Source organism: Schistocerca gregaria, chromosome 11, assembly GCF_023897955.1.
Source record: "Schistocerca gregaria isolate iqSchGreg1 chromosome 11, iqSchGreg1.2, whole genome shotgun sequence".
Lineage (NCBI taxonomy): Eukaryota > Metazoa > Arthropoda > Insecta > Orthoptera > Acrididae > Schistocerca > Schistocerca gregaria.
The window spans coordinates 92260612-92404790 of NC_064930.1; the positions used below are offsets into that span (position 1 = coordinate 92260612).

At 45.2% G+C, this 144179-nt stretch overlaps 1 protein-coding gene and 1 non-coding gene across 2 annotated transcripts; both read left to right on the forward strand.

Moving 5' to 3' along the window:
• The first annotated feature begins 20280 nt into the window (after positions 1 to 20280).
• On the forward strand, positions 20281 to 86108 carry LOC126294955 (putative ankyrin-containing lipoprotein Lxx09580). The gene is made up of 3 exons (XM_049987175.1): positions 20281 to 20385; positions 73252 to 73807; positions 85470 to 86108. Exons 2-3 carry the CDS (start codon positions 73263 to 73265, stop codon positions 85948 to 85950), a joined length of 1026 nt encoding a protein of 341 aa, XP_049843132.1. The 5' UTR covers positions 20281 to 20385; positions 73252 to 73262; the 3' UTR covers positions 85951 to 86108.
• Positions 85219 to 85290, forward strand: Trnay-gua (transfer RNA tyrosine (anticodon GUA)). Its single transcript has one exon. It is a non-coding gene; the product is annotated as a tRNA-Tyr (tRNA).
• Positions 86109 to 144179: the final 58071 nt, after the last annotated feature.

Sequence of the window (144179 nt, forward strand, 5' to 3'; positions counted from 1 at the left end):
TACTCAAGATTGACACTTAGACCCACAAGTCATACTTCACCATTCGTTGTATCTTTCAGCTCAATACTTGGCTAGGTACCGTACCAGGGTAATTTCTTCTTATATCTTTTTATTTCCTCTTATTCGTCCGAAGCCATCATCAAAGGATTCTGATATCGACGTTTCTCCTCCCAAAAAAATGTATTCTTTTAAGTACATATGACGACAGTAACTGTTCTCGGAAAAACGGATACCATTGATGACCGTGCAGCTTCTGTAGAATCAATGGCAATCGTCACCTTAATGGGCGCGAGTAATGAGTGGATGGGCAGATATCTGTTACGTACATTACGTATGTGGATTGTGGACAGTTGGGGATGTGGGTCTCTCGGGAAGCCCACAAAGGATAAGTCCCTGCAGTGCGCTATTCACCTGTGTCCAATGTGAAGGCGACGTGACAGGTATATGTTGAAGAAAGTAGTTTGCTGAAAGAAACAGATTTCGCAAAACATCAATCAAGTTTTAACAACTTATGTCCGAGCGACAGGAGCGAATGTTAACTATAGAAATAACCCAGCTTATGGAACTAGTCAAAATATGAACTGGTTTACCGTAACCGAAGGCGTGCTGGGGTGTAAGGTGTCAGGCAAATCCAACACCTTACAAGAAAACCCTGACATGATAATCAAATCCAGTAGTATGCGACATAGCTCCGAATAAATCGTGACATTAAATTAACCAAAGTAATACGAGTAACGAGTGAGCAAATGGAACACCACAGACTAACACAAGAATGCCTAAATGCAAGTTGTACCTTCCCACCGTGAGACCGACGCAGTTCCGAGGGGAGAAACGAGAACAGAAGCCGAGAGCAGAACCGTGTTAAGCTAGAAGGCCCTACAATAAGGGACGGACTGGACACCTACGTTGCCAGCCTACCGCTAAGACCACACCACCCGCACGTTTTAGCGTGAGACTTTCTCGCGTCTCTGTTACGTTAGGACCACCCCCCAGCCCATGTTAAAAGCTAGAGCCCTCCAGAAGAATAGTATAGATCTTAAGATAACGCTAAAAGGAACACACCAGCTGCAGGTTTTAGCGTGAGACTTTTTCACGTCTCTGTTACGTTGCAAACTTTAAAAACATTGCCCCAACACGAAAAGTATAACGTTTCTCATTGGATAGACAGAATTTTTGTAGGCGGAGCTTAAGGTTAACATTGAGACCCTGATTAATCAGATGAAAACACAGCCAGATAGTTTTTTTTAAACCAACTTCGGTAAATTGTAGTAAGGAGAAGTTAGGAGTTAGTTGTTTCCGAGAGGGCGAGATGGATGGAGCTGCGCCCGCCGCCGCCCCCCTGGCGAACACCGACAAGGTAATGAACGCACGCGATGCCGCATAACAGCGCATAAAGCTTCACTCAGAACTGCAGAAGTCTCAGCTGTTACACACCCTTTTTGCGTGTTACTAGTGTCGATCGTAAATTAAAGCTCATGGTGTTCACATTTGCCACTTGAAGTAAAAATCTGAGACGAGATGAGTTTTCTGTTATATAGTCATTGAGAAGTCACATCAGCCACTGTAATTTACGACAAGTTAGATAAGTAATTAAAGATAATTGAGGGTCACTGTAGACCATTTTGATAGTTTTCTCTCTTGTGAAACTTAATTAAAACCTAGATTTTAGATGTGATATGGCATAGGTCATCCTTCGATCCACTGTAGAACTTGGAAACCCGTTCAGGGAATATCCGTTCACATTTTTGTTGAACACAGTTGGTTTTTACCATCCTGTATTAAAACACTTCCTTTTATCAATAGTACAATTTATAAACAATGTTTTATGAGTAGAATAAAATTTCCATTGGTAAACTTAACTGCTTTTTGACGTTATTTTACCAGCTAACTAAAAATAGGAAAGCCTTGAACCCCTTCCACTAAATTTAGTTAGTATTAAGATTCTTTTACAGGGAGTGCAGTGGAGTTGACGCTGAGATCATTTAGTACTGGGTTATATCATCGCTAGTCTCACTGAACTCTTCTGAATTCTACATGTCATCTGTGGTCTGGTGTCTCCTTACCAGCAACAGGTCCCAGGTTCAAACTAGTCAGTTCCCTAAAAAACACGCTCATAGCGTCGTTGCGCGAAAGTGGTAGGGAGACACGATATAGAACAGACAGACACCACCGTGAATGTTTAGAACACATTTTAAGCTGTCCCCATCGAGGTATATCAACAACATCTGTCGTCAGCTGAGGGTTCCAATCAATTATCATTTATTCTTTCAGTCTGATCCTTCGATGGACATGTCAAACTTTGACACGAGTGTGAACACACGTGGTTAATGACAGTTTTGACACAGATACATGCTGAATATTTTATACCGGACGACGCTATTTCAGCCTCCTGACTATTCCACTCTTATCTCGGCTTCCAACGTAGCCGGCATGGAGTGGGGTTTCCCGAACAGCATTTGTCATCCCCGTACTGGAACTCACCAGCAGAACCAGCAGCTGTGCCCACGCACAGCAGCGCCAGGCCTGCACCACAGCCTTGTTCGCTCAACCTGTGACGCATCACCCACGTCCAGCAAAGTCCTCCCCTGTGATCCCCGTAAAAAATTCATTCCACCCTCTGAAAGCGGAAAAGTTCCCCCACACGTGCAACTGAGGAGGACCTCAGGTTCCGGTAGAAACTCAGGTCCAACAAGAAACCGCAGGCAGCTCACCTCCAACTCAACCTGACAGTACACAGTTACCAAATATGAATACAACGTGGTTCACCTCCACATTAAAGGTCATCACACCACCACCTAAATCTATTGTGCCATGGTCTGTACTCGTAAAGTCTGTAACCAACATCGTTTCGATATTCATCAGGGGAACAATTAAAAAATTATTTCCAAACTCAATTCCCTGACACATAAGAGTCTGCCATTTGACCCCTACACTCTTTCAATGAACTGCTCCCTCCACCTACGTTCCCCGCAGTCGCAAGGTTTGCCAAGCTCCCGTCCTCACTAATGGTGGGCTTTGTCGATAATGCGGGACAGAGATGCCTTCCTAACAGAGGTAGTAACAGCGGGGCTAACAGCTGACATGTCGCCACTGTTTGGTTCGTGCAGCAGTGCCTCAGCCAGTGGTCCTCATCCAACAGCGCCTTCCTCGGCAGGTGCCTGTCATAGCTGAGACTGCCCTGTGGCCGCCGGAGGATTATTTCGTGGGTTGGCCGGCCTGATCCCAGCACCTTCGTTCCTCGCAGTCACAACGTTTGCCAAGCTCGCGTCCTCGCTAATGGTGGGCTGTGTCAATAATGTGGGACAGAGATGTCTTCCTAACAGAGGTAGTAACAGCGGGGCTAACAGCTGACATGTCGCCACTGTTTGGTTCGTGCAGCAGTGCCTCTGCCGGTGGTCCTCATCTAACAGTGCCTTCCTCGGCAGGTGCCTGTCATAGCTGAGGCTGCCCTGTGGCCGCCGGAGGATTATTTCGGGGGTCGGCCGGCCTAATCCCAGCACCTTCATTCCTCGCAGTCACAAGGTTTGCCAAGCTCGCGTCCTCGCTAATGGTGGGCTGTGTCAATAATGCGGGACAGAGACGCCTTCCTAACAGAGGTAGTAACAGCGGGGCTAACAGCTGACATGTCGCCACTGTTTGGTTCGTGCAGCAGTGCCTCTGCCAGTGGTCCTCGTCTAACAGCGCCTTCCTCGGCAGGTGGCTGTCATAGCTGAGACTGCCCTGTAGCCGCCGGAGGATTATTTTGGGGGTCGGTCGGCCTAATCCCAGCACCCGCTGCAATAACAAGACCACCATTGCTTTAGCCCCGCTCCTCACGGCTCCGCTCTCCAGCTGCGTCTCCAGCCTGGCCTGCCTCCGCCATTTCTCCCACGGTTCCTCCCGCCCACGTGTCCCTCGCTGCCGGGTCCCACTGCGGCCGTAACTGCTGCCCCACAGCGACCTCGCACTGGCTGGGCCGCCCAGCTGCAGGGCTACACACTCAAACGTTTCCTCGTCATCCTTGCACCGTCCAGCTACGTATGGCTCAAGTGTTTGGCAGATTCATTATACGAATCAAATGGCTCTGAGCGCTATGGGACTTAACATCGATGGTCATCAGACCCCTAGAACTTAGATCTACTGAAACCTAACTAACCTAGGACATCACACAACACCCAGTCATCACGAGGCAGATAAAATCCCTGACCCCACAGGGAATCGAACCCGGGAACCCGGGCGCGGAAAGCGAGAATGCTACTGCACGTCCACGGGCTGCGGACGTTATATGAATCCGAATCAACTCGCCCGGGCTGTTGGGATTACATGAAAACTTGGTTACTCTGAATCGCCGTGTTAAGAGAGAGGGGCTGGGCTACTAAATCCGGACTGACTTAGGTTTGGCAGCATCAATGTCCCGTGCCTCAGTCTGTCTCGAGCGGCCTCGAACTAAAATGGAGGCAATAACGTGAGGTGGAAATCTTGCACAGTGGTGCACATTTGTCCCACCGATCTCAGTCGTACTCTGTTCGGCATCCAGGTATCCGCTCATAACTTCAGTTTAACATTCGCTCGCGCAAGTAGGAGGGAGAGAATATTGCCACTGTTCAAGCCAAGTGTTTGAAGAATTTGGAAACATTTAAAATTTTCGTAAAGAGGGGAAATGCTTATAACAAGAACCTTGCACTTCCTCATTCTGCTATCTATTTTATCCGTCTCTCTCGCCTACTTCCTCGCCATTTTTTAATTCGTATTTAAATTCATAGTCGTCTTCACGACCCGAACCTCACTCGTCACGATTCTCGCTCCTGTCCTCCCGTGCGTGCGCCCCGCTCTCAGCATCACGCCACAGTAGATTCTGTAAGTAGGCTGTTTAGGTTTTCTTATTGGTAACTCCACGTAGCGCTCTGTATGAAAATCACTGGCTGTGCTGTGTGCAGTCTGTGGTTCGTTTGCATTGTTGGAGTAATATTCGCCATTGTAGTGTTGGGCAGTTGGAGGCGAGCCGCCAGCAGTGGTGGATGTGGGGAGAGAGATGGCGGAGTTTTGAGAGTGGATGATCTGGACGTGTGTCCCTCAGAGACAGTAAATTTGTAAGAATGGATGCCATGAACTGGTATATATATTATGACTATTAAGCTAAATACATTGTTTGTTCTCTATTAAAATCTTTCATTCGCTAACTATGCCTATCAGTAGTTAGTGCCTCCAGTAGTTTCAATCTTTTATTTAGCTGACGGTATTGGCGTTCACTGTATTGAAGTAGTTCGAGTAACCAAGATTTTTGTGAGGCAAGTGATTTGTGACATATATAGGTTAATGTTAGTCAGGGCCATTCTTTTGTAGGTATTTTTGAAAGTCAGATTGCGTTGCACTAAAAAATATTGTGTGTCAGTCTAAGCACAGTCATGTATAATTTTTCTAAGGGGACGTTTCAATTCTTCACGTCAGACGCGCGCTCGTCCAACTCGTTAACAGCGCCCAGTTGCCTCCTGTTAATTTCACATTGCCCTTGCTGGCATTTAAGCAAGCACGTGACTTCTTCGCTTTTCACAACATTTACCGGTGCCGTCCTATCGCTGCTCTCCGGTGCAGTCAAAAGTTGCACCCTATCTGTGACCCCCTTCAGCTCCGCTATGAACTTCAAATTTTCCTCATGTCATTTTAACACCTTGAATGTTTCTTCCGCTTCTACCCTATCCTTAACTGATTCACAACATTCTATTCGATTCAAGAATTCCCTATGATCACAATCAGTCACATGTAAGGTCTGCAGTTCATGTTCTAGCCCTCCACCTGGCAACCTGACTTCGCCAATCACCCTTTTCTGTTCTACCTCTATCGCACTTAATCGGTTTCCTACCTCTTCAAATTTCGCATCAACTTCAGCAACGATATCTTTCTTGATTTCAATTTTTTGTTTTTGAACATTTGTGCCATTCTATCAATTTTTGCCTCCATTGATTCTACCGTTTCCTTTAAGGCACCACATTCGGCAGCTAAATTTCTTTTCAGCACCTCCTGTAACGTTCGGCAGTGTAACATTTCTCTTTGCTCTGTGCTTACTCTTTGTATCAGCTTGGCCAAACAGGCCAACCATGTACTGCTCGGCACTACATGTACCAGTGCCCCTGTGTTCACTTATCGTTGTTTCAGCCTCGTCCCCACTCACGCGTAGCAAATTTTGCACTTTTAGTGGATGAGACTGTGCATATCCTAAATATATGCATCTCCGCTGCGCAACTGAAGTCCAGCTCACTTTTGGGCTCGCATCGGAAGGCCCTACTGTTTCATTTTGCACATCTTCGTGGCTGAACCGTGATTTAATTTCAAAGAATATTCTTAAGAATTTAATTTATTTAGTAGCGATTCATGAAGAACATTAACACATATAATCACACTGTGTAAGCATGTGAGTAGTTGCCAGGGAGTAACTGATGAAATCATAATCAAATTCCTTTTAATAAATGGGAATTTTATTCACTTTAATAGTGCCTAAAAGCATTTTTTTAAAGAAACAGACTGAAAATTATATTCAGAAAGCACCCTCTAGATATCATACAATTTATTGAAAGGCACAAAGAAACGACTTTTGACTCTATGAGCTTTCGGACAGAGAACCTTGCCGCTTCCTTTTGACACGGCCGTAGTTACGACCGCTCACAACAGCCTCTGAAAGACTACACTACTGCAAATCTACAACACACTTTAATCTGCAACATAACTCTAAACTAAGAGTTTAAGCCATTTACACAAGCACACAAACTATGCACCCCCCGTAGGAGGGATGGAAATGGTACAAAACACTAACAAATAAAATGTTAACCTTGCCACCAAAGGTGCAACTTGATTTCAACTTCGAAGAAAAGTCTTGAAGTGAAATGGTGGCAACTTTATATACTAAAGTGATCATTTAAATATGAGCCCATGAAATGCAATCTTATATAAAATTCTACAATGTTGGCCAAACTATAGGTAAGATGCTCTACAGCACACAGATACTGCCTCTCAAGATCATAGGCAATAATATCAAAGTTTCCAAAGACCAAAACATATTTCAGGTATTAGGCCGTTACACTCCAAGCAATAACTTCGTTAACACACCAAATCCGACAAACATGACAGAGGCAGCTACTAACGTACGGTAGATTGATAGGGTGATTACCGAACAACCCAAACCGTAGGTTGCTCTAACCCACCCCCACTCCACAAGGGAAAAACGATCACCCAATTTATAAACAATCACCTTCCCGCGGGTGGGAAATCGGTGAAGAATGGTGAGACGACCCCAAAGCAAAACGGCTGGTGACCTCACCAAGAAAACAAGTAGAAATTAACTAGAGTAAATAAACCAACGTATCACCAATCACTTAACTTCTAATAAACTGCGATTTCTGGAGAAGACCTGGCGCAGCACCCCCAACGCTCTCCCGAACCGTCCGCTGCCAGCCGCTTCAACGGACCCAGGAAGGCGCGCCGATCTCCCGTCTCACGGCGTCGCAGCTCGCACCAGCCAGACCGATGTCGTGGGTTGACTCCTGTTGCTCTCGTTCACTACCACTCGCTATTCGCCGCGCCCCACTGGTCTCACGTGGCGACCTCACGTGCGCCGACGCTCAAGACGGACAAGTGTCTCAGTGTCTCAGTGCGCGACCGACCAACCGACCGATCCAACTGTCAGTGACCATTGCCTCAGCAAACTCGAGCAGACTGGCGGCCTAACGCGCAGACTCAGAAGCAGGAACTCAGCACCGACCGGGCGACCACTCATTGAGTTCTCTTACTGGCGGAGTCGAAAGACTCTCGTTGTGCCGGCTTTAAAGGTTGATCCGAACGACAGACATACTATCATTCCAGACGACAGACAGACACCAACTGCCTAACAAATGCGGACGAGAGACAGACTAGCAAGCTGCGGACGAGACACTGACCCAGGCTGACCGACTGGCGAGCTCATAGCGCCCCTTAAACGCACGTGAGCAGCCAACCTTTCCCCTTTCCCTCGAGTGGGAACACCAAAGCTGCGATTGCCACAACGGCGCCACCGCCAGAAACGGAGAGCGACTGCTTCACACTGCGCGCTGCGGCCCGCTCTTCCAAGCAGCAATTTTTACCACGGCTCAGTGGCTAAAAGTGGCGAGATTCTCATCTCCTACACTTTTCTGTACCTCCGAAGTCTCTTTTCTGGGCATTTCGGCTACGGACTCCTCATCACCTGTTTCTTTTCTCCTCGTACCACTTCTGCAGCGACTACGCGTAACTACAGGATGTTTCAAAAATGACCGGTATATTTGAAACGGGAATACAAACTAAACGAGCAGCGTTAGAAATACACCGTTTGTTGCAATATGCTTGGGACAACAGTACATTTTCAGGCAGACAAACTTTCGAAATTACAGTAGTTACAATTGTCAACAACAGATGGCGCTGCGGTCTGGGAAACTCTATAGTACGATATTTTCCACATATCCACCATGCGTAGCAATAATATGGCGTAGTCTCTGAATGAAATTACCCGAAACCTTTGACAACGTGTCTGGCGGAATGGCTTCACATGCAGATGAGATGTACTGCTTCAGCTGTTCAATTGTTTCTGGATTCTGGCGGTACACCTGGTCTTTCAAGTGTCCCCACAGAAAGAAGTCACAGGGGTTCATGTCTGGCGAATAGGGAGGCCAACCCACGCCGCCTCCTGTATGTTTTGGATAGCCCAAAGCAATCACACGATCATCGAAATATTCATTCAGGAAATTAAAGACGTCGGCAGTGCGATGTGGCCGGGCACCATCTTGCATAAACCACGAGGTGTTCCCAGTGTCGTCTAAGGCAGTTTGTACCGCCACAAATTGACGAAGAATTCCCAGATAGCGTGATGCAGTAATCGTTTCGGATCTGAAAAATGGGCCAATGATTCCTTTGGAAGAAATGGCGGCCCAGACCAGTACTTTTTGAGGATGCATGGACGATGGGACTGCAACATGGGGCTTTTCGGTTCCCCATATGTGCCAGTTCTGTTTACTGACGAAGCCGTCCAGGTAAAAATAAGTAAGCTTCATCAGTAAACCAAATGCTGCCCACATGCATATCGCCGTCATCAATCCTGTGCACTATATCATTAGCGAATGTCTCTCGTGCAGCAATGGTAGCGGCGCTGAGGGGTTGCCGCATTTGAATTTTGTATGGATAGAGGTGTAAAGTCTGGCGCATGAGACGATACGTGGACGTTGGCGTCATTTGGACCGCAGCTGCAACACGGCGAACGGAGACCCGAGGCCGCTGTTGGATCACCTGCTGCACTAGCTGCGCGTTGCCCTCTGTGGTTGCCGTATGCGGTCGCCCTAACTTTCCAGCACGTTCATCCGTCATGTTCCCAGTCCGTTGAAATTTTTCAAACAGATCCTTTATTGTATCGCTTTTCGGTCCTTTGGTTACATTAAACCTCCGTTGAAAACTTCGTCTTGTTGCAACAACACTGTGTTCTAGGCGGTGAAATTCCAACGCCAGAAAAATCTCTGTTCTAAGGAATAAACCATGTTGTCCACAGCACACTTGCACGTTGTGAACAGCACACGCTTTCAGCAGAAAGACGACGTACAGAATGGCGCACCCACAGACTGCGTTGTCTTCTATATCTTTCACATCACTTGCAGCGCCATCTGTTGTTGAAAATTGTAATTACTGTAATTTCGAAAGTTTGTCCGCCTGAAAATGTACTGTTGTCCCAAGCATATTGCAACAAACGGTGTATTTCTATCGCTGCTCGTTTAGTTTTTATTGCCGTTTCAAATATACCGGTCATTTTTGAAATACCCTGTACATTGCCTGTTGACATTTCCTTTCACACATTTGTAGCCACACGCAAAAGTTTATATTTTGTGTTCTGCCAAACATTTCGGTGGTTATGTCCCTTTGTACGTATATTCACACACATCTGGCAGTGCTTACTCGTTAAATGTTCTTCTTTTATGTCTTAATATGGCCGCCACACCTACAGCAGAGGTGATACACTACTCCCTACTGACAACGGAGGGCTATACCGCACCACGGTCGTTGTATTCCATGTCAAAACAATTTGGTCGACACGGAAGAGGGGCAGTAAAGTCGATTTTCTCTCTATGCAAGTCTGTCTGGAGACTACAGATCGTGTTCCTCGACGCTCGAAATGCACTTACTTTCCTCCTTTGTGGTTTCTGCCCCTGGGGGGTCAGCAGAGCACAGGCGATTGCATCAGCCTACGTCTTTCATTCGTCAGTGAACGCTATACTTTTGTGTGAATTTTATTAATTCTCTAGCATATATCTATAATATCTGGTCTCATTCCTGAATAACAACAGACGTCTCTGCTGTATATATGTTACCTCTGTTTGTTACCAGATTTTTCTGACACAAAGTTAAAGATTTCTGACACAGAATTTAAAGATTAATAGGATTAACTTTACTTGTATAGGCATTTAAGTATTTTGGAACCATGTCTAGATTTTTATATATTTTACTTAGGAGCTGCACCGTCGTAATTATACCTCAAAGTGGACTACCCCTGTCGCTACAAACTTTCGTTTCGCCTCTATGCATCCACACTTCAGGACCTGACATACAGACCACAGGAAGGTTTAAATGGTTTAAATGGCTCTGAGCACTATGGGACTCAACTGCTGTGGTCATCAGTCCCCTAGAACTTAGAACTACTTAAACCTAACTAACCTAAGGACATCACACACATCCATGCCCGAGGCAGGATTCGAACCTGCGACCGTAGCAGTCGCACGGTTCCGGACTGCGCGCCTAGAACCGCGAGACCACCGCGGCCGGCACCACAGGAAGGTACATTTTTAATAACTTGCTTGTGCCATGCGTACTTGCAAATGCAAACAGCTATAATTATTAGTCTACAAATGGTGTAAGTACTGATATAGTATTGTTTAGTAGACTGTTCTCAGTCACAGATAGAAATATCTGTACTTATACACGTTGCACCATGTATGTCTGTCTATATGTAGGAAGTTAAATGGCTCTGAGTACTATGCGATTTAACTTCTGAGATCATGTCTCCTAGAACTTAGAATTAATTAAACCTAACTAACCTAAGAACATCACACACATCCATGCCCGAAGCAGGATTCGAACCTGCGACCGTAGCGATCCCTCGGTTCCAGATTGTAGCGCCTAGAACCGACCGGCTGTAGGAAGCTATCTGATTTGGACGTATAACTAACTACACAAACTAAGCATTTGCATGTTACATACACTGAAGAACTAAAGGAATCTCGTATACCCCTCCCCCCCCCCCCCCCCTCCTGATCACGCAGGAGTGCCGCAGGACAAGACGACGTGGCGCGGACTCGACTTAGGTCTGAAGTAGTGCTGGAGGGAACTGACACCATGAATCCTGCAGGGCTGTCCATAAGTCCGTAAGAGTACGAGGGGATGGAGGTCTCTTCTGAAAAGCACATTGCAAGGCGTTCCAGATATGCTCAGTAATGTTCATCTCTGGTGAGTCCAGTGGAAGTGTTTAAACTCAGAAGAGTGCTCATGGAGCCACTCTGAAGCAATTCTGGACGTGTGGCGTGGTGGATTGTCGTGCTGGAACCGCCGAAGTCCGTCGGAATGCACAATGAACGCGAATGGATGCAGGTGACCAGACAGGATGCTTATGTACGTGTCACCTGCCGGAGTCGTATCTGGACGTATCAGGGGACCCATATCACTCCAACTGCACACGCCCCACACCATTACAGAGCCTTCACCAGGCTGACCAGTCTCCTGCTGACATGCAGGGTCCACAGATTGACGAGGTTGTTTCCATACTCGCACTCCCCCATCCACTCGATACAATTTGAAACGTGACTCACCCGACTAGGCAATATGTTTCCAGTCATCAACAGTCCAACGTCAGTGTTAAGAGGCCCAGGCGGGGCGTAAAGATTTGTGTCATATAGCCATCAAGGGTACACGAGTGGGCTTTCGGCTCCGAAAGCCGATATCGATGATGTTTCCTTGACTGGTTTGGAGCCTGATTCTTGATGATCGCCCAGAATTAAGATATATAGCAATTTGCGGAAGCCTTGCACTTCTGTCACTTTCAACGAAATGGTTTACGGGAAAATCCCCGCTTCATCGCTACTTCGGAGATGCTGTGTGCCGGCCGCGGTGGTCTCGCGGTTCTAGGCGCTCAGTCCGGAACCGCGCGACTGCTACGGTCGCAGGTTCGAATCCTGCCTCGGGCATGGATCTGTGTGATGTCCTTAGGTTAGTTAGGTTTAAGTAGCTCTAAGTTCTAGGGGACTGATGACCTCAGATGTTAAGTCCCAAGTGCTCAGGGCCATTTGAACCATTTAGATGCTGTGTCCTGTCGCTCCTCCGCTGACAATAACACCACGTTCAAACTGATTTAGATCTTGATAACATGCTATTGTAGCAGCAGTAACCGATCTAATAACTGTGCCAGACACTTGTTGCCTTTTCAGACGTCGCCGACCGCATCGCCGTGTTCTACCTGTTTATATGTAATTGATTACGCAGAACTATACCAGTTTCTTTGGTACTCCAGTACGTTCTTTGCGTATTGCCCGTTGGCTTTTCCTTTCACACACTTGTAACAACGCGGAAAACGTTCCGGAGGTTATGTAGCTTCGTATTTATATCCAGACATAACTTACCAGGCTTCTTCTCATATGTTTCCTGCGAACACACACGTACTCCTTTAAAAGTACTGTTCACAGACAATCGTCTTCTTTTCATATTTATCGTTTGATATACACAGACCAAATCAGTACTTTTATTTCAGCCACGTTAATTACTTAAGGCTCTATTTTCGAGTTATACCGAGTACTGGGCATGTTATTCAAGCCGCTCAAAACAAAGGAAGTATTTCTGTTTAAATTCTGTGTAGTCAAATATTTTGGTTATTGAATTTATTTTCCTTCTCTGTCTGGTGCACACACGAAGTAATCAGAACACTTTCCAACGTCTCATCAGGCCACATGCAGCATTTGTGAAGCATGGATTCGCCGAAGTTTAATACTCAGACTTTGCTGGTTCAAATGGCTCTCAGCACTATGGGACTTAACATCTTAGGTCATCAGTCCCCTAGAACGTAGGACTACTTGGACCTAACTAACCTAAGGACATCACACACATCCATGCACGAAGCAGGATTCGAGCCTGCGACCGTAGCTGTCACGCAGTTCCAGACTGAAGAGCTTAGAACCGCTCGGCCTCTTCGGCCGGCGCTTTGCTGGTGGTCTCTGAAAATGCGAGACGCATCTGGAACAGCAAACCTTTCAACTTGAACGGCATATCTGCTGGGACCATTGGGATGCGTCGTAGTAGTATATCTTCTCCTGCCATGCTCCCATTTAACATTGTGGCTTCAATGATATTATCATGGTTTTTTGCAGAAAACGTGGTACCTCTGTAAAATCGTAGTTTCTTTATGTTTCGAAGAGGAATGACAGCCAAGCAAATTTTCAGATTGAAACCTTGCAGGAAAAGGCCTGGCAAATCAATGAATTCAGGAACTTGATTGAATTTTCAAGAACTTCATTCTGATTCATTGCAGTATCAATACATAGAAATACCGTCGCTTTGCCTGATACTTTGTGTTAAACGGAGAAGTTGATGGTACTGACATCGATGAATAGGTATGTTTAGGGATGCGTAGTTCATGAACGAACTAGTTGAAATGAACTATTCTGTTAGAAGTGTCCTTTCTCTTACTAACATGTAGTTCGTTTACTTCTGCCTTCCCCTACATATTGGAAATTAGAATCCGCGAGAACGAATTTCCCCTCCCTCGATATTGAGTACAGTCGACTCCCACGAACAAAGTGTCCATAGTCCTGACATCCTAATGGTGGACTATGCTGACGGCATCTGACTGGAAAACTGAAACCATTCCGTCAGTTTGTAATCTCACCCCATCTCTCTCTTTCCATTTATTATCCACATTAAGCAAAGTTTTTTTTTATCAGGATTTGAGATGCGCGTAGTTTACAATAATCTTTCTAGTATACTTAGCGTGCCATGTTGAGTTGGCTCCAGTTCTTCTTGTCTAGGGGTCTGATTCTTGAAGATATAAATGTCAGATCAGGTCCTCGCGGTTGGTTTAAACCAAATCAATTTGTATATTGTTGTTGGAAAAATTTTTGTTCGTAGATGAATTTTCTCACATTTTAGTATATCATACAGTATTTTGAGTTTTTACCTTAACAAAGCCGAAATTAAATCGTTCGCACAAAAATACCTCCCGTCACATCATAAGCATGCTTACGACTCTTACTCTGCGGAAATAACAATATTCCAAAAGTTTTACCACTTTTCTTAACAAAGGAATCCCTTGTAGTTTTATTTACATTATTAATTTGGATTATTATTTCATAAATGAATCCAGAAACAAATACAGTAAACAGTACAGGGTTACGTAATTAACTATAGAAATTTTAAGTGGTGATGGTGGTTGTTGGGATGTTTAAGGGGACTAAACAGCTAAGGTCATCAGTCCCCCAGTCAAAGTGTGTCAATAATTAGCAATTTGCAGTGTTCGCAAAAAAATTATTTTAACTATATATCCAGAGTTTGTACTTGTCGGTTATAACATCGATACTAAAATATCTTATTAAAACAGCTTCTTTTCGTAAATTTTACCTCGAAATATAACATACCGTGTATGAAATTATGTGAATGTTTTCAGAAAATCAACTGAGATAATACTGAGCTGTCCTAAATTCGGAAAATAACACTGGCATCGACAAATACTATTCAGGAAAAGGAATGCTAGAGGAGGACACGGTTAGAAGTTCTGTTACTTAAGTTCAGGCCACATTTCCGAACTGTGCCATGTGCGTAGGATAGAAGAGAGAAACTATTCCCTTGGTTCACTTAGTTCACCTCAGTCTACAGTACCTGTATCTAAACATTTCTTTCCTGTGTTAAGACTTAATTTTAACGAAATATTTAATAAGAGCCATGCTCAACGTCAATAACACCCACATCGAGCATAAACTGACGAGGGTTACTGGAAACACTGAACACAGCAGATATAGACATAGCCATCCTTCTGGAGGTCTAGAGCCTTTCGAATACGGCACACGCATCACCCACACATCTGGCACTGGTAGTTCATGGCGCTCTTCGCTGTGATGGCTCAGTTGCCAAGGACATCACTTTCAGCCTCGACAGCAGCAGCATTGCGTACACTCCTCATGGCACAAAAACCATAAACATCTACACACCCTCTGGATTGGGCCATCATGAAGAATGGTGTGCTTCTTTCAGGATGCCTTCATGCCCCTCTTGATGGGCGTCGCATGACTTCATTTTCGGTGGTGATTTTAACTCCATCCAGGTGCCTCAGGGCCAACTGCCACACTATGCTCAATGTGTGGCCCCTCAACCATTGTAATCAGCCTTCGATTCATTGGCGAGTGTCAATATGTACATGTCGATAGGGAGAGTTTCACACACCATATTAGCCACTCCTCCAGTCACATAGACCGTTATCTATCTCTCATGCCCCAATGTTTGGGGCAAACAAGTCACTTAACCATGACTCATTGGCTTTTCCTATCATGCGGCCTGTATAGGTAATGTCACCTTTTAATGCAAGATGGTAAGGCATGGGGAGGCCCCTGGAAATTGAATGTGTCTTTCCTACATTGTCTTGAATGCCAACAGCTCATGGGGGCCTTGTGGACATCAAATGGTTCAACCGGACCCCACTTCCCCCTCCAATGGCTCAGGTAGTGTATACCTTGCTGCAATCGCAACTTCACTGAATATAACTGAGAAAACCCACCGCCTCTTCTGATGGAGGGAAGTGCGGACCCCTACATTCATTTCAGATGTTCAGTCCACCTGATATATGACTGTTAGTTGGAAGTTAAGTATGATATTCGTGTCTCCACCACAAACATCTGGTGGCATCGCCATTATATACCACATGTGGAGGACAATGATAGCCATCGAAGCGAGGCGAGTGATGTTAAGCCTTAGGTCCACCAGATGTTGTTGTTCATCTCATGTATCACTCCTGACGTCATCACAGCACAAACGTTTCTCTTCCCAGGCATGGACTATTTTCTGTGGACTAAGGTCCACTCAGTAACTTGAATTCGTGGACACACTGTCCACTACCTGTCTGGTGGTGGTGACAAATCAATTCTCAATTTCCGACAATACCTTAACGACTAACATTGCGCACTTGTAAACAAGTCTAAGTACCAACGATATTAATCGAAATTTCTGCAGAGCACTTTCTGCAACAATCCTCGTAGATGGATCACCCATGCTACAAGCATCTGACATACTTTTCTTTCCTACATTGTACAGAATCTATTCCCTCATCAGTTATTTATACACACTTTTGAAGAGATAAGAATTCGTGATCTGCAGACACATCTCCACCACCCAGATTTTCTCCCAGTGATGTTCAAGATGAAGCCCAGTCTTTGTGAGGATGTGTTGGTGCGACTGAGATGGCTTTAAAAAAAGGGTTGGTAGGTGTTAATGGTGTCTTACTGACTGGGGCCTACTCATGAAGTGGTGGAGACTTTTTTGTTTCTTTTTTTGGGGGGGGGGGATGCTTATTAAGTTTAGTGTAAGAGTGGCGATCGCATTAGCTTCTTGTCCTGTGCAAGCCTAGGTATAGTAAATAAATGTGGTCAGTGCAAGATTTTACAAGACACGGTCTCACAGAAGTTTGATGGCCCAGCCTAAAATTTTCGTACTGTAATCGACGAAGAATTGAATGATATGAAAACACAGATTGAAGTACTTTCTGAAGTTAACGGTAACATTATGGAGTTAAAACAGAAGGTAGATTCTTTCAATGACTATCATGGTCGAGTAGAGCAACAGGTAAGGAAAATCACAGACGCAAACACAAACATTGAAACCACACCCCTTTGTTGCCTGGCGGTGCTTAAAAGTACCATTATTATCTCGTGGTGCAGTTTCGTGATCTGAGAGCCTGACACTACGTAACAGTAACTCTGCTCTACTGTTTCATAGATGTTATTGTGCAATACATAGACCTCGTTGGCGGTCAGAGCTTGAAATTGTTTTTTGCGCGCTGCTGTGAAAACACAAGATTGTATGTGCTTCTTTCCATGGTGTTGCCTGATTTGGTGGGCAATTTATCGAAACTTCCGTTGATTTTTCCATTGTAAGTACTTACCTACTTCGTTTTTTTTTTTTAAATAATAGTTTGAAGCATTATGTTACAAGTAAATGAGATAAAGTGGGAAATATAAAGCGGACTTATTAGTATCGTCAGATTGTGCGAACATTTTATTGTAGAAACAATGCGTTACCTAGCTCTGTTCTGTCCACTTTTTCTCACACAGATGGATGAAAATCGTAAAACTGGTGGCTATTTTCGACCTTTGAGTGATGCAGAGATTGAAGTAATTTCGTACGAGGACTGATGTTGCAGAGGATACTGACATCGAACATGACGAAGAAAATGTTAATAATTTTGACGTATAATCCATTAAAACCAATCAGAAGAGGCTATAAACTATGGGCAACTTGTGATAAAAAAGGATACACACTCAATTTTGAAGTGTATCAAGGGAGAAGTGAGACACTGGAGAAGGACTTTCGAAGAGTACGGTTTAGGGGGGAGAGTAGCACTGAAGTTGTCTAAACCGTATTGTGGTCAGTGCAGAAAATTGTACTTTGATAATTTTTTTACTTCTGTTCCACTTTGGAGAAATTAAAATCCGTAAATACATTTGCCTGTGGAACAATCAAAACAAACAGGAAAGGTTTGCCAGAGACTTTACTTAAAGAAAAATGTCTAAAGCGGGGGGAATCAAATCACAGAGTGTCATATTTAGACCTAACAGTATTTCAATGGAGGGACAATAAAGTAGTGCATTTTGCGTCAAACTTCCATGGCACTGAACAGAGCGTAGTGTCAACAAAACAGAAAAATGCAACTGGTATGACTATACCATGTCCAGTTATTGTATGTGATTACAATAAAAATATGGGTGGTGTGGATCACGCAGACAGAAGGAAACATAGCTTTTCTGTTCCTAAGTATGTACGTCTTGGCAACCGAGAAAACCATTTTACAGTGTTGAGTTGTGAAAGAGGACGATGCGAAATGTGTGCGAAAAATAAAATTCAGCCGAGACAACTTTCACAGTGTAGTACATGTAAAGCGTATTTGTGCTGCAATGAGAAAAAGAACTGTTTCCTACAATTTCATGAGGTATCACTAAATACACTCCTGGAAATGGAAAAAAGAACACATTGACACCGGTGTGTCAGACCCACCATACTTGCTCCGGACACTGCGAGAGGGCTGTACAAGCAATGATCACACGCACGGCACAGCGGACACACCAGGAACCGCGGTGTTGGCCGTCGAATGGCGCTAGCTGCGCAGCATTTGTGCACCGCCGCCGTCAGTGTCAGCCAGTTTGCCGTGGCATACGGAGCTCCATCGCAGTCTTTAACACTGGTAGCATGCCGCGACAGCGTGGACGTGAACCGTATGTGCAGTTGACGGACTTTGAGCGAGGACGTATAGTGGGCATGCAGGAGGCGGCGTGAACGTACCGCCGAATTGCTCAACACGTGGGGCGTGAGGTCTCCACAGTACATCGATGTTGTCGCCAGTGGTCGGCGGAAGGTGCACGTGCCCGTCTATCTGGGACCGGACCGCAGCGACGCACGGATGCACGCTAAGACCGTAGGATCCTACGCAGTGCCGTACGGGACCGCACCGCCACTTCCCAGCAAATTAAGGACACTGTTGCTCCTGGGGTATCGGCGAGGACCATTCGCAACCGTCTCCATGAAGCTCGGCTACGGTCTCACACACCGTTAGGCCGTCTTTCGCTCACGCCCCAACATCGTGCAGCCCGCTTTCAGTGGTGTCGCGACAGGCGTGAATGGAGGGACGAATGGAGACGTGTTGTCTTCAGCGATGAGAGTCGCTTCTACCTTGGTGCCAATGATGGTCGTATGCGTGTTTGGCGCCGTGCAGGTGAGCGCCACAATCAGGACTGCATACGACCAAGGCACACAGGGCCAACACCCGGCATCATGGTGTGGGGAGCGATCTCCTACACTGGCCGTACACCTCTGGTGATCGTCGAGGCGACACTGAATAGCGCACGGTACATCCAAACCGTCATCGAACCCATCGTTCTACCATTCCTAGACCGGCAAGGGAACTTGCTGTTCCAACAGGACACTGCACGTTCGCATGTATCCCGTGCCACCCAACGTGCTCTAGAAGGTGTAAGTCAACTATCTGGCCAGCAAGATCTCCGGATCTGTCCCCCATTGAGCATGTTTGGGACTGGATGAAGCGTCGTCTCACGCGGTCTGCACGTCCAGCACGAACGCTGGTCCAACTGAGGCGCCAGGTGGAAATGGCATGGCAAGCCGTTCCACAGGACTACATCCAGCATCTCTACTATCGTCTCCATGGGGAATAGCAGCCTGCATTGCTGCGAAATGTGGATATACACTGTACTAGTGCCGACATTGTGCATGCTGTGTTGCCTGTGTCTATGTGCCTGTGGTTCTGTCAGTGTGATCATGTGATGTATCTGACCCCAGGAATTTGTCAATAAAGTCTCCTTCCTGGGACAATGAATTCACGGTGTTCTTATTTCAATTTCCAGGAGTGTATGTGATATGTATATATTGTGAAAAATGTATAGCTAGGTTACTATGTATTTTGAAGTTGCTCTAGAAGGTAAATTTTTGCGAAATTAAAAAAAAATCAGAAATATCATATTTTTGTTAATTAATTTTCTAATGTAAATATATATAATATTTACGTCGAATGAAGTACAAGTTATAAAAATTGGAGCATTTTTCTGCGCGTGTTGTGATTCTGTCCATGGAGTCTTCTGAGTACCAGGTTTGAAAAAAAAAACTAAATAAAATTTTACAAAATATCCTACTGTCATTTGTGGCCACAATAGCATAAATTCTGCAAATTAAATGTTAAAAAGTAAATTTTTTTCTTATGTCAGGAAGCAAAGGGTTAAACTGTAATGTAGGGCCTCAGGTCTCAAAATAGGCGATTACGATTTCAGTCGTGTCGTTACCGAACAAGCCTGAGCGGGCATATAGGCAAGTGGAGGACGGAATTGTTTATTCGGAATGCAGAGTTCTGTCGCAGGAAGCGTTGCGTGTTCTCGCTTCTTGGAAAAAATAGAACACTGCACGGAGCGCGAAGGTCACGGCTTGCATTGATCGAGGCGTGGGGTGGGGGGGGAGAGGGGTGACTCGTGACGTCAGAGCCGCTGCCCCGCCAGTCGCTGGCGAGGCGGCAGTCAGTTGTTCTCCTGCAGCAGGGCAGCGGCGCAGTTGTGACGGAGCAGCCAGGCTGCTAGAAGCGTGCGACGCAGTTCTGCCTCTCGGCGAGAAGAGCAGAGAAAGGTAAGGCGGCCAGCCGGACTTCACTGTATTATATGGAAGCTGCGGATGTCGTTCTGCACGCTTTTGTGTGGTTCGCCGTATAACTCGCGACGGAGCAACATCAAGGAACTGCTCCTGTCTAATAGGTTGTCTCACTTCAAAAAATTAGGATCGGTACAGCAACATCTACATGATTACTCTGCAATTCATATTTAAGTGCCTGACAGAGGATTCATCGAACCACAATCGTACTATCTGTGTACCATTCCACTCCCGAACAGCACGCGGGAAAAACGAACACCTAAACCTTTCTGTACGAGCTCTGATTTCTTTTATTTTATTTTGATGATCATTCCTACCTATGTAGGTTGGGCTCAACAAAATATTTTCGCATTCGGAAGAGAAAGTTGGTGACTGAAATTTCGTAAATAGATCTCGCGGCGACGAAAAACGTCTTTGCTTTAATGACTTCCATCCCAACTTGCGTATCATATCTGCCACACACCCTCCCGTATAACGTGATAATACACAACGAGCTGCCCTTTTTTTGCACTCTTTCGATGTCCTCCGTCAATCCCACCTGGTAAGGATCCCACATCGCCCAGCAATATTCTAACAGAGGACGAACGAGTGTAGTGTAACTTGTCTCTTTAGTGGACTTGTTGTATCTTCTAAGTGTCCTGCCAATGAAAAGCAACTTTTGGCTCACGTTCCCCACAATATTATCTATGTGTTCTTTCCAACTGAAGTTGTTCGTAATTTTAACACCAGGTACTTAGTTGAATTGACAGCCTTGAGAACTGTACTATTTATCGAGTAATCGAATTCCAACGGATTTTTTTTTTTGGAACTCGTGTGGATCACCTAACATTTTTCGTTATTTAGCGTCAACTGCCACCTTCCACACCGTACAGCAATCTTTTCTAAATCGCTTTGCAACCGATACTGGTCTTCGGATGACCTTACTAGACGGTAAATTACAGCATAATCCGCGAACAAACTAAGAGAACTGCTCAGATTGTCACCCAGGTCATTTATATAAATCAGGAACAGTAGAGGTCCCAGGACGCTTCCCTGGGGAACACCTGATATCACTTCAGTTTTACTCGATGATTTGCCGTCTGTTACTACGAACTGCGACCTTCCTGACGGGAAATCACGAATCCAGTCGCACAACTGAGAACAAAGGGATGGCGAATAGTGTGTTAATTTAGTGTGCCGAGTGTTTAATTACTTATCACCCGTTATTAATCGCCTTGTTACATTCACTTAACAGTTGATAACCTGAGCGGAAATGACGTGGAACGAACGGACAATAGCGCCACATTCAGTCAGGCAGTGTTTCTATCAGCCAGTGTCGATTCCAACAAAATTTTCATACCACAGTCGTTGATTACATCCTGATTAGGTGCAACGAAATAACCAATGTTCGTAGAACGCAAGTATGCGAAAACCATCAAAGTCAGCACTTGGGACTGAGTGAGTTTCAGTGCGACACGGCGTCTTCCACCACGGATTCCAGCAGCCGTGGTTGTCTGTGATAATGGACCGCCTGCCTGCAACCTAAAAGCGCTTGCAGGTTGCCTCTCTAGTGGTTTGCAGGGCTGACAGAAATTTAATTTTCAATATTTCGCTTACTTTGGCCGACTTTCAACATTTGAAATGCTGTCATAATGTACTCGTTCAGAGATATAATCTGACATTACGGGTTTCACACAGTTAGGAATGTACCACAGTCGGAAACTTTGCGTGTCGCGAGGTAACGTAACGCATGGCGCCCAAACACGCCGACGTCATTCAGCCAGTATTTCAGAACGAAGGCAGTCAGCGACTCAAAACAAACTCCAGACTACATTTCAAACACTTTCGATAATTTTCGCTAAAGTCCCCCCGCCAAACACACACACACACACACACACACACACACACACACACACACACACACCACGAGATATGACGTCAGAAACATTCAGTCTTGCGAAAAACTTGCTTTTCCTTAAAAAGGAGCGCAAACTGGCGAGACTGTATTCACCCTGTGTTTAAGAATGAACACACGTTAAGAATAATTTAAAACCGTTCATCTTCCGCTTACATGATTAACGTCAGATATTAATTCGCTTGTAAAGTAATCAGACGTCGAAAGCTGTTTTGTGCATGGCCGTTCCAAATCATGTAATCCACTCGGGAAGCAGAACACGTGACGCCATGCCGACATGTTTGTGCCGACGAAACGCTGTGCTCGTGTTCATTTCAGTATTTTACAGTTATATGGAATTAAGGCTGTGGTGAACAAGGGTTCTGTTAAAGATTTCGTCAGTAGACGGTGAATTCTCGAGAATTACCTTAATGTTCATGTTTCATAGAACAAAGCCTTTCGTATCCTTTTTTTTAATGTTTTGTGACGCCACGTACCCTCTTTTGAGATTTGGTGATGAAGTGAAACTGTCAGACACAATACTTTCCTTGTACTATGCAAAGGTTTTTTTGGCTGTTCTCGTGTTAAAAGCTGGCCGCTGTGCCCGAGCAGTTCTAGGCACTTCAGTCCAGAACCGCGCTGCTGCTGCGGTCGCATGTTCGAATCCTGCCTCGGGCATGGATGTGTGTGATGTCCTTAGGTTAGTTAGGTTTAAGTAGTTCTAAGTCTAGGGGACTGATGACCTAAGATGTTATGTCTTATAGTGCTTAGAGCAATTTTTTTCGTGTTTAAATTTGTGTGGTAGGAGAGCATGGTGTGTTGACAAACCAACGCATCATAAATCTATCAGAAGCGTAGAGTTCTGTGCGGCTTTTTGTGCAGAAAAGTTGCTGCAGTCATTGTGGCGCATTAAGACTCCTTTGTTACGAAAGAGTGGATGACATTCATGCTGTCACTTGCAAACTTCTTTACTTGAGGTTCAAATGACACGATTAAAGAGTAGTGTAAATTTTTATTTGTAGCCTATAACGACCGTGGAATTTAAATTGTCATTTCCAGTGCAGCAACGGCAAGAACAGGGGTAGATTTCTCTGTTATTACTTTTAGTGTGGGGACTGAATCACGTCAGAATTAAAACATTTGTGCAAATATTTGCTAATTATGTTTGACAGAAATCTATAGCAAATTTTCTTTTGGACCATACTCTTATATAAGGCTTATCCGTTGTTGATAGCAAGACAGTTTCGGAAACACGGGCAGCTTCTGACATTACTTTTCCTTACACTTCAGCAAGACAAAAAGTGTTGAAAATGACCTGTTTTCAAGAGTTCAGAAATAAGTATAAGTTAAACTGCACATAGTCGTAGTAAGTGTATCAGAAGTATGAAATACGAAATTTTAGCTTCGCAAACAGGTAGATCAACACATCCATAGTCCAGTTTGCTCCTCGCATTCAATCGTGGCAATATTCAGAACGTGCCACCTCTGCTTCAGCAAAAGGACCTTCCCGCACGTTGTCTGCTTAAAACGTGCCTGGCGCTGCGTAGAGCTGGCTCCATCCCCATCGTTAAGCGGTTACAGAGTACACAGGAGGCAAGCACCGCACTCCCGATATTTTCTGTATTCAGGTTATTCGTACTATGGAAGATCTGGAATGTGGAAGACAGAATCGCAAACACGTTCTCCGCACTTCTTCGGCAACGGGACAGGCGATAATTGCAAATAATCCTCTCACGATTTAGTACTTTCAGACTACAGAGCTTAATAAAGTCGCGCCTTACGACGAAGGCTTCATCTTCTGCGAATACATACGGCAGCTTGTTACCTGTAACACAAGATTCACACGGTACTTTTAACTTGCTTTACTTCAGCTTGTCGTAAAATATTGTGTTCTCAATAACGCCACCATCAGATATCCGGTCATTGGTTCCAAAGTCTACCCGTTATAAACTGGTAATTTGCTTTTACCGTTGCAAGCAACACCATGCTACGGTAGGCCCTGTAGTTCGGGAGGAGGATTAATGTGCACGTGTTTGCCTTCGATACGACCAAGACGTTTCGGAGATTGTCACTTTTCTTCAAACTCTCTCTTGAGACCTTGGAAACTGTAACATAGGAAGGCTACAGCTACAGAGAACCGCAAAACTTAAATAATTAGTTTGTCAGTTTTATTTTTTAAATTTACAACTTTTCTTCATGGATTCATTTCTCACTGAAGAAACGCGCCACAAGTTTCTGACAGAGTTTTCGGGAGACTTGGTTGTGGAGTAGTTATGCTTTACTGCAGATGACGGTATGTGACGCCAGTAACTAAGGATCCTAATGTTGCTGCTGATTTCTCATGCTGTGCCACAGTTTTTTTCTTTTTTTTTCGTTATTGGGGTTTGATTCCCCCTGAAGGAGCTGGCTGGCAGCAGCTTACTACGCCGCTCTTCAGCCTACAGAATTTGTTTTAAAAAGATTAAGATAATTAATAATAAAAGCAGGGCATAAAATCGGTGACTTAAATGGTAAAATGGCGGAAAATCGTGGAACTTAAAACATAAAACAGTGTTGATGATGCTAATAAAATACATATGAAGCAGAAAGGTAAAATAATAGACAATTAAAAAACACAGTGACAGTCTGGTTTCTGTTCACAAGAGATATAAAATTCACACCCAGCGACAGCATGGTTTGTGTTCGCAACACTTTGGAAAGACGAACAACACTGAACGTTCACTTGAACACTGCACTAAAAACTTGGCACAAATATGACATACCACAGCCGAGGGCAGAAGGGGGAACCTGGACAGTTGATGGGAAAGGAAAGGGGGTGGGGGAAGGAGAGGAAAAAATGAAGTAGGGGGGAGGGAGAAAGGAGCCAATGGAGGACGAGATCCCATAAGGGGGGGGGGGCAGGTGCTGGGCAGATGCGACATGGAGTGGGGAAAGGCAGAGGAGGGGTATACAAAAGGACTCTGGTGGGGGGGGGAGAGGGGAGGCATAGAGAGGTTAGGTGGGGAGAAAACAGGATGGAAAAGGGGGAAGAGGGAGCCTGGGAAAAGGACAGAGGAAAGGAGTGAGGGTGAGGATAAGAGTCGATAGGAGGGATAAATGGAGGGAGGGCATCATGTGGGAGGGGGAGTTGATGAAAGCCACCTTGGGAAAGGAGATGTAGGGTGTAGAGATGGAGGATAGGGGGGATACAACAGTGAAGATGTGGCAGGGGGCGGGGATGGGAGAGGAGAGGAGCAACCAGGGGGTGAGGGGGATCGAGGCGGCGGGAGGTGTAGAGTATCCGGATATGTTCGAGGAATAAGAGCAGAGGGGAAAGGAATGAGATCGTAGAGGATCCGCATGGGGAACGGGAGGCGTATACAGAAGGCAAAGCGGAGTGCATGGTGGTCGAGGTTCAGGAAGGACTTATACAATTTAAGGGAGGGTCGGATATCCAGGCGGGACTGGCATAACAGAGATGTGCCACAGATCTTCTCATCCGTGTCATCCTGTCTTTGTAGTAAATGGCTGACGAAGGCAAGTGTTGGTGTGCTTCTTCATCTATCCTTAGGTAACTGTCGAAATGACCATATTCTGAAAGTGGGAACAGTTTTAAGTGAGAGACTCTCCTCTGTTCTTTGCAACCATTTCTTAATCGAAAACGTCTCCTTCTCCTCTTTTTCCTCAAGCAGCCGTGTAGTTCCACAACAGAAAGTGGACATAGCAACAGGTAAATGTCCTCATCGTCCACTGTGTCCTGCTCCACACAGCAGACTGACGTCTGTGCGGACACAGCTGCGGTCCAACTGTTACGCCGCCAAGAATCGGCGCATTTTCTCCCGGGGAGAAAATGTCACTTGGAACATCGACTGACACAAACAATTTACACGTTTGGGGAAATGCGCATTTTCCCCCCGCATCAAAATGCGCGCCCTCCCCTCTACTCCCTGATTCCTTCCCCAGCCGACAAACCGCTAATTGTCTTGCGCGGTAAAAAGTCATGTCGCACAGCAGCGACGGGCAAACTGCGGAGCGTGCTACGTGCTGTGGCAGGAAGGAACACCCGCTTGAGCCGGCCGGAGTGGCCGTGCGGTTCTAGGCGCTACAGTCTGGAAAGAACGCGAAATCCCGAAGATGGGCTAAAATTTACAGACGCGCGAAATTTGGCACGTACTTCGATGCGAGATGCCTTTAATAGGTTCCACAACGAAACATTTTCTCGAAGTTTGGTAGAAAATCCGAAGAAATTCTGGTCGTATGTAAAGTACACAAGCGGCAAGACGCAGTCAATACCTTCGCTGCGCAGTGCCGATGGTACTGTTATCGACGACTGTGCCGCTAAAGCGGAGTTATTGAACGCAGTTTTCCGAAATTCCTTCACCAGGGAAGACGAATGGAATATTCCAGAATTTGACACACGAACATCTGCTAGCATGAGTTTCTTAGAAGTAGATACCTTAGGGGTTGCGAAGCAACTCAAATCGCTTGATACGGGCAAGTCTTCAGGTCCAGATTGTATACCGATTAGGTTCCTTTCAGATTACGCTGATACTATAGCTCCCTACTTAGCACTCATATACAACCGCTCGCTCACCGATAGATCTGTACCTACAGATTGGAAAATTGCGCAGGTCGCACCAGTGTTCAAGAAGGGTAGTAGGAGTAATCCATTTAACTACAGACCTATATCATTGACGTCGGTTTGCAGTAGGGTTTTGGAGCATATACTGTATTCAAACATTATGAATCACCTCGAAAGGAACGATCTACTGACACGTAATCAGCATGGCTTCAGAAAACATCGCTCTTGTGCAACGCAGCTAGCTCTTTATTCGCACGAAGTAATGGCCGCTATCGACAGGGGATCTCAAGTTGATTCCGTATTTCTAGATTTCCGGAAAGCTTTTGACACCGTTCCTCACAAGCGACTTCTAATCAAGCTGCGGAGCTATGGGGTATCGTCTCAGTTGTGCGACTGGATTCGTGATTTCCTGACAGGAAGGTCGCAGTTCGTAGTAATAGACGGCAAATCATCGAGTAAAACTGAAGTGATATCAGGTGTTCCCCAGGGAAGCGTCCTGGGACCTCTACTGTTCCTGATCTATATAAATGACCTGGGTGACAATCTGAGCAGTTCTCTTAGACTGTTCGCAGATGATGCTGTAATTTACCGTCTAGTAAGGTCATCCGAAGACCAGTATCAGCTGCAAAGCGATTTAGAAAAGATTGCTGTATGGTGTGTCAGGTGGCAGTTGACGCTAAATAACGAAAAGTGTGAGATGATCCACATGAGTTCCAAAAGAACTCCGTTGGAATTCGATTACTCGATAAATAGTACAATTCTCAAGGCTGTCAATTCAACTAAGTACCTGGGTGTTAAAATTACGAACAACTTCAGTTGGAAGGACCACATAGATAATATTGTCGGGAAGGCGAGCCAAAGGTTGCGTTTCATTGGCAGGACACTTAGAAGATGCAACAAGTCCACTAAAGAGACAGCTTACACTACACTCGTTCGTCCTCTGTTAGAATATTGCTGCGCGGTGAGGGATCCTTACCAGGTGGGATTGACGGAGGACATCGAAAGGGTGCAAAAAAGGGCAGCTCGTTTTGTATTATCGCGTAATAGGGGAGAGAGTGTGGCAGATATGATAACGAGTTGGGATGGAAGTCATTACAGCATAGACGTTTTTCGTCGCGGCGAGACCTTTTTACGAAATTTCAGTCACCAACTTTCTCTTCCGAATGCGAAAATATTTTGTTGAGCCCAACCTACATAGGTAGGAATGATCATCAAAATAAAATAAGAGAAATCAGAGCTCGAACAGAAAGGTTTAGGTTTTCGTTTTTCCCGCTCGCTGTTCGGGAGTGGAATAGTAGAGAGATAGTATGATTGTGGTTCGATGAACCCTCTGCCAAGCACTTAAATGTGAATTGCAGAGTAGTCATGTAGATGTAGACCGCTACAGTTGCCGGTTCGAATCCTGCCTCCGGCATGGATGTGTGTGATGTCCTTAGTTAGGTTTAAGTAGGTCTAAGTTTTAGGGGACTGAACCTCAGAAGTGTACGGAGTGAGGTGGCGCAGTGGTTAGGCACTAGACTCGCATCTGGGAGGTCGACGGTTCAATCCCGCGTCCAGCCATCCTGATTTAGGTTTTCCGTGATTTCCCTAAATCACTGCAGGCAAATGCCGGGATGGTTCCTCCGAAAGGGCATGGCCGACTTCCTTCCCCATCCTTCCCTAATCTCTATGAGACCGATAACCTCGCTCTTTGGTCTCTTCCCCCAAAACAACCAACCGACCAACCTCAGAAGTTAAGTCCCATAGTGCTCAGAGCCGTTTGAACCATTTGAACACCCGCTGGACGCCGCAGCTGCCGCTCTCTGAGGAGTGAGAGGACGGCTGTCTCTGGCTGGCACGGGCAGCTCCACAGTGTGAGGCTTTGGCTGCGGACACGGAACCCGCCGCCCTGTCGGCAGTGGGGGGTGGGCGATGTACTCGCTTGAACAGGTGCCAGTTTCTTAAGCGAACGCACACTTTCTAGGCGAATTGTGAGGGTGACCTCCATTCGGGAAACTGACCCAAAGTAATAATCCCGTGAAACGACAGGATGGCGAGCAGGAATATTACGGGTTAGTTTGTTGGGGGAAGGAGACCAGACATCGAGGTCATCGGTCTCATAGGATTAGGGAAGGACGGAGTAGGAAGTCGGACGTGCCCTTTGAAAGGAACCATCCCTGCATTTGCCTGGAGCGATTTAGGGAAATCACGGAAAACTTAAATCAGGATGGCCGGACGCGGGACTGAACCGTCGTCCTCTCGAATGCGCAATATTATGGGATCGGTGCTAAGTGGAGTTGTCTCCGACGCTCGCCACTGACTAAACACGCTAATACTTTCTCAAAATTGTTGATAAATATATTCCGTTAGGAAAACATTATCTCATCTCTTCTTAATCAGCGCTCAAATACACTACTGGCCATTAAGATTGCTACACCATGAAGAAATGAAAGTGATAATCGGGTATTCATTGGACAAGTATATTATAGTAGAACAGACATGTGATTACATTTTCAAGCAATTTAGGTGCATACGTCCTGAGAAATGAGTAACCAGAACAACCAACTCTGGCCGTAACAACGACCTTGATACACCTGGGCATTAAGTCAGAGATTGGATGGCGTCTACAGCTACAACTGCCCATGCAGCTTCAACAAGATACCACAGTTTATCAAGAGTAGTGACTGGCGTATTGTCACGAGCCTCTTGCTCGGCCACCGTTGACCACACGTTTTAAATTGCTCAGAAATCTGGAGAATGTGCCGGCCAGGGCAGCAGTGGAACATTTTCTATATGCAGAGAGGCCCGTACAGGACCTGCAACATGCGGTCGTGCATTATCCTGCTGAAATGTAGGGCCGGACCGAATGAAGAATTGAGCCACGGGTCGTAACACATGTGAAATGTAACGTCCACTGTTCAAAGTGCCGTCAATGCTAACAAGAGGTGACAGAGATGTGTAACGAATGGCACCCCATACCATCACGCCGGGTAATATGCCAGTATGGCGATGAACACACGTTTCCAATGTGCGTTCACCACGATGTCGCCAAACACGGATGCGACTATCATAATGCTGTAAACAGAACCTGGATTGATCCGAAAAAATGGCGTTGTGCCATTCGTGTTGTTCACCCAGGTTCGTCGTAGAGTACACCATCGCAGGCGCTCCTGTTTGTGATGCAGCGTCAAGGGTAACCGCAACCACGGTCTCCGAGCTGATAGTCCGTGCTGCTGCAAACGTCGTCGAACTGTTCGTGCAGATGGATGTTGTCTTGTAAATGTCCCCATCTGTTGACTCAGGGATCGAGAAGTGGCTTCGCGATCCGTTACAGCCATGTGAATAAGATGCCTGTCATCTCGACTGCTAGTGATACGAGGCCGTTGGGATCCAGCACGGCGTTCCGTATTACCCTCCTGAACCCACCGATTCCATATTCTGCTAACAGTCATTGGATCTCGACCAACGCGAGCAGCATTGTCGCCATACGATAAACCGCAATCGCGACAAGCTACAATCTGACCTTTATCAAAGTCGGAAACGGTGTGGTACGCATTTCTCCTCCATACACGAGGCATCAGAACAACGCTTCACCAGGCAACGCCGATCAACTGCTGTTCGTGTATGAGAAATCGGTTGGAAACTTTCCTCATGTCAGCACGTTGTAGGTGTCGCCACCGGCGCCAACCTTGCGTGAATGCTCTGAAAAGCTAATCATTTGCATGTCTCAGCATCCTCTTCCTGTCGGTTGAATTTCGCATCTGTAGCACGTCATCTTCGTGGTGTAGCAATTTTAATGGCCAGTAGTGTAGAAGCAACTTAATTTCTGGAGTTGGGGTTTAGGAGTGTTGCTGGTGGCTGCTCTACACGTGGTACACCTTTGATCGTTCAGGGCTGCACGGCAATTGTCGCTGACACATGCAGATCGTTTCTACAGCTAAAAGCAGGGCCGTGTCGTATTCCCGGTCCAGACTAAATGCAATCGGACCTGCCGACACAGACTGCTGCATATCGTCTGTTCAAATGGTTCTGAGCACTATGGGACTTATCTGCTGAGGTCATCAGTCCCCTAGAACGTAGGACTATTTAAACCTAACTAACCTAAGGACAGCACACACATCCATGCCTCAGACAGGATTCGATAGTGCGACCGTAGAAGTCGCGCGCGGATCCGGACTGAAGCGCCTAGAACCGCTCTGCCGCCACCGCTGGATGACATGATTGACGCAAGCAACGAATACTGCCTCGCATAACCAAAACTAAGTGGATCTCGCAAGTTCACTCACGGGAACTAAGACTGTATATGATATGCAGCCCGTCTTGTTCTCTGGAGTGAATTTAATTCACAAAAATTGAAATGCTGTCGTAACTTAGTTCACACAAAAACGTGATACCCGTTCTCGGTAGCGATAAGCTGACATCAGTTTAGAGATATACAAGAATTTCGGAATTATCGATATCTCCTGTATTTTGTCTATAACTACGTTGTTTTCAGACTGTGTAAGTGATATGAGAAGGCAGAAAGGCGTACCACACTCTTTCTGCTAACGTCATTCACGAGTGCCATTGGATCCTGAGATCGGAAAGGAAATGAAAGAAAATTACTGGATTCCTGAGAAACGTCCTTTTGTGTAGGAAATGCTACTGCGTCTTTGCAAAGCAAAACCAGAGCTGAAACTGCCATTGGTGAAGTAGACAGCATTCTCTGGAGTAGAGAAAAACCTTCATCAAAGTCAGCCAAGTCATAGCTCTAGACGCGTCTTTACGCCGTGACAAGGGTACTACGGGATAAACATCGTAAGACAGTAGTCTATGTCAGTGCACAATAGTTCTAATTCAGTATTCCAGTGTATTTAAGTAGATTTTAAATCGAAGGTAAAACGTAGTTATTCTGAAATAAATACAGCTTGATGGTTGCAGTCTGTATCACATTACAGTGTCCTTCAGAATTGCAGTTCCACTGTTCCGCGACCATTACAGCTGTGGTAAACATTAGCCTACAGTATTTGGCGAATCCGGATTGACGTCAGCTGCTTGCAGCACGAGAGGGTTTGTGTGGGAATCGCGTTCGAATTCTGCTCCGCCACAAATTTTCATGTTTCGCAAACAGCGAATGTCAATCCCGATTCGTGAAATGCGAATACATTACACAATAGATGTAAAACTATTTCCCATCTACATGAACCTATGAATGTTTCTACCATGGATATGTTTGTGCCGGCCAGAGTGGCCGAGCGGTTCCAGGCGCTACAGTTTGGAACAGCGCAACCGCTACGGTCGCAGGTTCGAATCCTGCCTCGGGTACGGATGTGTGTCATGTCCTTAGGTTAGTTGGGTTTAAGTACTTCTAAGTTCTAGGGGACCGATGACCTCAGCAGTCCCATAGTGCTCAGAGCCATTTTGTATGTTTGTAACGCCATAACAATTTGTGCACTGGGAACAAAATCAGAGCAAATTGCGATTTCGGAAGTTTTAATTAGTGTCTCAAATATTACGCTTGCATATCTTCTGTACGGTCCGCCCCTGGGTGGTCAGCGCGACAGAATATCAATCCTAACGGCCTGGGTTCGATTCCCGGGTGGCTGTTGTGTTGACCAAATTATCATTTCATCCCCACTGACGCGCAAGTCGCCGAAGTGGCGTCAAATCGAAAATCTAGCACTCAGCGGACGATCTCCCCGACGGAACGCCCGAGTCAGACGACATTTACATTTATTACCTTCTGTACCTACTCTTACCATCGTAAACATTCTTCTAGGCTTTGTGCTGGACTGGTTGTCTTCAGTAACCATTGCCCCTACGTTGAAAAGATCACTTATCCCTTTATAGTTGTTGTTGTTGTAGTCTTCAGCACTGAGACTGGTTTCATGCAGCTCTCCATGCTACTCTATCCTGTGCAAGCTTCATCTCCCAATACCTACTGCAACCTACATCCTTCTGAATCTGCTTAGTGTATTCATGTCTTGGTCTCCCTCTACGATTTTTACCCTCCACACTGCCCTCCAATACTAAATTGGTGATCCCTTGATGCCTCAGAACACGTCCTACCAACGGATCCCTTCTTCTGGTCAAGTTGTGCCACAAACTTCTCTTCTCCCCAATCCTATTCAATACTTCCTCATGAGTTATGCGATTTTCCCACCTAATCTTCAACATTTTTCTGTAGCACCACATTTCGAAAGCTTCTATTCTCTTCTTGTCCAAACTATTTATCGTCCATGTTTCACTTCCATACATGGCTACACTCCATACAAATACTTTCAGAAACGACTTCCTGACACTTAAATCAATACTCGATGTTAACAAATTTCTCTTCGTCAGAAACGCTTTCCTTGCCATTGCCAGTCTACATTTTATATCCTCTCTACTTCGACCATCATCAGTTATTTTGCTCCCCAAATAGCAAAATTCCTTTACTAATTTAAGTGTCTCATTTCCTAATCTAATCCCTCAGCATCACCCGACTTTATTCGACTACATTCCATTATCCTCGTTTTGCTTTTGTTGATGTTCATCTTATATCCTCCTTTCAAGACACTGTCCATTCCATTCAACTGCTCCTCCAAGTCCTTTGCTGTATCTGACAGAATTACAATGTCATCGGCGAACCTCAAAGTTTATTTCTTCTCCATGGATTTTAATATCTACTCCGAATTTTTCTTTTGTTTCCTTTACTGCTTGCTCAACACACAGATTGAATAACATCGGGGAGATGCTGCAACCCTGTCGTACTCCCTTCCCAACCACTGCTTCCCTTCCCTGTCCCTCGACACTTATAATTGCCATCTGGTTTCTGTACAAATTGTAAATAGCCTTTCGCTCCCTGTATTTTACCCCTGCCACCTTCAGAATTTGAAAGAGAGTATTCCAGTCAACATTGTCAAAAACTTTCTCTAAGTCTACAAATGCTATAAACGTAAATTTGCCTTTCCTTAATCTTTCTTCTAAGATAAGTCGTAAGGTCAGTATTGCTTCATGTGTTCCAGTATTACTACGGAATCCAAACTGATCTTCCCCGAGGTCGGCTTCTACTAGTTTTTCCATTCGTCTGTAAAAAATTCGCGTTAGTATTTTGCAGCTATTGCTTATTAAACTGATAGTTCGGTAATTTTCACATGTGTCAACACCTGCTTTCTTTGGGATTGGAATTATTATATTCTTCTTGAAGTCTGAGGGTATTTCACGTCTCGTAGATCATGCTCACCAGATGGTAGAGTTTTGTCAAAACTGGCTCTCCCAAGGCCGTCAGTAGTTCCAATGGAATGTTGTTTACTCGGGGGCCTTGTTTCGACTCAGGTCTTTCAGTGCTCTGTCAAACTGTTCACGCAGTATCGTATCTCCCATTTCATCTTCATCTACATCCTCTTCCATTTCCATAATATTGTCCTCAAGTACATCGCCCTTGTATAGACCCTCTATATACTCCTTCCACCTTTCTGCTTTCCCTTCTTTGCTTAGAACTGGGTTTCCACCTGAGCTCTTGATGTTCATACAAGTGGTTCTCTTATCTCCAAAGGTCTCTTTAATTTTCCTGTAGGCAGTATCTATCTTACCCCTAGTGAGATATGCCTCTACATCCTTACATTTGTCCTCTACCCATCCCTGCTTAGCCATTTTGCACTTCCCGTCGATCTCATTTTTGAGACGTTTGTATTCCTTTTTGCCTGCATCATTTATTGCATTTTTATATTATCTCCTTTCATCAATTAAATTCAATATTTCTTCTGTTACCCAAGGATTTCTTCTAGCCCTCGTCTTTTTACCTACTTGATCCTCTGCTGCCTTCACTACTTCATCCCTCAAAGCTACCCATTCTTCTACTGTATTTATTTCCCCCATTCCTGACAATTGTTCCCTTATGCTCTCCCTGAACCTCTGTACAACATCTGGTCCTTTCAGTTTATCCAGGTCCCATCTCCTTAAATTCCCACCTTTTTGCAGTTTCTTCAGTTTTAATCTACAGGTCATAACCAATAGATTGTGGTCAGAGTCCACATCTGCCTCTGGAAATGTCTTACAATTTAAAACCTGGCTCCTAAATCTCTGTCCTACCATTATATAATCTATCTGATACCTTTTAGTATCTCCAGGGTTCTTCCATGTATACAACCTTCTTTCATGATTCTTAAACCAAGTGTTAGCTATGATTAAGTTGTGCTCTGTGCAAAATTCTACCAGGCGGCTTCCTCTTTCATTTCTTAGCCCCAATCCATATTCACCTACTACGTTTCCTTCGCTTCCTTTTCCTACACTCGAATTCCAGTCACCCATGACTATAAAATTTTCATCTCCCTGCACTATCTGAATAATTTCTTTTATCTCATCATACATTTCTACAATTTCTTCATCTGCAGAACTAGTTGGCATATAAACTTGTACTACTGTAGTAGGCATGGGCTTTGCGTCTATCTTGGCCACAATAATGCGTTCACTATGTTGTTTGTAGTAGCTTACCCGTACTCCTATTTTCCTATTCATTATTAAACCTGCTCCTGAATTACCCCTATTTGATTTTGTATTTATAACCCTGTAGTCACCTGACCAGAAGTATTGTTCCTCCTTCCACAGAACATCACTAATTCCCAGTATATCTAACTTTAACCTGTCCATTTCCCTTTTTAAATTTTTCTAATCTGCGTGCTCGATTAAGGGATCTGACATTCCACGCTCCGATCCGTAGAACGGCAGTTTTCTTTCTCCTGATAACGACATCCTCTTGAGTAGTCCCCGCCCGGAGATCCGAATGGGGGACTATTTTACCTCCGGAATATTATACGCAACAGGACGCCATCATCGATTAATCATACAGAAAAGCTGCATGCCCTCGGGAAAAATTACGGCCGTAGTTTCCCCTTGCTTTCAGCCGTTCGCAGTACCAGCACAGCAAGGCTGTTTTGGTTATTGCTACAAGGCCAGATCAGTCAGTCATCCAGACTGTTGCCTTTACAACTACTGAAAAGGCTGCTGCCCCTCTCCGGGAACCACACGTCTGTTTGGCCTCTCAACAGATACCCCTCCGTTGTGGTTGTACCTACGGAACGGCTATCTGTATCGCTGAGGCACGCAAGCCTCCCCACCAACGGCAAGGTCCATGGTTCATGGGGGGGGGGGGGGGGGGTCTCTATACTTACACCGTCCAAAACGTCAGGTCGCTTTGTAGCTACAGCGTGTGAAACGTTACCATTGTGTGTGTATTCTCGAATTAGTGGCTCAAAACAGATCAATTCCTAAGAAATCAGGTGCTGACCGGTGTGCTATTACCAAAGTATTGTCAGTTTTGATAAGTCATGGTTGCAAAATTGTGGTAACGTGTTATTAGAAGAGAATAGAAAAACCGGTCAATGTTGACCTGGGGAAAGATCAGTTTGTGTTGCAGATAATTATAGGAACATGAGATAATAGTGAACATATGACGTCGCTAAGAAGATAAAATTAAGAAAGGACAGTCCTCTTTTTATATCGTTTTTAGGATTAAGAAAGTTTTTTACAATGTTGATTGGAATACTCTTCGAAATTATGAAGGCAGCACCAGTAAAATACAGGGGACGAATGGTTATTCACAACTTGTGCACAAACCAGACGACAGTTACAAGAGTTGAAGGGCATGAAAGGGAAGCAGTGGTTGAGAAGGGATGGAGACAAGGTTATAGCTTATCCTCGATTTTATTCAATCTGTGCATTGAGAAAGCAGTAAGAGAAAGTAAAGAAAAATGTGGAGAAGGAATTAAAGTTCACTATGTTAAATGAAAAGTTTGAGGTTTGCCGAGAACTTGGAAGAACAGTTGAACAGAATGGACAGTGCCGTGGACGAATGATGTAGCATGATCAATAAAACCGTTGGAATGTAGTCTAATTAAATTAGGCGATGTTGAGGAAATTAGGTTAGGAAATGAGACATAGTTATTTACTTCGAATTCAATGTTTTTAAAATTTTCTAATTTCTCCCCATGTCATTTTAACCATTTTATTAACTTTATTTGCGAGATGCACAGGTTTTTTTCACGTCACGAAATACTGTCTCTTTATTACCTAATTTCGATTTGTTCCAGGCATACCTTTTCATGTTTCGAAATGCTGGTGATCGCAGAATCCCACGAACAATTGAATCTATTGCGATTACGTCTTCAGGTGCAGCAATTTCGCGTTTATCTTGAAGTAATTCAGGTGCGGTGTGCAGTTTCTTAATAATATTTTTACCTGGCTGTAAAAGAGCGGACACGAGGGAGTTACTTTGGAGGAGTAATTTTCACAGTGCATGTAGCTTTTCCAGAATTGTTCACAAATATTTCGTCGTATGATCTGTTGTCCGTCTGACCACTCCATGAATCAACAAGTAACGAGAAATGATGTTCTTTAACGTATGGTTTCATTACAGATTGCAAATATTGTCTCTACAGCTCTGTCGTCAAATTTTCCTGATTTTGACCAGCTGACCATCACATTTGCCCATTCTGACTATAAAAGTTCAATTTCGTTAGCATCCCTAGGTCCGATTTTATTTCCGACCTCCTGCATACACAAGAACACACGTGGTGCAATTCACCGGCGAATGTCAAAGGATATTGCGCTGTATACCAATATGTAGCTTTTGCCAAATTTCCCTTTTCCACCATAACTGTTTTTGATCCGCGAAACGCCAGTGACCGGTGATGAGTTGATTCGTGACTGCGACCCATCTGATCGGTATTAACCACAAGTTTTGGACTGTAATCGACCATTATCAGCACGGTTTTTTTCTGTGAATCGTTCTGAAGCTGCTACAGTTCTACATCTACATCTACATCTACATCTACTTGACTACTCTGCAATTCACATTTAAGTGCTTGGCAGAGGGTTCATCGAACCACAATCATACTATCTCTCTACTATTCCACTCCCGAACAGCGAGCGGGAAAAACGAACACCTAAACCTTTCTGTTCGAGCTCTGATTTCTCTTATTTTATTTTCATGGTCATTCCTACCTATGTAGGTTGGGCTCAACAAAATATTTTCGCATTCGGAAGAGAAAGTTGGTGACTGAAATTTCGTAAAAAGGTCTCGCCGCGTGAAAAACGTCTATGCTGTAATGACTTCCATCCCAACTCGTTATCATATCTGCCACACTCTCTCCCCTATTACGCGATAATACAAAACGAGCTGCCCTTTTTTGCACCCTTTCGATGTCCTCCGTCAATCCCACCTGGTAAGGATCCCACACCGCGCAGCAATATTTTAACAGAGGACGAACGAGTGTAGTGTAAGCTGTCTCTTTAGTGGAATTGTTGCATCTTCTAAGTGTCCTGCCAATGAAACGCAACCTTTGGCTCGCCTTCCCGACAATATTATCTATGTGGTCCTTGTACTATTTATCGAGTAATCGAATTCCAACGGATTTCTTTTGGAACTCATGTGGATCATCTCACACTTTTCGTTATTTAGCGTCAACTGCCACCTGACACACCATACAGCAATCTTTTCTAAATCGCTTTGCAGCTGATACTGGTCTTCAGATGACCTTACTAGACGGTAAATTACAGCATCATCTGCGAATAGTCTAAGAGAACTGCTCAGATTGTCACCCAGGTCATTTATATAGATCAGGAACAGTAGAGGTCCCAGGACGCTTCCCTGGGGAACACCTGATATCACTTCAGTTTTACTCGATGATTTGCCGTCTATTACTACGAACTGCGACCTTCCTGACCGGAAATCACGAATCCAGTCGCACAACTGAGACGATAGCCCATAGCTCCGCAGCTTGATTAGAAGTCGCTTGTGAGGAACGGTGTCAAAAGCTTTCCGGAAATCTAGAAATACGGAATCAACTTGAGATCCCCTGTCGATAGCTTCAAGTGTTGCTACGTCATTTGCACTAACGAATTTAGTGCTTTTCTCTGACGTGTTCCGTGCTTTATTTTAAAATTCTCTTCCCACTTCCCTCTTGCAAAGACTCTAAAAGTTTTCCGGTAGGTACGGAACGGCGATAAACATTGCCAATTGTCGCAGTGCACGCGTTGTCACTTGTTCGTCGTATGTCCGAGCGCCCTTAAATTTTCCAAATGTTTCGGTATCAGATGAACACAGCTTATAAAATTTAGTTCCTTCTCGTTTGGCATCTTGTTTGTTTCGTCAAGTGTTCTTTCCTGCGTAAACAAGAGAATCATCTTGTTGGATACTTTTCAGTGAGTGAATGGGATGAACTTCAGCGAAGGCAACTGCCTGTGCTTTGTATTTTAATGGAATGTATGTCGATGGAGGTGCCTGAAAATGGGATGGGTTAAAACACTTGTCAACGTCTTCATCGTCTGCAAAGAATAAATTTGTCGTGTTAACAGTGGACGTGGAAATCCGAACATTAAGAAACAGTGGAATGCAAAAGGCTTACCTCATCATACATGCCTCGCCATAGTTTGGATTTATTTATAAAATCGGGGACGTTTTCAGAAAGTACAAATCTGTCCATGTAGACAGACAATACATAGCGTAATGCAGTCGCGAAAGTTCCCGTTTGTTCATCAAATTGCTCCATTCTTTCGTCATGACATTTGACGGTTGATGAATTTGCGGCATTTTAAATGCCGCACACTCACAAAACAAACGCAAGAGGAAAACGCAAAACAAATCAGAAAACAAGAAAAAAAAACTGATTTGTGATTAGTAATTGCAAATCCACCAGTGACTTTGTGCCCAATGAGAAGAAATGTGGAAGTTAATACAATGGTAAAATGACTTGGCGAAGGATTAGAAAATTTAAAAACATTACGTTTGAAGGAAATAAATGCAGGAAAATAAAAACTAAAATCACTGGAACGACACAGGTTTCTAACTCTCCGCTTTCAGATGGCCACTCTTGCACGCTATCCATACACTATGACAGCAGTCGAAAAATCATGTAATAATTGAGTACTGCAGAGAAACAGGCTAAAACGTTTTTCGGCTTTTACTCGGAAACGAGGGCGCACGAGAGAGAATGGCCTCAGGGTGTAAGACCTGGGTTCCTAACCTACACCGCCACATAGGCGGTTGCAAAAAGTCGGTTGCACCCGGGGAACCTCTTACAATATAATAAAACAATGGAATAAATGATGATAAACAGTTGAAATGCGTGGCGTTTTAAAATGTATTGAATTAATGAGATCAATTCTTCGGCATGGATGACAAGGACAATAAGCTGAGCTATGCCTGGAAATAAGTTCTTCTTCTAGTTTATATTATTTGGCAGGGAGAGGTGGTTCCTTCCTCCGCTGTAGGTTTGTGCTTACCCTTCTTTGTAATGCTACGTTTGGCCGCCGTGTTTACCCTCTGAAGTCTTGACCGTGTTCCCGTTGAGCTTATCGGATCTTCGTAATTTTCCAAAGTACACAGGTGGGCTTCAGTTCTTGTAATTATCGTACTATTTGAAATAACAACTCGCACGACCTTTCTGTTAATAAAACGATACTGTATTTTTCTAAACGGTGCACATATGAAAAACATACTCCTCACTTATTCACAGCGACCCCAAAATGGCGGTCTACAATTACTCGCTAAAAATAGCGTACTTCTCACTCGTGCACTAGCTGAGCGGGAATCCATCCTTCCTCCTACTCGTAGAAGAAAGTCCTCTGATTCTTAGCAGCTGAAAATCTAAAATACCTGTCGGTACTCATAGGCTCTATGATAGGCTACCGCTTCATACACTCCTGGAAATTGAAATAAGAACACCGTGAATTCATTGTCCCAGGAAGGGGAAACTTTATTGACACATTCCTGGGGTCAGATACATCACATGATCACACTGACAGAACCACAGGCACATAGACACAGGCAACAGAGCATGCACAATATCGGCACTAGTACAGTGTATATCCACCTTTCGCAGCAATGCAGGCTGCTATTCTCCCATGGAGACGATCGTAGAGATGCTGGATGTAGTCCTGTGGAACGGCTTGCCATGCCATTTCCACCTGGCGCCTCAGTTGGACCAGCGTTCGTGCTGGACGTGCAGACCGCGTGAGACGACGCTTTATCCAGTCCCAAACATGCTCAATGGGGGACAGATCCGGAGATCTTGCTGGCCAGGGTAGTTGACTTACACCTTCTAGAGCACGTTGGGTGGCACGGGATACATGCGGACGTGCATTGTCCTGTTGGAACAGCAAGTTCCCTTGCCGGTCTAGGAATGGTAGAACGATGGGTTCGATGACGGTTTGGATGTACCGTGCACTATTCAGTGTCCCCTCGACGATCACCAGAGGTGTACGGCCAGTGTAGGAGATCGCTCCCCACACCATGATGCCGGGTGTTGGCCCTGTGTGCCTCGGTCGTATGCAGTCCTGATTGTGGCGCTCACCTGCACGGCGCCAAACACGCATACGACCATCATTGGCACCAAGGCAGAAGCGACTCTCATCGCTGAAGACGACACGTCTCCATTCGTCCCTCCATTCACGCCTGTCGCGACACCACTGGAGGCGGGCTGCACGATGTTGGGGCGTGACCGGAAGACGGCCTAACGGTGTGCGGGACCGTAGCCCAGCTTCATGGAGACGGTTGCGAATGGTCCTCGCCGATACCCCAGGAGCAACAGTGTCCCTAATTTGCTGGGAAGTGGCGGTGCGGTCCCCTACGGCACTGCGTAGGATCCTACGGTCTTGGCGTGCATCCGTGCGTCGCTGCGGTCCGGTCCCAGGTCGACGGGCACGTGCACCTTCCGCCGACCACTGGCGACAACATCGATGTACTGTGGAGACCTCACGCCCCACGTGTTGAGCAATTCGGCGGTACGTCCACCCGGCCTCCCGCATGCCCACTATACGCCCTCGCTCAACGTCCGTCAACTGCACATACGGTTCACGTTCACGCTGTCGCGGCATGCTACCAGTGTTAAAGATTGCGATGGATCTCCGTATGCCACGGTAAACTGGCTGACACTGACGGCGGCGGTGCACAAATGCTGCGCAGCTAGCGCCATTCGACGGCCAACACCGCGGTTCCTGGTGTGTCCGCTGTGCCGTGCGTGTGATCATTGCTTGTACAGCCCTCTCGCAGTGTCCGGTGCAAGTATGGTGGGTCTGACACATCGGTGTCAATGTGTTCTTTTTTCCATTTCCAGGAGTGTATTTTCTCTTTGCCTTTAAAAAAGACGAAAACATAAAAGAAATGCAAAAGGTTTATCACACTCTCCTTGTTACTACCGGTATTCTCTGCTAAGTTGCTAGACAGAATCTGACCCCTAAACAAGTTGAATGCTGCGGACAGTGTTCTCCTAAAGCTAATTTAATTCTGCTGTGGGGTTTTGGCCTCGGGCTTAGTTTTGCAGTGGAGCTGTGCTTGCTTGCTAACGGTGCTGTGGAATGACGGCGGGCCTTCGGCCTGCCCCACTACTCTGCCCGGCACACACCTGTCTGAAGCCTGTCGCTCAGGGCTCTCCAACTTTGTCCACCGGTGTTCAACCACAGCCAGTGGTGGGGATGACGGAATATTCACTCTGACCGCTCAGGTAATCGGAAATCCTTCTTGTCGATCTTTCTGTACCAAAGTAGCGTCCCACGTTCCGTCATATGCGTATTTACAGGCCGTATTCAGTAACATACGGTCACGAGTTTGCTTGCATGCTTCAGAAATAGTTGTGGGTCATAACAACAGTGCAGTGATACTTTAAAGGTGACGGTTGGAGGTCTTCCATAATTTACTGGTTGTGATTGAAAATTGACAGTCTTTGCACTGTAGCTCATGCTCTAAGACTTTTACGGACTAGATACATTTATGAAGTATATTTGGGATTGACACTGTGCGTCTAGCAGTCTTGCATATGTGGATGACTTAGTTGTGATGGCAGATTCGATTGAAAGTTTGCAAAGGAATATTTCAGAGCTAGATCAGAAATGTAAGGATTAGCATCTCCAAAACGGAAGTAATGTCAGTGGGAAAGAAATATAAACGGATTGAGTGTCAAATAGGAGTAACAAAGTCAGAACATGTGGACAGTTTCAAGTACTTAGGATGCATATTCTCACAGGATGGCAACATAGTGAAAGAACTGGAAGCGAGGTGTAGCAAAGCTAATGTAGTGAGCGCTCAGCTACGATCTACTCTCTTCTGCAAGAAGGAAGTCAGTAGCAAGACTAAGTTATCTGTGCACCGTTCAATCTTTCGACCAACTTTGTTGTATGGAAGCGAAAGCTGGGTGGATTCAGGTTACCTTACAACAAGGTTGAGGTTACGGATATGAAAGTAGCTAGGATGAATGCATGTACTAGTAGATGGGAACAATGGCAGGAGGATGTCCGCAATGAGGAAATCAAAGAAAAACTGGGAATGAACTCTATAGATGTAGCAGTCAGGACGAACAGGCTTAGATGGTGGGGTCATGTTACACGCATGGGAGAAGCAAGGTTACCCAAGAGACTCATGGGTTCAGCAGTAGAGGGTAGGAGGAGTCGGGGCAGACCAAGGAGAAAGTACCTGGATTCGGTTAAGAATGATTTTGAAGTAATAGGTTTAACATCAGAAGGGGCACCAATGTGTTTATAAGGGGTCTATGCTCCAGACTGAACACTGAAAGGCATAATCAGTCTTAAGCGATGATGATGATGAGGATGATGCGTCCAGATGTTTTTCTATCTGCGCCGTAATGGGTGAGCAGGTGCCCAGCCGGTAAGGGCTGAGGGCGCAGCCTGAAGCCTCGCTGAGGGCTCAGACGTCCAATGCGCGTGGAAGGTCGGGCGTAGTTTTAGCGTTCTGTTGATAGACGCCGCTGTTGACACGTCATCTGCATGTGCATCTGCAAGCCACCAGGCCGTGTCTCGCAGAGCGTACTTCTGGTGCCATATCTGATTTACCCACCACCCCCACGCCCCTCTTCCCGTTCTGTTCGCGATAGACGCTTGCCGGTAAGACTCTGTATTGACTGCAATATTTCGTCGTGCTCATTTCCCTGCAAGCTTGAAAGTCTTGAGGAGACGCGTTGGCGCTGCGAAACAGCTGTTTGTCGGCTGGAAGCTGAGCGCTGCCAGGGGCCCTATTCTCTATCGTCCATACCGATCGGTGTAGTAGGCCAGTGTCGGTAGTGACGCCATTTTCACTTCTTTATCGAAACATCCTATTCAGTAAGCTTCTGAGATCTGTTACCGAACGGTCCTCCCACCGATTTTAAGTCCGCCCCGGCAGCTGAGTGGTCAGCGCGACAGACTGTCAATCCAAAGGGTCCCGGCAGGGTTGGAGATTTTCTGCTCTCAGGGACTGGGTGTTGTGTTGTCCTGATCATCATTATTTCATCCCCATCGACGCGCAAGTCGCCGAAGTGGCGTCAAATCGGAAAACTTCCACCAGGCGAACGGTCTACCCGACGGGAGGCCCTCATCACACGGCATTTCATTTCATTTCACCGATTTTAAGACAATTGTACCGAGAGGTTTTGGATTTCGGTGGGCCGCTATCGATCGGTGAGCTGATGATTATATACACTTATAATTTGTTATTTTAAACGTACTTAGCGGTTTTAGCTTTGGATGTAGTGATTGTTTTACTAAAGAATCACCAGAGGAAGCATCCAGTTGGAAAGTGAGTTCATAAGACTATTTTCCTTTGGTAGAAACATTTTCGGTCAATATTCTGTCAAAATACGTGCTATTTTCATGCAAATAAGAGCTTAAAAATAATTAAATATCTAGACATCGGCTTTCTTTACGTATATTACATGAGTGTGAACTGACGTTACTAGTGACTTTGTATACTTCTTCCCACAAATGGTTTACTTAGTAATTATTATAATTATTATGGTAAGCAACTATGTGAAGCCTGATATTGGAAACCCTCCAAACTATCACGCATTTATGACTTACGCAGTATCGTTTGGCAACGAAATCAGCATACGTTCCTCTCCAGAATAATACGAGAATTGAGCGCTCTCTACCTGTTGATTGCCGTAGCTAAGTGATTAGCGAGCGGGAATGTCATATGAAAGGATACGGGTGGGTAAAAATTTTTTTTTCTTCTTCACATATGCAACACATTCGGAAACATTATTATTCGTGTAATTTAACATTTTTCTGAAATATTCGTTATTACTTACATGTAAGAGCGCACTTCCTCAGTGATGATTGCGTGATTTCTGGGTATTTAAAAAACGAAATATGAAATTGCTGGAGATGAAATTGCTGTCAGTGAAACAACAGAGAATGACCTTTATAATTTTCCTTGTCAGAAATAATTCGCGATTTTTCCGAATATGTAGTGATTTCCGAGTTGCGGTTACAGGAATCTAAGAGCACAACTTAAATGAGTGGGAGTGTAACTAGCAGCAGTCATATTCTTAATCTTGCTTGTCACAACTGTTTATCTGCGATCGATTCGTCCAAAACAGTAGACAGAGATGAAAGATCTCCGCTGTAGTACGTTTAGACTTTAGCACGATATACGGAACATTTTCATTCATAAGATGCATGTTATAAACTTCGAAGAACTGCAGGAGCTCTCGAAAATGCGTTTCTTCAATTTTGTTTCTAAGACTCAAACCGTTGACGTATCGTACAGGAAAGTGGGCTACTTAATCATTTCGAACTCTAGGAGCGTGTTATAACCACATTCCGTTGGCCTCTTTATTCTTTGAAACTCTCAGAATCCGTTTTTCGGGTGATTTTATGGATGTTTTTAGTACAATGTGGTTCTACATACTATTCTTAACTCATTTTCCGAGACGTAAAATCCAAAACACGATGTCAGTGTGAATGATAATAAGATGACATAATTGCAAGGAAAGCGTTTCTGAAGATGAGAAATTTGTTAACATCGAATGTAGATTTAAGTGTCAGGAAGTCTTTTCCGAAAGTATTTGTATGGAGTGTAGCCATGTATGGAAGTGAAACATGGACGACAACTGGTTTGGACAAGAAGAGAATAGAAGCTTTCGAAATGTGGTGCTACAGAAGAATGCTGAAGATTAAATGGGTAGATCACATAACTAATGAGGAAGTATTGAATTGGATTGGGGAGAAGAGAAGTTTGTGGTACAACTTGCCAAGAAGAAGGGATCGGTTGGTAGGACATGTTCTGAGGCATCAAGGGATCACCAATTTAGTATTGGAGGGTTGCGTGGAGGGTAAAAATCGTAGAGGGAGACTAAGCGATGAATACACTAAGCAGATTCAGAAGGATGTAGGTTGCAGTAGGTACTGGGAGATGAAGGAGCTAGCACAGAATAGAGTAGCATGGAGAGCTGCATCAAACCAGTCTCAGGACTGAAGATCACAACAACAACAATGCAGCATTTGCGAAATGTGCAGAACACAGTCAAATACGCTGTCATAATTATGCATGCAAGCATGTATGCAGGCAGTCAGGGAAACTGTAGAAATTTCTATGCATTTCAGCTGAGAATCATGGAAATGGATAAACTGCGCCTGATACTCTTAAGGGGGAGGGAAGAGCGATGAGGGCGGGCACGTCAGCTCGATGGAATGCGGCGTCATGCGTTACGGCAACGTAGACGCAGTTTTCGGTACTCGGAAGTACAGCGCCCCTGCATCGTCTGCTAGCCGCTTTGCGTTCGTGGCGCTGTGAGCGCTGCAGTGCGGCCGCTTGCTTTTGACTGGCTTGCGCGAAGCGAACAGCGCTTCGGTTCTGTATACCCGAACGGTATCGCTACCGAAATGCGTACTGAATAATGCAGAGGCTCTAATTCGAGTAATAGACCGTTCGGTGCTCTTGAGTACCGAAACGATCGGCACAATGGCGGAAAGATACAGAATAGGCACCCAGTCCTGGGTCAGCGGGTGACGTCAGGCAGCCCGGCTGGTACCCACCGACTGAAGATGTCGAAACTGCATGACAGGGGAGTGGGGTAGCGGGGGGGGGGGGGGGGGGGGAGATTGTGTGCAACAGCGAGAGTGACGTGACGGCGCACCGAAGAATGTCTTTGGTGAATAAAGTACCCACCACCACACTCCTCAGAGTCGTCAGACGTTTGGAGATGTAGGTGCTTACTTAATTATACCACATACCCCATCACAATATGAATTTTGTGGTGCTCGATGTTTAGACTTGACTGGTATACGAGGCATGTGTTGGAAAAGAGCAAAGTATTACAATTATGCAGCTTAGGGTATACAGGTACATTCATGACGGTCCATTTTGTGTGGTTTATATCGTTTGTAAGCGATCTTTCGCGCTGTTACGGAAAATATTGGGGCATAAAAAATGTGTACGCCACAACACAGATTGCATGAATTTTTGGTTCCGGTATAGATTTAGAAAATTTTGTAAATTTGTGGTAAGGACTACGGAACCAAACTGCCGAGGTCATTGGTCCCTAGGCATATCCGACGGGGGGGGGGGGGGGGGGGGATAGCCGCACGAGCCGGTTAGAACTTAGTAAATGTTGCTTGCCGATTGGCGGTCAGCCTCCTCTTTCTTGATCCACGATCCTGTAGTGCGTTCGTTTGTCTCGTCACTGAGTTCACTCACTACACTCCCATAGGAGTCCCACTGCCGGCTACCCATTCCTGAGGACAGGAGGCCGTAACAGCCGGGCGGTGGAGATGAGCTGAAGTGATGGGAGCGGCACCAACACCCAGGCCCAGAGAGAAGCAAATTACCGACTTGGCCGCGAATCGAACCTGGGACGCTAACCACGGACTGCAGACGCTGCTGCACCCAACGTTGCGTCGCGTGCTGTGTGGGGTTCGCCTCGTCTCTTCTCTGCTACACGTACTCATGGTCTCGAAATTCTTACGTTCATTGCCGCTATAACAATGTCGCGGGGGGGGGGGGGGGGGAGGTGAAGATGTCCAAAACAGTGCACCTAGTAGACACGTAACAACATAATGCATATTCTGCCACTGAGCATGCGTACCTGGTCCAGAACCTTTTGTGCGTAATAACAAATGATAAAATAAGAAATAAAACCTATGTAGCCAACGCCAAATGTTCTTCCCTGAATGCCAATGTTTCCGTGTCCATAAAAATTCTATTCGTACCGCCTGTGACTGAAATAAATCGAGATAATGAGCGATTCGACTGGGCAGCGCGCGCCTGCCTGACACTGTGAGCCAGCCGACCGGCTCCTTCTGGGCTGACGCGATTCACACCGTCTCACATTACTGGACGCCACAACATCACCGCAGCAAGGTGTCAGAGACCATTAACCAGACAATTTCTGAATGTTGTCTTCACATATGCTTGAAAGATATCTTATCTGCTCCAGATGCCACACGTGTTTCGCATACAGTTGTTTACTCCGGTCTTGAAAGCACCCTTACTGTAGTGGATCAGTTTAATTGCACGTTGTCGTAATATGTAAGTGCCAATGAAAAACTATGAAATGTGGCATAGTAGCTTCGCAAGCACCGAGACCAGCGTATAGTGAGCTCAAGGAGTACTCAATCTATCTGTGTATTTTTAAAAAATGTAAGGTTATGGAATGTGAAAAGAAGCAAATACAAAATCTGAAGAGCCAATGCTGTGGAAAGAACGGTACCCCAATAAATGTAAATATAACTGCTTTGTGACGAGGGCCTGCCGTCGGGTAGATGGTTTGCCTGGTGCAAGTCTTTAGAGTTGACGCCACGTCGGCGACTTGCGTGTCGGCGGGGATGAAATCATGATGATAAGGACAACACAACACCCAGTGCACGAGCGGAGAAAATCTCCGACCCAGCCGGGAATCGAGCCCAGGCCGTTACAAATGAGATTCCGTCGCGCTGAACACTCAGCTACCAGGGGCGGACACTTCAATAAATGATTTTACTGAAAAACAAGGAACAGAATACGTTCGTGGCGATAACCAAGTCAATAAAATAGAAAATGTCATGCAAAAGCTACTTCATAAAGTATTAGTCCACTCAAGTTTCTTTTTTTTTAAAATATTTACAGCCTGGAAACAGGTCAACGGAGGTATCCGATCCCACCCATCGGCTTTGACCCATGACGTAAGGTTTTTGTGGTGTGACGTCATGACGGCGTGGAGTGTAGTTTATGAGTGTTCGTTTGTTCGTGATTGGGGTGGCTGACCTAGTGTATAGCGCTGGAACTTTTTTGTGGTAGGTATTCTGAAAGTATTTGTTTGGAGTGTAGCCATGTATGGAAGTGAAACATGGACGATAACTAGTTTGGACAAGAAGAGAATAGAAGCTTTCGAAATGTGGTGCTACAGAAGAATACTGAAGATAAGGTGGATAGATCACGTAACTAATGAGGAGGTATTGAATAGGATTGGGGAGAAGAGAAGTTTGTGGCACAACTTGACTAGAAGAAGGGATCGGTTGGTAGGACATGTTTTGAGGCATCAAGGGATCACAAATTTAGCATTGGAGGGCAGCGTGGAGGGTAAAAATCGTAGAGGGAGACCGAGAGATGAGTACACTAAGCAGATTCAGAAGGATGTAGGTTGCAGTAGGTACTGGGAGATGAAGCAGCTTGCACAGGATAGAGTAGCATGGAGAGCTGCATCAAACCAGTCTCAGGACTGAAGACAACAACAACAACAATGTTTTTTTGGGTATATTGTGTGTGTATGATGTTTGGTGGGGTTTTTATGTGTTGTTGGGTCAGTGTTGTTTGCTGCATGTGTTGGTGGTTGATGATTTGGTATCGGCACTTGTGGTTGATATATGTATCGTAGGGGAAGTACTCGAGCTCAGTTTTTTGGTATCGTCAGTTGTATTTGACCTATAGAGGTCAAGGGAAGTGTCAGATTCCAATGTGTCGTAGTTATGTATGTCTTTAGGTATCGTGAGCTGCTGTTGACACATGTAGGTCAAGGGAAGTGTCCGATTCCAACTTTTGTTGTTCTAGGTGTTGGTTTTGTGGTATGGACACTTGCGGTGTGATTATAATCTTTGGAATAATTGGTTTTTATTTAGTGGTTTCGACTATTGCGGTTGAACTACTTGTCGATATTGTGAGTAGCGGAATTTGGGAATTTTGTGGTGTTTTTATGTCGTCATTTTGTGTGGTGTGGGGTCGTAGTATGTGTATGTGTTTATAAATAGTTCGTCCTCACCCAAAAACCCCCCAGTTTCCCGCTCTGGTCCCGTTAGTTTAATTATATTTTTGGAGGGAGATGTTTCTTGGTTTATACGTATTTTCGTGTTTATGTAATGACATCGTAGGCGCCGTATTGGAGACGTTGAAAATGGTCGTTACCGCCATATTGGTGACGTCATGGGTCAAAGTAGACGAGTGGAATCAGACGCTTCTGTATTCCCCTGGAAACAATCTTTGAACTAAAAAAAAAAAAAGTTATTTTGCGTGTGCTGTCTGGAGAATGGAATTTTGTCCTGTTCTTCTTGAAACGCTTGTTTTACGTCTTCCTTGTTACACATTTGTCTTTTGCTGATGATTTCTTCAAGCAGATTCCAAAAGTGTCCAGTCTGTGTCCTGAGAAGGGATGTGGAGTTTCAGTATATTCTTTCAAGATGTATATAATCTTTGATCCATTATACCGCCTATGAAATATACTTTCCACTGCGAGCTTCAACCACACCGTCAGGGAACCCTCAGCATGTTTCGCAGTGGGTACAAACTTCCTTTGCAATATGTGTTTTCATGTCTGCCATCCAATCTCTTCGTGCTACATTTACTTCGCCACAAAATAAAAGTATTTCAGAAGTTCACCTTCTTGAATTCTTGTTCCCAAGCAAAATGAAGACATTTCTTCGTATTCTGTTGAGTAAGCCAAATTGTCTTTCGAGCTATCGGGCCATTATATCTCTACTTCTGTGCTGGCATATACTGTTTCGTCCCTCTGCTGTCAACTCCCCAAATAAATTAGGCACGCTGATTTTAAAATTTTGATTTCCTTCGCGGTGAGCCTGACACCTTCATCGGTCAGTGAGCATGAGTGTCCGGTCGCTGGCTGGTTTCTCAACGTTTTGCTATGCAGAAGCGATCTGTTACCATCTGCCGGCCGCGGTGGTCTCGCGGTTCTAGGCGCGCAGTCCGGAACCGTGCGACTGCTACGGTCGCAGGTTCGAATCCTGCCTCGGGCATGGATGTGTGTGATGTCCTTAGGTTAGTCAGGTTTAAGTAGTTCTAAGTTCTAGGGGACTAATGACCACAGCAGTTGAGTCCCATAGAGATAGGAGCCATTTGAACCAGTTTCTTGTCACCATCTTATCCGTCGATGTAGGTCTGCCGATTACCTTAGCACTGTTTATGCAGGTGTGCACCGTTCTCTTTGAGTCACGGTCTTGTCGCTTCCTGCGACACTTGCCCGGAGCGACACACTGGTTGCGGCTGGCTCTTCACTGGCTGACGCGGTTCTGGCCCGCGCTCGCGAGAGCAGCGGCCAGCTGCGTGTGGCTTCAGGGTGTGGCCTGTGAGCACGCCCCGCGGTGAATGTGTTTTATGGTCTGCTGTATTAGTGACAACTGACAGTAAGATTCCGCGTGATCAGAACTGACAATGAAATTCAACGTCTCTTTTGACATTTTGAAGATGCAAAGAATGGTGGTGTGTGTGTGGGGGGGGGGGGGGGGGGACACGCAAGTAAGAAACGTATACTGTTGCAGCCTTATGATGGCTGCTGTTTTAGAACGAAATTTAAATACAAAAAATTATATTTCGTAGGTATAAGACATTATGTCCATTATACTTGTCCGGGCTGTTATGCCGTGGTCGGTTGACGAATTTGGTCTCAATTCCCAACGTTTCGTCTCCGACCGCGGGAGACATCTTCAAGGGGGTCCGCAGGTCGATAGAAGGTCCAAAACACCCGCTGGCTCGCTACTGACTGCCGCTAAATTCCGTCTCCGCGAGCTCCCGCGTCGCGGTGACACGTCACGAGTTTTGAAAACGTCAGTGCAATTGGCCGCTGTCCGTCGCCGTCGATCGCCGTTGCCATCACCCAGTAGTGGACGGGTGGTACACATCTTCTGTAACACCGGCATCCATATACCGTTTAGTTTCACGCCCTCCTCCTTTCGGTTGAAATTATTTGGGTGCTTAGCGATTTCGATTGCCTTTCGTAGTATCCGCTTGTGGCCGCTAGTACTTGCGTCTCCTCGAAACGAATATTGTGCTTCCCTGGCTGGAAAGCATGCTCCGCCACAGCTGATCGTTCCGTTTCTCCTCTTTTACAGTTTCCCTTGTGCTCTTCCAAACGTTTAGAAACCGTTCTTTTAGTTGTACCCACATAAACATCACCACAGCTGCATGGGATCCTGTACACTCCAGCTTTTTCCAAAGGTTTGCGAGCGTCCTTGGCGACGCACAGCGGCCAATTGCACTGACGTTTTCAAAACACGTGACGTCACACCTCGGCGTGGGAGCGCGCGGAGACGGGATTTAGCGGCAGTCAGTAGCGAGCCAGCGGGTGTGTTGGACCTTCTATCGACCTGCGGACCCCCTTGAAGATGTCTCCCGCAGTCGGAGACGAAACGTTGGGAATTGAGACAAAATTCATCAACCGACCACGGCATAACAGCCCGGACAAGTATAATGGACATTATATTTCCGGCCGTGAAAGTCATACATTTTAGTATGAGACATTATACATATTAACGCTCCAAACTAGCTGCAATAAGGTTGGTTTTTTAAATACTTTTCACGACACGTCTGTTTCTGCTCACTGCCGCTATCAAGTGACTTGCGGAAAAACGTCAGTAAGAGTGACTGTACATAAACCGTGGATGCTTCGCGTTTACACTTGCACTGGTACTTACGTCTAGTTGGAAGCCACGACCATACTGTATATATACAGGGTGGTCCGTGGGCCAACGATCTCACGAAATAAGCGTCAAACGAAAAAACAACAAAGAACGAAAGTTGTCTAGCTTGAGGGGGTAACCAGATGGCGCTATCGTTGACCCACTAGATGGCGCGGCTATAGGTCAAACGGATATCAACTGCGTTTTTAAAAAAAATAGGAACCCCATTTTTATTACATATTCTTGTAGCAAGCAAAGAAATACGAATGTTTTAGTTGGACTACTTTTTTCGCTTTGAGATAGATGGCGCTGTAATAGTCACAAACATATGCCTCACAATTTTAGACCAACAGTGGTTTTTTAAATTGAAATGCAGAACCTAGGTACTTTTCAACATTTTATTTCGGCTGTTCCAATGTGATACATGAACCTTTGTGAACATATAATTTGTGAGTACACATGCTGTTACAGCGTGATTTCCTGTAAATACCACATTAATGCAAAAAATGCTCAAAATTATGTCCGTCAACCTCAATGCATTTGGCAATACGTGTAACGACATTCCTCTCAAAAGCGAGTAGTTCGCCTTCCGTAATGTTCGCACATGCATTCACAATGCGCTGACGCATGTTGTCAGGCGTTGTCGGTGGATCACGACAGCAAATATCCTTCAACTTTCCCCACAGAAAGAAATCCAGGACCTCAGATTCGGTGAACGTGCGGGCCACGGTATGGTGCTTCGAAGACCAATCCACCTGTCACGAAATACGCTATTCAATACCGCTTCAACCGCACGCGAGCTATGTAGCGAACATCCATCATGTTGGAAGTACATCGCCATTCTGTCATGCAGTGAAACATCTTGTAGTAAATCAGCATACATTGCACCATTTAGATTGCCATCAATAAAATGGGGGCCAATTATCCTTCCTCCCATAATGCCGCACCGTACATTAACCCGCTGATGTTCCACTTGTCGCAGCCATTGTCGATTTTCCGTTGCCCATTAGTGCATATTATGCCGGTTTACGTTACCGCTGTTGGTGAATGACGCTTCGTCGCTAAATAGAACGCGTGCAAAACATCTGTCATCGTCCCGTAATTTCTCTAGTGCCCAGTGGCAGAACTGTACACGACGTTCAAAGTCGCCGCCATGCAATTCCTGGTGCATAGAAATATGGTACGGGTGCAATCGATGCTGATGTAGCATTCTCAACACCGACGTTCTTGAGATTCCCGATGCTCTCGCAATTTGTCTGATATTGATGTGCGAATTAGCCGCGACAGCACCTAAAACATCTACCTCAGCATCATTTGTTGCATGTGGTGGTTACGTTTCACATGTGGCTGAACACTTCCTGTTTCCTTAAGTAACGTAACTATCCGGCGAACGGTGCGGTCACTTGGATGATGTCGTCCAGGATACCGAGCAGCATACATAGCACACGCCCGTTGGGCATTTTGATCACAATAGCCATACATCAACACGATATCGACCTTTTCCGCATTTGGTAAACGGCGCATTTTAACACGGTTAATGTATCACGAAGCAAATACCGCTCGCACTGGCGGAATGTTACGTGATACCACGTACTTATACGTTTGTGACTATTACAGAGCTATCTCTCACAAAGCGAAAAAAGTGGTCCAACTAAAACATTCATATTTCATTACGTACTACACGAATGCGTAATAAAAAATGGGGATTCCCATTTAAAAAAACGCAGTTGATATCAGTCTGACCTATTGCAGCGTCATCTAGCGGGCCAACCATAGCGGCATCTGGTTTCCCCCTTCAAGCTAGACGAGTTTCGCTCTTTGTATTTTTTTCTTTGGGTCCTTATTTCGTGAGATATTTGGCCCGGTCACGGTCAATGGACCATCCTGTATGGTAGTCTTTGTCCTGTATCATAAAGTGTGATAGATCTTGTACTTGCGAAACGTAAAAATAAGTTTTTGTGAGATATTTTGACAATTCAGGTTTGACAGTTCTTTACTATGTGTTCACAAAGTAAAAAACTGCTTACCGGATATTATTACCTATCGGTGTCCTCATTTACCTTTAATGTTTATCTACAGTCATGTACGTCTTGTTTAACATTTGACTGTCTTTTCGTGTTCTGTTTTCCAGATAGTATTTATTTTTCAAATCTGTGTTCTGCGAGAATTCGTGTGGACATTTCCTTGTAAGAATATAAATTTTCAGTTCTTCGGGAATGTTTATAGTATTTTGTGTAATATTTCTAACACAGTTTCCATTAGCTCCACTTTGTCGTGTTGAGTTTTCAGGTGGAAACTGAAGCGTGACGTACCACTGTCAGCGCCTCTAGTGTGTTCTTTAAATCTGGTACTAATTTCGTGCGGTTTGTCTTATATAGAAATTGTTGCAATCGTCACTTAATTTTGTATATTCCAGAAGTGACATGTTCTGAGATTTTGGTTGAGCTTGAACGAAATTTCGTTGTAACATTGTTGTTTGCATGCAAAGCCAGTTCTATGTTTATGGACTTAAATACTGATTTTATCTTTATTTAATATTAGTCCTAAGTAAATTGTATGTAGATTCTGTGTTTTGTTGATTTCTTTGGTAAGATTTATGTTATGTATCGTGGCGGGATTCGTTTGTGTTTTGTTTGGTGAGTTTATCTCGATCAGAATCATTTTTGTAGGGTATGTAACAGTGTTTTCAGTTTGTTATATAGCTGGTTTTTCTACAAGCAAATTATATTAATCGTGCAGTGGAGAAAGGCATGTTTTTCTGTTTCGGGATGCCAAGAGTTAGCATGTATTACATTATCTCCGCTGGTTGGTTTTCCGTATATGTCAAATGTGTGGCGATTGTTGTCTTTGCTAATTTTTAGGTCGAGATAGTTTACTAAATTGCCTGTTTCCAATTCCACAGTAAACTTGGTGTTGGGATGGAGGATGTTCAGTGATTTAAAGATAGTATGGTGTGTATTGTTTCCATCAGTGTGTCATCTTATAAAGTACTGGCCACTGTTAGTGTAAAAAGGTTTCTTGTAATGTGTTGAGAAAAATGTTCACAATTCGGCCCCCCACCATGAACCATGGACCTTGCCGTTGGTGGGGAGGCTTGCGTGCCTCAGCGATACAGATAGCCGTACCGTAGGTACAACCACAACGGAGAGGTATCTGTTGAGAGGCCAGACAAACGTGTGGTTCCTGAAGAGGGGCAGCAGCCTTTTCAGTAGTTGCAGGGGCAACAGTCTGGATGATTGACTGATCTGGCCTTGTAACAATAACCAAAACGGCCTTGCTGTGCTGGTACTACGAACGGCTGAAAGCAAGGGGAAACTACGGCCGTAATTTTTCCCGAGGGCATGCAGCTTTACTGTACGATTAAATGATGATGGCATCCTCTTGGGTAAAATATTCCGGAGGTAAAATAGTCCCCCATTCGGATCTCCGGGCGGGGACTACTCAAGAGGATGTAGTTATCAGGAGAAAGAAAACTGGCGTTCTACGGATCGGAGCGTGGAATGTCAGATCCCTTAATCGAGCAGGCAGATTAGAAAATTTATAAAGGGAAATGGACAGGTTAAAGTTAGATATACTGGGAATTAGTGAAGTTCGGTGGAAGGAGGAACAATACTTCTGGTCAGGTGACTACAGGGTTATAAACACAAAATCAAATAGGGGTAATTCAGGAGTAGGTTTAATAATGAATAGGAAAATAGGAATGCGGGTAAGCTACTACAAACAGCATAGTGAACGCATTATTGTGGCCAAGATAGATACGAAGCCCACACCTACTACAGTAGTACAAGTTTATATGGCAACTAGCTATGCAGATGACGAAGAAATTGATGAAATGTATGATGAAATAAAAGAAATTATTCAGTTAGTGAAGGGAGATGAAAATTTATTAGTCATGGGTGACTGGAATTCGAGTGTAGGAAAAGGAAGAGGAGGATATCGATTAGGGCTAGGAAATGAAAGAGGAAGCCGCCTGGTAGAATTTTGCACAGAGCACAACTTAGTCATAGCTAACACTTGGTTTAAGAATCATGAAATAAGGTTGTATACATGGAAGAATCCTGGAGATACTAAAAGGTATTAGATAGCTTATATAATGGTAACACAGAGATTTAGGAACCAGGTTTTAAATTGTAAGACATTTCCAGGGGCAGATGTGGACTCTGACCACAATCTATTGGTTATGACCTGTAGATTAAAACTGAAGAAACTGCAAAAAGGTGGAAATTTAAGGAGATGGGACCTGGATAAACTGAAAGGACCAGATGTTGTACAGAGTTTCAGGGAGAGCATAAGGGAACAATTGTCAGGAATGGGGGAAATAAATACAGTAGAAGAAGAATGGGTAGCTTTGAGGGATGAAGTAGTGAAGGCAGCAGAGGATCAAGTAGGTAAAAAGACGAGGGCTAGAAGAAATCCTTGGGTAACAGAAGAAATACTGAATTTAATTGATGAAAGGAGAAAATATAAAAATGCAATAAATGAAGCAGGCAAAAAGGAATACAAACGTCTCAAAAATGAGATCGACAGGAAGCGCAAAATGGCTAAGCAGGGATGGGTAGACAAATGTAAGGATGTAGAGGCATATCTCACTAGGGGTAAGATAGATACTGCCTACAGGAAAATTAAAGAGACCTTTGGAGATAAGAGAACCACTTGTATGAACATCAAGAGCTCAGGTGGAAACCCAGTTCTAAGGAAAGAAGGGAAAGCAGGAAGGTGGAAGGAGTATATAGAGGGTCTATACAAGGGCGATGTACTTGAGGACAATATTATGGAAATGGAAGAGGATGTAGATGAAGATGAAATGGGAGATGCGATACTGCGTGAACAGTTTGACAGAGCACTGAAAGACCTGAGTCTAAACAAGGCCCCCGGAGTAAACAACATTCCATTGGAACTACTGACGGCCTTGGGAGAGCCAGTCCTGACAAAACTCTACCATCTGGTGAGCAAGATGTATGAAACGGGCGAAATACCCTCAGACTTCAAGAAGAATATAATAATTCCAATCCCAAAGAAAGCAGGTGTTGAGAGATGCGAAAATTACCGAACTATGAGTTTCATACGCCACAGCTGCAAAATGCTAACACGAATTCTTTACAGAAGAATGGAAAAACTAGTAGAAGCCGACCTCGGGGAAGATCAGTTTGGATTCCGTAGAAATACTGGAATACGTGAGACAATACTGACCTTACGACTTATCTTAGAAGAAAGATTGAGGAAAGGCAAACCTACGTTTCTAGCATTTGTAGACCTAGAGAAAGCTTTTGACAATGTTGATTGGAACACTCTTTCAAATTCTAAAGGTGGCAGGGGTAAAATACAGGGCGCGAAAGGGTATTTACAATTTGTACAGAAACCAGATGGCAGTATTAAGAGTCGAGGGACATGAAAGGGAAGCAGTGGTTGGGAAAGGAGTGAGACAGGGTTGTAGCCTCTCCCCGATGTTATTCAATCTGTATATTGAGCAAGCAGTAAAGAAAACAAAAGAAAAATTCGGAGTAGGTATTAAAATCCATGGAGAAGAAATAAAAACTTTGAGGTTCGCCGATGACATTGTAATTCTGTCAGAGACAGCAAAGGACTTGGAAGAGCAGTTGAACGGAATGGATAGTGTCTTGAAAGGAGTGTATAATATGAACATCAACAAAACCAAAACGAGGATAATGGAATATAGTCGAATTAAGTCGGGTGATGCTGAGGGAATTAGATTACAAAATGAGACGCTTAAATTAGTAAAGGAGTTTTGCTATTTGGCGAGCAAAATAACTGATGATGGTCGAAGTAGAGAGAATATAAAATGTATACTGGCAATGGCAATGAAAGCGTTTCTGAAGAAGAGAAATTTGTTAACATCGAGTATAGATTTAAGTGTCAGGAAGTCTTTTCTGTAAGTATTTGTATGGAGTGTAGCCATGTATGGAAGTGAAACATGAACGATATACAGTTTGGACAAGAAGAGAATAGAAGCTTTCGAAATGTGCTGCTACAGAGGAATGCTGAAGATTAGATGGGTAGATCACGTAACTAATGAGGAGGTATTGAATAGGATTGGGGAGAAGAGAAGTTTGTGGCACAACTTGACCGGAAGAAGGGATCGGTTGTTAGGACATGTTCTGAGGCATCAAGGGATCACCAATTTAGTATTGGAGGGCAGCGTGGAGGGTAAAAATCGTAGAGGGAGACCAAGAGATTAATGCACCAAGCAGATTCAGAAGGATGTAGGTTGCAGTAGGTACTGGGTGATGAAGCAGCTTCCACAGGACAGAGTAGCATGGAGAGCTGTATCAAACCAGTCTCAGGATTGAAGACCACAACAACAACAACATAATTTCCCATATCTACTCCAATGCTTGCGTGTACATCTTTGCATTTCATTCAAAATAATTTTTTGACAAATTCGTTTTAAGGAGATCTTAGATTTCATAAGGTTCTACACTAGTTTTTCTTTGCTGTAATAGATTTTGTTTCGTAATTCGTATTGTTTCATGTGCTGGTAACTTGGTATATAAGTTTGCAACGGAAAAGCGGATAAATTTCGCATTCGGTGAAATCTGCATGTCTTTCATTGCTTTTGGCGAAGTATTTGAGTTTTTTGTTGTATTTTTCTTGTTATATGTATACAGCTCTGTTAGTATTTTGTTCAGTTATTACGTATCAGATATATTGGGCTATTTATGAAATTGACAGTCGAGCGGGTATGAGTCGAATTTATGTATCTTCAGGTGAGGACATAACGTTAGTTTGCGTGGGTTCATTAAATTGAACGATTTCTTTTTGTATTCCGTTAATATTACATTACAATGTTTAGTAGTTTTCTTTAATTAAGCTGTATATGTATTTTTTTATTTGGTACTTCTGTGATGTTAGCTTCGAAAAATATCAAAACCTTGTGGTCATTGAGGTTGATTATAACCGTAAAACTTCCTTTATCGGATTTTACTGCAGTTGCATCGTTTACTTGCATTTACACAAAAATTCCTTAAAACACATAGTCTTAATAGCCACTACAAAAGTAGCAATTGATATGGCAAGTCTGTCTATTAGAAAGCAAAATGAACTGACAAAAAATGGCTCTAAGCACTATGGGAGTTAACAACTTAGCTCATAAGTCCCCTAGACTTATAACTACTAAAACCTAACTGACCTAAGGACATGACACACATCCATGCCCGAGGCAGGATTCGACGCTGCGACCGTACCAGCAGCGCGGTTCCGGACTGAAGCGAATGATTTAACAGTTACTATAGCAATAATTGTGGAAAAGGAATTAAAGTGAAAATACATAAGCAAAAATACATAAATCGAAAATTACAAGCAAAAGATGCGCTACGTAACATCATCTGATGTTCCCATTTGGCGGCGAGCGAGCGCCTAGCCGCATCCTGAACAGGCCTTCTGCAGTCGGCCACATCTGTTGCAGGAAATTAGCTTCAAAAAGTGTGGAAAGGCTACAAAACTGCGACCAGTCGCTTTTTTTATGATTATTTCGTCCTAACCAGTTTCATGCAGGTTTGCTCGTCTTCTAACAGAGGGAGGTGGTATGGATTCAATTCCATGTTTATTGCTGGAGTTTGCACTGTAAAGAATTATTCGGTGCCTGCCCGTACAGATATTGATTCAAAAGACACTCTCAAGACGAATGCTGCGGTTATTGCCCAGAAAAGACTTGGTCTTTGAAATGGTCTTGTCAGTCTTCATTAGAGAATATTTTACAAATTTCAAGAGACATGTAGTCGACTTTGTGTTGTTTAGAGGAAAAGCCAGGAGGGGGTAGTCTATTTTCGTCCCATATTAGGTACTCGTATTTATAAGATTGAAAACAAGTTAACTACTTTCCAACATTTACAGTTTTTTCCAATGATTCTGATTTTTTCTCCGTCATTGCAAATTCCGTGCGTAAGCCACAAGTCAGAAATCATTTAAAGTTTCCACCAGCGTGGAGTCCCTTTGGCCTCTGCAACAGTTTCGTCAGTCTTCGTTCCTGACGCTACTTTCCACGCTTTTGAGACGCTGTTACTGCGATGGCGCCTTCCACTGCAGCTCCACATCTCCCTTGGCATATGTTCGTTATCGAGTCACTGGCCCACAAGGTAGTTGTGAAATTCTGGAAGCTTTAGGCTTTCCGGCATCCTGTCCTAAATATATAGCCAACCATCATTCAACATTTCCAGAGGAAGATCTCCTAGAGTAGAAAACATTCTTATGTGACAGCGTATTTGCTCGCTTTCCTTATAGGCTGGAACGAGGCCTCAACACTGAGCATGTTTCCACAAACATTCATTAAAACGAAATTCGCAACAACTAATTTCTGTTCCGGGGAACAAACTGTAAGCTGCTTACACTATGGCAGTTGCTAATTCCTCCAGAGATGTAGGATTCCTTCCATGCCCATTAGTTTTAATACTTCTAAAAAAAACATTCGTATGTCTCTCGTTTTTTATTTGGCAGCAAAGCATAAACAAGCTAAATGGTGTTTGTTTCCTCCCAAGAACAATTAGGGTCGGCGTGGAGTATAAACAACTGTCCAAACTGCTTGCTCGAACTTTGAACGTTCCATCTAAATGGAATGATTCGCAGTTTGATAAACACATTTTTCCATTTTCACGGGCAAACAGAAGTGTCTGTTATTTCGTCTCTCCTGTTATCCGCAAGTAAAAAATTACTGCCAACATTCATCGGAAAATTATCTGGAAAAGTATTCCTCCAGAAGATGAGATCTTGTGTAGTTCTCATATTTTCGCTTAAAGCAATGTTAGCGATTGTTCCGCATTTCCGAGTGATGGTAACGATGTTATGCAGTCGTAACCTCGATTGAAAAGCTCTACTTCTTCGACGCAAACTGATGAAACTGGAGCGTCTGTTTGTTTTGCCCGCTTTTTTCCGCTGACAAAATGTTTTCGTACTTAACATGCTGCTTCATCTGGAATACAAGCATGTCTACTTCCCCCTAAAACTGTTATTTTCTTGAGAGTAGCATTCCTTTCCATTTACTCTTTTTAAACTTTACACAACGCCTGTAAGTGGCTTTGTTGTTTGTATGATCCACCAGATACTGATGCCCATTGTAAATCAGTAAAGACATCCCTTTGGCGGTCTCGGTCAGTTCTGCTATCTCAGCATTGACACACGTAACACTACCTGGTCAGAGGTCAACTGCAGTACTGAACAGAGGGGGAGGTACAAACACTACGGAATGGTGCAGAGACAGGAAACTTGGTGGAGCAAATTGACGTTTTCCTGAGACAGTCTCCACTCATTCCATACTATTAGCACAAGTGTAGACCGATGTGGCTTAAATTCAAAGAAATAGTATCAGCAGCAATTGAGAGCTTTATACCAAGTAAGTTAACAAACGACGGAGCTGATCCCCCTTGGTACACAAAACGGGTTAGAACACTGTTACAGAAGCAACGAAATAAACATGCCAAATTTAAACAGACGCAAAATCCCCCAAGATTGGCAATCTTTTACAGAAGCTCGCAATTTAGCACGGACTTCAATGCGAGATGCCTATAACAGTTTCCACAATGAAACGTTGTCTCGAAACCTGGCAGAAAATCCAAAGAGATTCTGGTCGTGTGTGAAGTTATGTTAGCGGCAAGAAACAATCAATGCCTTCCGCGCAGATAGCAATGAAGATACTATCGAAGACAGTGCTGCCAAAACAGAGTTACTAAACACTCTTCCGAAATGTCTTCACAAATGAAGACGAAGTAAATATTCCAGAATTCGAATCAAGAACAGCTGCCAACATCAGTAACGTAGAAGTAAATATTCTCGGTGTAGTGGAGCAACTTAAATCACTTAAGTCTTCTGGTGCAGACTGTATACCAGTTAGCTTCCTTTCGCAGTATGCTGATGCATTAGCTCCATACTTGACAATTGTGGTGTCACCGCCAGACACCACACTTGCTAGGTGGTGGCCTTTAAATCGGTCGCGGCCCGGCAGTATATGTCGGACCCGCGTGTCGCCACTATCAGTGATTGCAGACCGAGCGCCGCCACACGGCAGGTCTAGAGAGACTTCCTAGCACTCACCCCAGTTGTACAGCAGACTTTGCAAGCGATGGTTCACTGTCTACATACGCTCTCAACGGCAGAGACGACAGTTTGACATAGCCTTTAGCTACGTCATTTGCTACGACCTATCAAGGCGCCATATTCAGTTACTATGTCTTCTAATATTGTGACTCATGTACCGTCAAGAGCGACGTTCATCATTAATGGATTAAAGTTAAGTGTCAAACTAATTACGTCCGCTTTCTGTAATCTCATTCCGTGCGACTGCTACGGTCGCAGGTTCGAATCCTGCCTCGGGCATGGTTGTGTGTGATGTCCTTAGGTTAGCTAGGTTTAAGTATTTCCAAGTTCTAGGGGACTGATGACCACAGCAGTTAAGTCCCATAGTGGTCAGAGCCGTTTGAACCATTTTTTGAATTCTCATTCCCTGTCATGTTCCAGACCTCACATCAGTATGGTTCTTCCCTCATGTCAGCCTGCGTGAGCTAAAACGCGTGCATTTCGGCCTCCTCTACTAACACGGTAATTATGTACAACACTTCCCTCCACGAAAGATCTGTAGCCAAAGACTGGAAAGTTGCACAGGTCACACCAATATTCAAGAAAGGTAGCTGGAGTAATCCACTAAATTACAGGCCCATATCGTCAACGTGGATAGCCATCAAGATTTTAGAACGTATGTGTTCGACCATTATGAATTACCTCGAAGAAAACTGTCTATTGACACACAGTCATTATGGGTTTAGAAAACATCGTTCCTCTGATACGCATGAAGTGTTGAGCGCTACTGAAGAGGGATTTCAGATCGATTCCGTATTTTTGGATCTCCGGAAGGCTTTTGACAGTGCCACACAAGCGGCTCGTATTGAAATTGCGTGCTTATGGAATATCGTCTCAGTTATGAGACTGGATTTGTGATTTCCTGTCAGAGAGGACACAGTTCGTAGTAATTGATGGAAAGTCATCGTGTAAAACAGAAGTGATTTCTGGGATCCTCCAAGGTAGTGTTAAAGCCTTTTTGCTGTACCATACTATACAAACGATTTGGGAAACGATCTGAGCAGCCGTCTTCGGTTGTTTGTGGATGACGCTGTGGTTTATCGACTAATAAAGTCAAATGGTTCAAATGGCTCTGAGCACTATGGGACTTAACATCTTAGGTCATTAGTCCCCTAGAACTTGAGAACTAGTTAAACCTAACTAACCTAAGGACATCACGCACATCCATGCCCGAGGCAGGATTCGAACCTACGACCGTTGCATAATAAAGTCATCAGAAGGTCAAAACAAACTACAAAATGATTTAGAAAAAATATCTGAAAGATGCGAAAAGTGACAGTTGACCTTGAATAACGAAAAGTGTGAGGTCATCCACATGATTCTGCAAAAGGAACTCATTAAACTTCGGTTACACGATAAATTAGTCTAATCTAAAAGCCGTAAATTCAACTAAACACCTTGGTATTACAATTACGAACAACTTAAATTGGAAGGAATGCATACAAAATGTTGTGTGGAAGGCTAACCAAAGACTGTGTTTTATTGGCAGGACACTTAGAAAATGTAACAGGCCTAATAAGGAGACTGCCTACGCCACGCTTGTCCGTCCTCTTTTAGAATACTGCTGCGCGTTGTGGGATCCTTACCAGATAGGACTGACGGAGTACATCGAAAAAGTTCGAAGACAGGCCGCTCGTTTTGTATTATCGCGAAATATGGGGGAGGCACAGAAGTGATACAGGATTTGGTCTGGAAATCATTAAAAGAAAGGCGTTTTTCGTTGCAACGGAATCTTCTCACGAAATTCCAATCACCAACATTGTCCTCGGAATGCGAAAATATTTTGTTGACACCGACCTGCATAGGGAGGAACGATCACAACGATAAAATAAGGGAAACCAGCGCTCGTACGGAAAGATAAGGTGTTCGTTCCTTCCGCACGCTATACGAGATTGGAATAATAGAGAAGTAGGAAGGTGGTTCGATGAACTCTCTGCCAGGCACATAAATGTGATTTGCAGAGTATCGATGTAGATGTAGGATTGGCTTAGGCCTTTCCCAGAGAGCGTAGCAGGTAGCGGCGGACAGACTCATGTTGAACACACTGTCCGTTACTTAACAGAGCCCTGCGCTCCTTGCAACTGCCAACACGCTCCCTCTCCGTGGAAGTCTCACAAACCCCTACCCTTGCCGCCCATGTTGCAGACTGCAGTGGCTGGGCGCCGCTGGAAACAGGTGGCAGACGGGCCTTACCGTGGTTGCGCACGGTTGACGCTGGAGGGCGCCCTGGGGCAGCGACAAAGTTTTCGAGAATTTTAGGCGTATTCGCGTGGTAAAGAAACACTTGTTCACTTTATCTGTACGAGTCTATTTTGTTCCATGCTTATCAATAAAAAAGACTTTCTGATGTAATTTCCACGGGATTAGCATCTTCAGATATTATGTCCGATTTTTTCACGCACCACACTTTAAAAAAAAAAAAAAAAAATATGCAGCTAGACGAATACTTTTTGCACTTACTGTAAAGCCTTGCCTTTCTGCTTGTCAGCAAATCATAGCACAGACTACATTGTTTATTTGAGCGTGACATGATTCATCGCATGATCTAATGAAAAATATACGAAATTAACAACGATAATATTTAGCCCGGAAGCAATGCACTACAGGGTTTTCCATTGTGTGATACTGATCTGTTCGTGGTGGCTTTCGCTATTACTCTCGTTTGCCACAAAAGATGCAGCTCAATTGTTGTACAACATGAAAGAACTGCGCAAAATTCTCGTGTTTCGAGAGGTAAGTTGTGCTGACGTGCTGCAAAATGAGACGTCGCCTGCTAAACAGTTGCCCACACACACACGCACACACACACATAAGCGCCAAAGAAACTTGTATAGGCAGGAGTATTCAAATACAGAGATATGTAAACAGGCAGAATACGGCGTTGCAGTCGGCAAAGCCTATACAAGACAGCAAGTGTCTGGCGCAGTTGTTAGGTCGGTTACTGCTGTTTCAATGGCAGACTATCAAAAGATTTAAGTCAGTCTGAACGTGGTGCTACAACATGTACGAGGTAGCGATGAAGTGGGGATTTTGCCGTACGACCATTTCACGAGTGTACCGTGAATATCAGCAGTCCAGTAAAACACCAAATCTCCGACGTCACTGAGGCCGGAAGCAGATCCTGCAACGACATAACAGAAGTCCAACCCTTCCGCAAATTGCTTCATCGGTGTCGGCTTTCGGAGCCAAAAGCCTACTCGTGTACCCTTGACGACTACATGGCACAAAGCTTTACGCCTAGCCTGGGACTGGCAACAATGACGTGGGACAGTTAATGACTCGCAAAATTTTGCCTCGTTTCAAATTGTGTCGAGCGGATGGACGTCAAAAGCTATAGAGACAACCTCATGAATCCGTGGACCCTGCATGTCAGCAGGGATGTTCAAGCTGGTGGAGGCTTTGTAACGGTGTGGGGCGTACGCAGTTGCAGTGATATGGTGCCACTGATACGTCTAGATACGACTAATAGGTGATCTTACGTAAGCATTCTGTCTCATCACCTGCAGCCATTCATGTGGATCGTGGATTCCGACGGACAATTCCAGCAGGAAAATGAGACGCCTCACACTTCCTGAATCGCTACAAAGTGGCGTCAGGAACTCTCTTCTCGGTTTAAACACTTGCGCTGACCACCAAACTTCCCAGCGATGAAGACTATTGAGCTTATCTGGGATGCCTCGGAACATGCTGTTCAGAAGAGATCTCCACCCGCTCGTACTCTTACGGGTTTATGAAACGCCCTGCAGGATGCATGGTCAGCTCCCTCCATCGCTACTTCAGACATTAGTCGAGTCCACGCCACGTCGTGTGCGGCACTTCTGCGCGCTCTCAGGGACCCTACACGATAACTAGCAGTTCAGAATCCAAGTGGTCCTTCTTTTACCCTCTGACCCGTATAAAACATAAATACATGTGTAAGTAGGCTGTTTAGGTTTTTTTATTGGTAACGCCGCCGCCACGTAGCGCTCTGTATGAAAATCACTGGCTGTGCTGTGTGCAGTCTGTGGCTGGTTTGCATTGTTGTCTGCCATTGTAGTGTTGGGCAGCGGCAGCTGGATGCTAACAGCGCATAGCGTTGCGCAGTTGGAGGTGAGCCGCCAGCAGTAGTGGACGTGGGGAGAGAGATGGTGGAGTTTTGAAATTTGTAAGAATTGATGTCATGAACTGATATATATATATATATATATATATATATATATATATATATATATATATATATATATATAATGATTATTAAGGTAAATACATTGTTTGTTCTCTATTAAAATTTTTCATTTGCTAACTATACCTGTCAGTAGTTAGTGCCTTCAGTAGTTTGAATCTTTTATTTAGCTGGCAGTAGTGGCGCTCGCTGTATTGCAGTAGTTCGAGTAACGAAGATTTTTGTGAGGTTAGTGATTTGTGAAACGTATAGGTTAATGTTAGTCAGGGCCATTCTTTCGTAGGGATTTTTGGAAGTCAGATTGCGTTGCGCTAAAAATATTGTGTGTCAGTTTAAGCACATTCGTGTGTAATTGTTCAAAGAGGACGTTTCACATAGACCAGTCATGTATAAATTTTTCTAAGGGGACGTTTCACATGTTCCACATTCACGGCAGACGCCACACACGGCACTCATGATTAAAAAAGGCTTTCCCATCCAAAGACATCTGCTACCTCTTAACAAAAGATGCTTGTCGCATGTGTTATCGGTGACATCCAGCATGGCTTCCGAACTGTATAAGGAGCCACACAAATGGGGGTTTCTGCTGACTATGCGATGATAAAACATTAATTACCAATCCAGGGGCAGTGCATATGGAGTAAATGCTATCGGTAGTATCTGTCGCATGCGGGCTTAATTAAATAAAATGCAAATATTGCAATATTGTCATGTCTGTTTCGTCTGTCATTCTCAAAATTACCGCTATAATTTCCGTTCCGATCAATATCCCTTCTGTCTGGAAATGTATTGTGATTACCGTTACCGAAAAATTTACAAGAAGTCCCTTCATCGTTGTCACACTCAAGTTCTTGTAGCAAAGTCTTAAAAGTCTCAATGCCGTATATCTTCCGGCTAAAGCAATTCGTCTTATCGATTGTGGCAGCTTAGTTAAACAAATGCGAATTAATTCAGTCGGGCTATAAGGTTTGGAAAAGAATTGATTTTTTTCGAATCATGTCTTCAAAGTATTCTGCCGGCGTGCGGAACTCGAGACTGTTTAAAATTACGCTGCATAATAAGACTATGTTTGACTGTTTGCGTGTTTTCGCACCAATATGCCGATAGAAATGCATATTGCATCATTTAAATGATTGCAATTTCTATTAAGTGCGCGCATCCGCTTCGTCGGTTCGTTTCCTAAATATCCACACATAAATTCCAGTTTGTGACTTAGTGGCCAATTTGGTGGAAGTGCGAACATAAATTGATCTAACCATGAACATGGGTGTATGTCATTCTTAGAATTGCGAAATATCTTAAATTTCCGAACAGTTAAGAAGTGTTTATAGTCAAAGTTTTCGCCTCGTGGAGACAAAGACCTACCGCGTCTGTTCTATTCCCAATGTCGATTATTGTGAAGCTCGCGCGCCTGGCGCTCTCTTGTTGCTTCTCGTAAATGAAATAAATTATTTTCTTCAAACCCCTCTGCTGTCTGTGATTCTACATTTCTTCTGCTGTCTTTCCCTACGATTTCGCCTTCAAGTTGTTTGACTTGCTTTCGTAATACCTCAAATTCCCTTTTAACGCGTTCATTAAATTTTCCCTGATTTTCAACATGTTTGTTTATGTTCTACATCTACATCTACATGACTACTCTGCAATTCACATTTAAGTGCTTGGCAGAGGGTTCATCGAACCACAATCATACTATCTCTCTACTATTCCACTCCCGAACAGCGAGCGGGAAAAACGAACACCTAAACCTTTCTGTTCGAGCTCTGATTTCTCTTATTTTATTTTGATGATCATTCCTACCTATGTAGGTTGGGCTCAACAAAATATTTTCGCATTCGGAAGAGAAAGTTGGTGACTGAAATTTCGTAAAAAGGTCTCGCCGCGACGAAAAACGTCTATGCTGTAATGACTTCCATCCCAACTCGTGTATCATATCTGCCACACTCTCTCCCCTATAACGCGATAATACAAAACGAGCTGCCCTTCTTGGCACCCTCTCGATGTCCTCCGTCAATCCCACCTGGTAAGGATCCCACACCGCGCAGCAATATTCTAACAGAGGACGAACGAGTGTAGTGTAAGCTGTCTCTTTAGTGGACTTGTTGCATCTTCTAAGTGTCCTGCCAATGAAACGCAACCTTTGGCTCGCCTTCCCCACAATATTATCTATGTGGTCCTTCCAACTGAAGTTGTTTGTAATTTTAACACCCAGGTACTTAGTTGAATTGACAGCCTTGAGAATTGTACTATTTATCGAGTAATCGAATTCCAACGGATTTCTTTTGGAACTCATGTGGATCATCTCACACTTTTCGTTATTTAGCGTCAACTGCCACCTGACACACCATACAGCAATCTTTTCTAAATCGCTTTGCAGCTGATACTGGTCTTCGGATGACCTTACTAGACGGTAAATTACAGCATCATCTGCGACCAACCTAAGAGAACTGCTCAGATTGTCACCCAGGTCATTTATATAGATCAGGAACAGTAGAGGTCCCAGGACGCTTCCCTGGGGAACACCTGATATCACTTCAGTTTTACTCGATGATTTGCCATCTATTACTACGAACTGCGACCTTCCTGACAGGAAATCACGAATCCAGTCGCACAACTGAGACGATACCCCATAGCTCCGCAGCTTGATTAGAAGTCGCTTGTGAGGAACGGTGTCAAAAGCTTTCTGGTACTCTTCGGTTCCTACAAATGGCAATCTGAATCTCTGTCCCCATTTAATCTAAGATTTGTCAATTTATCTGAAATCTCTTCAACTCTTTCCGATAAGTCACCTATTTTTTCTTTCTGTTTATTTACTTCTTCCGTAAGTGTCGGCACTCGGGTTTCAGTATTGACACATTTAGTAGTTAACTGTACATACTGTTGTGTTAGGTTATTTATTCTGTCATTTCGTACAGATTCCTCGATTCTTTCAAATATTTCTTCCTTATCGTGTGCGCGTTGTGAATTTCACTCTGAAAATTTTTGTACTATCACGCGATCTCTTGCTTCCTGTTCTCTATCGTATTCCTTTTGTCTGATTTCTATTGAAATTAATCTATTATTGTGAGCATTCAAAATCGGTTGTACTTCTTCTCTAATTTCTTTCTTTATTCATCTTTCCTCCCCCCATGAACCATGGACCTTGCCGTTGGTGGGGAGGCTTGCGTGCCTCAGCGATACAGATGGCCGTACCGTAGGTGCAACCACAACGGAGGGGTATCTGTTGAGAGGCCAGACAAACGTGTGGTTCCTGAAGAGGGGCAGCAGCCTTTCCAGTAGTTACAGGGGCAACAGTCTGGATGAGTGACTGATCTGGCCTTGCAACATTAACCAAAACGGCCTTGCTGTGCTGGTACTACGAACGGCTGAAAGCAAGGGGAAACTACGGCCGTAATTTTTCCCGAGGGCATGCAGCTTTACCGTACGATTAAATGATCATGGCGTCATTTTGCTCTTAGGCTGGAGACTTTAGTGTGTGGCAGTGGCTGCCTCATCCATTTTTATTACTTCAGTCAGCCAGCCAAGGCCATCTGTTATATTGTTTTTAACACTTTTGACAGCTTTTCTTCCTTTCCGTTAATGTTTCCAATGTTTGCTTGATATTTCGTTTCCGACTTCAGTGTGATTACTCACATAGTCTTAAACATTTTGTTCCCTCCCAGATTTCAAGCAATAACAGCTGTTCACTGTTTAATGGCAACTGCTCTGCCACTGTCAGCTCGTAAAGAATGGCGACATTGGTAATCGTCACGAAAACTTCCGGACTGTACAATACTTGTATCAGGCCACAAGAAAACTTAGGGACTATAGCCTCTTATGACTTAGCAGAACAGCCCTGTTGCCCTTTGGTTGAAATGTTTGGAGATCTACGGCATTGGGCCGTTACTTAGCTTTGATTTGTCGCGAGTCTCTTGTCCAGCACAACAAAATTCCAAGCGACTGGAAAAAAAGTGCATGTATATAACCAGGTTAAAAAAACGAACCTGCAAAATCACAGATCGATGTCCTCAACATTCGTCTGCTGTAGAATCCTTGAACATGTTATCAGTTCAAAGATGATAAATTTCCTTCATATGGAAGAGGCTCTGTCAGCAATCCAGCACAGATTCAGAAAGCATTGCATGTGTGAATCTCGCCTTGTCCTTTGACATGTTTATAGTGTGAACAGTGGTTGAAAGGTAAAAGGTAGTCCATACTGCTAGATTTCCGGAAAGTATCTGCAACTGTCGCACTGCAGCCTGTTAATGGAGATAGCAACAGAAAAGGTTCCCAGATATGTGAGTGGATGAAAGACTTCTTAAATAATAGAATCTAATATATTGTCCTTGATGGAGAGCGTTCATCAAAGACAAGGGTATTGGCAGGGTGGTGTGAGATGGTACCTGTGATCCTCCATATACATAAATGAGCTGGCAGACAGGGTGGGCAGCAATCTGCAGCTATTTGCTGATGATGCCGAGGTACAGAGAGGTGGTGTTTTTGAGTGACTTAGCAGTGTACAATGTGACTCAGACGAAATTTCTTGTTTATATAATGAATGATAGCTTGCTTTAAATGTACAAAAATGTAAGCCATTGCAGATGAGTAGGAAAAACTATCCAGTAATGCTTGACTACAACGTTCGAAGTGTTGTGCTTCACATTCACGTCGATTAAATATCCAGGAGTAAGACTGCAAAGTGACATAAAATAGAACGAGCACATAAGTACGGCAGAAGGGAAGGCGAGTTCTCGACTTCGGTTTACTGGGAGAATTTTAGGAATGTGTAAATAACCTGTAAAGTAGATGACTATAGGAAAGTAATGCGACCCATTCTTGGGTACTGCGTGACTGTTGATCGTCACTGGGTCGGACGGAAGGAAGGGCATCAAAGAAATTGAGGCAGGCTTCTAACATTTGGTAGCAATAGGTTTGAAGAAAATGTTACAGAGCTGCTGTGGAAACTCAAATGTTAATCCCTGGGGAGAAGCTGATGTTCTTTCAAGGAACACCATTGAGAATACGTAGAGAATTGGCTTTGGCAGCTGACAGCAGAACGATTCTGCTGCTACCAACGTCCATTTCGCGTAAGGACCCAAAGATAAGATGGTAGGAATTAGGACTCATAAGGAGCCATATAGACACTTGTTTCACTGTCCATTGTAATTATCTGGGCTGTTATGCCGTGGTCGGTTGATGAATTCCGTCTCAATTCCCAACGTTTCGTCTCCGACTGAGGGAGAAATCTTCAAGGGGTCAGTAGCTCGATGGAAGGTCCAACACACCCAGTACAGTCAGTAGCGAGCCAAATGACACAGAATTCATCAACCGACCACGGCGTAACAGCCCGGATAATTATAATGGGCATGATATTTCCGGCCGTGAAAGTCTACATTTTAGTACTTGTTTCACAGTCGCTCTACTTGGGAGTGGAACAGGAAAGGTAACTACGAGCAGTTTGCTATATACCTGGAGAGATTATGAGGCTAAGTCGTTCAGTGAAGCACCGCTATAGATTCTACAGGTCTTGTTTGTATTGTTCCTGATCTCCATATTTAAAAGCTTCATTGTTTTGTAACACTGTACTGCGACTAGAAATTACAGAAATAGTGTCTTCACCCCTTCATGTCGACTTCTTGTGGGAAATCCAGGTGAAATAATTAAATGGACACCCTAGCTGCAAACAGGCATTAGTGTACTTCATTAGGGACATGTCGAAAATGTGTGCCCCGACCGGGACTCGAACCCGGGGTCTCCTGCTTACATGGCAGACGCTCTATGCATCTGAGCCACTGAGGGCACAGAGGATAGCGCGACTCCAGGGACTTATCCCTTGCACGCTCCCCGTGAGATCCACATTCCCAACATGTCCAAACCACTACATTCGAGTGCGCCTAAGAGATGTTCGCCCATCACACTCATTACTCGTGGCAGTTTAATCTACCAAATCCCGTACGAGTTCGGGCATAGTGTGTGCGTTCGCACAAGAAGGTCAATGGCCGGGAAGCACACACTATGCCCGAACTCATACGGGACTTGGTAGATTAAACTGCCACGAGTAATGAGTATGATGGCCAAACATCTTAGGCGCACTCGAATGTAGTGGTGTGGACAAGTTGGGAATGTGGGTCTCACAGGGAGCGTGCAAGGGATAAGTCGCTGCAGTCGCGCTATCCTCTGTGCCCTCGGTGGCTCAGATGCATAGGGCGACGGCCATGCAAGCAGGAGATCCCGGGTTCGAGTCCCGGTCGGGGCACACACTTTCGACATGTCCCTAATGAAGTACACCAACGCCTGTTTGCAGCTAGGGTGTCCATTTAATTATCATGTCATTTCTAGCGAAGCTGCATGGTCATCTACGGTAACTGTTCTTTCGGGAACAGAGACTGTCGTCATGTGTAGTTGAAATACAGGCGTTTGATATTGTAGTGTTGAAGACACCTGGCTGTCACCTATGGCTAGGGAAGGATGTCATGCACTTGTGATTGACATGTAATGGGTGAAATTTGCCCGCTGTTGCTGGACACAGATCTACCTATGCCTAAGACATGAATGTATGGGGTGTGTAAGGGCAAATGGCTGTTCAGTGACGCCTTGTTTCAGGAACATTCACCATGGCAGCCGCCAAGGAGGCGCAAGAGGCTGCTGCTACGGACGCGGGGGAAGGGGCGACGGTGACGCTGGTGGCGGGCGACACACAGCTGGTAGCGCACAGGGCCGTCCTGGCCGCCAGGAGCCCCGTGTTCGCCGCCATGTTCTGCCAGGACACGCCGCAGCCCGGCAGCAGTGTGGTCGCAGTCCCCGATGTGGAGGGCCGGGTGCTGCACCAGCTGCTGGTCTACATGTACTCCCTCCGTGCTCCTGAGGTGCCGCGCATGGCCCCACAACTCCTGGCAGCTGCCGACAGATACGGCGTGTGGGGGCTGAAGGTCCAGTGTGAGGAGCAGCTGGCCAGTCAGCTGTCAGCGGAGAACGCGGCGCGTACAGCGGTGCTGGCAGTGAGGCACTCCTGTCCCAGCCTCGCAGAGGTCGCTGTCGCCTTCATAAGAGCCAACTCGCTGGTGTTTGCCACAGCGGGTTGGGCGGATGCGGTCCTCAACCACCCTGACGAGCTGGTCAAAGTCAGTCAGTTGCTGGGTGGGCCACTAACAAAAACCAGGTAAGTGCGAGACAAGATGATCACCTGCATTTCTGTGGTGTGCGTACTGTAAGACCTTCGGTGCACACACAATCACATTATTTGACTTGTCGCTCTAACGAAGTAGGTGAGTGTGAGCAATATGTCTCGTGGTCTTATCGTGGCGTGTTAATCTTCTGCCGTTAGGTACAGACGATAGAAATGCCACTCGCACGCTTAGAGTACCAGATTGACGGCGACCAACTTTAAACAGAACTTGATTATTTTCCACACACATTTATTGAAGTAATAACAAGCCTAAAAATTACTTAACTTGGTTCTGGATGCTATTTACAATTGACAATCTGAAGTTCCTTTGGTATTGGTACGTTAATCTTATTCTCGCATATCTCTGATACTTGACAAAAGTGTCTATACATGTATCTTTATGGCTATATACAGGAATATGGTAATCTTATTAGGCGCACACTGAAACTTGACTATAGTCAGGTGCAGACAAATGTAGAACTCGTACAGACTAATGCAGACTGGTACCGACTGATGCAGACTGACTAATTGGAGGTCTGTACACTCATAATAATACCTCGCGCATTCATGTATCACTGCGCGAGATCCACGAGGAGAAAAGGTTCCATGTTAGCAGTAATCTCATTGGCTGTGTTACATATTAATACGCGAATTGGCGGAATCAGAATTTGGTCCGTCTCTATGGCAGCACCATCTCGTAGTGCGTAGGCAGATGGGCGCTGCACCTGTGCTGTTGTGCTTAGAGGGGCACTCTCTCTCTCTCTCTCTCTCTCTCTCTCTCTCTCTCTGTGTGTGTGTGTGTGTGTGTGTGTGTGTGTGTGTGTGTTCAAGGCTATAATGTTTGACCTTCATTGATGCCTACGACAGCCATTTGCAGGTACGGCAGAATACTTTTGTTACCTGCCAGATTCAAAGAGAACTGTTAAGGCTTTCGTAGCCACTTGTTGACCAACTGCGTACTGGCTTCTGTCTCAGGTTCTATGGTCGATGTTCGTCTGATGATTTTACTGACTTTTCGCCAGCACGAGTGGCTGACATTGTCAAAGCTTCACCCTCCATTGCCGGTGGTGAACTGGAGCCCACCTCGCTGCCTCTGACGGGATGACTGGACGATCCATCATTACCAGGATGAAAGAACATAAGAGACATTGAAGCTTGGGCCAGCTTGAGAAATCCACTTATTCAGAGAAGCTGTAGAAATAGAAAAACACTTGAATGGCTTCAACAAGGAAGCGGAAAGCCTCAAGGTAAACGGATCCTGGATTCCTGTAATGTAGCGAACGACCGTCGCAGGTAGCAAGAGTACAACCGCACCGGAAATGACCGCGGAAAACCTCACAGACATTGGTGCAACAGGTACATATGCTCTGTGGCTGTGAGCTCGGCTCAATTCACCACGGGTAATGGAAGGTGATGCTTTGACAATGCCAGGCACTCGGCTGGCGAAACGTCAGTAAAATCATGAGACTAACGTTGGTCAAAGAACCCGAGACAGGAGCCAATAGGCACTTTGTCACATTCAGCAGATCTCTAAATTTAAGTGTTTACCAGCAGATGTAATGAAATAGCCCAAGTTTTCAAAGCTTCAAGAACTTTGACCTTTAAACAGTCTATCCTTATTTGCTGTCATTGTTAAATTGCATGTGTAAAAACAGTTGTTTTACAGTTCCTTTCTTATCAGTTAACACAATTTTCAACACCTTCCTGCAGTATCCCATTTTGAATGTAGTATTCTCTTTTCTTGCTTTTCTCACAGCCCATGGTTCGTTTCCATTCACTATTCTGCTCCAGATGTACATTCTCAGATACTTCTTCTACAGATTAAGGCCTGTGTTTGGTATTTGTAGTCATGTTTGCTGAGGAATGTTGTATTACCCTGCTGGAACAACTTGCATTGTCCCTCATGTCTAAGTTCGGTGCTAGTGTGGTCCTCGATAAGTTTATCAATGTTATTTCTACTACTCCCCAATACATTCATCTTTCTTTTGATTATAAATCCTAATGCTGTATTCATTAGACTGTTCATTACATTCAACCGCTCTGGTAATTCTTTCTCACTTTTGCTAATGATAGCAATATCATCAGCGAGTCCTATCATTAAATCCTTTCATTCTGAATTTTAATTCTATTACTGAATCTCTTCAGTTGCACCTTGATGTTCATTTTAAAAGATTATGGTGAACCATTTATAGTATATTTTTAATCAGTTCCTCTTTCTTCCATTCCTATTTTACCCTGTCGATTATTGTATATAACTATATATTACCTGACTTTTCCCTATGTATTAAACTATTTTTCAGGATTTTGTATGAGTTGCAACATTTTACACTGGCAAAGCTTCCTAAAGATAGACAAATCCAATGAACATTCCTTTATTTTTGGTAAATATTGCTTCCATTACCAAGTGAAAGTGCCTCTCTGAGGCCTTTGTGTTTCCTAAAGCCAAACTTATCAAAATCTAATAGATCTTAAATTTTCCTTACCATTCTACTGTATGTTGATCTCGTCATAAATTTGGATGCATGAGTTGTCAAGCTAATTGTGTGGAAGTTTTCACTTATTGACCTTTGCCTACTTCTATAGTATCTGCAAGACTTTTTTGTTCTAAAGGCCTGCTTGTATGTCCCTTGTCATAGGTTGTGCAATCGACTTGAACAATCATATAGGTGTCACTTTCGCCAAAGGTTATAGAAATTCCAAAGTAGTATTATCCAACCAGATTGTCTTGTTTGTGTGCAAGTATTCCAAAGCTTTTCTTAAGTTCTAATGCTGACTCCCCTATGTTTGGTTGTTTGTCGTCCATTTTTTCTTGTATCACATCATCTGATAGTTTCTTTCATCCATGGACGTCTTCACTATATCGCTTCCATCCTTGCTCTGCTCTGCTTTTAACAATGAAATTCATTTCTAACTCTTTATCTTGAATGCTCGTGCTTTTCCAGTAACAATTTTGCTTTTTCTTTCCAGAACTTCCTTTTTAATTTGTTCCTTAGCGACCTGTAATACTGTAGGGGAAAACAGTTCCCGAAATAACATACTATTTTAATTTTTTTATTCAAAATTTTTTATCACTATTATGTAAACACTTCAAAATCCAGGACATGCTCCAAAATGATTAGAAATCATTAAACATGAAACTACAATATTAAGAAAAAATTAAGACAAGAAACTGTGCCCATGTGTCATTTTGAACTTACAATAGGGAAAAAGGATAGTGCTCAGAATGAGATTTTCACTCTGCAGCGGAGTGTGCGCTGATATGAAACTTCCTGGCAGATTAAAACTGTGTGCCCGACCGAGACTCGAACTCGGGACCGTTGCCTTTCGCAGGCAAGTGCTCTACCATCTGAGCCACCGAAGCACGACTCACGCCCGGTCCTCACAGCTTTATCCTTTTTCAGGAGTGCTAGTTCTGCAAGGTTCGCAGGAGAGCTTCTGTAGAGGTTGGAAGGTAGGAGACGAGGTACTGGAAGAAGTAAAGCTGTGAGGACTGGGTGTGAGACGTGCTTCGGTAACTCAGATGGTAGAGCAGTTGCCCGCAAAAGGCAAAGTTCCCGAGTTCGAGTCTCGGTCGGGCACACAGTTTTAATCTGCCAGGAAGTTTCATGATAGTGTTCAGTTTGCAGAAAAAGTAAGCACCCTAAGCCCAAACTTCTTGCACTCAGCTGCTAGGTACTCAATGACGGCGGCGAGGTAGATTGGTGCCCAGGCACCCACAGGCTCTGCGTAGTTAGCCTTGCTCAAAAGAGGGCGGATTCTGCTGACTAGGTACTGAAGCCCAGCCCTGCTTGAGTGGTACTTTCACTTCCCATTCACTTAGCCTCCCTTTTTGCGTGTGGATATTTCAGCTAGCTTAATGATGCAGGCGAACGAGAGGGCAGCAACAGTGAGTCAAGCAACCTTAGGAAATCCGCTCTTAGTATTAACCACACATGCTTCTTTACCTTATTCAGTGGCAAAGAGTTAACGCATTTGGCACTGGGTGACGTTTGGTGTGTTTCTAGGATGTTTGAAAGTTTCATTCTAATAGGTCTTCATGGGCCCACAAATGGACACGTCTAATGGCTGAAGTTGGCGAATACAGTGGGATAGTAGACCAAATAGAGAAGCTCCATTTTCATTGGCACATTTCAGCATTTGAACATGTCTGACATTCCGGCAATTTCCATCAATAATAAACACTTTATCCTGTTTGCTTATTGAAACTTGAATAGTGATGCAGCCACTTGAGAAAAATTTCTCCAGCCATCCATCCACTTTCAGGCCTATATGTAGAGTTCTTGTAGGTATTCCATCAGTTAATTGCTCTTTCGGTTTTTTCTGGGGCAGAGTAAAGCTGGAGGTACAAAGTTAGCAGCAGAACTTATGCACACTAATATTGTAATGTGCAACCTCCTTTCAACAATTGTAGGTACCCTCACTTGTTTCTCCAATCGTTGCAAAAATTTTTTGACTCATGTGCACACATGAAAGTACTGATTAACTCATATTATAAATTCATGATGGCACAATTCCTTCTTTATTGAACACATTCACATACCATGTAAAATCTGTCAACCTGAACTCTGTTGAATTCCCTTGCATGAGCCAAAATAGCAGCTTCCAGCTCCCTTAAAGATAAATCAGGATTGTGTGTCATAAATCCTTTCAATCAGTCCTGCCAGCAATTTTCTTCTCCTTATTACATTTGTGAGAGATACTGCGGCTTAGTAAGCTAGTTCCATTAGGACACTATGTCCTGCATAAACCCCTCGTCAAATGTAGACTGAAACCTCTGATCCTTCGTTTGTGGCATGCTTTCTGAAAGTGACCTTTTTTTGGGTCATCAGTCTGACTGGTTTGATGCGGCCTGCCACGAAATCCTTTCCTGTGCTAACCTCTTCATCTCAGAGTAGCACTTGCAACCTACGTCCTCAATTATTTGCTTGACATATTCCAATCTGTCTTCCTCTACAGTTTTTGCCCTCTACAGCTCCCTCTAGTACCATGGAAGTCATCCCCTCATGTCTTAGCAGATGTCCTATCATCCTGTCCCTTCTCCTTATCAGTGTTTTCCACATATTCCTTTCCTCTCCGATTCTGCGTAGAACCTCCCCATTCCTTACCTTATCAGTCCACCTAATTTTCAACATTCGTCTATAGCGCCACATCTCAAATGCTTCGATTCTCTTCTGTTCCGGTTTTCCCACAGTCCATGTTTTACTACCATACAATGCTGTACTCCAGACGTACATCCTCAGAAATTTCTTCCTCAAATTAAGGCCGGTATTTGATATTAGTAGACTTCTATTGGCCAGAAATACCTTTTTTGCCATAGCGAGTCTGCTTTTAATGTCCTCCTTGCTCCGTCCATCATTGGTTATTTTATTGCCTAGGTAGCAGAATACCTTAACTTCATTGACTTCGTGACCATCAATCCTGATGTTAAGTTTCTCGCTGTTCTCATTTCTACTACTTCTCATTACCTTCGTCTTTCTCCGATTTACTCTCAAACCATACTGTGTACTCATTAGACGGTTCATTCTGTTCAGCAGATCATTTAATTCATCTTCACTTTCACTCAGGATAGCAATGTCATCAGCGAATCGTATCATTGATATCCTTTCACTTTGTATTTTAATTCCACTCCTGAACCTTTATTTTATTTCCAGCATTGCGTCCTCGATGTACAGATTGAAGAGTAGGGGCGAAAGGCTACAGCCTTGTCTTACTCCCTTCTTAATACGAGCACTTCGTTCTTGATCGTCCACTCTTATTATTCCCTCTTGGTTGGTGTACATATTGTATATGACCCGTCTCTCCCTATAGCTTATCCCTACTTTTTTCAATATCTCGAACAGCTTGCACCATTTTATGTTGTCGAACGCTTTTTCCAGGTCTTCAGCCTTGCTTCCATTATTAGCCGTAACGTCAGTATTGCCTCTCTCGTGCCTTTACTTTTCCTAAAGCCAAACTGATCGCCACCTAGCGCATTCTCAATTTTCTTTTCCATTCTTCTGTATATTATTCTTGTAAGCAGCTTCGATGCATGAAATGTTAAGCTGATTGTGCGATAATTCTCGCACTTGTCAGCTCTTGCCGTCTTCGGAATTGTGTGGATGATGCTTTTCCGAAAGTCAGATGGTATGTCGCCAGACTCATATATTCTACACACCAACGTGAATAGTCGTTTCGTTGCCACTTCCCCTAATGATTTTAGAAATTCTGATGGAATGTTATCCATCCCTTCTGCCTTATTTTACCTTAAGTCCTCCAAAGCTCTTTTTAAATTCCGATTCTGATACTGGATCCCCTATCTCTTCTAAATCGACTCCTGTTTCTTCTTCTATCACATCAGACAAATCTTCACCCTCATAGAGGCTTTCAAAGAATTCTTTCCACCTATCTGCTCTCTCCTCTACATTTAACAGTGGAATTCCCGTTGCACTCTTAATGTCACCACCATTGCTTTTAATGTCACCAAAGGTTGTTTTGACTTTCCTGTATGCCGAGTCTGTCCTTCCGACAATCATATCTTTTTCGATGTCTTCACATTTTTCCTGCAGCCATTTCGTCTTAGCTTCCCTGCACTTCCTATTTATTTCATTCCTCAGCGACTTGTATTTCTGTATTCCTGAATTTCCCGGAACATGTTTGTACTTCCTCCTTTCATCAATCAACTGAAGTATTTCTTCTGTTACCCATGGTTTCTTCACAGCTACCTTCTTTGTACCTATGTTTTCCATCCCAACTTCTGTGATGGCCCTTTTTAGAGATGTCCATTCCTCTTCAACTTTGCTGCCTCCTGCGCTATTCCTTATTGCTGTATCTATAGCGTTAGAGAACTTCAAACGTACCTCGTCATTCTTTAGAACTTCCGTATCCCACTTCTTTACGTATTGATTCTTCCTGACTAATGTCTTGAACTTCAGCCTACTCTTTATGACTACTATATTGTAATCTGAGTCTATATCTGCTCATGGGTACGCTTTACAATCCAGTATCTGATTTCGGAATCTCTGTCTGACCATGATGTAATCTAACTGAAATCTTCCCGTATCTCCCGGCCTTTTCCAAGTATACCTCTTCCTCTTGTGATTCTTGAACAGGGTATTCGCTATTACTAGCTGAAACTTGTTACAGAACTCAATTAGTCTTTCTCCTCTTTCATTGCTTGTCTCAAGCCCATATTCTCCTGTAACCTTTTCGTCTACTCCTCCCCCTACAACTGCATTCCAGTCGCCCATGACTATTAGATTTTCGTCCACCTTTACATACTGCATTACCCTTTCAATATCCTCATACACTTTCTCTATCTGTTCATCTTCAGCTTGTGACGTCGGCATGTATACCTGAACTATCGTTGTCGGTGTTGGTCTGCTGTCGATTCTGATTAGAACAACCCGGTCACTGAACTATTCACAGTAACACACCCTCTGCCCTACCTTCCTATTCATAACGAATCCTACACCTGTTACACCATTTTCTGCTGCTGTTGATATTACCCGATACTCATCTGACCAGAAATCCTTGTCTTCCTTCCACTTCACTTCACCGACCCGTACTATATCTAGATTGAGCCTTTGCATTTCCCTTATTTCCCTTTTCAGATTTTCTAGCTTCCCTACCACGTTCAAGCTTCTGACATTCCACGCCCCGACTAGTAGAACATTATCCTTTCGTTGATTATTCAATCTTTTTCTCATGGTAACCTCCCTCTTCGCAGTCCTCTACCGGAGATACGAATGGGGGACTATTCCGGAATGTTTGGCCAATGGAGAGATCATCATGACACTTCTTCAACTACAGGCCACATGTCCTGTGGATACACGTTACGTGTCTTTAATGCAGTGGTTTCCATTGCCTTCTGCATCCTCATGTCGTTGATCATTGCTGATTCTTCCGCCTTCAGGGGAAATTTCCCACCCCTAGGACAACAGAGTGCCCTGAACCTCTATCCGCTCCTCAACCCTCTTTGACAAGGCCGTTGGCAGAATGAGGCTGACTTCTTATGCCGGAAGACTTCGGCCGCCAATGCTGATTATTTTTCAAAATTTAGGCAGTGGCGGGGATCGAACCCGGGGCCGAAGACGTTTTGATTATGAATCAAAGACGCTACCCCTGGACCACGGGTACTCGTGCGAAGTAACCTGTGATACACGAAATTGTCTAGCTGCTCTCAATCAGCCAATTTCATTCTTGTTTACTACATTAATGGCCCTTTCCATGGCTTATGGACGGGTGTGTAGTCTTTCAGACAAACATTTTAACCAACTGCAATAATTTGATAGGAATTGGGATCAAAGCACTCTTATGGTATTAGTAACGCTATTGCAATGTATTTCTAAATGTTTTAAATGGTTTTTTTACGTCAGTTGATCAGGCAAACTTTAGTCGTTTTGCCCTTACTCATGTCATTTTACGGTATACATGTAAACATAGATAAAGCAACTTAGTTGCTCTTTACCATAGCCTTGGATTCCTATTGCCTATTCATACACAGTCCCATGATGCTTTAACTTGGTTTTGGTATCTCTGTGCACTCTGTGTTCTAAAATGAAGTAGCAACATTGCTACTATGTAGTAAATGTCACTGTTGGTTCCTGTAAACCAATGGACACAACAGAGGTAGGCAGTGGAGCACAAGCACCACCACCACCACCACCGCCACCACCACCATTGGTGCACATAGTAAAGCACTATGGGGGTCAACACGATATGCAGGCTGTCAAATATTGAAGACCTGTTCATGATTCACATTGTCTACCTCATTATTCAATAGGACAGGTTACGGAATGTTACATACATTTTCAAAAAGGTGATTCATCGAGAGTACATGATGTATGTAAGACTTCATTAATTTTTCATTCCATTTCATTGATTTATTTTAATGTGGAACAGTCATATTACCATTTTAGTGCTCATCTACACTTCTGGAAATGGAAAAAAGAACACATTGACACCGGTGTGTCAGACCCACCATACTTGCTCCGGACACTGCGAGAGGGCTGTACAAGCAATGATCACACGCACGGCACAGCGGACACACCAGGAACCGCGGTGTTGGCCGTCGAATGGCGTTAGCTGCGCAGCATTTGTGCACCGCCGCCGTCAGTGTCAGCCAGTTTGCCGTGGCATACGGAGCTCCATCGCAGTTTTTAACACTGGTAGCATGCCGCGACAGCGTGGACGTGAACCGTATGTGCAGTTGACGGACTTTGAGCGAGGGCGTATAGTGGGCATGCGGGAGGCCGGGTGGACGTACCGCCGAATTGCTCAACACGTGGGGCGTGAGGTCTCCACAGTACATCGATGTTGTCGCCAGTGGTCGGCGGAAGGTGCACGTGCCCGTCGACGTGGGACCGGACCGCAGCGACGCACGGATGCACGCCAAGACCGTAGGATCCTACGCAGTGCTGTAGGGGACCGCACCGCCACTTCCCAGCAAATTAGGGACACTGATGCTCCTGGGGTATCGGCGAGGACCATTCGCAACCGTCTCCATGAAGCTGGGCTACGGTCCCGCACACTGTTAGGCCGTCTTCCGCTCACGCCCCAACATCGTGCAGCCCGCCTCCAGTGGTGTCGCGACAGGCGTGAATGGAGGGACGAATGGAGACGTGTCGTCTTCAGCGATGAGAGTCGCTTCTGCCTTGGTGCCAATGATGGTCGTATGCGTGTTTGGCGCCGTGCAGGTGAGCGCCACAATCAGGACTGCATACGACCGAGGCACACGGGGCCAACACCCGGCATCATGGTGTGGGGAGCGATCTCCTACACTGGCCGTACACCTCTGGTGATCGTCGAGGGGACACTGAATAGTGCACGGTACATCCAAACCGTCATCGAACCCACCGTTCTACCAATCCTAGACCGGCAAGGGAACTTGCTGTTCCAACAGGACAATGCACGTCCGCATGTATCCCGTGCCACCAACGTGCTCTAGAAGGTGTAAGTCAACTACCCTGGCCAGCAAGATCTCCGGATCTGTCCCCCATTGAGCATGTTTGGGACTGGATGAAGCGTCGTCTCACGCGGTCTGCACGTCCAGCACGAACGCTGGTCCAACTGAGGCGCCAGGTGGAAATGGCATGGCAAGCCGTTCCACAGCACTACATCCAGCATCTCTACGATCGTCTCCATGGGAGAATAGCAACCTGCATTGCTGCGAAAGGTGGATATACACTGTACTAGTGCCGACATTGTGCAGGCTCTGTTGCCTGTGTCTATGTGCCTGATGTTCTGTCAGTGTGATTATGTGATTATCTGACCCCAGGAATGTGTCAATAAAGTTTCTCCTTCCTGGGACAATGAATTCACGGTGTTCTTATTTCAATTTCCAGGAGTGTATTTTAACAGAATGGATCTGGGCAAGTGGAAGATGAATATTATGTTGATAAGTTGTAATAAATCTCTGGGCAGAATAAGAAAAGTACATATCATTTATTTGGTTTGTTTGTCTAGAAGTTGGCACATTTTACTTTCCAGAACATGCCACATGCATTTTACAGTACGTAATCTTTTCTAGGATGACTGTAGTCTACTACTTCTCCATTGCGTGCGTGCGTGCGTGCGTGCGTGTGCGTGTGTGTGTGTGTGTGTGTGTGTGTGTGTGTGTGTGTGTGTGTGTTTTTCTCTGTTTTCAAATATGGTAATGCTAAAGACAGTACACTTTTACAGGCTTCAGTTGTACACACACATACACACACACATACACACACACACACACACACACACACACACACACACACACACACACACACACACACAATGGAGAAGTAGTGGACTACATGCCATTGTTACCTATAAAATGTTTGAATGAAATTGTTTTGTGTGAAACAGAAGCTGGCAAGATTTGCTGATAACGTCACCAAATTTACCAATAAGAGGTTTGAAGGATTTTGATTTAATGTCAGGAAAGTATTTAACATGTAAATGTAAATTGTTTTGTGTATAATCTTTGATAGTTTCACAGAGAACTAGTATAGGCTGCCTGAAGCATGTATTTTAGTGGATATAATAACTGCTAAGAAACAGCACCCCGAGTTGAAAGAAAGTGAGTTACAGGAATCAGCGTGTCGGATATTTGACAGATGAAAATCTTGAGAGGTTACATAAAGAAACTTTTAATGGATGGTCGTTAAAGACAGAACCACTATACCAGAATGAGGTTTTCACTCTGCAGCGGAGTGTGCGCTGATATGAAACTTCCTGGCATATTAAAACTGTGTGCCCGACCGAGACTCGAACTAGGGACATTTTGCCTTTCGCGGGCAAGTGCTCTACCATCTGAGCTACCGAAGCATGACTCACGCCTGGTACTCACAGCTTTACTTCTGCCAGTATCTCGTCCCCTACCTACCAAACTTTACAGAAGCTCTCCTGCGAACCTTGCAGAACGAGCACTCCTGAAAGAAAGGAGTCGTGCTTGGGTAGCTCAGTTGGTAGAGCACTTGCCTGTAAAAGCAAAGGTCCCGAGTTCGAGTCTCGGTCGGGCGAACAGTTGTAATCTGGTAGGAAGTTTCAGAACCACTATACCTTAATATACGAGTTTCGTATCATAGAAGGGGAATATATTAGGGTCGTTGTTGGACATATGTATACATTTTTGGTTGTATGTTTCCTTTATTAAGTGTGTGTTTTCAGGAAGGTGTGAGAATTTTTATTTTTTGTGCAGGAGCCTTCCTGGAAAGGAGAGTAGCCGAGGACTGATCCAGGCAGCTAAGGAGGGGGCGGTGGAGGAACTCAGGGTGCTTCTCGCGACAGGGGCGGAAGTGGGGGCGAGGGACGAGGACATGTGGACTGCTCTGCACTGGGCAGCTGAGAGGGGACACCTGGAAGCAGTAACATGTCTGGTGGAAGGCGGGGCAGAGGTGGATGAGAGGGACAGCAGGAGGAACACGCCGCTGCACTGGGCTGCGTCCCGCGGCCACGTGGCTGTGACACGGCGACTGCTGGAGTCCTCTGCTGACCCCAACGCCAGGGATAAGTATGGGTGGACGCCGCTGCACTGTGCAGCTAGATGCGGCCACACAGAGGTGGCGGCCGTGCTGCTCGATGCAGGAGCTGACACTGAGGCCAGGGACGCACACGGGCACAAACCCTGGGTCATCGCCAGGCAGAACGGCAAGCAGCAGCTCGTGGAGATGCTATCGTGAAGCATTCGGTGCAACAAACATCTCTGCAATAGTGCTGAAATGACTTTCTGCATCTCTTTGTGATATTGTTCTAATTAAAGAATGCTAAAGTGAATACTACAGTCCATCATTTGTACTCACCTTTAAGTAGGACTCAAATACAGTGGTGTCATTATCTTTGTGTTCTGTGGTGTGCGAGGCAACTGGGGTTAAGCAGCCATTCATGCAATGAGCCTGCCACACTCAGACTTGACACACAAATGATTAAACAAGCAATTTTATGCTTTGATAGAATACAACACAATCATACAACTGTTAGAATGATAATTGTTCATGGTCCTATGTGATAATGCAGCTGAAGTTTCATCATCAACTAAATTAAAATCAAATTCTTATAAAAGAAAAGAACACAGCCAACTTTCCAGATTAAAAGATAAGTTTCTCTGATATAACATGGTATCTACTTCTGCATCTGCTGCAATAATGGAATGGTTCGTTTCTCGTTTATTTTATTATAATGTCATACTGGTAGCATTATTCACATTAGCTTATGTGCTAGTCATCTGAAATTGCAAAAGCAGTCCACGTTTAACCACAGAGAAGCAAAGCACAATCTGAAATCTCATGACCTTCATGGGCCGTACTACTGCTGACATGAAACATGATACAATCTGACAGATAGTGTTGAACTTCACCCCCACGTATGGGATGCCATGGCAAATCTCACTACTTTAAACATTTCCCTTCTTTCAACTTTCTGTGCATTTCTCCATCCAGCTATCGTCAGATGAGCGCTTGTAGCAACTCTGAACAGACAGGCGCCATTGCTGACAGCATCCTCACTGCCCCAGTTGGCAGTCTTTGTAACTACAAACTGCAGGAATTCTACAGCCGATACCACAATGTGACGTACTTATGTAGACTATTGGCAGGCATAAATGTGTGTGATGTCCTTAGGTTAGCTAGGTTTCAGTAGTTCTACGTTCTAGGGGACTGAAGACCTCAGATGTTAAGTCCCATAGTGCTTAGAGCCATTTGAACCATTTCTGAATGACTTCCTTCACGATAACGACATCGCTTCACTAGAGTGGTGCAGTGTAACGACATATGACCATGTGCAGACTTCGTCACCAACGTCAGTTACAAAACTCTTCAGAATTATTTAAACTCTTTTCATAAGTGGTCGCTGAATGGCTCTTGAACGAAACTGTAATTAAAACATCATCATTTGAGTCGTATGCGCAGAATTACGCCACTCAATCCAATTGGTTTTCTGCAAACTTTTTTCAATTTAGATGTCATTTGTTTCTTCTCAGACATTATATTAACGCAAGAATCTGCTTTAATAAATATTAAAACCACATTGAATAAACTTTTAAGACTCAAACTCACGATGAACGTTGTCAAAATTAATAATCTTGTCAAGTAAATCAATAAATATTCATAAATAGATTCTCGGAACACGTATTTAAACTTTTGTAGTATACACTAGTTTATCATCTTCCTATATACTACATATAGACGTGAACTTGAGCCTTGACAAGATAGAACTGAACATTTAGAACATGATAAAACTTTCTATGACGTCATTGTCGTAGAAACATTACAAATTCTTATTTTTTCAGTTTTTAGAAGCACGACGCAACAACTCGGTTTCAGGATCTTTGGCTGTCCACCCGCGACGTATGGTGGCCAGCAATTTTCTTTTTGGTCCCGGCAGTGAAGATGCTGTCTCCGTTCGTTGCGCCGCCCTCCCCGTACATGTAACATAAAAATGAATACAAAACTTTAGAAAATTCACAACCATTACAAATATTACAAAATACATAAACAAAACACTAAATTAAACTTATATTCACCTGCAAACTGGGCTGGCACTGGTGGATGGGTGACGCTTTAATTTCACGTTCCACTACAGTGGCCAGCATGTTCTCCTGACATGAACCCTATTGAACATGCCTCGGATAGATTTAAAAGTGATGTTTATGGACGACGTGACCCACCAACGTCGCTGAAGGATCTGGGCCGAATCGCCAATGAGGTATGAGAAAATTTGGACGCACAGTGCCTCGATGAACTTGTGGATGGTATGCCAAGATGAATACAGGCTTGCATCAATATAAGAGGAAGTGCTATTGGGTATTAGAGGTACCAGTGTGTAGAGCAATCTGGACCACCACCTCTGAAGGTCTCGCTGTATGGTCGTGTGATATGGAATGTGTGATTTTCATGAAGAATAAAAAGGGCGGAAATGATGTTTATGTTGATCTCTATTCCAGTTTTCTGTACAGGTTCCGGAACTCTCGGAACTGAGGTGATGCAAATTTTTGTTAAGTGTCTGTAAACATGCCAGAACGTAGGAAATTTGTGGGATTTACAGGGAGTTCATTGCAGATCCCTTAATTTTTAAGTACAGCGAAGATCCTCTTTGATTACATTCAAACTACTGAAACAGTGCCTAGTGATATAGTAAGGAATTAATAATGGCTCATAGAAAACCAAAGAAAATTCTATGTTTATAGTATCATTGTGCGTACTATCTATAATAAAATTACAACCATCAAATTAGTCATATTTGAGGCAGAAGAGTGACTGTCAACTTTGAGCACAACATAGTAAGACAGATTTTACAATGTCAGAGAGAATGATACTGGGAGGCAGTCATGCCTGAAAGTACAGGTAACAAATTACATAAACTTCGGCTCACAAATCAATTGAATGACAGTAATAAGTGTGTGTATGTGGGAGGGGGGTTCCAATAAAGAGAATACTTAAGTCGTTTATTCCTTTATTGCTGGTAATTGCACAGTGTCAGTGACTAAAACAAATCTTTAGATGAAATAAAAACTTTTACACTTACGTAAAAGAGCAGGTATTCCATATCGACTCAAGTACCAACAGCACTAATGTGCCTTTCATTAATTCAGCGCCTAGATACAACCATGCCATTGATGTCCTTTATGTAGTCAGTCATTGGACATTCAGCAAATATAGAAGAGTCGTGATATTTTGTAGTCAAAGCAACCACTTTCTTTGGCTATACTTGTACACTGTTAGTGTAAAGAAATTTCCAGACATTCTCCAAACTAGTCTTAAAAATCGATTAAAATTGTCCTGAGAAGGGATGAAAATGCCTCAGGGTCAAATTAGCTGTATAGCGGCTCTTTTACTAGACAACACAGCCACACCATTATTGGTGCAATGTACAGTCATAATTATGCTGCATAAGGCTAGAGACGATGTAGGATGCACCAACATTCAAGTTGAAAACTGATTAACCCTATAACCAATGGAAATGTTATCAGATTAGCTTAACTCTGAATTCTACAACGTAAAGTGAACGTATAAAGTGTCAAAACTCATGACTCATTAAGAAACAAAAGGTTTGTTAAAACCATCCCAAGGTGTAATATGGCGACTCTTTATGAAATGTGGTCTTAAAATGCAGTTTCGTCTAAAGAGGAGTGCAGTTACCACCTGCAATTTCTCCGTTGCCTGGATAAAACCATTGTTCACTTATACTGCCCATAAAACTGTGCTAAGTGACGAAGGAGCTACAGCATTCTATCCAGCTTCTTGGACCCTGCTAGTGTGAGTTCATCTTGTATGGGGTCCATTACAGTGGGCAGTTGTGACACTTGCCCAATAGAATTCACATTGAGGTACTAATATGAACTAAAATAGTGGATGGGGTAGGAAATTAACATGTCAAATGAATGATGGAAACACTAGATGGTTTAGTCATTACTTAGCACAGTTTTATAGGCAGTCAACATGAACCCTGGTTTTATTCACATGATGGAAACATTTCATGTGCAACAAGAACGCTGTGGGCTGTAAGGCATGTCGGAGCTTACATCTGGCTAGGTGGGATGGTTTAATCTTTCTCTATTTGTAGACACTCACCTCTACATTCCACAAATCTGCTTTCTGATCTACAGCGACGAGCAGTGTCACTCCATCAAATAGTGTAAAATAACTGAATGAAATATTCGTGTCCCTAAATTGCAATACTGTTTGCTGTAAGCTTGTCCTACACATCAAGTCTTCCTTCACTAGATAATTGAAGTAAGCTCTCGGAAAAATCTATACATACTAAAAGTCACAAATGTAAATTTGCTCCACTCCAACTGCACACCCTTACTGAATGGTACCCACATCAAAGATATGATCTGTTAGGTAGAAACCACAACAAAGTCACTCTTTGCACTGTATGTGATTCAGCACCTGATTAAATATTTTGTTCATGTTCATGCATGTTAAAAACCTAAAAATGTTAAATTTTCTTCATACACTCTTCAGTCAGTGCAATAAGAGTATATAGCAGGTTGGATACCCCCACCTACTATGTTTCCATTGCTCAGTAATACAGTAGACACACAAAAATTTCTTTACAGCCAGTCTTAGGCCACTGTAACATTTTTATGTGGCTATTGTGAATCTATTGGTATAATTAATTTTTTTGAGATATCGGTTTTTTGACTGGTTTTATGTATTGCACCACTAATTCCTATCCTGTGCCAACCTTTTCAGATCAGAGTAGCACTCGCTACCTACATCGCCAATTACATGCTGGATTTGTCAGGTCCGTCTTTCTCTACAGTTTTTACTCTCTGCAGCTCCCTCCAGTATCATGAAAATTACTGCCAGATATCTTGACAGATGTCCTACCATCCTTTCCCTTCTTCTTGTCAGTGTTTTTCATACTTTCCTTTGCTTGTATTTTCTGGGTACTACCACCTCTTTCCTTATATTATCAGTCCACCTGATTTTCAACATTCTTCTGTAGCACCACCTCTCAAATGCTTCGATCCTGTCCTGTTCTACTTTTCCAACGGTCGGTGTCTCACCACCACATAATGCTCTGCTCCAAACGTACGTTCTCAGAAATCTTCCTCAAGCTGAAATCTATTTTAGATACTAGCAGACTTCTCTTGTCCAGGAATGCCCTTTTTGTCAGTGCTGGTCTGCTTTTTATGTCCATCATTGGTTATTTTGCTGCCTAGGCAGTAGATTCCTAAACTTCATCTACTCTGTGATAACCAATTCTGATGTAATACTTCTTGCTGTTATTATCTGTGCTACTTCTCATTGTATTCGCGTTTCTTCGATTTAGTCTCAATTCATATCTTGTACTCCAGTAGACAGTTTATTCCATTGAGCAGATCCTGTCATTCTTCTTTAGTTTCCTAAAAATAAACCATGTAACAGATCCTGAATTTTCTTCTCCATTCTTCTGTAAAGTATTCCAGTTGAGAACTTGGACACATGAGCTGTCAAGGTGAATTCTCAGAGTTATTGACTCTTGTGAAATTCGAAATGGTGTGGATGCCGGTTTCTGAATGTCAGACAGTATATCGTATCATACATTGTACACACCAGTGTGAACAGTCGATTTGTTGCCACTTCCCCAAGTGATTTTAGAGATTATCTTCCAAAGCTCTTTTAAATTCTGATTCTGATACTGTATCACCCCTCTCTTCTATGTCATAGAGGCCTTCAATGTGTTCTTTTCATCTACGTACTGGGAAATGAGAGCAAATTATGATGAATTTCACTGTCAGGCCATCGGAACGATGACGTTTTCTCACACTGTCAAACATTGAGGCTAGCATCGGGTTTAGGGACTGTTCAGGGAAAGAGAAATACTTAGGAGATGATGGCACAGCCTATCTAGTAAAGGGGTGTGTACAATAGATTGACAGACATAAACTCCTGTAATACAAGCAGGTGCAGTGCAGTGGCACTATGGCATTGTGTAGTACTGAAGAAAAGGTAGTGATGGGAGAGTCAGCATATGGCCAGTTGCAGAGTTGAGTCGAGGGCGTGGGGGGTGGGGTGGGTATGGTTGAGGCAGAGACTGCAGGTAAATCTGCATCCACACTTGTATACCACAGGCAACCTTAGGCTGACTTAGGGTGGCGTTGGGAAACTGTCATTGCCCCAACAATCTCTTTTGATCCACTCAAGAATGGTGTATGGGAAGAAGGAGAGATTGCCTCACAATCGAAAATCATGGTTTATAGCTGCTTGAAAGGCGTTTGTTAACTGTATTTACATATTCAAATTCTTCTGGAATATATATATGGAACGCTGGTGGACAGTTTAATTTATGAAATAAAATGTAAAACTAAATTGAAATCAATCTCTTTGAGGTTAATACTGTTTATGTTAGGACAAGTAATTGGATTAAGAGCATGGCATGCACCTAGAGTTAGTGTGTGGTGCCACTTCATCACAACAGGTGTAGTAATGTGGGCACTGTGTTAGTCACCTAGATGACATATTGTCTTCCGACTTGACACGTGATCCACTTGAGTGCTGAAGATTTTCTCTTTGGCTGCAGCTCTGTAGTGTGCAGCCATAATCGTCAAATCTGGTTGCACACTACTTGTAAAACTGAGACTCGGTTGAGAGATCAGAAATATGTCTGAAAGCGATCAATTCCAGAGGAAAAAGAGGCGATAAACTGTCTAGATATGAAATTCTGAGTTGTGTAGTCTACTGTGGCACTATAATCAGCCAGTCCCCAAACAGGTGTTTAACTACATTGCAGCCTGCAGAGATACTCCTGTTAGCACAGGACTCCTTCCTGCATGTTGGCCATTAGACTATGAGAGGCCATGCAGAGCATGCTGGAGGTTCTGTGTGGCAGCAGCAGCAGCTCTGAGTTACACAGCTGGTCTGAGTGGTGCCTCTCACAGGTGGGGGTGCAGCACGTGCCGCCTTTGACAGGGAGGTTCCAACAGTGGAGCGGCAGGACTCCGTGGGCTCACAGGGCACAGCGTGGCTTCTGATGCATCCCAAGACTGACCTCAAGGCCCTTCCTGCTGTTTAAATAAAGGTGTGAGTGCCTACCTCTCCTATCTCCATCCCATACACAGTGTCTCATGTGCCAACTGTAGAAACTGCATCAGTGAGCTATACAGTATGGTATAAGATATCTAGTTCTCACAACCAGAGGGCACCCTATCATATTACACTAAGGAAAAGTGAATTTGTCACCATAAAAATTTTAGAACAAGTGAAATTTGAATCATCTCACAGTTAAAAACTTTGGAGAAATGAGCTCTTGGCTTCTGAAGGTAATTGCACTGGGTTAAATTGTTTCAACTGTAATACCAATGGCTCAATTGTTTCAACTACAGTCACCTGGGCTAGGAATCTTTTATATTTAGGGAAAGAGAAGCTGTATATTGCATCTGAAATTGTATTGATTTGAACTGAGATGCATCCCAACTGAACTGAGATGCATCCCAACTGAACTGAGATGCATCCCAACTGAACTGAGGTGCATCCCAACTGAACTGAGGTGCATCCCAACTGAACTGAGGTGCATCCCAACTGAACTGAGGTGCATCTGGACTGAACTGAGGTGCATCCCAACTGAACTGAGGTGCATCTGAACTGAACTGAGGTGCATCTGAACTGAACTGAGGTGCATCTGAACTGAACTGAGGTGCATCTGAACTGAACTGAGGTGCATCCCAACTGAACTGAGGTGCATCCCAACTGAACTGAGGTGCATCCCAACTGAACTGAGGTGCATCCCAACTGAACTGAGGTGCATCCCAACTGAACTGAGGTGCATCCCAACTGAACTGAGGTGCATCCCAACTGAACTGAGGTGCATCCCAACTGAACTGAGGGGCATCCCAACTGAACTGAGGTGCATTCCAACTGAACTGAGGTGCATCCCAACTGAACTGAGGTGCATCCCAACTGAACTGAGATGCATCCCAACTGAACTGAGATGCATCCCAATTGATCTGAGATGCATCCCAACTGAACTGAGATGCATCCCAACTGAACTGAGATGCATCCCAACTGAACTGAGATGCATCCCAACTGAACTGAGATGCATCCCAACTGAACTGAGGTGCAACCCAACTGAACTGAGGTGCATCCCAACTGAACTGAGGTGCATCCCAACTGAACGGAGGTGCATCCCAACTGAACTGAGGTGCATCCCAACTGAACTGAGGTGCATCACAACTGAACTGAGGTGCATCCGGACTGAACTGAGGTGCATCCGGACTGAACTGAGGTGCATCTGGACTGAACTGAGGTGCATCTGGACTGAACTGAGGTGCATCTGGACTGAACTGAGGTGCATCTGGACTGAACTGACGTGCATCCCAACTGCACTGAGGTGCATCCCAACTGCACTGAGGTGCATCCCAACTGCACTGAGGTGCATCCCAACTGCACTGAGGTGCATCCCAACTGCACTGAGGTGCATCCCAACTGCACTGAGGTGCATCCCAAATTATATCTTGTCTAACAGGCAGGGTTCGAGCTACAGGAGGAACCAACACCTTTTGTCCTGGCTGTGTATAGCAACCCACACAGGCTAAGACTGGCATGAGTGTTGGGGAGAACTTTGGAAATGTTGCAACGATATGGATGGTGCTAGTATCAGATATGAATCATATTGAATGGCAGTAGACAATGCCTCATCTACGATTTCTTCCCCATTTATACTTAGGACAATAGTTCTGGTTCCACAGCGACATCATAGGAGGAGGGATGGGCAAACCCACTGGCAGAATGGTACTACTTTCGAATTTCTCTCCATCTCTTAGCTTAGGTCCTTTTTTTGAATTTCTCGCTATTTAATACTTCTAGCAATTTGCCTATGTTTTAGGATGAGGAGGAGGGGGGACAGGAAAGGAGGAAATGTGGCAATGATGCATGGTATGACAGAAAAGGATATAATTCTGGCAACACTACATATGGTGCCCAACTAGGTGACTATACCTACTGTTTGAATTTCAGGCCATTCTATACTTACGACGATTGAGGATAAGTCCTCTGTGATACCTTAGGGTGTGGAGGCTGTTGGACATTAATATTAAGGTATCTTGACTACTATGTGGTTTCCCCTACGGTACAGCTACATTTCCTTGTGTTTCGGTAGTCTACCTGTATTGTCCCTCTTTTCAAACACACGTAGCTTAATTGCCGAAGAATTCTTAACAAAGTGGCCGAGTTCGATGCGCCTTTAAAAAGCGGCAAAACAAGTGTGATATTAGCTCCAGATAACTGGTTACTCCCGAACTGCAGAGCAGTGAGATTTGTGGAAAAAATTGAAGTGTATATCGAAAGGATAGGCTAATGAGAGATGGATGTGGTGTTAATGTTGATGTAGAGAAGCATAAAACCACCAATACAGAGAATAAAGATGCATGGGAGACTCTTTATCCAAGACTTAATACCAAGTGTGGGTATAACACAGGTAGTCACTTCATGGTGTAACAAAACGTTAAGGAAATACCTCAGTTTGCTACTAAATGACTTCCACAATTACTCTGTAGTCATCCGAGGAGACATTAGTCATCCAGCAATCAGCTGAGATAATTACAGTTTTGTTAATGGCGAGAATGACGACACATCCTGTGAAACATTGCTAGATGCCTTTTTTGAAAACAACTGTGAAGTAATGGTTCAGAATCCCATTCACAAAAGACGTTAGATCTAATGACAATAAATAGACCTGATCTCTTTGAGGATGTCCACATAGATACTGGTATCAGTCCTGATGAGGTTGTTACAGCAAGATTTATTACCAAAGTACAAAGGGCAACTAGAACGATAGGAAGTATTTATATATTCAGTAAATTAGACTGAATTGTATCGAATTTTATTTTATCCTGTAGGATTACAAGGTATATACATAATATAGCCTACGTCAAAAAAAGAAAAAAGAAAAAGAAAACATTCATTATAATGTACTTCCTTACCTTTTCCCCTACGTTCTAAAATCAATGATTACTAATAACAATACACAAAAATTTAATGTGGTAAGTACTCTTCAACACTGTGACATTTCTTTTAAACCAGTTAATGTTTGAGGTCCTCTGGAGAGTTAGTCATGAACACTGTTACACCACATTCAGGGCAGACTTCTTTGGAATTTAATACCTGAGTACTCAGGTCCTTTTTCGATCTCTGGCAGTTGGTGGGATAGGAACGTTGTATCTCAATTAGGAACTCTAAGCATGTTGAAGCACTCTGGCTCACGTTTATATGATTACTTGATCATGTGTTCGATAGATATGTACCTAGTAAACCGTTTCATCGTGGGAAACGCACTCCATAGCATAAAACCACAGCAAAAAACTTCTCAAGAAACAGACTACTGCATAATAAACATTAAACAAAGATTCGGGCTAGAGATAGTTGCTAAATTAAACACATTTCTGCCGAGAGGGCAATGATGAAGCTTTCAACGCCTACTGAATCGGAACGTTGAAAGAGATCTCTCACGAAACCCAAACAAGTTCTGGTCATACATGTAAAGACTGTTAATGGTACCAAACTTTCTGTCCAACACTCATACACGATAAAGAGGCTGAAATTGAGAGTAGCGAAATAAAAGCAGAAATCTTTCACTGTCAGATGTTCATTTGTAAATGAAAATCCAGTTTAATTCCCACCCCACTTGTAATCTACGCCCCTTTATCTTACTTGCAGCAATTGTCCACAATAAGCAAAATCTTGTATGAACAATCTGAAAGGGTCGAAGATTACTATAAACTTTCTGTTTACTTAGCTTGTCATACATAGTTGGCTCCTGTTCTTCTTGTCTAGGCGTCTAATATTTGAAGCTGAAAATATCACATTTTAGGTCCTCACGGTTCGATTAATGTAAATAAATTCGAAGATTTTTGCTGCAGAATTTTTTTTTACGTAAATCTATTTCCTCACATTTTGGTCACATTGCCAAAGCCGAAATTACATTGTTCAACAACATACAAAAATACATCCGATCGTATCAGAGGCACGCTTACGGCTTTCACTCTGTGGAAAATAACTATAGTACAAAGGGATTACAAGTTTTCTTGATAAATGCATTTCTACTAGTTTCTGTTACATTAATACTTTCCGTTATTATTTCATAAATGAATCCAAAAATAAACATAATAGCTAGTACAGTTTTGCATAGTTAATAATATAAATTTTGAGTATGCCAATACTTCGTGATTTCAAATGCTTCTTAAAAAAAATTAACTGTACGTTGAGAACTAATACTTATGGGTTATAACATAGAATAAAACATTTTATAAATTAATTCATTTTCATACATTTTAGCTTGAAATATAAATTACTATGTATAAAATTAGGTGAAAGTTTTCAGAAAAGCAACTCAGATAATCCTGACACGTCCAAAATTCGAAAAACAGTACTCTCATCGACAACTGCTATGGAGGAAAAGTAAAGCTAGAGCAGGATGTCGCATTACACATTGCTAAGATAAATGATACGGATATTAGTGTTCGAGTTGTTTTAAGTTGAGGAAGGCTCCAAAGCCCGTTGGAATCCCTACTCAATTCTGTACCATATTTCGGAGAGTTAGCCTGTGTTTTAACTATAATCTGTCGTAGATCCCTCGAACAAGAAACTGTGTCCAATAGTTGACAGTAAACGTAGACTACACCCAGTGGAGGTGATTCACAAAACTACTGTCAAATGTCCTTGATACCCATTTGCTGCAGAATCTGACCTCAAACTTAGTGAGTTATCTTGAACAAAATTATTTTACCTTGTCAGCGAGCACGTATTTCGCAAACATCCAGCATGTGAAAGCCAACCCACACTTTTCGCACGCGACGTCCAGAAACTCATGGGTCAAGGGAGTCAGGTAGTTCTGTTTTTTGTGTTATCAAAAGTTGAGGCGTATTGGTTATCAAACGAAATCTAAGACTGGATTGAGAGGTGTTTTGGTAGGTAGGATGCAGCAAGTTGTCTTGGATGGAGAGTCTCCGACACATGTAGAAGTAACTTCGGGTATGCTCCAGGAAAGCTCGTTGCAGCCGTTGCTGTTCACGATGTATGTTGACGACCTTACATACAATATCAATAGTAACCTCAGACTTGTCGTAGATAATACAGTTGTACATAATCAGGTACTGTCTGAAGAAATATGCACAAATATTATCAGGTGTTGATAAAATTTAGAAGTGGTACAATGACTGGAAACTTGCTTCAAATGTACAAACATATAATCCTCTGATAGTTAGAATAGGAAATACGTGGATGCAACAATTTATAGGAATATGAAACGCAATGATCACATAGTCTCAATTGTGAAGCAGGTGGCAGACATCGTATCACTGGTAAAAAACTATGAAAATGCAATCGGTCTACAAAGGACACGCTTACAAATCCCTTGGGTGACCCATTCTGGAATATTGTGAAAGTTTGTGGGACTCGTTCCAAATAGCACTAACAGTGGATATTGAGTGCATGCAGAGAAGGTCCGCATGAACGGTCACAGATTTGTTTGGCCCATTGCAGAGCATCACAGAATTTCTTCAGAAACTGAACTGGCAGAGACAAACTCGCTCGAGAAAGCCTACTAAAGAAGTTATAGTGGCCCACATATTGCTCCCATGGAGATCGTTAGGACTAGAGTAAATTAATTTTGTCACAGATGGAGGTATCTGAATAACCGTTCCTCCCGTGTCCCATACATGAATGGAACGTGTAGAAGCTGAAGTAACTGGTACAATGGATATACACTCTACCATGCACCTCACAATGATTTGCGGATTGTGGATGTAGAGTTAGCTCATTTGAACGATTCTCGTATCGCAATGATGTGGAACGAATTATGGACGCATTGTTTCAACGACATTCATGCTAGCAGCTTTTAAACAGAAATTCGTTCATGGAATAGGAGTGTCAGTACCAGATGCAAAGTGTTCCTAGAGCAACTCCAATATCGCCTCATCTTTCAGCTCTCTTGCTATTGTCGTCTAAAAATATGAACACTTCCACGTGCAGATTATTTGTTACGAAAAGTTTCTAAAAATTTTCCATATTTTGTGCTTCTAATCTATTATTGCTATAAATAGACTTCCAACAAAATGAGGAAAATGATTTTGAAGACCGGATTGCCACAGGAAGCACTCAGAATCAAGTTCAGAACGACACCGTTACAGCTGGTATGCAAACAGCAGTTGCAGTGCTCTCGCTCATGCTCAAACAGCTCTAGAGCGACAGATAACACATCCGTGAAAGTTCTGCGATATGTTAACAGCGTACCAAACATTTCCTTTCGATCTGAAAAGTCATTTTAATTTCTTATGTGGCCCACTACGTATTCTAGTAGCGCCATAACTACTGTTTGGTCACAGATGCCTTGCTACAGTAAAGACCATAAGAAGTGTTGTGTACGTGTGGGTTCCAGAATGATTCATACCGCCGCGAACTTACAGGGTGTTTCAAAAATGACCGGTATATTTGAAACGGCAATACAAACTAAACGGGCAGCGATAGAAATACACCGTTTGTTGCAATATGCTTGGGACAACAGTACATTTTCAGGCAGACAAACTTTCGAAACTACAGTACTTACAATTGTCAACAACAGATGGCGCTGCGGTCTGGGAAACTCTATAGTACGATATTTTTCACATATCCACCATGCGTAGCAATAATATGGAGTGGTCTCTGAATGAAATTACCCGAAACCTTTGACAACGTGTCTGGCGGAATGGCTTCACATGCAGATGAGATGTACTGCTTCAGCTGTTCAATTGTTTCTGGATTCTGGCGGTACACATGGTCTTTCAAGTGTCCCCACAGAAAGAAGTCACAGGGGTTCATGTCTGGCGAATAGGGAGGCCAATCCACGCCGCCTCCTGTATGTTTCGGATAGCCCAAAGCAATCACACGATCATCGAAATATTCATTCAGGAAATTAAAGACGTCGGCCGTGCGATGTGGCCGGGCACCATCTTGCATAAACCACGAGGTGTTTGCAGTGTCGTCTAAGGCAGTTTGTACAGCCACAAATTCACGAAGAATGTCCAGATAGCGTGATGCAGTAATCGTTTCCTATCTGAAAAATGGGCCAATGATTCCTTTGGAAGAAATGGCGGCCCAGACCAATACTTTTTGAGGATGCAGAGACGATGGGACTGCAACATGGGGCTTTTCGGTTCCCCATATGCGCCAGTTCTGTTTATTGACGAAGCCGTCCAGGTAAAAATAAGCTTCGTCAGTAAACCAAATGCTGCCCACATGCATATCGCCGTCATCAATCCTGTGCACTATATCGTTAGCGAATGTCTCTCGTGCAGCAATGGTAGCGGCGCTGAGGGGTTGCTGCATTTGAATTTTGTATGGATACAGGTGTAAACTCTGGCGCATGAGACGATACGTGGACGTTGGCGTCATTTGGACCGCAGCTGCAACACGGCGAACGGAAACCCGAGGCCGCTGTCGGATCACCTGCTGCACTAGCTGCGCGTTGCCCTCTGTGGTTGCCATACGCAGTCGCCCTACCTTTCCAGCACGTTCATCCGTCAAGTTCCCAGTCCGTTGAAATTTTTCAAACAGATCCTTTATTGTATCACTTTTCGGTCCTTTGGTTACATTAAACCACAGTTGAAAACTTCGTCTTTTTGCAACAACACTGTGTTCTAGGCGGTGGAATTCCAACACCAGAAAAATCCTCTGTTCTAAGGAATAAACCATGTTGTCCACAGCACACTTGCACATTGTGAAACAGCACACACTTACAGCAGAAAGACGACGTACAGAATGGCGCACCCACAGACTGCGTTGTCTTCTATATCTTTCACATCACTTGCAGCGCCATCTGTTGTTGAAAATTGTAACTACTGTAATTTCGAAAGTTTGTCAGCCTGAAAATGTACTGTTACCCCAAGCATATTGCAACAAACGGTGTATTTCTATCGCTGTTCGTTTAGTTTTTATTGCCGTTTCAAATATACCGGTCATTTTTGAAACACCCTGTATTTTCGAAGTCATTGTCGATATGTCGATGTCCCTAATGTGATGGAAAAAACGATAGATGGTCATCTGTTAAATGTAAATAACAAAGAATGAGAAGAGGTTGCGACTGCAATCCCTTGTGACAAGCAGGTTAACTACGTTTTGTAAAAGTGTACCCTCGCCTCCTCACCACATGCATTTTTTGGAGCGTCATACATAATATAAATCCAAATACTCGTTGGAGGCTTGTTCATTGTATTATATAGATTTTGTGAATTCAGTCTGGACTCTTTATTTTTGTAACGAAAAGTATGTTAAACAAAGTGCGAACGTAGATATGAGGCTATGCAGCATATCAAGATGTTACCACAATGATAGATTCGAATTTACAATCTTTGGCTTCACCAACTCACAACCAAACTGTTCGAATCTTGTTTATCAAAGTCTGTGGTCTTTGCAACTATTCTTGTAATCAATGCAGTTAGCACGTGATGTAAACGAAGAATTTTAATTTCAATAGTTACCACAGCAATTCTGTTGAGAAACTGCCTCGTGTCTGCACTGCATTGCTGTAGCGAAGCTGAACAGGACGCTTAAATTGAGACATTACAATACAGTGTTAGTGCTCATTTAGTATCAGATCCTTTTTCTCGTTACTTATAGACAATTCACTTCACGGTAAATGATAACGGCCAAACAGTTATAGGATAAAGATTTACTGAAATCCTAGACCATGGTTTCTGTTGTGGTTGGCAGGAGAGTGAACACCGTGTTACTAGAGGAGGCCGAAAGGCACGCGTTTTAGCTCACGCAGGCTGGCGTGAGGTCTGGAACAGGACCAGGAAATTAGAATTTAGAAACAACGGACGTAGCCGGTGGAATACTTAACTTCAATCCATTAATGACGAACGTCGGTGTGGACGGTACATATTTTTACAGTATCAATGGTAACGGATAATGGCGCCTTGCTAGGTCGCAGCAAATAACGTAGCTGAAGGCTATGCTAACTATCGTCTCGGCAAATGAGAGCGCAGAAGTCAGTGAACCATCGCTAGCAAAGTCGGCTGTAGAACTGGGGCGAGTGCTAGGAAGTCTCTCTAGAGCTGCCGTGTGGTGGCGCTCGGTCTGCAATCACTGATAGTGGCGACACGCGGGTCCGACGTATACTGCCGGACCGCGGCTGATTTGAAGGCTACCACCTGGCAAGTGTGGTGTCTGGCGGAGACACCACACTTTCAGTGTATCTAAATATACCTTCACCAGAAACAAAAATACACTAAAATCACATCCTGCAGTGGAGATACACAAAACAATCGTGCCAATCGTGTCGTCAGCAGTTAAAATTAAAATATCACCTGTATTTGTACAGCATAATTATGCAGAGAAAGTCGATGCCTACAGGGCATATCATTAGTACTTAGCCTGTGAACTACGCACAACTAACAGTAATTACTGGATCCAGGTAAACACGTGATATATCGAAAAGATTTCGTTGTGGAAATGACTTAAGCTGGTGCACATAAACAGATATATCTAAATAGCAAATTGTATTTCTTGTTAGAAGAGTTTGAAAAGGAATGTTTCACAATTAAGGCTGTTGTCCAGTAGTGATTTAGATACAGATGTCAGTTTATTTAATGCATTCGTAAAGTCAAGCTGTCGTCCATGAAGGTGTGCGGGAAGTGGCGGGAATGTAGCCCTGTGTCTGTTTCCCAACAGCCAAGACGGTTGCTGCTAAGACTCTCCCAAACAAATGACAGAGTAATCAATTGTGGCTAAAGAGCGTGGACACTGAACTTATAAATCAGTTAAGGTGTACCTTAAGCTTTCAGTGTGTTTTTTGTGTTTCTCACAATGACTTAGATGTGAATTCCATTCAACACGTATGTAAATGTGTTGACACTTTTAAGGAGTATCGAATGGAAACAGCAATATCGAAAATTTCAGCTTGTTATAATAGGCAGCGGATCGTCACCCGGCTTTTTTCGTACAACTGATCGTATCAACAACGACATGATTTAGATTCATTAATAATGCAGTATTGTGTCGATCCAGCGCGTTCTCGTAGCACGCGAATTTCATTACAGAAATTAATGAATATGGAAATTTACCTTGAGAGTGGAGATAAGAGAATCACTTGTATGAACATCAAGGGCTGAGATGGAAACCCAGTTCTAAGCAAACAAGGGAAAGCAGAAAGGCGGAAGGAGTATATAGAGGGTCTATACAAGGGCGATGTACTTGAGGACAATATTATGGAAATGGAAGAGGATGTAGATGAAGAAAATTTCAGCTTGTTATTATAGGCAGCGGATCGTCACCCGGCTTTTTTCGTACAACTGATCGTATCAACAACGACATGATTTAGATTCATTAATAATGCAGTATTGTGTCGATCTAGCGCGTTCTCGTAGCACGCGAATTTCATTACAGAAATTAATGAATATGGAAATTTACCTTGAGAGTGGAGATAAGAGAATCACTTGTATGAACATCAAGGGCTGAGATGGAAACCCAGTTCTAAGCAAACAAGGGAAAGCAGAAAGGCGGAAGGAGTATATAGAGGGTCTATACAAGGGCGATGTACTTGAGGACAATATTATGGAAATGGAAGAGGATGTAGATGAAGATGAAATGGGAGATACGATACTGCACGAAGAGTTTGACAGAGCACTGAAAGACCTGAGTCGAAACAAGGGCCCCGGAGTAGACAACAATCCGTTGGAACTACTGACGGCCTTGGGAGAGCCAGTCCTAACAAAACTCTTCCATCTGGTGAGCAAGATCTACGAGACGTGAAATACCCTCAGACTTCAAGAAGAATATAATAATTCCAATCCCAAAGAAAGCAGGTGTTGACAGATGTGAAAATTATCGAACTATCAGTTTAATAAGTCACAGGTGCAAAATACTAACGCGAATTCTCTACAGACGAATGGAAAAACTAGTAGAAGCCGACCTCGGGGAAGATCAGTTTGGATTCCGTAGAAATGTTGGAACACGTGTGGCAATACTGACCCTACGACGTATCTTAGAAGCTAGACTAAGGAAGGGCAAACTTACGTTTCTAGCATTTGTAGACTTAGAGAAAGCTTTTGACAATGTTGACTGGAATACTCTCTTTCAAATTCTGAAGGTGGCAGGGGTAAAATACAGGGATCGAAAGGCTATTTACAATTTGTACAGAAACCAGATGGCAGTTATAAGAGTCGAGGGACATGAAAGGGAAGCAATGGTTGGGAAGGGAATGAGACAGGGTTGTAGTCTCTCCCCGATGTTATTCAATCTGTATATTGAGCAAGCAGTAAAGGAAACAAAAGAAAAATTCTGATTAGGTATTAAAATCCATGGAGAAGAAATAAAAACTTTGAGGTTCGCCGATGACATTGTAATTCTGTCAGAGACAGCAAAGGACTTGGAAGAGCAGTTGAACGGAATGGATAGTGTCTTGAAAGGAGGATATAAGATGAACGTCAACAAAAGCAAACCGAGGATAATGGAATGCAGTCGAATTAAGTCGGGTGATGCTGAGGGAATTAGATTAGGAAATGAGACACTTAAAGTAGTAAAGGAGTTTTGCTATTTGGGAAGCAAAATAACTGATGATGGTCGAAGTAGAGAGCATATAAAATGTAGACTGGCAATGGCAAGGAAAGCGTTTCTGAAGAAGAGAAATTTGTTAACATAGAGTATAGATTTAAGTGTCAGGAAGTCGGTTCTGAAAGTATTTGTATGGAGTGTAGCCATGTGTGGAAGTGAAACATGGACGATAACGTTTGTGGCACAAATTGACCAGAAGAAGGGATCGGTTGGTAGGACATGTTCTGAGGCATCAAGGCAGCACCAGTTTAGTATTGGAGGGCAGCAGCGTGGAGGGTAAAAATCGTAGAGGGAGACCAAGAGATGAATACACTTAGCAGATTCAGAAGGATGTGGGTTGCAGTAGGTACTGGGAGATGAAGAGGCTTGCACGGGATAGATTGGCGTGGAGAGCTGCATCTAACCAATGTCAGGACTGAAGACCACAACAACAACAACACCTTCAGAGAGACGTAGAGCATTACGGTGTCTGCTCATTTGCTCCTGCCAACCAATCGCCGCTAAGGACCCATGACGTCATGCATGTCTGTATCTGGCAGTAGCTCACGTCTCCGTCGCTTCGATATTAAACCAGCTGTCCACCACGACGAATGGAGGCCAACGCGAAATGTAAGCAGTTCGCCAGTGAGACTACCACGCGATTCCTGCGAACAGGCGGGAACTGAAGAGGACTCGAAACAACGAGCACACCACAGCCAGTGAACGCTGCGTCATTATTCTTTGGTGGTGATGATCAACACACGCGACACGACACCACAGAGTTAGACACAGTGCAGAACTCAGATATTCAGAGAGCATTATTTATGTCGCAGACGGATTCTTTTTGACGAAATAAGATAAATTGAGTAGGAAAAGTAAATGTGACTGATGTGAGTTTCCTGAAAGGTGAAATGTGTGTACGACCTCACACGCTGCCTACCTGATAAAATCTGCTGTATGGTTAGAGGGCAGACAGTGTGATCCCGGGTGAACGATTTTTCTTAGCAAAAATCAGTACAATAACAGTAATACGTCATCCACGTTATTACAGATACCAGGAACATAACCAACCAGCACCATCAGATCTCTTGTGTATTATTAATTTCATGCAGTATAATGATACGTATTCGCAAACATCCACTTACAAAGAAATTCGTCGCGGTTTCCCTTTTTAATAAAAAGAATTGCAAATGTTGTGCCTGTTCAATTCTTTCCCGCTAGATGCAACCATCTTAGGTGTGACGTCACTCGTTCTGGACTGCTGTTGAAATTGCTCGTCAGTATTTTATAAGGTTTTTGCCTTCATTTACTTATTTTATTTGTGTCAGTATTTGCTGCAAAAATAACTTATTAGTGGATTCTCATTAATCTCAGTCTTTCTTCCTGTGTTATTGACTCGAGAGGTCGTGAGTGTGCTTACGTCGCTCATCATAGATTCACACCTCACGTGTTTACATTTCGCGGCTTGGAGTTGCAGCTGTAGCGGCTGTAAAGCTAACTACTGACGAAGTGCTGGCCGGAGTGACCGAGCGGTCCTAGACGCTGCAGTCTGGAACGGCGCGACCGCTGCGGTCGCAGGTTCGACTCCTGCCTCGGGCATGGATGTGTGTGATGTCCTTGGGTCAGTTAGGTTTAAGTGGGTCTAAGTTCTAGGGGACTGATGACCTCAGATGTTAAGTCAGAGCCATTTGAACCATTTGTGAATGACTTCCTTCAGGATGTCTATCATGCTATCATGCATACTATCATGCCGGATACCTGACTGAAAATCACTTACAAGATCGTGGCGACCCATTCCTCACGTAGTGCTGCACTGAAGAGAGGTATTGATGACGGTTGGTGATACGCGGCACGAAGGGGCCGTTTCAAAACATCCCAAAGGTGTTCTATAGGATTCAAGACTCTGCAGGCCAGTCCATTACAGGGATGTTATTGTCGTGTAACCACTCCGCCACAGGCCGTCTAATATGAACAGGTGTTGCAATCACCATTCTCGAATTGTTCCAAAGTGGGAAGCAAGAAGGTCCTCACAACATCAAAGTGGTTCATATGGCTCTGAGCACTATGGGACTTAACATCTGAGGTCATCAGCCCCCTAGAACTTAAAACTACTTAAACCTAACTAAACTAAGGCCATCACATGCATCCATGCCCGAGGCAACATTCGAACCTGCAACAGTAGCAGTCGTGCGATTCCGGACCGAAGCGCATACAACCGCTCGACCACAGCGGCCGCTTTAAAGCATCGATGTAGGCCTGTGCTGTGATAGTGCCACACAAAACAAGGTGTGCAAGCCCTCCCATAAAAAAAAAAAAACACGACGACACCGTAACACCACCGCCTCCGAATTTACTGCTGGCACTAAACACCCTGGCAGATAACGTTTACTGGGCATTCGCCATATCTGCAGCCATCGGATCGCCACGTTGTGTACCGTGATTCCTTAGTCCACACAACGTTTTTCCACTGTTCAATTGTCCAATGTTACGCTCCTTATGCCAAGCGAGGCGTCGTTTGGCATTTACAAGCGTGATGTGTGGCTTATGAGCACCTGCTGGACCACGAAATCCTAGTTTTCCCACCTCCCGCCTAACTGCCACAGTACCTGCAGTGGATCCTGATGCAGTTTGGAATTCCTGTGTGATGGTCTGGATAGATGTCTGCCCTTCACACGTTACGACCCTCTTCAACTGTCGGCGGTCTCTGTGAGTCAACAGACGAGGTCGGCCTGTACCCTTTTTAGCTGTGCGTGTCCCTTCACGTTTCCACTTCACTATCACTTCGGAAACAGTGGACCTAGGGAAGCTTAGGAGTGTGGCAATACCGCGTACAGACGTATGACACAAGTGACACCGAATCACCTGACCACCTTAAAAGTTCGTGAGTTCCACGGAGCACCCCATTCTGCTCTCATACGATGTCTAATGACAACTGAAGCCATTGATATGTAGTACCTGGCAGAATGTGGCAGCACAATGCACGTGATATGAAAATGTATGTTTTTGGGGGGTTTCTGGATTCTTTTGATCACATAGTGTACCTCCAGTTTCGTGACATATAACAACTACTCCCGTATGCAAACAGCCGTATTAAGTTTCCACGTGAGGTCGTTTTTAATCTGTAAGGAATAGTCTATGTGCGCGACAACCACAGCCGACAGTGAGTGCGTTACATCTGCCACCCTCACTTCTTTAGCCCATATCCGTAACTTACCTCTGTGGTGCCCAATACATTCCAGGTGCATAATCAATCTTCCTGGTTTACGTTTTCCTTATCCTCTCATCTCATTTCCTTCTTTCTCCTCGTTGTTCTGTCGTTGTCGTAGCCTTAGGGACTGACTTTTCAGGTATGACAACTCTCACAGAACCAACTGCCAACACTGGTTGTCTTGTAGTAACCCCACACCGGCTAACCGTCCCACCTTAAAACGAGTTACAGGCATAATAACTTTCGAGAATGACAAAATAGCAGCAAATCAAACTATAGAAAAGTTTTTAAGAAAATCGACGTTCGCAAAACTAGAAATACCCAATGGAAACATCACTGCATCGCACAGCATATCGTCTGGCAGGTCTGTCAACTTGAGAAACAGTTATATAGTATATGTTTCCCTAACAAGAGTGTGATGACTATATTGACGTGTCGAAGCGGCATGGATGCGGGTGTGGACATGGACTGAGAGATCTGTAGGTTGATTTTTAAACAACTTCCTGATGTCCAATTCAGTTCTTTTAACCAACGTGTTCTTCAAAAATATCTAAATAGCGATTTAAGATGAAAAACAGAAATACGGATTTTTTGAAGCGGATTCACAGGCAAGCTACCTTAATCGCATCATCACATCTCACTTATCAAAAATCCAGACAGTGTTCATCCGCAAAACGAATCCACCCACATGTTGACCCCCTGTCACCATCTCGTGTTGTTTCGCTTCTTTATACTACGACGCCTATTGGAAAGTAAGTTCCGATCGGTCGTGAAATGGAAACCACTGTGAATATCAGAAATGTTTTATTTTCAACACTTATGTAAACCATCCAAATACGTGTCTACGTAGTCGCCGCTCAGACTTAGACATTTGTCGTAGCACTGTACCAACTTTCCAGTAGCCTCGCCATAGGACGCTATTTTGCAGCTCGTTGTGTGTGCCAAAATGTTGTCTTCATAGCCAGCGTTTCAAGTGAGCAGAGAAGAAACTTGATGGGAGCCAATTATGAGGTGTATTGTGGGTGATCAATTGACATCGAAAACGCTGCAGGAGCGCCTTCATTCCCCTGCAGAGTGCGGCCGAGAATTGTAATGAAGAACGAAACGCGTAACAGTTATGTTGTGTGGCCTGCGTGGCATCAGGCGAAATCTCTCATTAGGCCCCCATATTTGGCGGGAGGCGCTGTTGTTGTAGGCATCTATATGTGCCCACTGTGCGCTCAGAACTGAACAGAGCGACTTGACGCGATAGACGAGGTTACTAGTGATGCTGTCCAACACATCTATGCAAAGGTTCATGGGCTTTCACACTATAATTTCCATTTCGCACCTAATAGGACCTTACTTTTAGAGTAGGCCTAGCAATTTTTTAAAGACATGAACCACATGACAATGGCATTTTGTTGTGTGCATTTTATTGTTGACACTTGCAAATAATACGATATGCATAATCTGCCGAAGAAAGGCGCTAAGTGAGGGATAAGACCAAGGAAATTAAATTTCTTTTATGCAACTGGTTGATTATTATTTCGTTATGTCGTCAATGGAATTCCGCTGCAGAGGGTAAAAGCAAAAAGCACAGGACCTTTTCATCAGTTGGCAAAGTCAGACTCATAGCTTTGTGAGATGTTCAGCGTGTGGTGCATTTCGAATTCATACCACCACAGACTCTAGAAGATTACTGTGAGACTCCCAGGAAAGCCAGAGCACAAATTCAAACTCTTCGTCCTCGCACAGAGAACGCTCTTCTTCAGCATGACAATGCCTGACCACACTCGAGCGCTGTGACGTCAGCAACAGTCTGGGTTCACGGACATCCATCATCCTCCATACGTGCATGACGTGGGACTATTCCAGTTTCGACTGCTTCCGAAACCTGAAGAAAACCTTCACTGACTTCACTTTCGTAGTGATGACATAGCGCAAGCAGAGGTGATATTGTGCCTCCCTCCACAAAGTCAGACACTCTACAGTGACGGTATGATCAAACTTGTCTCTCGTTGGGAGAAATATGTTCGTCGCCAGAGTGACCATCTTGAGAAATATATATTGATGTAGAAAGTTCATTTCATTCAAACTCGACAGCGTTAGATTCCAGCACACCCTCCTACACCTCTCTCACTTTTTATGTGACGTATCGAGACTGTAGGGTTAGAAACGTACAAACTGTGTTCATACTCATCAGAGAAACGACTGCGAGTATCTTAATAGAAATAGAATTAGTTGTTCGAAGCAGGGGCAATTCTAGTATTTGGTCAAGGGCAGAGGGGGGCAGGGGGTTTGGGGGAATGGACTATCCCTTAACAAAAGGAGAGTCGGGGGCCACCACCGACAAATTGGTAAAATTTGGTCTTGCTTAAAGTAGTTTTTTGTAAATGTTTTGGAGTGGAGGATAAAAACATGTCTACAGAATGTGTGTTCCCAGGAAATTAATACCATTTGACTCAGATGTCTGGCGATTTCGAAGCTTTTGTCTGGGGTCAGGAATTTAAGTATTTGTTGGCATACCTGGCGTATTTAACTATATTGATTATTGTATGTGGTAGTCATACATTGATATGCATCCAATGTATATTAATAAATAATAAGACATCCATTTTAAGTTAAATTATACTGACTGATTTAGATACTGAACTATTTGCCGCTCTTATTTTTTGTTTTTAAAAGTGTTTCAAATAATTTGCAACCTATATTGCTACATAATTATTAAAAAAAAATTATTGAATCTGTTGAAGTAATATACTCGCTGATTTCAAAAGTCATTTTACCTAGTGTAATATAATACTCCTGTTACTGTAGTTGAAGAGGTGCCATGACGATCTCTCCATTGGCAAAAGAGTCCGGAATAGTCCCCCATTCGGATCTCCGGGAGAGGACTGCCAAGGGGAGGTTACCATGAGAAAAAGATTTAATAATCAACGAAAGGATAATGTTCTACGAGTCGGGGCGTGGAATGTCAGAAGCTTGAACGTGGTAGGGAAGCTAGAAAATCTGAAAAGGAAAATGCAAAGGCTCAATCTAGATGTAGTAGGGGTCAGTGAAGTGAAGTGGAAGGAAGACAAGGATTTCTGGTCAGATGAGTATCGGGTAATATCAACAGCAGCAGAAAATGGTATAACAGGTGTAGGATTCGTTATGAATAGGAAGATAGGGCAGAGGGTGTGTTACTGTAAACAGCTCAGTGACCGGGTTGTTCCAATCAGAATCGACAGCAGACCAACACCGACAACGATAGTTCAGGTATACATGCCGACGTCGGAAGCTGAAGATGAACAGATAGAGAAAGTGTATGAGGATATTGAAAGTGTAATGCAGTATGTAAAGGGGGACGAAAAGCTAATAGTCATGGGCGGCTGGAATGCAGTTGAAAGGGGAAGGAGTAGAAGAAAAGGTTAGAGTAGACTATGGGCTTGGGACAAGGAATGAAAGAGTAGAAAGACTAATTGGGTTCTGTAACAAGTTTCAGCTAGTAATAGCGAATACCCTGTTCAAGAATCACAAGAGGAGGACGTATACTTGGAAAAGGCCGGGAGATACGGGAAGATTTCAATTAGATTACATCATGGTCAGACAGAGATTCCGAAATCAGATACTGGATTTTAAGGCGTACCCAGGAGCAGATATAGACTCAGATCACAATATAGTAGTGATGAAGAGTAGGCTGAAGTTCAAGACATTAGTCAGGAAGAATCAATACGCAAATAAGTGGGATACGGAAGTTCTAAAGAATGACGAGATACGTTTGAAGTTCTCTAACTCTATGGATACAGCAATAAGGAATATCGCAGTAGGCAGCACAGTTGAAGAGGAGTGGAGATCTCTAAAAAGGGCCATCACAGAAGTTGGGAAGGAAAACATAGGTACAAAGAACGTAGCTGCGAAGAAACCATGGGTAACAGAAGAAATACTTCAGTTGATTGATGAAAGGAGGAAGTACAAACATGTTCCGGGAAAATCAGGAATACAGAAATACAAGTCGCTGAGGAATGAAATAAATAGGAAGTGCAGGGAAGCTAAGACTAAATGGCTGCAGGAAAAATGTGAAGACGTCGAAAAAGATATGATTGTCGGAAGGACACAGCGTACAGGAAAGTCAAAACAACCTTTGGCGACATTAATAGCAACGGTGGTAACATTAAGAGTGCAACGTGAATTCCACTGTTAAATGTAGAGGAAAGAGCAGATAGGTGGAAAGAATACATTGAAAGCCTCTATGAGTATGAAGATTTGTCTGATGTGATAGAAGAAGAAACAGGAGTCGATTTAGAAGAGATAGGGGATCCAGTATCAGAATCGGAATTTAGAAAGAACTTTGGAGGACTTAAGGTAAAATAAGGCAGAAGGGATGTATAACATTCCATCAGAATTTCTAAAATCATTAGGGGAAGTGGCAACGAAACGACTATTCACGTTGGTGTGTAGAATATATGAGTCTGTCGACATACCATCTGACTTTCGGAAAAGCATCATCCACACAATTCCGAAGACGGCAAGAGCTGACAAGTGCGAGAATTATCGCACAATCAGCTTAACAGCTCATGCATCGAAGCTGCTTACAAGAATAATATACAGAAGAATGGAAAAGAAAATTGAGAATGCGCTAGGTGACGATCAGTTTGGCTTTAGGAAAAGTAAAGGCACGAGAGAGGCAATTCTGACGTTACGGCTAATAATGGAAGCAAGCCTAAAGAAAAAACAAGACACGTTCATAGCATTTGTCGACCCGGAAAAAGCGTTCGACAATATAAAATGGTGCAAGCTATTCGAGATTCTGAAAAAGTAGGGGTAAGCTATAGGGAGAGACGGGTCATATACAATATGTACAACAGCCAAGAGGGAATAATAAGAGTGGACGATCAAGAACGAAGTGCTCGTATTAAGAAGGGTGTAAGACAAGGCTGTAGCCTTTCGCCCCTATGACGGACGGAGCAAGGAGGACATCAAAAGTAGACTCGCTATGGCAAAAATGAATTTCTGGCCAAGAGAAGTCTACTAATATCAAATCCCTGCCTTAATTTGAGGAAGAAATTTCTGAGGATGTACGTCTGGAGTACAGCGTTGTGTGGTAGTGAAACATGGACTGTGGGAAAACCGGAACAGAAGAGAATCGAAGCATTTGAGATGTGGTGCTATAGACGAATGTTGAAAATTAGGTGGACTGATGAGGTAAGGAATGAGGAGGTTCTACGCAGAATCGGAGAGGAAAGGAATATGTGGAAAACAATGAAAAGGAGAAGGGACAGGATGATAGGACATCTGCTAAGACATGAGGGAATGACTTCCATGGTACTAGAGGGAGCTGTAGAGGGCAAAAACTGTAGAGGAAGACAGAGATTGGAATACGAGAAGCAAGTAACTGAGGATGTAGGTTGCAAGTGCTACTCTGTTATAAGAGGTTAGCACAGGGGAGGAATTCGTGGCGGGCCGCATCAAACCAGTTAGTAGACTTATGAAAAAAAAAGAACTCCATTTGGGGTGGGAGGGGCTACAGCACCCCTTAGCCAACACCCCCCCCCCTCCCTTCCCTTGCCACTGCCGCTGGTTTGTAGTAAACAAGGTGATAAAGAGCTCCTAAGGCCAGTGGTCAGTACATTTACCTGCGCCACTGCACTAAGGGGGCTGGCGCCCCCGGCTTTGCTGTCGGCTCAGAGCTGCAGCGCAGTGTCGGCCGGCCGCTACCCGCCTGCAGCGACAGTGCGGATGTGACGTCGGCGACCGGGGCCGCCCTTCCGGTGATGTCAGCCTCTGGGCCATTCTTGTCGCAGTTTCGCAAAGAGCAGGTTTCAAAGTACGACACGTAGGAAAGAGTGTTAGTTTTTGAAGCGTCTTGGTTGAGGGGGGACATCGGAGAAAACGGACGTGTTTACATAGTCTAACACAGTTTTTGGTGTTTGAATGACAATAGAACCGAGCTTTGCTCGTGAGGTAATTATATTATGGGCTACATTCTGAATTTTTTTCAAATTTTTTTCTCCAAAGATTTGATCATGGCATTATTGGAAATTTTCGCAACACATGCTGTCACACAAGGAACATTTTCACGAAAATTTTATTTACTTGCAACTTTCATAAGTAGTTCTTAGTAATCAGATGCACAAACGTGTGAAAAGTTTTTTTAACATCAGTTTTAGAGGTCCTACAAATTTTAAAAAATTAAGCCTATGAAACAAAGCAATTGCAGTTTCACAGAAAAGTAAACAATTTTGACAGAAATACACTTAGAAAAAATTTGTACCAGCGCAAGTTGTGTTCTACTATGCAACGTATTACTATCTTGTGATTACGTAGGCTTTCCCGGCGTAACACGCCTTGAAAGTCTTTTCGGGTTTGCTGGCGGATCCTGAAATCAACTTGACTCGATATTTCGGCGATCCAACTGTTCGCCATCTTCAGGAAAACGCTGCTTCTGCTGATGAGTCCCGCTGAGAACTGACGCCAGGCTGCAAATCGACGTCCTATAAAGGCCACCGTTCAGTACACGGCGCGTGCGCCGCCCATCACGGTTTCTGCCTTCCAAGACAGGGAGGTGGCGCCGCCCTTAGTGAAGCACTGCTGGCAACCATATATCGCAATCGAGGCCGCACCGAAGAACATTCACTTTTGATGCGAGATAATACAGGATTCCACGTTTTGCTAAGAGGAAACCCATTGTCTCTGGATTAAATTATCAGTGAATCTAATTTCAATCGCCTCTTTATATACACTGTTCCAAAAACCGGAAATGTTGGAAATCACAACAGTTTCCTCAAATTTCATTTTGTGTCCCTCATTTAGGCAGTGTTCTGCTACCGCCGATTTTTCCGGCTGTTGTAGCCTCGTATGTGGGCGATGTTCCACACACTTGTCTTGCACTGTGCGAATAGAACGGCCAACGTAAGCTTTCCACATTGACAAGGAATTTTGTACACCCCGGGTTTCCTAAGCCCCAAATGATCCTTCACAGAGCCGAGCAGAGCCATAATCTTAGAAGGTGGACGGAAAACACTCTTAATGTCAAAATTCCTTAAAATTCGTTCAGTCTTAAACGATAAGCCTCCAGCATAAGGAAGAAAGGCCACAGATCTATGTTCCTCTTCGTACACCCTTGGAGATGGTCCAAACTCCATAGCCCCACGAATCTGCTTCTTGGTGTATCCAGTTCCCTTAAAAAGTCATCAAATGCTCAAATTCTTGGGTTAAGCAGTCTGCGTCGGAAATGGCATATGCTGTCCGTACCAATGTCCTAAGGACGCCACTACCTTGGTGAAGTGGATGACAACTCTTAGGATGCAGATACCAATCTGTGTGTGTCGGCTTTCGGTGAACACTGTGTCCCAGAGTTCCATTTGGTTTTTTATAAACCATTACGTGTAGAAACGGAAACATCCCATCATTTTCAACCTCCATAGTAAATTTGATACGGGGATGAAGACAGTTGAAGTGGTCCAAAAATCTGTTAAAAGCATCACGTCTATGCGGCCAAACGAATAAGGTATCGTCCACGTATCTCCAGAAGCACGTTGGTTGCAAAAGCTGAAGTCCTCAGTGCCATGTCCTCGAAGTCCTCCATAAATAAATTGGCGACTATGGGTGACAAAGTACTACCAATAGCCACTCCGTCAGTCTGTTAAAAAATGTTACTGTTAAATAAAAAAATACATGGAGGTCAGCACATGACGACAAAGCTTCACCAGGTCCTCATCCAGTTTTTCACTGATCAAACTAAGAGACTCTTCCAGAGGAACTCGTGTAAATAGGGAAACCACATCGAAACTAACACATCTGAAGGACTCAACTGCAAAGATCCCAATAAATCCACCGAACTGGATAAGTGGTGTTCACACTTGCCAACAAATGGACTGAGTGCAGATGATAAATACTTTGGAAGGTTATATGTGGGTGCACCCAAGTTACTAACAATAGGGGGTAGAGGAACCGCTTCCTTATGCAACTTAGCAGATCATACAACCTATGCGGAACGGCAGCACCAGGATGAAGTTTCTTACATAAATCATCTGACAACGAACTCTTTTTCAACATTGAAAGTGTCTTACGTTTGACTGATAATTTAATCAACAGAGACAATGGGTTTCCTCTTAGCAAAACGTGAATCCTGTATTATCTCGCATCAAAAGTGAATGTTCTTCGGTGCGGCCTCGATTGCGATATATGGTTGCCAGCAGTGTTTCACTAAGGGCGGCGCCACCTCCCTGTCTTGCAAGGCAGAAACCGTGATGGGTGGCGCATGCGCCGTGTACTGAACGGTGGCCTTTATAGGACGTCGATTTGCAGCCTGGCGTCAGTTCTCAGCGGGACTCATCAGCAGAAGCAGCGTTTTCCTCAAGATGGCGAACAGTTGGATCGCCGAAATATCTAGTCAAGTTGGTTTTGCCGGCCGCAGCGCAGTCCGGAACCGTGCGACTGCTACGGTCGCAGGTTCGAATCCTGCTTCGGGCATGGATGTGTGTGATGTCCTTAGGTTTAAGTAGTTCTAAGTTCTAGGGGACTGATGACCACAGCAGTTTAGTCCCATAGTGCTCAGAGCCATTTGAACCACTTTTTTTTTTTTTTTTCAAGTTGGTTTTAGGATCCGGCAGCAAACCCGAAGAAACTTTCAAATGTTACTATCTTTACGACGTTTCTCATCGAGCCATATACGTTATGTCGCATTTCTAGACGCTGTTCTGACACGAATAATGATAAAAGTTTAGAAATTCAGGGTCACAACCAGTACAAGAACTTCCTAACCATTTAGAAAAAAAAGCGTAGCTGGAAAATTATTCGTTTCATTACTTTAATAATTTAATTGCAAGTATGCAAATTACTTTAAGTAGGCAGATTGCACTGGTAGTTAGGACAGCTTGGCTGTGGAAGTGGAAGGGTAGCGCACAACATAGACAACAGTATTCACAATTGCAAGCACCCAAGCTTCTATCATCTGCCAGCAATAAAGGCTCTGGCTCTTAACAAGTCTGACTTAAGCAAGGACGTAAACTTGGCTACAAACGTATGTTAACCTTCAACCTGCGAATAACCCCAATAAAGAATTACCAGTCAATAAAACGTAGATAAAGGACTGCTTTCCAAGAATGCTTAAGTTAAGTAAAATCATGAGAGGTAAGTTACAAATTTTATGTTAAGCTTCAACAGGTGAATAACCCCAATAAAGAACTCTCATTTATATAAAACAGATAGGTAAATGCCTTACCAAAATGCTTGAATTGTGTAACATCATGTAAAGCTGAGTTACAACTTTTCTCACAAACCACTTACGAATGTACAACCAATAAACAAGTTTGATCTGCTTAACCAGAAGGTAACTGCCGAGTCCAAGCGACCGAAGCCAGTCAGAGCGGACGACCGCCCCAACGCCGATCATCAACCGTCATCGTCACGCCCCAGTGGCCACCGTGCTAAAACAGGCTGGCGTTTCGGTAAGCGACCGACAGCAACACAGGAGGAACAGCGACAGAGCTGACTAGCGCCCATACAACCGCGAACTAACAAATCTCAAGCCGCCCATACTGACGCGGGAAGTGATCGCGAGCGACAAGACGCCACGCGCAAAGCAGCAACCGTGCCTACCCCCCGACCTCAGAATGTGCCCCGTCTCCTTGTCTATGGTAATACAATTTACAGCAGACAAGAAACGATTTAATAATGGCATTAGTTCAACGCAAGATCAGTTAACAGTTAGGTCCAGTAAAGATTTACCTTCAAACTAACTTCCGGACCACAGGTGGAAATTACTAAACTTGGCATGAGTTTTCACCAGACCGATTGCCAAAAATACAGGCACGATCCGCAAGCCCTTCAAAACCTTGCTATCTTACAGTTATCATTAACGGCGAAACATACACAAATGAATGACAAGAAATTCACCATTGAAAGCATAAAAAACAACACACCACAAAGGTTAAATAAATTAATTTGCAGAAGAGCCAGTCACTGAAGGCTCAGTTCCACAAGATTAGCACTAACCTCACTCGGCAGCAATACATTTGTGTGCGTGATAGCTAGGTTGTGCAAACAGGACTCCAAAACCCAAAACAACAGGTCACACGTTAGCTGTCTTGTTCTCGGGTACTAGGCACCACCGGGCTAAGACAATCGCGACAAAAAAAAATCTCTGAAATTACAGCTGCCTGCAGCAAAACAAATGAGTCAGGGTGCATGAACGTAAAGCAGAAACTACTGTTCCAGCCGGAGCGTAACCTTTTCAATGCACATATGGACAGAACAACACACGTGGGCATAAAGGGAACAGCAGGTGCGTACCGAGCAAACTATACGGCGCCAAAATACGATCCACGTCACGTCCACAAACCGGAGCACTGCTCCCGGAGCTGGTGTCTGCTCTCTGGACTGCCGCAGCTCTGTGTCCCCAGGAAAGCTATGCTGACTGCCGCCTTGCTCGACGCTCCCTTCTCGCCCGTGCACAACAACTCTTCTCTTGTCGCCTCAGAGTGCGGCCGCAACGTCCGTTCTCCCCTGCCGTCCGCCCCAGACTCCCGTACTTGCACTCACTCCCTCGTTAGGACCCGCTCCGACAGGAGGCGCTCGCGATCGCGCATAGTGCCAACCTCAACCAGATGAGTAATCAATAGCGTCTTGCGCCCGAGAGCCGCGCCACGCCTCACTAATCATATGCCCATTGTGTGAAATTAAAAAGTAGTGTTTGTTGAATTGTGTGTTGGAAACTGTAAAAACTGAGAGTTACTGTGATTTTCTATAATCCAAGAACTTATGTCATCAACTACACTGCTTGAAACCGAGCCAGTGTTGCACACAACATTCTTTACTACCAAGCTAGTGTCACCAGCAAAACGAAGTATTTTAGTTACCCTTAATACTAGAGGGAATATCTTTTATATAAGTAAGGATCTAAGAACCGTGGTCTAGGGGTAGCGTCTTTGATTCATAATCAAAACGTCTTCGGTCCCGAGTTCGACCCCTCAGTCTGCTTTGGACCGGTGAGCGGCGAGGACGTCTTGTTTACGTCCCGTCTGCAGAGCGCGAGCGCGCGTAGTTTGTTTACTTCCTCGCCGCAGCTAATACTCGCGTCCGTCGCCATGGCTCATTCGTACAGAAAAGCTACCATCAAGATCACCTTCCAGCCTGACTACGCACGACCACGAGCCTTTGAAGTAGAACGATTCATCCGTGACGAAGTTCAAATACCAACACAGCACATCATCGGTATCCACCTATCCATCACAAGTAGCGTCGTTTACGTCAAGATGGTCGATGACGAGTTATGTCACGCAGTTGTGAGCAGATGCGCGAACACTTTCAAGTTCAAACACTCAGATGGTCACATTGGAGAGGTTACTGTTGACCATGCTGGACTAGGATTACGCACACTAAGAGTCTTCGAACTCCCTTTCGAAGTACCACCGGACGCCGTTACCTCACCTTTCCGCCCTTATCGAAGGGTAATTAGCCACGTGGCCGAAAAATGGAACACCTTCGAGACGTACCAGGTCCTCAACGGCGTCCGACAAGTGAAAATTGAATTAAAGAAATATGTGCCATCCTACTTAGTCATAGGTGGCTGTCGAGCAATAGTGATGTACGACGGACAACCTCGTTCTGGTTACGGCCAGGAGGGTCATGTGCGCTCGGCGTGCATTCAACGTCGGGTTACACAACTTCCGGTACATGACACGACGGCACCTCCTACGCTCACGGCCCTCCCCCTCAATTACGCAGAGGTGACACGATCGACTGTCATGACAGACGACAACCCCCACGGAAGACAGGAAGCGTTAGAATGCGCGCCTGTTGCCGGTCCTGAATTAACCAACACCATTACGGTGTCTCCAGAGGTTGCAGAACGCCGCCCATCGACTCCACATGAAGATTCGGACGAGAGAATGGAACTCGACGCTAGGGTTGTACCGACCTCTGCCTTTCTACCTGAGGGGAATGCTATACGGGAGCCACAAGCTCTTTCGGACACAGAAACCCACGTCCGCAAACAAAGGTCACCGAGAAAACATAAAAAGCGACGTCGCACACCCTCAGACGATTGCCTCCAGCGGACGTCTTCTCCAGTTGACGACCGGACGGCCGAACAAAATGGATGACACGAGATCGCCCTCACCTGTCACTCTGATTCTGACAAACCCGATTCCGCTCTCTCGGGAAAACTGATGGCCAGCACATTACCTGCCGTTGGTACACAACCGGAAACAACTGCGGATTCACACTTAGTCACTCAGCCCACATGTGTTCTACCGCAGCCACCGTTAACTTACGGACCTTGGGCGGATGACACTGAAGACGATTCTACGGCCGCTGTGGTGGATGAGGAGAGGGGTCTCTCCTCCCACACCTCGGCCCCTCCCGAGTAGCAACAGATGACGGCGCGGGCGCGGCCAGCAGATCACAGGCCCCACCTTTTACGGCGACACTGACGGCGGCCCCCACCGCAGGAGACGATCTACAGACCTGTCGCTTAACGACCATCAACGTTAACACCATTCGGTCACATACGAAGTTGTCGCTGCTCCAAGACATGCTCACTGTAGCAGACGTTGACATTGTCTTTCTCCAAGAAGTCTTCGTCGCCGATTTCCCGGGGATGTATGGTTATACGGCTCATGCGTCCGACGCCTCGCCAACTAAGAGTGGAGTCGCCATTCTCCTCAGAGAGGGCCTCGAGGCGGACGAAGTCCGACATCTCCCCGACGCTAGAGGAATGGCCGTAACAGTGCAGGGCGTCCGCTTTATCAATGTGTACGCCCCTTCCGGAACGAATCGCCGTCGTGACCGATCGCTCTTCTTCGCAGAAGGAATAGCACCCCTTTTTCAGGGCAGGCACGATGACTTGATATTAGGGAGCGATTTCAATTTCACCCAACCACCTAAAGATCAGCTGCCACGCTATTCACCGTGCCCCGAACTTGGGACCCATCGGCAATCTCCAGCTGGTAGATACATGGGAACCTGTTCGAGGAAATAGACCAGGATACACCTATTTCACGAGTCACTCGTCTAGTCGCATCGTCTCCCGTTCTCTCGCGGCAACGGTGAGTGCCGCGGAGGTGTGGCCAGTAGCCTTTTCTGATCACGAGGCCTATATATGTGCCGTCACCCTTCGTCGCCAACGGGTGTGGCGTAGCCGACATCCCTGGAAATTAAACCTTGCTCATCTCGCTTCTCCGGATTGTCGACGCGCCATCGAAGACACGTGGAGATTGTGCGTCGGCCGCCTCCCAACGTATCCTACGTCGATTAGTTGGTGGTTAACCTGCGCCAAGCCGGCCCTACGGCGAACCTTTATTACGTATGGTCGTGAGACTGCTGCTTGGAGGCGGCAGACCCTTGATTTTTATTTCACCGTCCTTCGCGAATGCGCCTCCTTGCCACCCACACCGGAACGACAGTTGACAGTTCAGCATGCGAAAGCACAGATCGTAGCCCATATGCGCCGCCACCTCGAAGGGACGATCGTCCGAGCGCGAACACAGACTCGCAACGGAACGACCCACCATGTACCACGTCATCCGAGAACGTACACTGCGAAGACGGGCGCTGATACATGCCGTCACCACTGAGGACGGCCGTCATCACACCGCACAACGCGATATTGCTGCAGCCCTCTTCGACCATTACGCACGACTTTATTCTGCTCAATGTTCCGACCCGACGACGGTGACAGCAGTCTCACAACTGGTTTACGACGTTGTCCCACAGGATTTACAAACTGAATTATTGGACGACATTACGGAAGACGAAGTTATCGACGCCATCGGTGAAGGAGCGGCGAATATATCTCCTTTCCCGGACGGGCTCCCTGTGGAGTTTCATAGAACTTTCCAGTATTTACTGGCTCCCAAGTTAACAGGCATCTGTCGGGAACTTGTGTCCCCCGCGGTGCCGCTCCCTGCGACCTTCGTAGAAGGTATAATTATACCGGTTCACAAACCTAAAGGTGGGGCTCGAATACAAGATTAATGCCCGCTAACACTCGTCAACTGCGACATGAAGATATTCACCAGACTGTTAGCAAACCGTCTACGACCGACCCTGCCTTACGTCATCTCGCCAGATCACACTTCCCTAGGGGGTATCAACAACATCCACACAGCACTGTGTCGATACCGTGACTTAATAGCCCTAGCCAGGGCACGCCGCATCCCGGGAGCGCTGGCATCACTAGATTTTAGCCAGGCTTTTGATCGAGTCGATCACGCGTACCTAACGTCCGTCATCCAGCACATGCAGTACCCACAGCAATTCACAGACGTCGTGATGCGCCTCCTCCGAGGGGCGACTTCCAAAGTGCTCGTTAACGGGCGTCTCTCGCAGTCCCTCCCGATTTTCCGCTCCGTGCTCTGGCACTGAAACCGCTCCTCTGTGGCCTCCGTCAACGACTCACCGGTCTTACCCTACGTGACGTCACATTTCGCTGTACAGCATATTCAGACGACCTGGTTCTCGTGTTCCGCAATCGCGACGATGTCAACAGAGCACTAGAATGGATTACCACGTACGGTGTGGCTTCCGGCAGCTGTCTCAACGTCGCCAAATCCGTCGCCATGGCCGTAGGAGACGGGTTGACCCCAGCGTGTGTCGAACCCCTACAGCTTCGTGCCACTATCATATGTCTCGGAATAGAGTTTCACAACGACATACGGCGCACCGCCGCTTATTACAACAATTCTGCGGACCCTGGACATTCTCCAAAGGACACGCTTCGTCAATGTTTACCTCGCATCGCGCCTTCCACACATAGCGCGTGTACTCCCAATACCGTTACTCATGGCTCGACGTCTATTAGCGGCATTCGGAGCCTACGTCAGTACAGGCATGCTCTTTGAAGTCAGTTATGAGTCACTGACCCTTCCCCCAGAAAGTGGGGGTCTTGGTCTAGTCCGTGTCCACGACAGAGCTGTGGCCCTGTATGTCAGCTCACACATCAAGCTGTGGCGCCACCACACGGAAAGTTTGACAGGTTTGCTGTTGGAGTCCTTAGCTCCGCCCTCCCTTAAGCCCCCACTGACGACGCAAGACATACCCCCACCCTTCTACTACTTTGGGAACTTTTGCATTGAACACGGCTATGTCCATATCGCAGTAGCACCGACGAAACAGGCGTCGGCGCGGGATATATATCATGTCCTACAGCAGAGGCGCCCACCAAACATCGTGGAGACCAAAAGCCCTCAGACTAATTGGAAGGTGGTGTGGAAGACGATTCACGCGGTTACGCTGGACACAGCCGTGCTGGACATCACAGTCAATGGTAAACAGATCACCCGATCACGCCTCCACAAGATCAACATGGCGGAATCGCCTCTCTGCGTAGACTGCGGGATGCCAGACACGGACGAACTCCGTCTCCCATGTGGCGCGGCAGAAGACGTATGACGCTTGGTGCGACAAATTTTGTCGTATTTTCTACGCGTGACTCCGAAACACATTACACCTCGGTTTCTACTATTTCCGGATCAACAGTATTTCCCGCGCGCCAAGACCAACGCTGTCACGTGGATCCGTGCGCATGCGGTACACTACTTATTTCACGATGGACCTAAAGATGTATTCGACTTTTGGAACTACCTACAAGAACGTCATTGCAGGATCGTACGGAACCCAAAATACAGACAGTATTTTTCTAATTACTTAGGGAGTGCCCTACGCGACCCTCCACGCAGCTGGATCATCAACAGGTAGGAGAAGACATCCATTGAGTGAGCTGACAAGACTAAGTTCGATTCTCGGTGGAATAACATGATATACGTGAAAACATACCTGGATGATGAAGCGTAAGGAGAGTAGCGAAACACCCTTCTGCATCCTGTATGAATCACTCTTTTTTTCGTTTTCCCCATATACATTACCTCGGTGTAGGAACGTGCCGAGATATTGTTTTTTTTTTTTTTTTTTTTTTTTTTACTCAGATCACGATGCGGTGCTAGATACATTTATTTTTGTTGTGGTATAAAGTAAAACCACATTAACTTTGTATTAAAAACAGTAAATAGAAATAAGTAAATAAATAAAGATTCCCAAAAAAGATTTGATTCATAATCAAAAGGTCTTCGGTCCGGGGTTCGATCCCCGCCACTTCCTAAATTTTGATAAATAATCAGCATTGGCGGCCGAAGACTTCCGGCATAAGAAGTCAGCCTCATTCTGCCAACGGCCTTGTCAAAGAGGGCGGAGGAGCGGATAGAGGTTCAGGGCACTCTCTTGTCCTAGGGGTGGGAAATTGCCCCTAAAGGTGGAAGAATCAGCAATGATCAACGACATGAGGATGCAGAAGGCAATGGAAACCACTGCATTAAAAACACGTAACGTGTATCCGCAGGACATGTGGTCTGTAGTGGAAGAAGTGTCATGATGATCTCTCCATTGGAAAAGATTCCGGAATAGTCCCCCATTCGTATCTCCTGGAGGGGCTGCTAAGAGGAAGGTCACCATGAGAAAAAGATTGAATAATCAACGAAAGGATAATGTTCTACGAGTCGGGGCGTGGAATGTCAGAAGCTTGAACGTGGTAGGGAAGCTAGAAAATCTGAAAAGGGAAATACAAAGGCTCAATCTAGATATAGTAGGGGTCAGTGAAGTGAAGTGGAAGGAAGACAAGGATTTCTGGTCAGATGAGTATCGGGTAATATCAACAGCAGCAGAAAATTGTATAACAGGTGTAGGATTCGTTATGAATAGGAAGGTAGGGCAGAGGGTGTGTTACTGTGAACAGTTCAGTGACCAGGTTGTTCTAATCAGAATCGACAGCAGACCAACACCTACGACGATAGTTCAGGTATACATGCCGACGTCGCAAGCTGAAGATGAACAGATAGAGAAAGTGTATGAGGGTATTGAAAGGGTAATGCAGTATGTAAGGGGGAACGAAAATCTAATAGTCACGGGCGACTGGAATGCAGTTGTAGGGGAAGGAGTAGAAGAAAAGGTTACAGGAGAATATGGGCTTGGGACAAGGAATGAAAGAGGAGAAAGACTTATTGAGTTCTGTAACAAGTTTCAGCTAGTAACAGCGAATACCCTGTTCAAGAATCACAGGAGGAGGAGGTATACTTGCAAAAGGCCGGGAGATACGGGAAGATTTCAATTAGATTACATCATGGTCAGACAGAGATTCCGAAATCAGATATTGGATTGTAAGGCGTACCCAGTAGCAAATATAGACTCAGATCACAATATAGTAATGATGAAGAGTAGGCTGAAGATATTAGTCAGGAAGAATCAATAGGCAAATAAGTGGGATACAGAAGTTCTAAGGAATGACGAGATACGTTTGAAGTTCTCTAACGCTATAGATACAGCAATAAGGAATAACGCATTAGGCAGCACAGTTGAAGAGGAATGGACATCTCTAAAAAGGGCCATCACAGAAGTTGGGAAGGAAAACATAGGTACAAAGAAGGTAGCTGCAAAGAAACCATGGGTAACAGAAGAAATACTTCAGTTGATTGATGAAAGGAGGAAGTACAAACATGTTCTGGGAAAATCAGGAATACAGAAGTACAAGTCGCTGAGGAATGAAATAAATAGGAAGTGCAGGGAAGCTAAGACGAAATGGCTGCAGGAAAAATGTGAAGACATCGAAAAAGATATGATTGTCGGAAGGACAAACTCAGCATACAGGAAAGTCAAATCGACCAACATGAGCCGTAACATTAAGAGTGCAACGGGTATTCCACTGTTAAATGTGGAGGAGAGAGCAGATAGGTGGAAAGAATACTTTGAAAGCCTCTATGAGGGTGAAGATTTGTCTGATGTGATAGAAGAACAAACAGGAGTCGATTTAGAAGAGATAGGGGAACCAGCATTAGAATAGAAATTTAAAAGAGATTTGGAAGACTTATGGTCAAATAAGGCAGAAGGGATAGATAACATTCCATCAGAATTTCTAAATTCATTATGGGAAGTAGCAACAAATGAATATTCACGTTGGTGTGTAGAATATATGAGTCTGGCGACATACCATCTGACTTTCGGAAAAGCATCATCCACACAATTCCGAAGACGGCAAGAGCTGACAAGTGAGAGAATTATCGCACAATCAGCTTAACAGCTCATGCATCGAAGCTGCTTACAAGAATAATATACAGAAGAATGGAAAAGAAAATTGATAATGCGCTAGGTGACGATCAGTTTGGCTTTAGGGAAAGTAAAGGCACGAGAGAGGCAATTCAAACGTTACGCCCAATAATGGAAGCAAGGCTAAAGAAAAATCAAGACACGTTCATAGGATTTGTCGACCTGGAAAAAGCGTTCGACAATATAAAATGGTGCAAGCTGTTCAGGATTCTGAAAAAAAGTAGGGGTAAGCTATAGGGAGAGACGGGTCATATACAATATGTACAGCAACCAAGAGGGAATAATAAGAGTGGACGATCAAGAACGAAGTGCACGTATTAAGAAGGGTGTAAGACAAGGCTGTAGCCTTTCGCCCCTACTCTTCAATCTGTACATCAAGGGAGCAAAGATGTAAATAAAAGAAAGGTTCAGGAGTGGAATTAAAATACAAGGAGAAAAGATATCAATGATACGATTCGCTGATGACATTGCTATCCTGAGTGAAAGTGAAGAAGAATTAAATGATCTGCTAAACGGAACGAACAGTCTAATGAGTACACAGTATGGTTTGAGAGAAAATCGGAGAAAGACGAAGGTAATGAGAAGTCGTAGAAATGAGAACAGCGAGAAACTTAACATCAGCATTGATGGTCACGAAGTCAATGAAGTTAAGGAATTCTGCTACCTAGGCAGTAAAATAACCAATGACGGACGGAGCAAGGAAGACATCAAAAGCAGACTCGCTATGGCAAAAAAGGCATAACTGGCCAAGAGAAGTCTACTAATATCAAATACCGGCCTTAATTTGAGGAAGAAATTTCTGAGGATGTACGTCTGGAGCACAGCATTGCATGGTAGTGAAACATGGACTGTGGGAAAACCGGAACAGAAGAGAATCGAAGCATTTGAGATGTGGTGCTACAGACGAATGTTGAAAATTAGGTGGACTGATAAGGTAAGGAATGAGGAGGTTGTACGCAGAATCGGAGAGGAAAGGAATATGTGGAAAACACTGATAAGGAGAAGGGACAGGATGATAGGACATCTGCTAAGACATGAGGGAATGACTTCCATGGTACCAGAGGGAGCTGTAGAGGGCAAAAACTGTAGAGGAAGACAGATATTGGAATATGCCAAGCAAATAATTGAGGACGTAGGTTGCAAGTGCTACTCTGAGATGAAGAGGTTAGCACAGGAAAGGAATTCGTGGCGGGCCGCATCAAACCAGTCAGTAGACTGATGAAAAAAAAAAAAGAAAAGAACAGGAGTGGCCCCAACACTGTTCCCTGGGGCAACCCCCATTTGACTCAATACTGCAGATAGATCAACTGACTTGCAAGAAAGCTACATTTTGTGGACTGTTTATAAATCAGGCGAAACGCAATCCAGGTCTGTTTGAATATTTTTGGGTATGACAGTATATGATGTAGGTCTGATAGAGATTTTGGAGGATTGATGATATCATTTAATCTTCAGTCTTACAAGCTGTCGTTGTCATTTTCCAGTTGGGTGGGTTATACCAACGAGGAGAAAACGACAAATGGCTTATACAGATTTTTCCGAATATTAGTTCAGTGGAAGAGGAGTCAAAATAAATGTGTACATGTCTCTGCTTATCTGTAGTCTATATACCAACGAAACGCCGGTCATAGTTTTTGATGTAATTTATACAGGGTGGTCCATTGATCGTGACCAGACAAATATCTCACGAAATAAGCGTCAAACGAAAAAACTGTAAAGAACGAAACTTGTCTAGCTTGATGGGGAAACCAGATGGCGCTATGGTTGGCCCGCCAGATGGCGCTGTCATAGGTCAAACGGATATCAATTGCGTTTATTTGAATAGGAACTCCCATTTTTATTACATATTCGTGTAATACGTAAAGAAATATGAATGTTTCAATTGGACCACTTTTTTCGCTTTGTGATAGATGGCTCTGTAATAGTCCCAAATGTATAAGTACGTGGTATCACCCAACATTCCGGCAGTGCGAACGGTATTTGCTTCGTGATACATTAACCGTGTTAAAATGGACCGTTTACCAATTGCGGAAAAGGTCGATATCGTGTTGATGTACCGCTATTGTGATCGAAATGCCCAACGGGCGAGTGCTATGTATGCTGCTCGGTATCTTGGGCGACCTCATCCAAGTGTCCGGACCGTTCGCCGGATAGTTACGTTATTTAAGGAAACAGCGAGTGTTCAGCCACATGTGAAACGTAACCACGACCTGCAACAAATGGTGATGCCCAAGTAGGTCTTTTAGCTGCTGTCACGGCTAATCTGCACATCAGTAGCAGACAAATTGCCAGAGAATCGGTAATCTCAAAAACGTCCGTGTTGAGAATGCTACATCAACATTGATTGCACCCATACCATATTTCTATGCACCAGGAATTGCGTGGCGACGACTTTGAACGTCGTGTATAGTTCTGCCACTGGGCACAAGAGAAATTATCGGACGATGACAGATTTTTTGCACGCGTTCTATTTAGCGAAGAAGCGTGACTCACCCACAACGGTAACGTAAACAGGCATAATGTGTACTATTGGGCAACGGAAAATCCACGATGGCTGCGACAAGTGGAACATCAGTGGGTTAATGTATGGTGCAGCATTATGGTAGGAAGGAAAATTGGCCCCCATTTTATCGATGGCAATCTAAATGATGCTGATTTCCTACGTAGTGTTGTATTGATGTTACTACAGTATGTTTCACTGCATGGCAGAATGGCGATGTACTTCCAACATGATGGATGTCCGGCACATAGCTTGCGTGCGTTTGAAGCGGTACTGAATAGCATATTTCATGACTGGTGGATTGGTCGTCGAAGCACCATATCGTGGCCCACACGTTCACCGGATCTGACGTCCCGGACTTCTTTCTGTGGGGAAAGTTGAAGGATATTTGCTGTCGTGATCCACCGACAACGCCTGAAAACAACTTCAGCGCTTTTTCAATGCATGTGCGATAATTTACGGACGGCGAACTACTCGCTGTTGAGAGGAATGTCGTTACACGTATTGCCAAATGCATTCAGGTTGACTGACATCATTTTGAGCATTTGTTTCATTAATGTGGTATTTACAGGTAATCACGCTGTAACAGCAAACGTTGTCAGAAATGACAAGTTCACGTTGGAACAACCGAAATAAAATGTTCCAATGTACGTACCTTCTGTATTTTAATTTAAAAATCCTAGCTGTTCCCAACTGTTCGTCTAAAATTGTGAGCCATATGTTTGTGACTATTACAGCGCCATCTACCGCAAAACGAAAAAAGTGGTCCAACTAAAACAGTCATATTTCTTTCTGTACTACACAAATATGTAATAAAAATGGGGTTCCTATTTTTAAAAAACGCAATTGATATCCGTTTGACCTATGGCTCCACCATCTAGCGGGCCAACCATAGCGATATACCGTTTCACCCTTCAAGCTAGACAAGTTTCGTTCTTTGTAGTTTTTTCGTTTGCGCTTATTTTGTGAGATATTTGGCTCGGTCACGATCTATGGACCACCCTGTATTTATTCTAAAGCATAATATTCTCAGCCAAAGTCGTGTCACGGAGGCTGGCATCGCGTGTTCTTCTCGTAAGTGTGTTCTGCTGTTGTTATTTCCTTCGATAATTTCGAAATCAGATTGTCTGATTAAACTGATAATAGAGATATTAATATTTGCATAACAAAGCATACACTCAGTATATCAGGACATAGTGATTCCCATCTCATGCCAGCATGCACCATCCCTTCCCCTCCCATCCCACCCATCCCATCACTTCCCATCCCATCCCTTCCCAACACCACCCGTCCTGTCCCGTCGCATCCCGACCCATCCAGTCCTGTCCCGTCCCGTCCAGTCACGTCCCACCACGTCCCATCACGTCATGTCACTTCATGTCACTGTACTTCATCGCACTGCGCCGTTCTTTGCTGCGGTGCGACTCACTGCACAGCACTGTGTCGCACTTTGCTTTGCAAGACTTTACTTCACGTTGCTTCACTTCACTTCCCAACATAACCCATCATGTCCCGTCTCATCCCGACCCATCCAGTCCTGTCCCGTCCCGTCCAATCACGTCCCATCACGTCCCATCACGTCATGTCACTTCATGTCACTGTACTTCATCGCACTGCGCCGTTCTTTGCTGCGTTGCGAATCACTGCACAGCACTGTGTCGCACTCTGCTATGCAAGACTTTACTTCACTTTGCTTCACTTCGCTTCCCAACACAACCCATCCTGTCCCGTCACATCCTGACCCATCCAGTTCTGTCCCGTCCCGTCCAATCAAGTCCCATCACGTCCCATCACGTCATGTCACTTCATGTCACTGTACTTCATCGCACTACGCCGTTCTTTGCTGCGTTGCGACTCACTGCACAGCACTGTGTCGCACTTTGCTTTGCAAGACTTTACTTCACTTTGCTTCACTTCACTTCCCAACACAACCCATCCTGTCCCGTCGCTTCCCTACCCATCCAGTCCTGTCCCGTCCCGTCCAATCACGTCCCATCATGTCCCATCACGTCACTTCACGTCACTGTACTTCACTTCATCGCAGTGCGCCGTGCTTTGCTGCGACGCGACTCAGTGCACAGCACTGTGTCACACTTTGCTTTGAAGACTTTACCTCACTTTGCTTCACTTCACTTCCCAACAAAACCCGTCCTGTCCCGTCGAATCCCGACCCATCCAATCCTGTCCCGTCATGTCCAATCACGTCCCATCACGTCCCATCACGTCACGTCACTTCACGTCACTGTACTTCACTTCATCGCTCTGCGCCGTGCTTTGCTGCGTCGCCACTCACTGCACAGCACTGTGTCGCACTTTGCTTTGCAAGACTTTATTTCACTTTGCTTCACTTCACTTCCCAACACAACCCATCCTGTCCCGTCGCTTCCCGACCCATCCAGTAATGTCCCGTCCCGTCCAATCACGTCCCATCACGTCCCATCACGTCACGTCACTTCACGTCACTGTACTTCACTTCATCGTTCTGCGCCGTGCTTTGCTGCGTCGCCACTCACTGTACAGCACTGTGTCGCACTTTGCTTTGCAAGACTTTACTTCACTTTGCTTCACTTCACTTCCCAACACAACCCATCCTGTCCCGTCGCTTCCCGACCCATCCAGTAATGTCCCGTCCCGTCCAATCACGTCCCATGACGTCCCATCACGTCACTTCACGTCACTGTACTTCACTTCATCGCAGTGCGCCGTGCTTTGCTGCGACGCGACTCAGTGCACAGCACTGTGTCGCACTTTGCTTTGAAGACTTTACTTCACTTTGCTTCACTTCACTTCCCAACAAAACCCGTCCTGTCCCGTCGCATCCCTACCCATCCAGTCCTGTCCCGTCCCGTCCAATCACGTCCCATCACGTCCCATCACGTCACGTCACTTCACGTCACTGTACTTCACTTCATTGCTCTGCGCCATGCTTTGCTGCGTCGCGACTCACTGCACAGCACTGTGTCGCACTTTGCTTTGCAAGACTTTACTTCACGTTGCTTCACTTGACTTCCCAACACAACCCATCCTGTCCCGTCGCATCCCGACCAATCCAGTCCTGTCCCGTCCCGTCTAATCACGTCCCATCACGTCCCATCACGTCATTACTTCATGTCACTGTACTTCATCGCACTGCGCTGTTCTTTGCTTTGTTGCGACCCACTGCACAGCACTGTGTCGCACTTTTCTTTGCAAGACTTTACTTCACTTTGCTGCACTTCACTTCCCAACACAACCCATCCTGTCCCGTCGCTTCCCGACCCATCCAGCCCTGTCCCGTCCCGTCCAATCACGTCCCATCACGTCCCATCACGTCACTTCACGTCACTGTACTTCACTTCATCGCAGTGCGCCGTGCTTTGCTACGACGCGACTCACTGCACAGCACTGTGTAGCACTTTGCTTTGCAAGACTTTACTTCACTTTGCTTCACTTCACTTCCCAACACAACCCATCCTGTTCCGTCTCATCCCGACCCATCCAGTCCTGTCCCGTCCCGTCCAATCACGTCCCATCACGTTCCATCGTGTCACGTCACTTCACGTCACTGTATTTCATCGCACTGCGCCGTTCTTTGCTGCGTTGCGACTCACTGCACAGCACTGTGTCGCACTTTGCTTTGCAAGACTTAACTTCACGTTGATTCACTTCACTTCCCATACAACCCGTCCTGTCCCGTCTCATCCCGACCCATCCAGTCCTGTCCAGTCCCGTCCAATCACGTCCCATCACGTCCCATTACCTCACGTCACTTCATGTCACTGTACTTCACTCATCGCACTGCGCCGTGCTTTGCTGCGTTGCGGCTCACTGCACAGCACTGTGTCGCACTTTGCCTTGCAAGACTTTACTTCACGTTGCTTCACTTCACTTCCCAACACAACCCATCCTGTCCCGTCGCTTCCCGACCCATCCAGTCCTGTCCCGTCAGGTCCAATCACGTCGCACCACGTCACATCACGTCACGTCAATTCACGTCACTGTACTTCACTTCATCGAACTGCGCCTCGCTTTGCTGCATCGCGACTCACTGCACAGCATTGTGTCGCACTTTGCTTTGCAAGACTTTACTTCACGTTGCTTCACTTGACTTCCCAACACAACCCGTCCTGTCCCAACTCATCCTGACCCATCCAGTCCTGTCCAGTCCCATCCAATCACGTCCCATCACGTCCCATCACCTCATGTCACTTCATGTCACTGTACTTCACTCATCGCACTGCGCAGTGCTTTGCTGCGTTGCGACTCACTGCACAGCAGTGTGTCGCACTTTGCTTTGCACGACTTTACTTCACGTTGCTTCACTTCACTTCCCATACAACCCGTCCTGTCCCGTCTCACCCCGACCCATCCAGTCCTGTCCAGTCCTGTCCAATCACGTCCTATCACGTTCCATCACCTCACGTCACTTCATGTCACTGTATTTCACTCATTGCACTGCGCCGTGCTTTGCTGCCTCGCGACTCACTACACAGCACTGTGTCAGACTTTGCTTTGCAAGACTTTACTTCACATTGCTTCACTTCACTTCCCAACAAAACCCGTCCTGTCCCGTCGCATCCCGACCCATCCAGTCCTGTCCCCTCCCGTCCAATGACATCCCATCGTGTCCCATCACGTCACGTCACTTCACGTCACTGTTCTTCACTTCATCGCAATGCGCCGTGTTTTGATGCTTTGCGACCCACTGCACAGCACTGTGTAGCACTTTGCTTTGCAAAACTTTACTTCATGTTACTTCACTTCACTTCCCAACAAACCCCATCCTGTCCCGTCGCATCCCGACACATCCAGTCCTGTCCCGTCCCGTCTAATCACGTCCCATCACGTCCCATCACGTCATTACTTCATGTCACTGTACTTCTTCGCACTGAGCTGTTCTTTGCTTTGTTGCGACCTACTGCACAGCACTGTGTCGCACTTTTCTTTGCAAGACTTTACTTCACTTTGCTGCACTTCACTTCCCAACACAACCCATCCTGTCCCGTCGCTTCCCGACCCATCCAGTCCTGTCCCGTCCCGTCCAATCACGTCCCATCGCGTCCCATCACGTCGCTTCATGTCACTGTACTTCACTTCATCGCAGTGCGCCGTGCTTTGCTACGACGCGACTCACTGCACAGCACTGTGGCGCACTATGCTTTACAAGACTTTACTTCACTTTGCTTCACTTCATTTCCCAACACAACCCATCCTGTTCCGTCTCATCCCGACCCATCCAGTTCTGTCCCGTCCCGTCCAATCACGTCCCATCACATTTCATCACGTCACGTCACTTCACGTCACTGTACTTCATTGCACTGCGCCGTTCTTTGCTGCGTTGCGACTCACTGCACAGCACTGTGTCGCACTTTGCTTTCCAAGACTTTACTTCACTTTGCTTCACTTCACTTCCCAACACAACCCATCCTGTCCCGTCGCTTCCTGACCCATCCAGTCCTGTCCCGTCCCGTCCAATCACGTCCCATCACGTTCCATCACGTCACGTCACTTCACGTCACTGTACTTCATCGCACTGCGCCGTTCTTTGCTGCGTTGCGACTCACTGCACAGCACTGTGTCGCACTTTGCTTTGCAAGACTTTACTTCACGTTGATTCACTTCACTTCCCATACAACCCGTCCTGTCCCGTCTCACCCCGACCCATCCAGTCCTGTCCAGTCCTGTCCAATCACGTCCTATCACGTCCCATCACCTCACGTCACTTCATGTCACTGTATTTCACTCATTGCACTGCTCCGTGCTTTGCTGCCTCGCGACTCACTGCACAGCACTGTGTCAGACTTTGCTTTGCAAGACTTTACTTCACATTGCTTCACTTCACTTCCCAACAAAACCCGTCCTGTCCCGTCGCATCCCGACCCATCCAGTCCTGTCCCCTCCCGTCCAATGACGTCCCATCGCGTCGCATCACGTCACATCACTTCACGTCACTGTTCTTCACTTCATCGCAATGCGCCGTGTTTTGATGCTTTGCGACTCACTGCACAGCACTGTGTAGCACTTTGCTTTGCAAAACTTTACTTCATGTTACTTCACTTCACTTCCCAACAAACCCCGTCCTGTCCCGTCGCATCCCGACCCATCCAGTCCTGTCCCGTCCCGTCTAATCACGTCCCATCACGTCCCATCACGTCATTACTTCATGTCACTGTACTTCATCGCACTGCGCTGTTCTTTGCTTTGTTGCGACCCACTGCACAGCACTGTGTCGCACTTTTCTTTGCAAGACTTTACTTCACTTTGCTGCACTTCACTTCCCAACACAACCCATCCTGTCCCGTCGCTTCCCGACCCATCCAGTCCTGTCCCGTCCCGTCCAATCACGTCCCATCACGTCCCATCACGTCACTTCACATCACTGTACTTCACTTCATCGCAGTGCGCCGTGCTTTGCTACGACGCGACTCACTGCACAGCACTGTGGCGCACTTTGCTTTGCAAGACTTTACTTCACTTTGCTTCACTTCACTTCCCAATACAACCCATCCTGTTCCGTCTCATCCCGACCCATCCAGTTCTGTGCCGTCCCGTCCAATCACGTCCCATCACGTTTCATCACGTCACGTCACTTCACGTCACTGTACTTCATTGCACTGCGCCGTTCTTTGCTGCGTTGCGACTCACTGCACAGCACTGTGTCGCACTTTGCTTTGCAAGACTTTACTTCACTTTGCTTCACTTCACTTTCCAACACAACCCATCCCGTCCCGTCGCTTCCTGACCCATCCAGTCCTGTCCCGTCCCGTCCAATCACGTCCCATCACGTTCCATCACGTGATGTCACTTCACGTCACTGTACTTCATCGCACTGCGCCGTTTTTTGCTGCGTTGCGACTCACTGCACAGCACTGTGTCGCACTTTGCTTTGCAAGACTTTACTTCACGTTGATTCACTTCACTTCCCATACAACCCGTCCTGTCCCGTCTCATCCCAACCCATCCAGTCCTGTCCAGTAACGTCCAATCACGTCCCATCACGTCCCATCACCTCACGTCACTTCATGTCACTGTACTTCACTCATCGCACCGCGCCGTGCTTTGCTGCGTTGCGACTCACTGCACAGCACTGTGTCGCACTTTGCTTTGCAAAACTTTACTTCACGTTGCTTCACTTCACTTCCCAACAAAACCCGTCCTGTCCCGTCGCATCCCGACCCATCCAGTCCTGTCCCCTCCCGTCCAATGACGTCCCATCGCGTCCCATCACGTCACGTCACTTCACGTCACTGTTCTTCACTTCATCGCAATGCGCCGTGTTTTGATGCTTTGCGACTCACTGCACAGCACTGTGTAGCACTTTGCTTTGCAAAACTTTACTTCATGTTACTTCACTTCACTTCCCAACAAACCCCGTCCTGTCCCGTCGCATCCCGACCTATCCAGTCCTGTCCCGTCCCGTCTAATCACGTCCCATCACGTCCCATCACGTCATTACTTCATGTCACTGTACTTCATCGCACTGCGCTGTTCTTTGCTTTGTTGCGACCCACTGCACAGCACTGTGTCGCACTTTTCTTTGCAAGACTTTACTTCACTTTGCTGCACTTCACTTCCCAACACAACCCATCCTGTCTCGTCGCTTCCCGACCCATCCAGTCCTGTCCCGTCCCGTCCAATCACGTCCCATCACGTCCCAAAACGTCACTTCACGTCACTGTACTTCACTTCATCGCAGTGCGCCGTGCTTTGCTACGATGCGACTCACTGCACAGCACTGTGTCGCACTTTGCTTTGCAAGACTTTACTTCACGTTGCTTCGCCTCACTTCCCAACAAAACCCGTCCTGTCCCGTCGCATCCCGACCCATCCAGTCCTGTCCCGTCCCGTCCAATCACGTCCCATCGCGTCCCATCACGTCACGTCACTTCACGTCACTGTACTTCACTTCATCGCACTGCGCCGTGGTTTGCTGCATTGCGACTCTCTGCGCAGCACTGTGTCGCACTTTGCTTTGCAAGACTTTACTTCATGTTGCTTCACTTCACTTCCCAACACAACGCATCCTGTCCCGTCTCATCCCGTCCCATCCAGTCCTGTCCCGTCCCGTCCAATCACGTCCCACCACGTCCCATCACGTCACGTCACTTCACGTCACTTCACCGCACTGCGCAGTGCTTTGTTGCGTTGTGACTCACTGCACAGCACTGTGTCGCACTTTGCTTTGCAAGACTTTACCTCACGTTGCTTCACTTCACTTCCCAACACAACCTGTCCTGTCCCGTCTCATGCCGACCCATAAAGTCCTGTCCTGTAACGTCCAATCACGTCCCACCACGTCTCGTCACCTCACGTCACTTCACGTAACTTCATCGCACTGCGCCGTGCTTTGCTGCGTTGTGACTCACTCCACAGCAATGTGTCGCACTTTGCTTTGGAAAGACTTTACTTCACGTTGCTTCACTTCACTTCCCATACAAACCGTCCTGTGCCGTCTCATCCCGACCCTTCCAGTACTGTCCAGTCCCGTCCAATCACGTCCCACCACGTGCCATCACGTCTAGTCACTTCACGTCACTGTACTTCACTTCATCGCACTGCGCCGTCCTTTGATGCGTCGCGACTCACTGCACAGCACTGTGTCGCACTTTGCTTTGCAAGACTTTACTTCACGTTGCTTCACTTCACTTCCCAACACAACCCATCCTGTCCCGTCGCTTCCCGACCCATCCAGTCCTGTCCCGTCCTGTCCAATCACGTCCCATTAGTCACGTCACTTCACGTCACTATACTTCACTTCATCGCACTGCTCCCTGCTTTGCTGCGTCGCCACACACTGCACAGCACTGGGTCGCACTTTGCTTTGCAAGACTTTACTTCACGTTGCTTCACTTCATTTCCCAACACAACCCATCCTGTCCCGTCTCAACCCGACCCTTCCAGTCCTGTCCAGTCCCGTCCAATCACGTCCCATCACGTCCCATCACGTCACGTCACTTCATGTCAGTGTACTTCATTCATCGCTCTGCGCCGTGCTTTGCTGCGTCGCGTCTCACTGCACAGCACTGTGTCAGACTTTGCTTTGCAAGACTTTACTTCTCGTTGCTTCACTTCACTTCCCAACACCACCCGTCCTGTCCCGTCGCATCCCGACCCATCCAGTCCTGTCCCGTCCCGTCCAATCACGTTCCACCACGTCCCATCACGTCACGTCACTTCACATCACTGTACTTCACTTCATCGCACTGCGCCATGCTTTGCTGCGTCGCGACTCACTGCACAGCAGAGGTCGCACTTTGCTTTGCAAGACTTTACTTCACGTTGCTTCACTTCACTTCCCAACAAAACCCGTCCTGTCCCATCTCATCCCAACCCATCCAGTCCTGGCCAGTCCCGTCCAATCACGTCCCATCACGTCCCATCACGTCACGTCACTTCATGTCACTGTACTTCACTCATCGCACTGCGCCATGCTTTGCTGCGTCGCCACTCACTGCACAGCACTGTGTCGCACTTTGCTTTGGAAGACTTTACTTCACGTTGCTTCACTTCACTTCCCAACAAAACCCGTCCTGTCCCGTCGCATCCCGACCCATCCAGTTCTGTCCCGTCCCGTCCAATCACGTTCCACCACGTCCCATCACGTCACGTCACTGCACGTCACTGTACTTCACTTCGTCGCACTGCGCCGTGCTTTGCTGCGTTAGCGGCTCACTGCACAGCACTGTGTCGCACTTTGCTTTGGAAGACTTTACTTCACGTTGCTTCACTTCACATCCCAACACAACCCATCCTGTCCCGTCGCTTCCCGACCCATCCAGTCCTGTCCCATCCTGTCCAATCACGTCCCATTAGTCACGTCACTTCACGTCACTATACTTCACTTCATCGCACTGCTCCCTGCTTTGCTGCGTCGCCACACACTGCACAACACTGGGTCGCACTTTGCTTTGCAAGACTTTACTTCACTTTGCTTCACTCCTCTTCCCAACAAAACCCCGTCCTGTCCTGCCGCATCCCGACTCATCCAGTTCTGTCCCATCCCGTCCAATCACGTCCCATCGCGTCCCATCACGTCACGTCACTTCATGTCACTGTACTTCACTTCATCGCAGTGCGCCGTGCTTTGATGCTCTGCGACTCACTGCACAGCAGTATGTCGCACTTTGCTTTGCAAGACTTTACTTCACGTTGCTTCACTTCACTTCCCAACACAACCCGTCCTGTCCCGTCACATCCCGACCCATCCAGTCCTGTCCCCTCCCCTCCAATGACGTCCCATCGCGTCCCATCACGTCACGTCACTTCATGTCACTGTTCTTCACTTCATCGCAATGCGCCGTGTTTTGATGCTTTGCGACTAACTGCACAGCACTGTGTAGCACTTTGCTTTGCAAAACTTTACTTCATGTTACTTCACTTCACTTCCCAACAAACCCCGTCCTGTCCCGTCGCATCCCGACCTATCCAGTCCTGTCCCGTCCCGTCTAATCACGTCCCATCACGTCCCATCACGTCATTACTTTATGTCACTGTACTTCATCGCACTGCGCTGTTCTTTGCTTTGTTGCGACCCACTGCACAGCACTGTGTCGCACTTTTCTTTGCAAGACTTTACTTCACTTTGCTGCACTTCACTTCCCAACACAACCCATCCTGTCCCGTCGCTTCCCGACCCATCCAGTCCTGTCCCCTCCCCTCCAATGACGTCCAATCACGTCCCATCACGTCCCATCACGTCACTTCACGTCACTGTACTTCACTTCATCGCAGTGCGCCGTGCTTTGCTACGACGCGACTCACTGCACAGCACTGTGTTGCACTTTGCTTTGCAAGACTTTACTTCACTTTGCTTCACTTCACTTCCCAACACAACCGATCCTGTTCCGTCTCATCCCGACCCATCCAGTTCTGTCCCGTCCCGTCCAATCACGTCCCATCACGTTTCATCACGTCACGTCACTTCCCGTCACTGTACTTCTTCGCACTGCGCCGTTCTTTGCTGTGTTGCGACTCACTGCACCGCACTGTGTCGCACTTTGCGTTGCAAGACTTTACTTCACTTTGCTTCACTTCACTTCCCAACACAACCCATCCTGTCCCGTCGCTTCCTGACCCATCCAGTCCTATCCTGTCCAGTCCAATCACGTCCCATCACGTTCCATCACGTCACGTCACTTCCCGTCACTGTACTTCATCGCACTGCGCCGTTCTTTGCTGCGTTGCGACTCACTGCACAGCACTGTGTCGCACTTTGCTTTGCAAGACTTTACTTCATGTTGCTTCACTTCACTTCCCAACACAACCCATCCTCTCCCGTCGCATCCCGACCCATCCAGTCCTGTCCCGTCCTGTCCAATCACATCCCATTAGTCACGTCACTTCACGTCACTATACTTCACTTCATCGCACTGCTCCCTGCTTTGCTGCGTCGCCACACACTGCACAGCACTGGGTCGCACTTTGCTTTGCAAGACTTTACTTCACGTTGCTTCACTTCATTTCCCAACACAACCCATCCTGTCCCGTCTCAACCCGACCCTTCCAGTCCTGTCCAGTCCCGTCCAATCACGTCCCATCACGTCCCATCACGTCACGTCACTTCATGTCAGTGTACTTCACTCATCGCTCTGCGCCGTGCTTTGCTGCGTCGCGTCTCACTGCACAGCACTGTGTCAGACTTTGCTTTGCAAGACTTTACTTCACGTTGCTTCACTTCACTTCCCAACACCACCCGTCCTGTCCCGTCGCATCCCGACCCATCCAGTCCTGTCCCGTCCCGTCCAATCACGTTCCACCACGTCCCATCACGTCACGTCACTTCACATCACTGTACTTCACTTCATCGCACTGCGCCATGCTTTGCTGCGTCGCGACTCACTGCACAGCACTAGGTCGCACTTTGCTTTGCAAGACTTTACTTCACGTTGCTTCACTTCACTTCCCAACAAAACCCGTCCTGTCCCATCTCATCCCAACCCATCCAGTCCTGGCCAGTCCCGTCCAATCACGTCCCAATACGTCCCATCACGTCACGTCACTTCATGTCACTGTACTTCACTCATCGCACTGCGCCATGCTTTGCTGCGTCGCCACTCACTGCACAGCACTGTGTCGCACTTTGCTTTGGAAGACTTTACTTCACGTTGCTTCACTTCACTTCCCAACAAAACCCGTCCTGTCCCGTCGCATCCCGACCCATCCAGTCCTGTCCCGTCCCGTCCAATCACGTTCCACCACGTCCCATCACGTCACGTCACTGCACGTCACTGTACTTCACTTCGTCGCTCTGCGCCGTGCTTTGCTGCGTTAGCGGCTCACTGCACAGTACTGTGTCGCACTTTGCTTTGGAAGACTTTACTTCACGTTGCTTCACTTCACATCCCAACACAACCCATCCTGTCCCGTCGCTTCCCGACCCATCCAGTCCTGTCCCATCCTGTCCAATCACGTCCCATTAGTCACGTCACTTCACGTCACTATACTTCACTTCATCGCACTGCTCCCTGCTTTGCTGCGTCGCCACACACTGCACAACACTGGGTCGCACTTTGCTTTGCAAGACTTTTCTTCACTTTGCTTCACTTCTCTTCCCAACAAAACCCCGTCCTGTCCTGCCGCATCCCGACTCATCCAGTTCTGTCCCATCCCGTCCAATCACGTCCCATCGCGTCCCATCACGTCACGTCACTTCATGTCACTGTACTTCACTTCATCGCAGTGCGCCGTGCTTTGATGCTCTGCGACTCACTGCACAGCAGTATGTCGCACTTTGCTTTGCAAGACTTTACTTCACGTTGCTTCACTTCACTTCCCAACACAACTCGTCCTGTCCTGTCACATCCCGACCCATCCAGTCCTGTCCCCTCCCCTCCAATGACGTCCCATCGCGTCCCATGACGTCACGTCACTTCATGTCACTGTTCTTCACTTCATCGCAATGCGCCGTGTTTTGATGCTTTGCGACTCACTGCACAGCACTGTGTAGCACTTTGCTTTGCGAAACTTTACTTCATGTTACTTCACTTCACTTCCCAACAAACCCCGTCCTGTCCCGTCGCATCCCGACCTATCCAGTCCTGTCCCGTCCCGTCTAATCACGTCCCATCACGTCCCATCACGTCATTACTTTATGTCACTGTACTTCATCGCACTGCGCTGTTCTTTGCTTTGTTGCGACCCACTGCACAGCACTGTGTCGCACTTTTCTTTGCAAGACTTTACTTCACTTTGCTGCACTTCACTTCCCAACACAACCCATCCTGTCCCGTCGCTTCCCGACCCATCCAGTCCTGTCCCCTCCCCTCCAATGACGTAGAATCACGTCCCATCACGTCCCATCACGTCACTTCACGTCACTGTACTTCACTTCATCGCAGTGCGCCGTGCTTTGCTACGACGCGACTCACTGCACAGCACTGTGTTGCACTTTGCTTTGCAAGACTTTACTTCACTTTGCTTCACTTCACTTCCCAACACAACCGATCCTGTTCCGTCTCATCCCGACCCATCCAGTTCTGTCCCGTCCCGTCCAATCACGTCCCATCACGTTTCATCACGTCACGTCACTTCTCGTCACTGTACTTCATCGCACTGCGCCGTTCTTTGCTGTGTTGCGACTCACTGCACCGCACTGTGTCGCACTTTGCGTTGCAAGACTTTACTTCACTTTGCTTCACTTCACTTCCCAACACAACCCATCCTGTCCCGTCGCTTCCTGACCCATCCAGTCCTATCCTGTCCAGTCCAATCACGTCCCATCACGTTCCATCACGTCACGTCACTTCCCGTCACTGTACTTCATCGCACTGCGCCGTTCTTTGCTGCGTTGCGACTCACTGCACAGCACTGTGTCGCACTTTGCTTTGCAAGACTTTACTTCATGTTGCTTCACTTCACTTCCCAACACAACCCATCCTGTCCCGTCGCATCCCAACCAATCCAGTCCTGTCCAGTCACGTCCAATCACGGCCCATCACGTCCCATCACGTCACGTCACTTCATAACACTGTATTTCACTCATCGCACTGCGCCATGCTTTGCTGCATCGCGACTCACTGCACAGCACTGTGTCGCACTTTGCTTTGCAAGACTTTACTTCAAGTTGCTTCAATCCACTTCCCATACAACCCACTTGTCCCGTCTCATCCCGACCCATCCAGTCCTGTCCAGTCCCGTCCAATGACGTCCCATCACATCCCATCACCTCACGTCACTTCATGTCACTGTACTTCACTCATCAAACTGCGCCGTGCTTTGCTCCGTCGCGACTCACTGCACAGCACTGTGTCGCACTTTGCTTTGCAAGACTTTACTTCATGTTACTTCACTTCCCTTCATAACAAACCCCGTCCTGTCCCGTCTCATCCCGACCCATCCAGTCCTGTCCCGTCCCGTCCAATCACGTTCCACCACGTCCCATCACGTCACGTCACTTCACGTCATTTCGTCGCACTGTGCCGTGCTTTGCTGCATTGTGACTCACTGCACAGCACTGTGTCGCACTTCGCTTTGCAAGACTTTACCTCATGTTGCTTCACTTCACTTCCCAACACAACCTGTCCTGTCCCGTCTCATCCCGACCCATCCAGTTCTGTCCCGTCCCGTGCAATCACGTCCCACCACGTCCCATCACGTCATGTCACTTCACGTCACTTCATCGCACTGCGCCGTGCTTTGCTGGGTTGCGACTCACTGCACAGCACTGTGTCGCACTTTGCTTTGCAAGACTTTACTTCACGTTGCTTCACTTCACTTCCCAACACAACCCAACCTGTCCCGTCACTTCCCGACCCATCCAGTCCTGTCCCGTCCCGTCCAATCACGTCCCACCACGTCACATCACGTCACGTCACTTCATGTCACTGTACTTCACTTCATTTCACTGCGCCGACCTTTGCTGCGTCACGACTCACTGCACAGCACTGTGTTGCACTTTGCTTTGCAAGACTTTACTTCACGTTGCTTCACTTCACATCCCATACAACCCGTCCTGTCCCGTCTCACCCCAACCCATCCAGTCCTGTCCAGTCCCGTCCAATCATGTCCCATCACGTCCCATCACCTCACGTCACTTCATGTCACTGTATTTCACTCATAGCACTGCGCCGTGCTTTGCTGCCTTGCGACTCACTGCACGGCACTGTGTCAGACTTTGCTTTGCAAGACTTTACTTCACGTTGCTTCACTTCACTTCCCAACAGAACCCGTCCTGACCCGTCGCATCCCGACCCATCCAGTCCTGTCCAGTCCCGTCCAATCACGTCCCATCACGTCCCATCACGTCACGTCACTTCGTGTCAGTGTACTTCACTCATCGCACTGCGCCGTGCTTTGCTGCGTCGCGACTCACTGCACAGCACTGTGTCGCACTTTGCTTTGCAAGACTTTACTTCACGTTGCTTCACTTCACTTCCCAACAGAACCCTTCCTGACCCGTCGCATCCCGACCCATCCAGTCCTGTCCAGTCCCGTCCAATCACGTCCCATCACGTCCCATCACGTCCCATCACGTCACGTCACTTCGTGTAAGTGTACATCACTCATCGCACTGCGCCGTGCTTTGCTGCGTCGCGACTCACTGCACAGCACTGTGTCGCACTTTGCTTTGCAAGACTTTACTTCACGTTGATTCACTTCACTTCCCATACAACCCGTCCTGTCCCGTCTCATCCCAACCCATCCAGTCCTGTCCAGTAACGTCCAATCACGTCCCATCACGTCCCATCACCTCACGTCACTTCATGTCACTGTACTTCACTCATCGCACTGCGCCGTGCTTTGCTGCGTTGCGACTCACTGCACAGCACTGTGTCGCACTTTGCTTTGCAAAACTTTACTTCACGTTGCTTCACTTCACTTCCCAACAAAACCCGTCCTGTCCCGTCGCATCCCGACCCATCCAGTCCTGTCCCCTCCCGTCCAATGACGTCCCATCGCGTCCCATCACGTCACGTCACTTCACGTCAATGTTCTTCACTTCATCGCAATGCGCCGTGTTTTGATGCTTTGCGACTCACTGCACAGCACTGTGTAGCACTTTGCTTTGCAAAACTTTACTTCATGTTACTTCACTTCACTTCCCAACAAACCCCGTCCTGTCCCGTCGCATCCCGACCTATCCAGTCCTGTCCCGTCAGGTCTAATCACGTCCCATCACGTCCCATCACGTCATTACTTCATGTCACTGTATTTCATCGCACTGCGCTGTTCTTTGCTTTG

Coding starts and splice junctions, on each gene's coding strand:
- LOC126294955 (XM_049987175.1), top strand. CDS start 73,263: ATGGCAGCCGCCAAGGAGGCGCAAGAGGCTGCTGCTACGGACGCGGGG. Junction 73,808..85,469: donor GGGCCACTAACAAAAACCAG/GTAAGTGCGAGA, acceptor TTTTTTGTGCAG/GAGCCTTCCTGGAAAGGAGA.